The following is a 144179-nucleotide window of genomic DNA, read 5'->3' on the forward strand; positions in this document are numbered from 1 at the left end:
AGATTCACGTAAGGTGATATTTACAAATGCCCCATGTGTGGCCCCTGTTTTATTTATGTTTATTTCTTTCCTGTGCCTTTTGTAGAGCAAAAGTGAAACGGAGTCACATATGTGCAGGTGATGAAGGAGACCTAACCCAACCTCAAAGGAAGTTACAGCTCTTCTCAGAAATTAGCAGAGGGCATCAGCCAATCCCCAAATGTCAAGTCTGTTCATGCCATCACTGGACTTCCTTCTTCATCTGACAGCTAATCTGATCTAAAGTAAGAAAGATCATCAGGCAACCAGTCAGTTGAAAAAGACAAATCACCTCCTATTTGTCCCATAAGAATCCCTTAGTCTATGAGTAACTTAGAACTCATTGCTCCTATAGCCCTGAGTTTCCTGGTTTTGAGATTAAAACCATCACAGCAAATTCATCTTTCTGCTTTGTTCTATTTACTGTGCAAAGTTTGGTTTTTGACACTGTCAAATCCACCATCATTTGGGGATGCCAAGAAACAAGTAAAATTGAAGACCATTCTAAACCAAGATTTTTACAATGTGCTTCTTTATGCAGCTGGCTACAAATACTAAAGTGTGTCTACCTTCCGGAAGGATTTTTCTACATTAAGGATTAAATAGTTTGATAACTGGTTTTGTAGTATAATTAGGGATTTTGTGAGGAGGAGGGGTGTCACTAACTTTTCATTTGTTCTTTCAGTAACTCATTTTGGTGGTCATTTGTGCTTTTAATAAGTCTTCAGACTAAAAGATCACCTCTAGTTTTCAATGTGGGTAAAAAGCAATGGAGAGTCTATAAAAATGCTTAAAACTTTAGTCTTGACTATTTTTTCTTGCATTCTTTGTTAAAGAATCTGGTTTCCTTAAGCATGTCAACATTTAAAGGAAATATCAAAATTTTAAAAAAAGGATGTAATCCTCTTAGTATAAGGGAGAAAAACTGACTTTGAATATAGACAAATTAATGACTGCATAGAATTCATTTTATAAGCAAAAATAAGTGAATTCCTTACCATCACCTTCCTAATACTGCTTTAATCAAGAAAAATCTCCCTGTGAATGGTACTTCTAAAATATCACCAATATAATATACACTACAAGGAAAAGAAAAACAATATGAATATTGATCTACGCAAAAACCCAGCACAAAGTCAGAGAGAGGAAGAACCAATCACACACACACACACACACACACACACACACACACAGTTAAAAACAATAAGCCAAGAAGCTGATTGCAATTAATCAGGTATTTTAAAAACAGTGAGATTCTAACGATGACATGTGAAATTATTGTATATATTATATTACAGGATGTATCAGTTTACCTGGAGTAGATGGTCTCTACTTTTCCATACACAAAATACCAGCTGTTCATTCACCCTTACCACGGTTTTGTGAAAGCTGTGAAATTGCACATTTTTTAAAAGTCTCTTTAAGAAGTAACTCCGTCTTCCAGGTAAACTTTCTGTGAGGCACTGCAATGTGGCCCTTGCGAGGCCCTCCAGGACTCCCTGCTCATGGCTGGGCCTGCCCTACGAAGGAGTGCCGGCATTTCTGAACCTTATATCCATAGCTGTTGTAGAAGCTAGCTTATGCTGAGTTACATTCCCTCAAAGCCTCCTCATCTGTGTCATAGTGAGAAGAGCAATGCTTGAAAACCAGAGCATGATGATCCTAAATCCCAGGCCCACCTCTTGCTGGGTTTATGGTCTAAAGAGACAATGTAGTCGGAACTGCTCTGACATCCAGTGTCCTGATCTCAAAACTCAGTGAAATAATCCCAGCTTCGCAAGATTATTTTAAGTGTTAGAGAAAACACATTAAAAACATTCTGACAGATAGTAGTTTCTCCATATAAAGTGGGTATTATTATGATTTTTGTTGCTGTATTATTATAAGACTATTTTAAACCACATTCAATTTCCGTATTGGAAGAATCTTGCCATTTAAAACACTATATTAGTGTATTTTAAAAATGTCAGCTGCTAAGTACTTGGGGCCTGTTAGAGCTATTAATATACATAGAATGGCAGAGTTTCATAAGGTCCAGACACTAGTTTGAAAGAGTCCAGAGAGACTAAAGTTTAAAAGGAGGAAAAAGAGCCAGAGGAAAGGACCATGAGCTCTTTACATCATCTTCAAAAATGACAAAAATAAGTACAACTAACATGTGGTAAACATGGTATACCAGCATAACTTTATCTGCTTTGTGACATTATTTCATCATTGTAGAAATCTTACATTGTGGTTTCTATTATTACATCCACTTTACAGATGGAAAAACTGAGGCACAGAGAAGTCATTTTATTCAGTGTGATGGTGAACAGAAAGAGTAAAGTCCTTAATCTCATGACTTACATTATGTCGGAACATAAAGACAACATACATATAGACAAAAAATACATAAAATATTTGGAGAAGATAAGTGTAAGAAAGAAGAAAGCAGAATAAGGGCTCGGAGAATGAAGAGGGTTCTAGCAGAGCGGGGTTGGCTGCGATGCCTGCCCTTCTGCCAAGGTGGTGCTCGAGTGAAAGCAGGGTGTTACTCGAGGGGCAAGCTGAGCTGATGCCTGAGGAAGAGCAATGTGGCCAAGGGAAGGGTAAATGCAAACATCTGGGAGCATCTAGAGAGAGCAAGAAAGAGACAATAGCAACGACAGAGGAGATACCAAAGGAAACAAGGAGCCCCATCACAGAGAGCCTTAAAGTTCATGGCAGAATTGGAGTTCCATTTTGAGGGAGATGGCAAACCATTGAAGAGTCTTGAGAGAATGGAGAATCAACCCCACTTTGAAAAGATGGCTGGGTCTGTATGATATGACAGTGGTGGATGCATGTCATTATACATTTGTTGGAACCCATAGCAGGTACAGCACCAAGGGTGAGCCCAAATATACACTATGGACTTTGGGTGATGATGACGGATCAATGTAGGTTTATCGATTATAACAAATTATAACAAACGGACCACTCTGGTGGGGCATGTAGACAGTGGGGGCTGTTGTGTGTTGGGGTGGAGGTGGGGGGCATATGGGTAATCTCTTTATTTTCCGCTTCATTTTGTTGTGAACCTAAAACTGCTCTCAAAAATAAAGTCTATTAAAAAAAAAAAGATAACTGGCAGCTCTGAGGACATTAAACCATAGGGGAAGAAGGTAGAAAAAAAAAGGTTAAGCTGGGAAATGATAGCATTGTACAGGTGAGAAAGGATGTTGCCTTTTATCACATAATAGGTGTGGTGATTTTCGTATTAGATTCTAGACCTATCTTGAAGATAGAGCTGATGGTATATCTTTTTAATAGATTGAATGAGTTGTATAAGAGGAAACTAGGTGTCAGGAATGACTTCAAGGTTTGTGACCTGAGCAACTGGAAGAATTGAAATCCCGTTTACCAACAGGGGAAACTTTGAGGCAGGATCCGTATGGGGAGACGGGGGAAGAGTTTAATTTTGAACATAAGTTTGAGACATGGCACATGCGGGAAGTTAAGGAAATTCCCCAGGGCCACACAGGTGTGCAAGTAACAGAGCAGGGATTAAGACCTGATCCCGAAAAGACAGAGACTGTAAGGTCAGTGTCTCCTGGCACACATTTTCATATGTAATTTGCATGCAAAATAAATATGTAGTGCCTGGAAGGAAAAGACTCACGGGCTAGCTACTGTTGGTCTTACTGCTCTGTCCCCAACATCAAACATAACGCTGGCAGGCATTCGCAGAAATAAAAAGATATTTAAGATGACTCTTTCATTCATATAGATTTTTTAAACCCTGAAATGGAAATCCCTTAGACATGAAAAACATGAAAAAATGTTTAAAAAACATTTTTAAACCCTGAAATGGAAATCCCTTAGACATGAAAAACATCTAAGGGACAGATATAGTAAGTTTCCATTAATATTGAAGAATCTAGATAGCTAACTCATGCCTTTTTAAAAAATTATTATTATTAACTCAAAAATCTAAGAATACACTTCTTACTAGAGTATTAAAACTTAAGTCCAGGACAAACTGTGAATAAAAAATGTGCATATTTTGACAAGAAGTTAAAGTTAGGAATGAGTTGTAAAGATTTAATAATTGGTTAGAGAAAATCCAGAGTTTATAAGAAAAAAGAATTCTAAGAAATAAATCCATGTGGCAAGTTATATGATAAATGTGAGAATGGGGAGAAGTGTTTTCAACAAAGGTAATGAAAAGTTACTCTTTTTATTATAGAGAGATAATGCAAGTAGGTAAACAAAAAAGTATGGGTTAAAACGTAAAATGCCAATCGAGAGGCTCAAAACAAATAATTGTCTAATGCCCTGACCTTCCTGGGCCTGTGCAGCCGGCCCCACCCTCAGCGGTTTCACAGGTGCACTCCAGCTGTCTTGACGATGGGGAGACCAGGAGTGAGCCCCATACCAACTTTCCACAGACCAGGAAAAGTGGTTCCAAACCCCTCCACACAGCCCGAACACCCCAAAACTGAACTACCAGAACAGGAAACAGAGGATTCAATACATGGCTCAGAGGAGAAATAGGCCTAACTCGAAAAAAAAAAAAAAGTAATTGATAGACCATTAGCTTCAAAGTTTAATAGCACTATTAGTCAAAGAAAAGCAAAGTAGAACATTCATTCATTCCTTAAACACATGCATTTTGAATGTCCTCGTCTATGGGCAGGCATTGGGAATACAGCAGGAAACAAGCAACAAATCTCAACCTTCATGAAGCCCCGATTCTTGTAGAAGATGATGGAAATGAAACAAAACAAATACATGTCATTCTTTGTTAAATACTGTGGAGTACAGAAGAGAGAAAGGAAGCAGGGAGATGTACAAGGCAAGACCTTGTGAGTGGCAGTAATAGCAATTCTAAGTCAGACCCAAGAAGAAGGCCTCCCCAAGGAAGAGACCTATGAGCAAAGACCTGAAATCCTGTTTTACTGTCTCACATTGGTGGAAAATGCAAAAAATGCTGGGTTTTGAGTCTGACTGTATCGAAGTCCATACCCCACCAGGTCCTGTGTTCTCCTTTCCTCATTTGCAAATTAGGGATAGTGGGAATACCAACTCTTGGATTGCTGCGAGGACTGAGATAGTAAGGAAAAGAGATTTATGGTGTCCCACGGGCAGCAAGCACACAACTTAAGTTTTCCTTTATTTTTGTTAGTCCACTATTGCAGATTTTCTTTTTTTTTTTTGAATGCTAACGTGTAGAGCTGATAGGGTTGGGTACAGCTGATACAATTAAGGGGAAATTTGTGCTATTTAGGATGCTTTCAGGTTGATGCAACTGAAATTCTGATGTAAATAATACATAACTTGATTTCTTTATTCCTTTACTTATTTATATGTTTAATTTATTATTTTTTAAGCAATATGGAACTTTATAAATACCTGACAGGGGGGCGCCTGGGTGGCTCGGATGTTAAGCGTCTGCCTTCGGCTCAGGTCATGATCCCAGGGTCCTGGGATCGAGCCCCGCATCGGGCGCCCTGCTCCGCGGGAAGCCTGCTTCTCCCTCTCCCACTCCCCCTGCTTTGTTTCCCTCTCTCGCTGTGTCTCTCTGTCAAAAAAAAAAAAAAAAATTTTTAAAAAAAAAAAAAAAAAATACCTGACAGGGAATCTAGAGTTAGAGTAGCCATTGGGACTGGTTTATTAAGAGCTTCAAAGACACGCCAAGGACATGGGTTTTCTCCACTGCTCCTTCTTACCACTGTGGTGGTGTCTTCTGCAGGCTTGTGGGCATGACTGTGACCCCGTACTCAGAATAATGCTCTTCAGTATGGTAGCCATAAATTAATCTACTTAAATATATTTCAAAGTTCAACCCATTTATTGCTGATAACAGAATTACAATTATTTTTAAAAAGTCCTCTTTTCTGTTTTTCTTCTAATTTTCCTTCCCCCCCCTGGATTTATGTTATTTTCCCAGAGAAATAACCATTAAAATAGACACACCCACACACACATGTATGTATGTAAATGTATGTTTTAGATCTAGCTAGCTATATATATAATTGAAATATGTCTTCTTAGCTAATATAATGCAGAAAAACTGTTCTTAATTATATGTGGAGAAAGAATATTGCATATTTACTATGATTACAGCTGTAAAAATATAGGTATAGAATAAGACTGGAAAAAATAGAAATTTTAACAGTGTTATTCTTGTTAGCAGTAAAGTTATAGGTGAAAAATTGTTTGCCTTTCCATATTTTATCAAATATACATTATTTTTATGCTGGCAATTTAAAAAAGTATTTGAAAAGGGACAAGTGAAGATGAGACAAATACGTGTTTGAGGAATACAGAGTTTTACAACTCTAGCTCATATGCAACATTTTCACAGTGGCCTTGTGTCAATTCTTCTAGCATAAAAAGCAAAGCAAGGAAGGGCGTTACTCTTTTAAATGTTAAACATACATTGTTAATTCTGTTTTTTTTTTACATATTTTAAAAACATGGCTAGACCATTTCATAAAGACTTACTGCCTTACAGAACTTAATTATCCTTATTTATAGTTTTACATTTTAGCAAGTTAGAAATTTACACATAGATCTGAGTTTTTCAAACTGAGCTTGATGCATAGAAGGCTCGGCTAGGAAGTACCTCCAGGTCTGCCCAAAGGGGTCGGTCAGGCCAGAGAAAAGGAGGGCTTGGAGCCTCTGACCACCGCCTGTACCCACAGCTGTACATTCATCTGCTGTCTTTTTTTTTTTTTTAAAGATTTTATTTATTTATTTGACAGAGAGAGACACAGCGAGAGAGGGAACACAAGCAGGGGGAGTGGGAGAAGGAGAAGCAGGCTTCCCGCAGAGCAGGGAGCCTGATGTGGGGCTAGATCCCAGGGCCCTGGGATCATGACCTGAGCCAAAGGCAGACGCTTAACGACTGAGCCACCCAGGCGCCCCATCTGCTGTCTTTTACAGTGAATTTCTGTGTAAATTTTTATTTAGGAGAAAATCATGTCAAAATAATGCAAGAAATCACTACTTTAAATGGTGGAAAGATTGTCCGATGATGATCACATTTACGTCTCATGGGAGAGCAGTTGAGAGAAGTATTGGGGAGAACTTTTTATTTCCCTGTGGTTACTGGACATACTAGCTACTTTCAGAAGGCAATCTGCCCCTTAGAGACCACTGCTGAAAATGCCAGAAAAGGGTCTAAGCCTACTTTGTGTGCTTTTCAATGAACACATGCAGTGTAGGAGTTCTGTATTGCAAGAATTGTGGAATATACAAAGGAAGAATAAGGCATGACTCCTGTAGTGAAATTGCTTACACTTTAATCAGAGTAAGGATGGAGAATATAGGGTAGTATAAAATTAAGGGCTAATTTGTATTAGTTAGGATATTTTAAATTATGTATTAGGAATCCAAACCTAAATAACAAAGAACTCTATAAATACCTAATAAAGAATCAGAATTAGGGTAGCCACTGGGGCTCGTTCATTGAGAGGTTCACTGATGCATCAGATGTGGATTCTCTAGATTGCTCCTTTTTACCATCACTACTGTCTTAGTTCACAGGTTTGTAGTATGGCAGTAGCCTTACATCCAGGTATGACACTATCTGGAACTGTGCTCTTCAATGTGGTAACCAGTGGAAATGTGGCTACTTACATTTAATCAAAATCAAATAAAATTCAAAGTCCAATTCTTCAGTGGTGCTAGCCACATTTCAAGGCTCAAGAGCCACAAATAGTATTAGCCATCATATTGGACAGTACAGATCTAGAAAATCTACATCTTTCTAGGGAGTCTATTGGATACCACTGAATTTAGCAAAAACAAAAAAATAAAAGAAAGGAAATAATTGGAAGAAAGAATAGGAAGAAGTAACTAATAGAAATGAATAATAAGCAATCTATCATCTATCATCTATTATCTATCTTCTGTATCTATCTATCATCTACCATCTATCATCTACCTGTCATCTATCATCTATCTATCTATCTAATCATCATCTACCTATCTATCATCTATCAATCTATCATCTATCTATTATCTATCTATCTATCTATCTATCTACCTACCTACCTACCTACCTACCTATCTACCATCTTCTGGTGGTTCTCAAGAGCCAGGACATATTCCTAGAAGCATACAAATAGTGTTACCTATATGGTTCTTGGACCAGAATTGATTCCCATGCCCATCTGAGGTAAAACCCTGATAAGGCAATGAGCTTACTGATGGACCTACGAGCTAACCACAGAGGCAGCACAGAGCAGGGGATGCGGGGATCCCCCGCATTCCTGAGGCTGTTCTTCAGGAGAAAGGCTGGAGAAACAGGCAGCAATTATCTCCTGGGATGAATTCTGGACAGCTCCAAGCCGACGAGAGGAACAACCGGGCTCAAGGCTGCGCATTGCGAGGGTGCATTCTCCTTGCTGGCCTTGGACCCTGGCACCCCGGGTTGCGCACCAGCGCGGTCCCCGGGTCTTCGCCCTCCTGGAAAGCAGCGCGGGGCGGCCTGCGCATGCGCAGTTCACTGCCCCGCCGGGCCTGGGGGGTGCGGCCCTTGGAGGGCCTTTGGCGCAGCAGAGCGACCTTTCTCCCCCACCCGGCCACCCGCCCCCGGCCAGCCCTGCACTGTGATTCTGCGGGTGGGAGAGAGGCTCCACAAGCCTGGGGTTTACATGACAAGGGGCATGGGCCAGACTCCTAACAGGTGAGCCTGGGAGGAGGGGCCGCGGCCCCAGGGCCGCAGGTGTTCGTCGTCCTAGGCCTCTGGCAGCCCGTGTACCTCCCGAGGTCCCGCGAGATGCGGCTCCTCGGGGAAGGGTGTGGGCCCCAGCGCCTCACGCCTGCTTCTGCCCCTTCCGCCGCGGCAGCTGGGGCACCCTCCCCTCTGTCACCTCCCTCGGGTCCCGCACGTACTGCGCCGCACACCGAAGCCACCGAGCCGCAGCCTGCCGGCTCCAGGGGTGCCCTGTTGGCCTCCTGGGGAGCTCGACGCCGCCGGGCCCAGGCCGCAGCCTCTGGCCCGCGGGCCTCCGCGCTGGCGTTCCGATCCCTGGGGGGTCGTGTAGACCCGGCTGCGGCCGGCCGGGAGAGCGAGGGGCCTGACCCCCACGGGCGGGCACGAAGGTGGGGCACTAGGCGCCAAGCAGAAGCGGATCCACGACGTCGACTCCCTGAGCCCACCGAGTCCTGCGGAAGGCAGACCCAGAGGGCCACAACAGGTAAGATCTTACCAGAAAAGTCTGGTTCGAGCTGAGTTTCAGGTTAAAAAAGACAAAAAAAAAAACCACACCAAAAAACAGGACTTAGATCACTTGAGAGTGAATGGAAGGATATTTTAAGCATGTTTCTACTTTTTGAGATCTATATATGTCTACTTATTTATTTTACATCTGCTCTGGTTTCTTATTAGAAATAAAAATTAGGACTGAATCTGAAGAAATTCAAATAAATGAATTCGTAACTGAGGAGACATTAGTGAATTCTTAACTGAGGAGACTGGTCTCTTCAAAGTTTTGTTGAAGAGTAACAGGACCAAACCGTGGAGTGTCTAGAATGAAGGTGATGGATTCATCTTATACCTGAGTCTGTTTGAGAACCTGACAGTCACGGTCAGTGTGGAACTCCTTTTCAGTAATCATTTTCAATCTAGGGTTCCTATCAAAGTCTCACTGTAAGAGCTTTTTAAAAATAAACATTCTCAGATGGGTACAAACCAAGTCATGCTTCCTTTTATTAAGTGTTACAAAGAGTTCTGTTGATATTCACTATCTCCAAACAGGCCTCTAACGTAAAAGAAAAAAAAAACATCTTTGTTTCCCATGGCTTCCAGAGAGTCGAGGTGAATTTTTTGGCGTTGTATCAGGGCCCTCCAGGGTCCACTCTGCCTACGTGTCCAGTCTTCTCTCTTGCCACTTCTCCTTCTGTTCTCTCCAGTCAGACTGTAACACAGGCAGCTGCTGGAATAAAAGTGCCGCCATCCCTTTTTGCCTAACTGGTTACTTAACAGGGACATAACATCCTATGGGAAGTTGTGATTGTTGATGGGGCTGTGATTCAGTATCCACTCCTCCTTGCAGGACTTCCCTTTCTTACGTTGTTGAATTTAGGTGCCTCCAGACCATAGGACTTACTTTGATCAAGAATGTATGAGTGATGTATGTCATTTTCCACCACAAGCTTAAAGGACCTGTGCGTGTTTTTGAGACACTGTTTCCTGTGCCAAGGTTACTGGCAGAGTTCCAGAGAGCTGTTCCGTCCACACCTGCTGTCTGAGCTGTCTAGTGAGGTTGATGACTGCATGCAGCAGAGCCCCCAAACTCAGTGATGGCCATTAGTATGAGCAACAGATGAGCTATTTTAACAACTGTCATTTGGGTTTCTTTGTCACTTCAGTGTAACCTAGTCCATCCTGACTGATACAAAAGTATTCCAAGACTTTCCTAGTCAGGGGTTGGTTTCACATTATCAAATGTTACCCTTGTGTTAAACCAGGCATCAGCAAACATTTTCTGAAAAGGGCCAGTCAGTAAATATTTTAGGCTTTGTGGGCTAGAGTCTTTGTTGCAACTATTCAACTTTGTGTAGCACAAAAACAGCCATAGACGTGATGGGAAGAAATGAGTGTGGCTGTGTTCCAATAAAACTTTATTTATATAAACAGGCACTGGGCTGGATTTTTGTCATTAGGCTGTAGTTTGTGACTGCCGTTTTAATTCATGAGTCTGAAATCAATACCAAAAGTCCCTTGGTTTGTATTTCAACAATAACAATTTTCTTCTCATGTCTCTATCTTTTTATACATATTCAATATGAATTTTGAGCTCTGGTTTTCAGTAAGAAAATCAGGATAGATTTGAACCCAAGAATATTAACTTTTATTAAATCATGCATGGAGTTTGGAGAGAATATTCTAGAAATTAATTCCTAATGAGCACTAAAAGAAACAGCATATATAAGCACAAATTGAAAAACGTAAACACAGTGTATTATTTTACCTACCACACCTCTAAATAACTGATATTAAGAAGAGCTATATGGAATTGCTGTTCTGTAAAGAAATATTGGCAATATCCTATGGCACAACATGTTACTCATTATTATTCACTAATTTTTTTATTATAGTTTCTATATGCAAGAGCCTAGAGCAACACCAAGTTCTGGGGTAATAGAAAACCTGGTTCACACCTAGCCACACTCATGCATAGATATGTACATGATTTTACTGCATCTGTGGACTTAAGTGCCAGTCAGTATCCCCAAATCTCTGAGAAATCAAGCCAGTTCTTCTTTTTGTAAAACAAGCACACTCCATGTGCTCTGCTTCTCCAGCTCCATTTTTTTTTTTCCTTTTGGTTTGTTTTCATAGGAATGTGTATTTGTAGAAGAACTTCATCAGATTGAGCAGGCAAAAGCTCTCATCTTCAAGTGAGAGCAGTGAAGGAACCTTCTGGAGAGATTGCCAGTGCAGGAGCAGGAGGGACGGGGGGCATTCCTATGTTCTGCACAGACCTTTCAGCCAAAGGGACTATTTCCTTTTTAGTGATTTCTAAAAATAAAAGTTAAAAAAAAAAAATGGTGAAGCATGTCTACATCACACAAAATTGCAAATCATGACATGATATAATATAATATGGCTCATCTTGTCTGTGGGGCAGAATGTTTATACCATATTGCTTTCCCATGTATTTATAGATTTCCTGAGAGTGACTAATTGTTCTCCAAAATTATATTTTTAGTTGTCTTCTCTGTATCCACAGCTCTAGGAAATGTTAGACTCAAAAATGTGAGGCCTGTTGGTGGACCTCCATCTGTTTCTAGTGGTTTCATTACAAAAATGTGTATATCTCTAGAAGAAAATTTTTTAGAAAGAATTTATTTCAGCTCCATGTCAATCGATAGCTTTTCAAGTTACCCATCATAGTTTATTTTATATGAGATACACCCTTTCAGGAAAAAAAAAAAAAAATCCCTTGAAGCAATCTTACAAAAACTGTGCTAGGATATTATATGTATGAGAAGACTCTAAGAAAACAAACCTATGGACTGAAGCTAATGAATTATCTATGGGTCCAAGTTCAGATTTCCTAGGTTTACTTAAGAAGATGAATATATTCAGAAATAAATGCCATTATTATTTCTTTGTCTGCTAACAAATAGCATTACCAATAGATTTTATTTTATAAGATGCACACATTGCTTAACCTAGGGTAGCCCAGAAAATATTAATAGTCAGAAATAATGTAAATTCCAGTAATAGATTTATGAAATATATTGATGCTGTCAGTCTTTGTTTATTCTACTGTGCCATGAAGTCTAGACGGAATAATAGTGTGTTCTTTGTAGAAGCATGCATTTCAAAAATCATTGAATTTGCTGTAATGCCAATCCTTGGGTCTCATTCAGGAACTTTTTACACTTAGTTTTATATTCCATCTATAGAAAAAAATAATTAGCAACCCTTCCCCCCTTCCAGTTCAACTAGAATTTTGCCTTCAGTATTAACTAGTAACCTTTAATTTCACCATTGTGCCTTAATTTTTCTCCCTTGCCTATTCCACACGTTCCAATTTACCATGCAAGTGTCAACAATTTCAAATATTTTCTTCCTACGAACATGTCACAGTGATACAGCTTGTGTCATTATAAAAACATCCATTTTTAAGATTTGAATTCACTGCAGATCCTCACCTAGATGCTGAATAAAACAGTATCTCTAATCCTAAACTTTTATTGTTCATCACTTAAATTCGACCTGATTTTTTTTTCAATCTAAAAGCCATAGCTCAAAAACCTATGTGTAAGGAAAAACAGAGCTCACTCTTCACAAATCTGAAAGGCCCAACTGACAGAGAATGAGGAATCTATTAAATCTTCAAAGATCTGGTTTTGTGCAGCCCCCACCTCCTTTGCTCTAGGCAACCCCAAATATTCAGCATCAATCATGCATTCGTTCCTCTTACCCCTGCTTCCTCTCTCGTGCCTCCTGAAATGCGGCGTGACGTTTGTTATCGCCACCGTGGAACTGATTCAATACACACTACCGCTCAACAGAAGAGTCTGTATTTAAATTATGGACTCTCCCAGAGTTTAAACATGTTTATTTCCCTCTTGCTTGCTCTTGGTCTTGTCCATGGGAAATTGATTTTTAACTGACAGCCATCCATTTATAAAAAGGTGCTTTGTACAAGCTTCTTTATCTTCTTTGCTGATGGTCTCATTTCCTTTGTGCTCCATTTGTCTGCCCTGATGTTTTTCTGCATGATAAGAAGGTTATCTGCTAAATGGCAGTAGACTTAGTTCGAGTCATGGCAGTTACTCTATTTTAGGTGATCTTCTTTATCATGTTCACTTTCCCAGAGAAAAGACACGGTATGTGTGCATTAATGGGATTATTTGAAGGTGCGCTTATTCAGATATATGTTTGGAACTTTCGCTTTCCACGTCTGTGTTTTTCTGGTAACGCATGCCGCCCATGCAGGCTGGCTGCTTTGAATCGTATCTCCCATACCTTCCCGGCTTTTGACCTTGGGCCGGATGATTAATTTCTGTATCTTCACTTCTCATCCACAAAGTAGAGATACAAATATTACTGTCTACATTTTGGGGAGGATTAAATGAGTTAATATGTGAGAATGGCCATTCTTACCTTTGCATCAGTAGCTTGGTCTCAGTGCACTGAAAGGATCACTTACTATTTCTCCAGTCTTGAATGGTTTGTCTGTATGACTGATGGACAGGCATTTTCACAGTATTAATCATTATTTAGGATAGAACTAACTCCTTTGTTTAGGGATGTTATTATGGAAGTTGAGTGACACCCAAGAAAAGTCTGAGCAACATTATTCAATAATATTGAAGAACCACATCCTTTTTTACAGTTAATTTAAACAACCAGGAAACTAAACAGGACAGTTTTCCTGGGAAGGCATGGTTATACAGTGCATTTGGTACAACCACGTGGGGGATTCTGACTCGTCCCTATAAAGTTCAATATAAATGTAAATATAGGAATGTAAAAAAATGTAAAGCTATTTTAATTTTGTGTGTGTGTTATGATGGTATTCTGACAAGAATTAAAAGCATCACTTTTATTCTGTTAGGGCTTTACTTACAGAAATGGGAAAATGAACATAGATCCCATTGAATGTTAGAAAATATTTAATATTAGAAATATTTGCAGAAATCAAAGAAGTAGTTTTATAAGTACTATGGGCTATATCATGTTTTGAGACTTAATCTAGAAGGGAACAGAGTAATACATTAATGCCGTTAACAAGGGAACTGTCCGTGGCTTCTCTCTTTCCCTTCACCACCTCATTCTACTGCTTTTCCACTGGCTAGTCACTCAGCCCTGTTCACTCTACACACTGAGCGTCTCTTTAATCCTTCTCCCTCAAGGATGAGCCACCACCATCTTGAACTTGATCAACTGTCATAGTCTCCCCAAAGGTGTACACATCTGTTCTTCTCATCTACGATTGGAACAGGAGACATCTTCTAAAACCTCTAATTAGTGTGTGACCCTCCCTAGGTCTTAAGCCTTGAATGGCTCCCCATTTTCCACCTGATGAAGTCCCTGATCCTCAGCTCAGCTGAAGAGCCCTGCATAACCCATCCCTGCCTTCTTGCCAGCCTCATTTTGGGTCTGTTCTTCTTGTCCTTTTCATTCAGTCAGGTCTTTAAGTCCTGGGATACAGCCACTTTCCACAACACTGACTAGTTAACTTCTTCCTGCCTTCAGATCTCAGCATGATCCCCATTCGCTGCTGCTGGCCTTTCCAGTATTCCTCAGCAACCCCCATGCCCACCACACACATGTTCCTGGCATTACACCAATCTCCGCTTCCCCTTTTGCTCTGTTCATCCCATGTATGACAGCTGGTTCTCATTCTCCCCTTAGAATGTGAGTGCAGAGTTCAGAGCAGGAATCATACTTGTCTTGTTGCAGAAAATAGCCCCAAATTCAGCAGAGGATCTGACACATCATTTTTAAAGCTCATTGAATAAATGAATGAATGAATGAATTTGGAGAAAGCCTAGGTAATTTCTTAATACCCAATCACTATATTATAAAATGGATTGTGGAACTAGTTTGAAGTTGGACCTGAATAATGCCAGACTTAATCAATTAAATGAAATTAAAACAAAATTCAGTTGGTTTATTTGACCATTGAAGGAAAATATAATGGATTTGTGGAAAATATTGTCTCCAAGCCTGGAATGCTGGGTTTATTTATTTATTTATTTATTTATTTATTTAGGAATGCTGGGTTTAAATGCTGTGCTATTTAGATGTGTCCTTGGGCTAATTATTGGTCTCTCTCTATTGCCTCCATCTCCTGATCTGTCAGATAGTTGCAGGGATAAATTAGTAAAAACATGTAAGCTACTAGAACAATGCTACTAATAAGCCTAATATTCAGACACCGTCATCTTAAAACAACAAACAAAACAAAACAAAAAACCCAAACTCTCTCCTTTTGTCCTCCCTTCAATTGGATGCTTCCCTAACTCTTCCTTTTATAAGCTAAAATAGTAATATAGAATTCTAAAATTGTGCAAAGTGAAAAATCTGAAAAACAAAAAACAGCCCTGTGAGCTTTCCTCTGAGGAAAGAAGTAGCCAGATTGGTCTGAGCATTTTAGGTGTTGGGGTCTGTAGAGTTCTGATGCCCTCCAGCCAAATGAGCTGGACAGGAGGCATTTATATGGGTTTCATCAGCCACAGTGTCTGCCTCACGGGTTCTTGCCTCCCCTCTTTTGACTCACTGAGCTGAGTAGACACAGGCTCCCAGGCCACCTCCAGATTGCACATGGCAGGAGACTTCCCACCAGGAGAGCAGCGGGGCCACCAGTGGAAGAGAGAAACCAAAGCTTTCGTTAGGATGCTTGATAAGCTGTTAATATGTGAGCAGAAGTTTTTGCTTTTGTCCTAATAAAAATATCTATGTACACTATTTTCATAAATTTTAGTGATAAGTTTCCATTCGACCACATGAAGAGCTCAAAATAAGTTTTCTTGGGAAGTTGACAGGAGCTTAAGAAAAATCACAGTGAGTTATGGCTTCTGGGGTTTCTAGAGAACATGTCTTCATCAAGTCCTTAAATATGTTTCAAAATCATTCAAATGGAATTATTTTCCTTTCACCCACCACAGACTGTTTTGTAGAGGATTTAATCCACTGGTGAGCTAACAGAGGGAAGACATGTTTTCCAAGGTAAATTTGCTTTTGAGAAATAAGGTTGCTTTGGATGAATTCTGAAGTCTGTATATTTCAGAGAAAGAGCACTTTAAGTACAAAATTATAATTGGCTATTTCTGTCAAACTGGAAAAAGACCTTGCCCCATCAGTAATTAATTTTAGATATATAGTGATTCAGAAAATTTTCATCTTTCTCTTAACCGCATATTAGCACATTTTGTTCAATAAGATTATTTTCTTTTTATTCTGAAAGATGCATTAAGTATGAGAGAAAAGCTTTTAAACAGACTTAATTAACAGCCAGAAATGACGTGATTTATTTTTGTGAATTGTACATATGGCTGTAGTTCTTCCTGTGCCATATTTTGAATACATTAAAAATATTTTTTATATTATGATGTTCTATAAAATTATTCCCAACAGCTCCAGGGAATATAGCTATTATATCCTTAGTAAGATAAAATGATCCTCATTCCTCTGGGAGTTTAACATTGTTGAAGAGGTTTATAAGCTGTTGAAGATGGGGGCTAAAACCATTTTTCTTTCTTTTTTGTGTTTCTAATTAGGCATCCTAAAAATGCAGAGAAAAGCAGACATGGGAAGTAATAAAAGTAAAAATGTGTGTATCTTCACTGTACTTCAAATGTATATTGACCCATTTTTGTCTTCAGAGTAAATGAGCTTGGGAAAACCATTAAATATATATATATAATATATAACATATAAGATATATATTACATATACATATATTTTACATATTTTTGTTAAGCTCCTTTCAACTTTCTAAGAAAAATCATTTTGAGCTCTTAATGTGGTAGAATAGAAATTTATCACAAAAAATTATGAAAATTTCTTCGTATAGACATTTTTGTTAGGACAGAATGTATAAACATTCTATATATTTATTATATATGTGTACTTTTAGGATTGCTATCCTGGAGGCTAATAAAAGGCTTACTACTTCCCTGGATTACTGCTACACACATTGTAAAACCAAACAAAGTAGATTTACTAGTGATGACATTTTAAAACAGGAACATTTGGATGGTTTGGAAAAGTGAACTGATTCTGAGCCTCAGCTTAATATTTCCATGGTAACGCCAAGGTTCAGAAGTCTTCCCTTGGAGGTAATCATTGGGTGCTCTGAAGGAAAGCTTAGATGATTTAGTACTGTTTTTCTCAGGGATGTTAAGTAGACTCTATTAATAAACTGAAAAATGGAAGACTCGATTTAATGTCCTGGTAAAGGTCAATATCCATGAAAGCAGATACCTTTAATGGTTTATCCTGCCTATGTTTCCCCACCCGTGGGTCTCATTGCTTCACGCAAAACAGGGTCTCATCCCCCGACCCCCATTTCTGGGATAGTATATTGTTAATTTCCCCTAAATGAAAGAGGCTAATTATCCAATTTCACAAATCATTCCTTGGTTATAGCTGTTAATAATAAAGGAAAATATATTCCCCTACCCACCCACCCAAAGTATTCCTGCATCCGAAGGGGCGAGGGATAAGCATACATGGCTTCCTTGGATGAGGGTGGAGAGAGAAAAACACAACACAACTAGGATGTGTTGACAAGTCTTCCAGGGTATTTTAGTGAGCAAGGACCAACACAACAAATGCTGTCTTATGAATTTGGACATTTTTCTTAAGGAGAATAAAATAAACTCTTAATCTCTCCCCCTGATTTCTAGGATTATATTTAGACTTCCTGTAACATAAAAATAAGTATTACCCACAGACATCAAAGATAATATCTGTCGTGCTGGTAGAAGGGAACAGTGGCTTAAAAAAAAAATCTATGTATAGACTGCTCTTATTATGTAGAGTTTCCAGCAGCCCTTATCAAACAAGAGGTTCTGAATAAGTCTGTAGCTTTTTGTCTAAAGCTTTCTGAAGAATAACCAGTGCCCGAGTGGCTTTGGGACATGAGCACAAACACAGCTTCAATTTCTCCTTTGTATATTATCTGCAGGATCATCTTTATTTCTAAGTGAATCTCTGCCATCCTGCACACCAATAAATGTGCTGAGCACACTTTCATGGGCCAGAAATAGAGATGATGCTTCGTAAAACTTCTCCATAGGTTCTATAGAGGATTGAGCAGAGAGTTGGAAATGGGGTTATTGAATTACCCTGTGAGCATTCGAGAGAGTTCAACTTGTGTTTCTCAGTTCTACAGACATGTATTGAGAAATCACTAAGTTTAAGCAGTTACAAAAAAAAACAGATGACGTTCCTGTCCCCATCTCAAAGGAAAATGGTCATTCCATATATAAATATGCAAATAATTTATTATAATTGTAAGAAGTGCTTAAAAACGCTGCAGTGGGAATACTATTCCAGAAATAGTATCCCCAAAATACTATTTTGGGAATCAGGGAAGGCCAAAAAAAGAAAAAAAATTCCCGATGTCTTTTAACCTGGTAGAGCATAGTTACCTAAATGTTGACTAGAAATAAAGCAGGGGCTTCTTATTTCCTTTCATATTAGTACACTGGCAATGTAAGTAATGAAGTTTAGTTTCCACTCTGGGGCCCCTCAACCATTTCTACCTGTAGCCCCAGTGAGTGGAAAGGGAGCTCTTTCTCCACTGACCTTCCTAGAAGATGATGGGTATCTCAGTGGTGGCCTAAGTTATTCTTCATTCCTCTGTCTTATCCATTATTAATAATTCTAAGTATGGTGGCCTTTACTTTACATGCATTGGCTTACTAAATGGTGTATTAGTTTTCTGTTGTTGCATAAAAAATTACAACTTAGTGGCTTACAACATATTACGTTAATTATCTCATAGTTCCTGTAAATCAGGAGTGCAGGCGTGATGTAGCTAGGCTGTGTTCTTATCTGGAAGCTTGATTAGAAAAAAGTCTGCCTCCACTCTGATGCAGGTTGTTGGCAGAATTTTTTGCTTGAAGCTGTATGACTGAGGGCCCCCGATTTTTGCTGCTTGTTGGTTGGAGGCTGCCCATGGGTCCTAGAGGCAGTCCACAGTTTCTTGCCCTGTGAGTGTTCCCATCCTGACTGCAAGCTTCATCAAGCCTGCCAGATTAACCTTCTTCCAGCCTACTAAGATGGAAGTCTTATGTAATGTAGCATAAAACCAAATGACAGGAGTGACATCCCATGATTTTTGCCATGTTCTGTCAGTGAGGGGCAAGTCAGAGGTCCCAGTTGCATTCAAGGGGAAGCGATGAGACAGAGCATAAACATGAGAGCCACCCGGCAGTCTGTCCACTCTGGTACCTACTATTGCATTTTACAGAAGTTTCTAAAATAGATTTGTCCAGATTCACATGCCAGAAGAGAAGCCTGAATTTGAATACTGGTCTCCAGGACTCTCTCCAGTAGACATCATCTGCACTATAGGACATAGAACATGACTTGGATAATGACTCATTAAAAATAGTTAATGTCCTCTCAAATAACTGAACAGCTCTTCACTCTTTAGAATTCTTCCAAGTGTAGATTATTGAACCTGCAGTATCAATACGCTAGGGACACTCAGCTTTTTTTTTTTTTTTTTTTTTTAACTTCCGTTGTAATGTAATTAATTTGATTATATATTTGACCAAGTTCTCTGATAGAATTATAGTTAAAAACCTGGAATTCAGTGTGGTCAAGACCTAAAGATATTAATAGAAAAAGAGTAGAAAGGGGAGTTTATCATCTGGTACAGAAGTTTTCAAACTTTTGGGTTGTCAACACCCTGTTACAAATGAAATTTGTTGGTAGCATCCCAATACAAAAAATAAATAAAGGTTTTTTGTTCATTCATTCACTTACCAAATATACTGTGGGCTGAACTTATGACAGGCACTCTTCTGAAAAACTAGTCCTGAACATGGTAATCCAAGTCACCAGCCTTTAGGATATTTATATTCTACTAGAGAGAGAGAAAAAACAACATACAAGGGTTGTGTATGTGTGTGTGTGTGTGAGAGAGAGAGAGAGAGAGAGGGAGATTGATTTTAGGAGGTGGTAAGTGATAAGAAGGAAAATTCAGAAGATTAATGGAGAGTTCGATGGGAAATGGGCATTGCTTATTAAGAAGATGACCAAAGTACTTCTCTGAAGAAATAGCATTTGATCAGAGACCTGGATGAAGTAGTGATGGGATGAGCTGTGTGTTGTTCTAAGGAAAATATGTTCTGAGTACTGGCAGGTGTTTCCACCCTGATGCATGAACAATAGAAAGAAGTAGAACAAGAGAAATCAACAACTCTTGGAAAGTGGTGGTAAATGGTGCAATGGGAGATGGTTTGTGTCTGGGGAAGTTTTGTTTGTTACTGTTTTTATAATGAAAGATTGAACAATATATAAAAATGAGTATATAAAATATCAAATAGAAGGAATACTCGATGAAGTAGCAGAATGAACGCAAACTTCACATGCAAAGGTCTTGACTAAGCACAGGGGGTTTGTGATCTGCATCTCCAGGGGTATTGAATACAGGCAGTTCATCTGCTATTTTAGGAGCAAAGGTAGAGTATGCATGTATGGTTCAGACACAAGTAGGCTGGTGAATTTGGTAAAGGGGTAATAACCTGAATCTATTCTGAATGCCAATACTTCCTCAGTGAAGTAAGAGGCCAAGTCATCAGTCGAATGTAAGAATGAAGAAAAGCTGTTGGGGATGGGAGAAGAGAGAAAAGTCAGGAAGTAGTTCTCTAGTGAGTGGAATTAAAGGTAGGGTTGTTGTGCACAGCCAAGGGTATGCTTTTATTTTTCTGATAAGAGATCTTAAGTGTGATCTGTCAGAATGGTCAGACATTTTTCTGTAGCCATATTTACCTGCTCTCATCTAATGAAGCTGGTGTCTGGCCAGGCTTGCCCACCAGAGGGAGAAGAGAAAAAGAAACTATGGGCATATGTAAAGGAGAGATTTATGTGAGAAATGAGCATTTGCCAGGGGTGGGGGCCCCCAAAACAAGGTAAGGACAGTGCACTGAAGATACTAAAAGGGTTGACAACCTTTGGGGTAGGTATTCTAGGCTGAGTGAATTATGGTGAGGTCTGTGAGGAACTCACCTGCTCTGGTCATCTTCCCTCTCCCTTCCCTACACTGTCCACCCTGAATGGGGCTGTGCAGACCTCTTATGGCTAACTATAAAGTTGAGGCTATTTTAAATCAGTGAGTTTGGTGGGGTACCTGGGTAACGCAGTTGGTTGGGCATCTGACTCTTGGTTTCGGCTCAGGTAGTGATCTTGGGGTCCTGGGATCAAGCCCTGTATCAACCTCTGTGCTCAGTGTGGAGTCTAAGACTCTCTCTCCCTCTGCCTCTCTCCATTGTGCTCTCTCTCTCTAAAGTAAATAAATCTTTTTTAAAAATCAGTAAGTTTGGTGAAAGCAATAGTAAGGTAGAGCATCATGTGCAGATAATAAAGGAGAGCATTGCCTCAAGGGAATTTTAAAACAGTAATACAACCATTCAAATCTGTTTTGAAAATAGCAGAGATAAAATACCTCTCAGGAAAAAAAAAAATCGTTGTATCAAGGGATACTGGCACACTCACCTCCCTGTTCTTAATCCACTTTTCCAAACACATGCTATAGTTTCCTAGTCCAGAGCTGAATAGCCCAGTTACTCTTCAGAAGAGTCCAGAGATGATCCTGAGATCACCACACAGATCTGATCAAATCTTCTTTTTTTTTTTTTTTTTTTTAAAGATTTTTTATTTATTTATTTGACAGAGACACAGCGAGAGAGGGAACACAAGCAGGGGGAGTGGGAGAGGGAGAAGCAGGCTTCCCGCTAAGCAGGGAGCCCGATGTGGGGCTCGATCCCAGGACCCTGGGATCATGACCAGAGCCGAAGGCAGACGCTTAACCATCTGAGCCACCCAGGCGCCCCTGATCAAATCTTCTTAATACCATGATGTCTAAGATGCACACAGAGATGTTAGAGTACAAAGGTAAAAGGTGAAGTGAAATCTGAACATCTGAGCATTGAACTGAGGAACCAACTAGCCCTGAGAATGAATCTTTGAGTAAATGGAATGCTGATACATAGTTAGACATGGGAGTCTGGAATTCTAAGGACAAGTCAGGGCTGGAGACAAAAATTTCAGAGCATTGATATGAAGCATTAAAAGCTATAAGACTGAATGGAATTAGCATGAGAGTGAGTACTTCTAGAAGAGAAAAGAGGTCCAAAGATGGAGCCTTTAGTGTCTCCACATTATAAGGATTTAATATAAAGATATAAAGGGGAAAGGTAACTGAGAAGAGGAGCTAGTAAGGTGGGAGGAGAACCAGGCAGGGTAGTATCTTGGGACCCAACTACAGAATGTGTTTGAAGGAGGGAGAAATAGTATAGGTGTTCCTGTTCCTCATTTCTACTTGCAGACCATTCCTCTTTCATAAAAATACTCATCTGTGTCCAGTTCTTCTGGCAGCACAGATAAATTAGATATGGATATTGATCTTAGGTTTTAGTAATGTAGAGGTCATTGAGTGCGTGTGGTCACAGAATGGAGCTGAATTTGTTTAGAATGAAATTAAGAGAAAACTAGAAAATCCAGTATAAACAACACTTTTGAGACAATCTACTGTTTAGAGGGTGAGACCATGATAAGGTTATTTTTTTATAATGCAAGAAATAATAGCATGTTTGTACTCTGATGAGAATGATTTATTAGTGAAGGAAACTGTGTTTGATGTAGAGGAGAAAGAAGAGAATGACTTGAGCCATGCCCTTGAGCGTCAAAGAAGACAGAATCTAGTGTGTGCTGGGGAGTGTCCTCTGAGAGGAGCATGGCTGGGCCACCATAGTAAAAAGAGGAAAGGCAGAATGTACAGATTCACATTCACTGGGTTGTGGGACCTGTAGGAGTACCTTCTGACTGCTTCTCTTTTCTAACTGAAGTAAGAATCAAGAAAACTAGTGCAGAGTGAGAATGGGAGAGGAGGTGCCGGAAGTTTGAGGAGAGTAGAAAAGGTATGGAAGGGACACTTGAGAGAGAAGGAGAGTCTATCTCACACTAGGGAGATACAGCATGGTTATGGTTGCTGGGCAGTATGAGGGCCCATTGAGGGGTAGCAATAGTGAACTGAAAATGGGAACCATCAGCAGTGATGTTTGTGTTTCTCCAGTCACGGTTAGTTCCACAAGTGGTTGCATGACTAGTGGAATGGAGGAGAAAGAAACTGGGTAAAATCCAGACCAGAATGTGGTTTATAATTACCTGCAATAGAGAGAGGGGAGAATAGATGTTGAGAATACATAGAAGGCGCTGATTATATCTACTGGCCATAGCAATTATTCTGAATAGAAGGAGGAGTGTGGGGTGGTGGGAGAGAGTAAAAATATAGTATCATTAATGAGAAGTTTCTGTAAGGTCAAAGGATTATGGGACCCAGGGTTCTAGTAGGTAGTAGTTGAAGAGAAGGATGCTTGACCCTTGGGCAAGATCAGAGCTAGAAATGGCTGTGGGAGGAATGAGGAGTTGCATGAGGACAAGTACATTGGATGAAAGGATTCCCAGAGATCGAGAGTCCAGTTATTGGAAGGATCATCTACACAAGTATTAAAATCTCTAGTGTAAAGACAAGAGGGAGAGGGACCTGAGACTTGGTAAATGGACAGCAACAAGGACTATAAGGAAGAGTCAGGCATGTTATTCCAAGCTAGACTTGAAGGGAGGGGAAATTGTCTGAAGTGGGGATGAGAAGCGAGGGGATTATGCACCTCATCTCTGGGCTCAGGAATGCACCCCTGTGAGAAAAACAGCCAACACTGAGAGGGCTACAGAGAAAGCAGCCTCACAACGTCTGTTGTCTCTAAGTGCTTCCTTCCCCTGGCAATTCCCAGTTCAAAGTCCTGAAAGATAAAATGCGAAAGACATTCTGCTTTTCTTTAGGATAAAATATATCATATTACAATTCTGTTATACTACCCAATTAGTATTTGGCTGACATGAAATTACCTGGCTCAAAAATAATTCTGTGTTGGGGCCCCTGGGTGGTGCAGTCAGTAGAGCGTCGGACTCTTGGTTTCGGCTCAGGTCACAATCTCAGGGTCGTGGGATCGAGCCCCGCATCAGGCTCCGTGCTCAGTGCAGAGTCTGCTTGGGATTCTCTTCCCTCTCCCTCTGCCCCCCCGCCCCCCGCCACACTCGCACACTCAAACGCTCTCTCTCTCAAATAAATAAGTAAATCTTAAAAAATAATAATAATAATTCTGTGAAAGGCAATATGGGAAACGATAGTTTTGCCATCTTTGCTCCTTTGTCCTCCTGATGGGACTTTTTATGTCTGAAATGTTCACTTTGGTTAACCTTTGAGTGGAAGCTAGGCCTCAGCAAGGCTGTGACTCCTATGCTTTCCAAAATGCTAGAATTGTTGTGGAGCATAAGGAAATCATATTTAATTTGATTTCTTTTTTGAATAGTGAACCATACTTAGCCAGAACTCAAATAACCATTTAATTGGAACTGTTGTTATGTTGTGCTGTCTTAGCCAAAAGAGATAATTGTTACTTCACCCAACATACACACACACACACACGCACACACACACACGCACATGTCCTAACACACACGTACACAAACATAAAATATTTAACAAAAACAGAACAGGGCCATTTAATTATATTGCTTTGAGTCTACTGTACAGTGAATCTTGAAATCCAGAATGGAAGCTCAGAAACTTAATCTTCAAAGAAAAATTAAAGAATAATCACTATATTGTAGTTGTTCAAACAGGAAAATGAGCAAAGTAAAACAAGTAAGGATGGAAACAGACCAAAAAAGTTGAATTTTATTAAACTGTAGTCTCTCAAGGATTCTGTTTCTTTGGTGTTATTGTATTTTGATGCAGGATGTTGCATAGAAAATAAACGTGTTAAACTGTGACAAGTTTAAATGAAGGACATCGCATGGATTGTTGCCTCCCTTTCTCCTCATGTATTTGAAATTCTTCAGTTGGAGAGTAAGTGTCAAGACTTTTTCTCCTTTATAGCAGACAGAAATTGTATCTTAGTTTTCTTCTTTAAATTTTATTCTCTCTCTAATAAGATTGGTGATTCAAACACCTTGGAACACATGATATTATTCATTTACATTCTTTTATATGGCTCTACCTCATGGAATCTCACTAATACTCACCCATTTGTCATTGAGCAAGTTCTCAGCTGATAAGTAATAATAGTCTTTTCAATGTACGTGATTTGTGAACATGGAATTTTTGTTCTGTATTTATGCTGTTGATGTCTAAGGTAGACAATAGCAATAACAACTAGGGTTATTTCCTTTTAGTTAGCTCTTATAATAATTTATTGGAATTACAGTACAGTTATATCTAGTAAGTTAAAGACCATATAAAATTTCCTGGTGTAAAGCAGTAAGGTCACTCCACTAACTATTTCAACATAAATGTGAACCTTTTCAGCCCACTCAGTTTCATTGAAATGTTAATAATGGCCTTTCCTCACAATAGCTTCTCTTACATCATTCCTTTTGTCTTTCATCCAAACAAACCAAGACCCAGACATCATGGTATTTTCAGACAACACTGAAAGAGTTTCCCAGCAAAATTGCATGCAGTAAAATTCTTGCAGTAGAAAGTATTTAAGGGCTCAGAGAAAAATCTTACAGTGCTGGATTCTAATATAAGCACAGAAAAAAATCTTGATATTTTATTATCAGTTAAAATAACTTATATCAACAGAAAAGAATCCCATTTCCCACCTTTGTCTCCCAATTCATCATAAAAGACCAAAAAAGAAGTCAAAATACCAAAGTTAATCCCTGTCAGGAAGAGATTGTTTTATTGGGTGATTTTCCAAAGAATCTTTGGAAATATGTGATCCCAAAATCTATGACTTAAGTCTTTTAATCAAAATGGGCATTCCTGAAGTTAATTCTAAATTTGCTAATAAATAGATGCATATTTGTCAACAATTACAATTCCCAGATCATTAAATGTATTTAATATCTTTAAAAGAGAAAAAAATAAAGTTTTTTTTTCATCAGCTGCTTGTATGTTTTTCCTGATGTGAATATTTTAGAGAACAAAAGAAAGATTGTACAGAGGTAATTATTTGGTGAAATTTTTTCTCACCAGTGACAACAAGCAATGATTTCTTATTTATGTTTATTTGGCAAAAGATGCCTATTTAATTGTCACCAATTCTTTGCCTTAAAGAGCTAGAAGATAAGGCTATTCTTTAGTTTTCTTATTTGCAAATGGCATCCCATGGGTCCTTAGCAAGGTAATGAAGTTAAATGCAAAGATACCTGCCATTATTCTTTTGGTGTTATCTTTAAAATGAAATAACTTTCAAAGTCATAAATATGTTTTTATCCAAATGGGATGCAGATTCATTATCTACTCAAGAAGGTCGTGAAATATTTAACTACAAAGAAAATATCATGGTTGTATGTGATGTTATCTGTAGAGTAGACTATTTAATCAGGAATGAAAAAAATACCACTCATATAATAAAAAGCTTTTTATAAGATAGATTAACAGGGAGTAAGTTTACCCCCTCACTATAAACATCTAAGGAAATAATAAACAAAATATATAAAACAGTGCTTTGCAAGACACTTTACATCCGGGTACAAAGGACAGTGATCCCTGAGAGATTAAATATAAGCAATGTGAGTTCTTCAGTTTCCCCAGATTAAAACCTTAAGAGAGTTTTCAGGTCGTGGCACATGGAAAAGGAACCCGGCCAGAATCCAGTGTCATCCTTGAGTTGAGGAGAAGGAGACCAAGACAGGTAGACTTTTCAGGACACGGTTCCAGAGAGATGAGAAATTGAGAGAAGGAGTGTGAGGGAGGGGACAGAGGGAGAAAACTCTTGAGATTTTCTGAGAGCCCTCCTTGGTATTCAACTGAATATTGATCAGCACTTGTAGGTGAGGAAACTATCAAGGCAGGAGAAAGAATCATCTGAAAAGACCAGAGATACATTGTTTGACACTCACACAGGAATAGAACTTATGGCCATGAGCTAGACTGGACAACCTCATAATTTACTACATGTTGGATAGAGTACTTAGAAGGTCTTGCTTCACTAGTCATAAATAATTTATGCTGGATTGAGTACTTCTTCAAATTCCCTGACAAATCATAAAGGCAAGACCAAAATATTTTTAAAGTGTCTCCAAGTAATTTAATTAAATTTGAAAACAAAGATCAAGAATACTTATGAGAATACAAAATGTTTAACATCTACTTTGGGAACAGTTCACCATGTTTGGCATCTAATACAGAATTACTGGGCATGCAGAAAAACAGTTAAATGCGACCCATAATAAAATCTATCAGTTGAAACTAAACCAAAAATGACAGATGTTAGAACCAATAGTCAAGGACCTTAAAATAATTATTATAACTGTGTTCCTGTGTTAAAGTAGATAAGACTATGGAAGATGTGAAAAAGACCAAAATCAAATTCCTAGAGATAAAAACTACAATGATTTATATGAAAAATTTACTGATAGGGTTAACATTAGATTAGTCATTGCAAAAAAGAAAAGTGACTTGAAGATATAGCAATAGTAGCCATCCAAAATGAAACAAAGACATAAAAGTTAATTTTATAAAGTTAAAAGAATATCATTGAACTATGGAACAACTTCAGGTGGCCTATGTGTGCAACTGGAGTTTGTGAAGGAGAGGAAAAAGGGGAGGTGGGGAGGACAAAATGGGAGGAAAAAAAATGATGAAGTAATGGAATTTTGCAGAATTTAATGAAAACTATAAAGCTATATATCCAAGATGGTTAAGAACCCAAAGCAAAAGAAAATACCAAAACATGTCATAATCAATTTGCTAAAAATAGTGAAAAAGGAAAAATCTTAAATGGAGCCAGAGAGAAAAAGAAACTGACATAAGCATGGCAGCAGATTTATCAAAGGGATCAATGCAAGTGAGGAAAGAGTGGAGCAACTTCTTTAATGTACTGATAGAAAAACACCTACCCTCCTAGAATTCTATACCTAGCAAGATTTGTCTTGCAAAAATTAAAGTGAATAAAGACTTATTTAGACATAAAAAACCTGGGCGCCTGGGTGGCTCAGTTGGTTAAGCGACTGCCTTCGGCTCAGGTCATGATCCTGGAGTCCTGGGATCGAGTCCCACGTCGGGCTCCCTGCTCAGCAGGGAGTCTGCTTCTCTCTCTGACCCTCCCCCCTCTCATGCTCTCTCTCTCTATCTCATTCTCTCTCTCAAATAAAAAAAAAAAAAAAAAAAAAAAAAATCTTTATAGACATACAAAACCTGAAAGAATTCATTGCTACTACGCCTACACTACAAGGGATATAAAAAGAAGACTAGGTAAAAGAAAAATAAAACCAGATGCAACTCTGAATCTCCATAAAAGTATTAAAAACACTAGAGATGATAAACACATGGTGGCATTAGCACGAAGTTTTGGAGGGGAGAAAAGGTAGTATAAAAATATGAGCTCTTATACTATAGATAAAGTAATATCATCTGAAAGTAGGCTGTGATAAATTAACATTATATATTATAAATCCTAAGGTAACCACCTGAAATCATATAACAAAATGTTTTACCTATTAAACCACCAAGTGAGATAACATGTAATTGTAAAAAAATTACAATTAATCTAAAGGAAGGCAAAAAAAGGAGTAAAAGTTAACAAAAATACATGAGACAAAAAACGAAGAGTCAGATAAAAGAGTTAAAAGCATGTGAATGTTACCGTTAAATGTACATGGTCTAAATGCTCTGATTAAGGTAAGCAAGAGCCAACTACATCCTGCCAATAACATATGCCATTTATATATGAAGACAAAAAGATATTAAAAATAATTGAAAATATACCACACTGATATTAATCAAAATAAATCTGGAGCAGCATGTTAATATCAAAAATAGATTTCAGAGGAAAGCATATAGTCAGGGATACAGGAATTTATTTCATAATGATGAAAGGGCTGAATTCATTAAAAGATATATTCCAAATGCTCATACACCTAATAACAGAGCTTCAAAATTCACTCAGTATGGAGTGACATCAGCATGATGTGACTAAGAAGCTGCAGGCCCTCCTTCCCCAACTGCAGCACTGAGTTAACAATGATATATGGATCAGAATACCTCTGTGAGAACTCCAGAGGCTAGTTGAAAACTACAGGCAACAAAAGCAAAAATAGATAAATGGGACTACATTGAACTTAAAAACCTTTGTACATCCAAGAGTACGATCAACAGAATGAAAAGGCAGCCTACAGAGTGGGAAAAAATATTTGCAAATCATATATTTAATAAGGAGATAAACCAGAATATATACTCAGAATATATAAAGAACTCCTACAACTCAACAATAAAAATAGAAATAACCCGATTAAAAAAAAATGAGCAGAGGACTTAAAGAGACATTTCTTTGAAGAAAATGTACAAATGACCAACAAGCCTATGAAAAGATGCTCAACATCATTTGAAAATGCCAGTCAAATCCACAATGGGATATCACCACATAACCATTAGGATGGCTACTATAAAAAATAAACACAATAAAAAAAATAAAAATAAAAAATAAACACAATAGCAACATTGACAACAAGAACAGAAAGTAAAACAAGTTTTGATGAGGAGGATATGGAGAAATTGGAACCCTTCTGCACTTTTGATGGAATTATAAAATGGTGCAACTGCTATGGAAAACAGTACAGAAATTTCTCAAAAAATTAAAAGTAAAACTACGATATGATTGAGCAAACCCATTTCTGGGCATCGATCCAAAATAATTGTAAGCAAGATCTTGAGGAGATCTTCAGAGGAGCACTATTCACAATAGACAAAGTTTATAGCCACCCAAATGTCTGTTGGCAGGTGAATAAACAAAATGTGGTGGATATATACGATGGAATATTATCTACTCTTAAAAAGGAAGAAATCCTGTCACAGGCTACAATATGGATGAACCTTAAGAGCATTCTGCTAATTGAGATAAGCCAGTCACAAAAAGAAAGATGCTGTATGATTCCACTTGTATGAGGTACCCAGAATAGTCAAATTGTAGAAACAGAGAGTTGAAAGGTTGTTCCCAGGGACTGGGGGATAAAGGGAGAGGGAGTTAGTTAGTGGGTGTAGAGTTTTAGGTTTGCAAGATGAAAACGTGCTGGAGATCTGATTTACAACAATGTGAATGTACTTAACACCACTGAAGTGTACACTTAAAAAAAGGGTAAGATGGTAATTTTAAGTGGTGTTTTTTACCACAATAAAAAAAGATTAAGTAAAAACTCATGAACCTGAGAGAATTAGACAATTTCACAATTACGTTTTGATAATTTAATATTTAATATAACAGTCCTCTCAACACCTGCAGAATTCACATTATTGTTAATGTCACATGTCACATTTACCAAGGTAGATCATATTCTGGACAGTAAACAAGTCGTAATACATTTAATATAATTCATACACAAAATATGTTTTCTCATGGATATAAAATTAAGTGAGGAATAAATAACAGAAAGATCTCTGGAAATTACTCAATTATTTGGGAAGTAAATGACATACTTCTAAAGAACTTGTGTGTCAAATGAGAAACCAAAATGGAAATTAGAAAATATTTTGAACTGAATATACATGCAACATACCTGAGTAAGTGGAATGCTACTAAAGAAGTAGTCTAGACAGAAGGAATAGTACTCAACCCCCATACTAGAAAAAGGAAAGGCCTCAAATTAATAATTCCACTTTGCAACTTAAGAAACTAGAAAAATATATGCAAATTAATCACAAAGTAAATAGAAGAAATAATGAAAATCAAAATAGTAATAAAATAGGAAACAAAAAAATAATAGAGAAAAATACAAATTAAAGCTGGCTATTTAAGAAGATCAATAAAATTAATTAATATCTAGCTAGAATGATCTGGAAAAAATAGAATCATAAACAAAACAAAACAAAAGGTGGCATCACTATAGATGCCATAGATACTAAGAAAAAACAAAAACCCACAAAAGACAAAAAGAATGTCATGAACAACTGAATGGCAGGAAATTTGACACCTTTGGAAAAAAATGGACAAATTACTTGAAAAAAATAGTCAATATTCACTCAAAGAAAGTCCCTTTATAGTTAAAAATCTTCCCACAAAGACAAATTCCAGCTCAGATAGCTTCGCAAGTATTCTCTACCACATATTTAAAAGAATTATTCTGTCCAAACTTTCCAGAAATTTTAAAGGGGAGAAACACTTCCAAACATGTTTGTATGAGACCAGCTTAACATGATACCATAACCAAGGATATTGCCAGAAAAGAAAACAAGAATAATTTTCTTTAAAAGCAAAGAGGCAAAAGTTCTAAACAAAATTTTAGCAAATCAAACCCAGTAACATACAAAACATAATACATAATGAACAAGAAGCATTTATCTTAAGAATTAAAGTTCAGTTTAATATTCAGAAATTAACCAATTTTTCATATTAATAAACCAAATATACTCCTGATAAGTACTCTTAGCAAAGTTAGAAGAGAAATGACTTAATCTGGTAAGTGTCATCAAAAACAAAAGCAGTCCTACAGTGAGCGTACTCAGTGGTGAAAGGTTGAATCTTGTCTTACTCAGATGAGCAACAAAATAAAGATCCACTCACACTATTTCTACTGAACATTTTGACTGGAAGAAAGTCTACGAAATCAGGAAAGAAAAAGGGAAAAAAACAACAACAGTGAAGGTTAGGAAAGAAGCTTAACTGTGTTTATTCATCAGAACTCCAGACTTTTTTTTTTTTTTTTGTAGAAATTGATAAACACTCTAAAATATGGAAATGCAAAGGATCTAAAAGAGTCAAAATAACTTGGATAAAGAAGAACCAAGTTGGAGAACTAAAAGTATCTGATTCTAAGACTTCCTCTAAAGCTATAGTAATGATGATGGTGATGTATTGGGATAAAAATAGACAAATAGACAAAGGGACTAGAACATATGTTCCAGAAATAGACCCATACACATATGGACAACTGATTTTTTACAATGTTTCACAGACAGTTAAGTGTAGAAAGGATAGTCTTTTAAGTAAATGATGTTAAAGTAATTGGGTATCCACACCTAAAAAAAATGATCTCCGATCCCTACCTTGCTGGACATAAAATATTAACTCAAAATTTATCATGAACTTATATGTAAAACTAAAAACCATAAAACTTCTAAGAGAAGAGTGCTTTGTGATTTGGATAATTAGTTAAGTACAGATGCCTTACTACACCAAAAGCATGATCCCAAAAAAAGTAAATTGGAATTCATCAAAATTAAAACTTCTCTTCAAAAGATACTGAATGAAAGAAAAGCCAGAGACTGGGAAAAATAGTTTTTTTTTTTTTACGTATCTAATTTACGTATCTAATAAAGAACTTGCATCTTCCTGCATAACCACAACTTAAGTTTTACCAATAGAATATTTGGTTTAAGAATAAAAACCAAATGCTCTTTTAAAGACTTACTCATTTATTCATTTAGGCACATGTCAAATATTTAATTATGTGCTTGGCTTCAGAAAGGATGCATATGAAGACATTATCATGTTTGGAAAAGAAAAATCAGATATAAATTAGGTCTTCATGCCCTCATACAGAAAAAGGGTCACAAGATAAGGACAATTAACTAAATTATTTCAAATAATTGAGTTGAATGATGTTTTGTAAAGTACATGATACAGAACTTGATACAGAGCACATACTCAATAATCATAGCACATCATTAATAAACAAGAGAGTGATAAGTCATATGAAAAGGATAAATAAAATATGGGAATTTAAAGACAGAAGAGTGTGTGTGTATATGTGTGTGTGTGTGTAGGTGGAAAGGGTTATGTTTGGGGGAAATATGAGTGTCCAGACAGCCCCATGAATTAGAGAACTTTGAGAGCTGATTGAAAGGTGCCCCTAAGCGTAAGGTTATAAAAACAAAGTTTACGGATAAATAGGTGGGAAGAAGAGGAAAAAACTTTTAGGTCTGAATTCCATATTTACCTTTAAATGTCATTGATTTTTCCTTTGTCTTCACTGTAGTTTTTGTTGCTAAAGACAGAACGAATGACAATAAATAAATTACCAGCTTTAGAGTATACACCAAAAAAAATGGAGATTTGGAAGTTAATTACATGTGAGGAGATAGCCACCTGCTCTTAAAAACAAGGAAAACAAACCCAAACAACAACAGAAAACAAATACAGACATTACATAAAAAGTTCCCCACACTAGGTTTTCTCCTGGCCTCCACACCTTCCTTCTGTCCTCAGTACACTCCTTCCTTCTCCCACCTTGCTGACCCCTAACCATGATGAGGTCATAGCAGTTTCTAGCTATAAACTATAAATTACAGGGAGAAATTCACATTATTGTGGGAATTTGGCTCAGGCATTTGAATTAGGTTAGGCTCTAATTTTTACTAGTAAATACTCATAGACCTGCTCCTGTGGGCAGAGCACTGTTCTAGGCACTCGATGAGAAATGCCAAAATACTCTGGAATATCCCCCGTCAGAGGAGACCAAAATACACAAATGTGGATGATGGAGAGAACAGACCTGCCTATTCAAAGGAGTAAAATACAGGAGAAGAGGAATGAAGTGTTGAGTATAGCAGAGGCTTATATCAAGGTTCTGCAGCTTGTGGGCACTGTAATTCCTTTTGCATCTCCCTAGATGCACCTTCTAGATTATATACACATGTATGCCACATGAGGTATTGGAGAGATTTAGTTTCATGCTTATTTTTTTAGAACCCTTTTCAAAAAGGTTCAGTGCTTAAAAATGTTAGTGAGGCTTAAACACTGACTGCATATGTTAAAGGAATCTTCTCTGAATTGTTCAGTGGTGTGGGTGAGCACTGTGAAAGCAGTGGGTGGTCCAGTTGATAGCAGATCTCTTCTACTTCATGGGTTGTGGCTATAGGTCATGAGAGATGGCCTAATTGAAGAGCCATCTGAGCACCCTACCCCTCTTCCTTATCCCTTCTGAGGTGAACACAGGATGTCCAGGCTGCATTCCCTCTCCCATTGGTTCATTCCATTATTTCTTTTAAGTTGAATTTCCCTGTATTGAAATCATTTCATTGGTCTTTAATTTTATAAGGCTCTCTTTGGCCAGACACACAGCCAAAGTGTACTAAGGAATAAAGCAAAGGAGAGCTGTATTAACATTCTTTTCAGATTCGTCCACACATTCACCAGGGCGATATGTTGTAGACTTTAATATTATCATGGCACTTTCTCATTTAAAAGTACCCAGTCTCTCTCTCCATTACAAAGCCTAACCTCTTACTTAGCATAGCTCCTCCTGTCCTTACCTGCCTACCTTTCTAGCCTTTCCATACCCTTCATGGTAGCCTTCCCTGCCATCATACTGCATTCCTGATACTTCCAGAAATGCACCAGGCTGGCCCACGCCTTTGCTCATGCATATGCCTCACTCTAGGCATGTTTTTAACTTCCTTGTCCCTCTGGCTCACCACTACTCATCCTTCAAGGCATGTCCTTCTGGTGTCAGTAGATCTGGAGCACTTTCCCTCTCCCTCCAGGGTGAGCTGAATGTCCTTTTGGGTTCCTTTTTTTCATGGTCTATATTATCCCATTAGACCATAATCATTATTTATACCTTATATTGGCATCTGGGCCTGGTACACAGTAGGCACTCAGTAAGTATTTATTGGATGGAGGTAAAATAGTGTTTTAGAATCAAGTATAAAGCAAAGTTTTAAAAACCTAAATAATTCAGTGTGATCTTCTGTATCATACTTTGTAGTAAAAACTCACTGATAAACAGGCAACCTTTGATATGCAGTTCAAGTAGGCACCACAAAATAAAAAGGCAATATTCAAAATATTTTCAAAAAAATCCTTATGGCTTACCAGAGAGCCAAGTTTTCTTTCAAAGACTCCAAGGGAAAAGATTTACTTGCAGATGCTCGGAGAATACCCTCTCAAGCCCAAGGCAATGCATGATCTACAGAAAGACAGCCTAAAGCCATGATGTTGAGGTGGGTACAAGTTTTAAACTGCCCAAGTACTGATCGTGTTTCCTTAGGTTATCTAGCCTTTTTACCCCAATTTTGAAAATTTTGGTAACATACACATAACATGAAAGATACTGTATTAGTCATTTTTAATTGTATAGTTCAGTGATATTCAGTACACTCGTATTGTGGTACAACCACCACCTCCATTCATCTCTGGAACTCTTCATTTTACAAAAATGAAACTCTGTATCCATTTTAAACAACAGCTCCATGGTCCCCTCACCCTGGCCCTTGGAAACCACCATTCTATTCTGTCTTTATGAGTTTATGACTCTAAGTACCTCACCTAACTAGAATGATACAGTATTTATCTTACTTCACTTAGCAGAGTGTCTTCAGAGTTCATCCACCTTGTAGTATGTATCAGAATTTTCTTACTTTTTAAGGCTGAATAATACTCCCTTGTATGCACATATCACATTTTACTTATCCGTTCATCCATCATGGATGGATGGGCACATGGGTGGCTTCCCCATTTTAGCTGTTGTGAACGCTATTATGAATGCACATGGGTGTGCAATAACCTAGCCTTTTTAAACTTTGCATTCCATATTTAAAATGAAGGGGTTAATAATACATAAAACATTAAGCTGTTGAATGGATTGAATTTAAATGATCTATGTAGAGCAATTAGCACCTCTGGCACACACATAATTTTAACATAAAATGTTAACTCTTATTTTTTTGGAAGTGTTAACTCCACACAATTTAGCAGTGTACCTTTCCCGGCCCTCCAGGAGCTGAATATTAAATGTCACATAGACAAATCCAGTGTCAGCAGTGTGTAGTGAGAGCCGGCTTAGAGGCCATAGCTATGTGTTCACTCAACTGAAAAATTTTTTTTTTTTTACCTTAATTCTTAGAGTTGTGTCTTCGCATTTTATTCTGTGGAGTGCTAATAGGCCATATGTTGGAGAGGTCTGGAAAATTATGACTTCCCATATATAGCCCTTTATAGGTCTGATCATTTGAGTGCTTCACATCATTTATCTTTCCATTTATCTATCCCTACAATAATAAAATATGGGATTAAAGTGGCTCTTATCTATAGTTGGAGAGTGGATGTATTTTATATGTTAGTTCTTTAAAAGGGGAAACTTTCAGAGCTTCAGAAAATATCACTGAGGAGTTAAAAGAATGTTTAGGAAGAACATTTCTGAGTATTACTTGTTAGGATTACAATTTTACCGCTTTAAAGTAATTATAATTTTCATTGCAGCATCTATTAAAAAGGCTTTTACCTGACAGTAATTTTTCTTGTAGTTCCAGGTCATTGTTAGAATGAAGGGAAGAAAGAAAGATGTGAAAAGGAAATGGGAGTGTTTACCTAGTGTATCGTCACAGACAAAGGGAGACAAGAAGGGCTGAGAACTTTAATGCCTACAGAGTATATATTATTTACAAGGCATAGGAATTCTGCTCTACCTTCTCAGAAGCCTGCTCTTTCAAAGTGTGAATATTTAACATGATTTCATTTCACACTCGTATTTCTTTATTAGATAATTGTATTTCAAATCTAATCTTAGAATTTATTCTAATATATATATATATATTCTGGGAGATATATATGTGTTTTTTAGATTATTTTTTTTATCAAGAATGGAGAGACATTCTTTTTTATTCTTATATTATGATTAAAAAACAATAGCTATAATTATTGAACACTTCTAAATACCAGATAGCACAAGACACTTAATTTTATGTATCCTTAATAAATGTCCTTAACAAACATTTGAATACATACAAATAATCCCATTTATACTTGGGAAGAGAGATTTGAAATTATGCAACTTTTATATAGTTTTTCCAATATCTATAAAAGAGCTAAGGCTAATTACAGATCTAACTTACTTCAAAACCTGTGTTTTCCCTACCATGTAGTACTGCACATTCATGGACATGGAAATCCCCCACATTTCTTAAATAAGAAAACATCTAAACTTTAAAGAACTTACATTCTAGATTCACCTTAGACCAAATAAACACACCTTGTCAGGTATTTACATGTTTATTTGGTCTCAAAAGAATTTAAACTTTCCTAGAGCCTTAGGTATCCAGTGAGTAGAGTCTGATAATCAGGAGGCTGCATAAATGTTGATCTTAGTCAATCAGCTAGAGTATAAGGAGTAGGGGCAAGTTTGAGAGTAAATAACCAAGTAACATGTTTGGCTTCTGAGGTATAAAACAGGAGGAGGGCTTTCTTGAGACATTCAGGTGCCTGCTCCTTCATATCCAATTATGAGGTTTTGCATCTTCATTTTATGGAATAAGTTACACTTTGAAATAAATGCTATATTGGCAGCAACTGTTTGTAAATTAGGAGATGGCCATAGTTTCTGAAAGTTTGTAGAGTATCATTTTAACTAACAAAATAATCTTTCCATGTATTTATCCAGATTTATTGCATAAAATAAAGATAGCACAGCTTCGTTTGTAGTCATTAATATTTGATAGGCAGTTAGTATAATCCATGAATAATCTAAAATATTATTTTAGCCATTTGTTTGAACTCTCTCATTTATTAATTTTTTTAAACAGTGCTTCCAGAAGGAGGAAAATTATACCTTTCCCCCATTATTATGGAACTACTAATACTGATAAAGCTAAAACTAGATGGCAGTTTGAGGGACAAAGGGCCATATAGGTACATTGTATAACGTGGGTAAACAGCCTCTCAGTTTTCTTGAATTGCTGAAAAAAATCTGTTGGCTCTAGTTACAAGAACTAAGATTTATATTAGACCAAAAATCCTTAATTTGCTTAGCAAGTTGTATGTATTTGATGGACTGATTTTTGAAAGGGACTCTAGAGTTTCAGTTAAAAATGTGTTGTTGTTGCTTTTTTTTTTTTTTTTGAAGTAACTCAATATGGACTGGGGAAGCCAGAGTAAACCACAACATGAAAATCTGGAAGACAGTCTCCAATTTACATTTTCTGCATATGACCTATTTTAATGAGGAAATGAAAATCATAAAATTAGCTTTTATCTAACAGTCTAAAACTTGGTTGTAAAAAGTGTTGTTGATGACAAAGGAAACATTACCTCATGGCAGTGGTGGGGAACCTTACGGGAACCCAAATGACCCAGCCGAGCAGCTGGTAACTGAAACTCATCTTGTCAATGTCAACTGTAGTCCATCTTCCCATTCGCCAGAGAAAACACAGCCACACTTTACTTATAGTGTCTGGTGTCAGAAGGACCACACTCTTGGCTCCCATCCCTTTAGGACTGTGGAGAGAAAGCCAAGGCATACATACAGTATGCCCACCCTGTCAGCTGTGGGACAGAAGGAGATGAAGAATGCTGAGAATTATGAGTCATTGCTTTCAAGTATTCAGAGGCCAAAATAGGACAAAGAGTTTTTTAAATATAATTATATAAAGGAGAAGAAAGAGAAGCCAAAATTATGCCTCCCTGTATTTCAGTTTTGAATGTGTGGAGATCAGAAAGAAAAAAATCTGTTTGTTTCACTTCTTAAATTTTGGGTAAAGATATGTAAGAGACAATTCCTGTTAGTGAGTTATCCTCAAGATGAATTTACTTGAAGAGGAAAGCAACTCAAGATATAGTATAAGCAAACAACTAATAAATGCTCCTATAAATAAGATTAAGTAAGGATAAAGATAAAGGAGGAAATATCAAAGAAGAAATAACAGAATTTTCCGAAGCTTAAAAATAAAATTACATCAAAGAGAATTCACTGAGGACCTGGCACAATGAATATAAAGATCCTTACATGGAAACATCACTTGAAATCACAGAAAACACCCACAAAGGAAAATCTGGTTGTCTACAAGAGGTAAGAATCAGACTTCCATCAACATTTTTTCTTGAAGAGCGGGGCACTTCACTTCTATGGCATTCTTGTAGCAAATCCATAACCCAAGTCTAATCATGAGAAAATGCCAACCAAGGCAACATTGAAGTATGTTTTATCAAATACCTTACCAGTACTCTTCAAAAATTCCAGGCTATGAGGAACAAGAGAAGACTGGGATTCCATCTCCAGTTGGAAAAGACTAAGAAGACATGAGGACTAAATGCAATCCTGTGTCCTGGATGGGATCCTAGAACAGGAAAAATGACATTAGTGGAACAGCTACTGAAATCTGAATACTGTGTTTTAGTTAATAGCCTTATACCAATGTTGTTTGTTTGTTTGTTTATTTATTTATTTTAGAGAGAGAAAGAGCAACCAGCAAAGGAGGGACAGAGAGATAGGGAGAGAGAGAATTTTAAGCATCCTCCATACCCAGTGTAGAGCCAGAAGCGGTGCTCAGTCTCAGGACCCTGAGATCATGACCTGAGCCAAAATCAGGGGTTGAACACTTAACCAACTGAGCCCCCCAGGTGTCCCCCAGTGTTGATTTTTTAGTTGTGATAAGTGTGACACTGTTATGTAAGATGATACCATTAGGAAAAATTGGGGGAAAAGGGTATATAGGAATGCTTTGTGTTATCTATGAAACTATTTTGTAAACCTGATATTATTTCCATATAAAATTTTAAAAGTTCTTAGCAGAAACACTGGATGCTCAAAGATAGTAGAGAAAGGTCTTCAAAATTCTGGAGAGAAATTCATTTTCATTCTCCCATCACATTATCAATCCAGTGTGAGGACCAAATCATGATATCTTCATAATATGGAAAAATTTTGGAAATTTACTTTCTACCAAAATTTTCTTAGATAATGAGTTTAGAATGGTATAGGAAAACAGAGACACAAACTAAGAAAATAGTGTGATATGGGATATAGAAAAAAGTGGAAGCCAATTAGGAAAATGAGTAAAGGGAAATCCCATGATAATAGCAGTTTAAGAATCAGTGTAGTTTGAAGGAGAAGTTAAAGGCCCTCAGGAGTGAGGCCTCTAAAAATATTAAAGAACAATATTCTTATAAGATACTTGACTCTATAATGATGTTGAATAAATAACTGATATGATAAAAGGTAATAATGTAAAAGAAATTGAGGGAAGGAAGGAAGGAAGGCGGAAGGAAGGAAGGAAGGAAGGAATGATAGGCAATTAGAAATTCCAAGAAAACCAAAATGTTGCATAAAAATGAAAATACATATTTATTTCCCACTTGGCTCTTTAAAGAGAAGTATTTATGTGACCATGACACTGTAATTGCTGTTCATTGATTTTGAGTAATTTGGCATACAAAGAGGCATTAAAGCATCAGTACTCTGATGAGGAAAGCACCAGGTCGAAGAGTATACATAGGAAGGGTACTTCGGGAATCAAGAACAGCTTTCTGTAGGAAGTCATGTCTCAGCCAAAACCTGAAGACTGGTTAGTTTGAAAGAAGGATGTGGTAGTGGAGAAGATTTTAATCAGAAAACAAAACAAAACAAAACAAACAAACAAAAAACATTTGAGAAGGCCCAGAAGTCAAAGAAAACATGCTGTGTTCAAGGTACTAAAAGACACGGAGATTCACATGGGAGTAGAAATCTAGGTATGGGGAGTTATTGGGCAATAGTCAGAAATACAGTGTGAGAGGTAAAGGCTAGCTCATGGAGGAACATGTATGGTCCTAAAATGAATAATGACAGTTATGTTATCATTTTTTAGAAAGTTTGGAGAATGCAGTGCGGAGAATGGTTGGAAATGAGAATGAAGGCAGAGAGGAGAAGCCATTACCGTAGTGGGAAATAGTTTGGCCTAGACTAGAATAGGGCCAGTAAGAAAGTGGAGACCTGAATGGACATAGAGGGCCCTTAGGGTACAATTTAGTGATTTTGTGAACTTGGGGAACAAGGAGGAGGGAGGAGTAAGGAAGCATATGGTTTGTGACTTGAGTCACTTTGTAGATCGAGGTACCAATCACTCCACTCAGCACAGACCGGAGGTGGTGTTAGAAACCCTAATGTCTCCAGTTGTCAATATCAATGAAATGATGTCCAAGATGAGATTAATTTAGGCAGTTGTGTATGTGATATATTTTTTTAATTTTTTTAATTTTTTAAAGATTTTATTTGAGAGAGAGAGACAGCATGAGCAGGAAAGAGGAGGTGGAGGGAGAGGGAGAAGCAGACTCCCTGCTGAGCAGGGAGCCCGACGCAGGACTCGATCCCAGGACCCTGAGATCATGACCTTAGCTGAAGGCAGACACTTAACAGACTGAGCCACCCAGGTACCCCTGGATATGTGATTTCAAGCTCAAATTAAAGATATAGGCTGGAGATATTTTTGGACAGCATCTGATAATGACTAGTGATTAAAGTCATGTCAGTGAATCTTATGTCAATGTTCTTTGGAGAGGATATCTTTGCACAGCTGATATCTTTTTTTAATGGGATAAAATGAATAGTAATTCAGAAGTTTCTGTAAAGAAAAGTCAGTTACAAATACTCATCCTTTCTCTTTCATTTACAAAGCACACATTGGATACCTAAGGTGTTTGGAAAAACTTAAGTGAATAACTCAAGGTACCACATAAAAAAACTGGTGTAGGGAAGGGGCACCTGGGTGGCTCAGTCAGTTCAGGTCATGATCTCAGGGTCCTGAGATCGAGCCCTGCATAGGGCTCCATGCTCAACTTGGAGTCTGCTTATCCCTGTCTCTCCTCCCAGCCCCTCCCCACACTTTCTTTCTCTAAAAATGAATAAATACAATCTTAAAAAAAAAAAAAAAACTGGTAGGGAAAACCTGTATATACGAATCTCGTTATAATACAAAGAGATAAATTCCCCAGTGTAAAAATGCAGTGTGCTTTGTGGGAACACAGATAAGTCACACTGAGACAGAAGTATTCAAACTGGTTGTCATTTCATAGTAAAGCCAGATTTTCCAAGCGGAACCTAGATTCTCTTATGAATTTAGATGTTTTTGTAGTGGGTTTTCTCTGTAGCCACACTTATACTGAGGTTGTATTTAACTTACCCATCTAGAGCATTTGGTTTACAAAAATGTTTAGACGGCCAACAGGAAATGCCATGAGCCTTAGGACAGTCTGTTTCATTAGCTGATATGGTGCCTGAAACAAGCTGGGTTGGGGGCCACGGTATGGGGATCTGGGTAGGAGAGCCTGAGGAGCTGGGGAGGAGCAACCTTCTGTTAAACATATTTGCTTATCAGTCTTTGGATGAAATAAGCTTTGGGCAGTGTTCCTTAAATTTGAATATCTTATCTTTCTTGACCTAAGGATATACTTATTTGACTACATTGTATCTCTAATCTTCTAGAATACTATTAATCTGAGGCTATTTCCAGGACCTTATGGTATTTATTGAGTAATAATAGGCTCCGATATTGTTGACTAGATGAAATAAACTAATGAACCTCCTTTGCTTTAACTTGCTACTAATTAATTACAAGAGAACCTTTATTCAAGGGGTTTTAGATATGGAAGGGGCCAATAAAGGAGTGAGCAGGATGAAAATGTAAGAGCATGTAAGTAAGTCCATCTGGATCTGAGTTAGGTAATGCAGATGATTGAAGTAATGAGAGCAGAATGAAGTCAGTTCAGGAGGCAATGTGTTAAAAGAGCCTGACAGGAGAGAAGGGAGGAGCTGCTTGAGCGGTCAGCTTGGGCAGCTTGAGCAGCTTGAGGATTCAGAAAAAGGTGTGTGGGAGAAGTGGGGGAAATGGAGGGCTGGCATCAGTGGCCCTGGTAACGAGCCCAGGAAGATGAAGGATGGACTGATTGGTAGATGGAGTGAATTTCACATCAGACTGTGGTAAGAGAAAAAAGTTAAAAGCATTAAAATATTTTGGCAGCTCCTGAATTACATTCTTGCCTAGTGATTGAGCATATGAAATAATGGGAGATGCTCTAGGTTTCGTGTCTGGTTTAGGGAACGGGTTATGAAGATAATGAAATAAAAATGATAAACAGATAAATATGAAGAGGCTGGTTTTCTTCACAGGAACTAATTGTGAAACTGCTAAAAGATACAAGGATTGAGTCGTTAAAACACAAATTAAATTTATGGTAATAAATCATTTTTATACAGAAGCATATGAAATTATCACTCAGCTAAAAAAAAATTTCTAAAAAATAGCATGTGTAAAGACATATAATAAAGACTCTACTGTGTTTATTTCCAATGTGACAATTTTTAACCACACAGAATCAGAACAACCTTAGCTGAGAGCATGCTTGATTCGCACAAGAGAGGATTTAGAATTGAAGCAGTAGGATCTGGGAGGTGCTGCCAGGTTATTGAGGGAAGACTGGTAGGTTTTGGAAGGCAAAATGGTTTTGGCAGGAGAATCGTGTAATAATGTAAACGTGGAATTACAGAACTATGGTGATCAGTTATGAGGGTGTAGCTGTAGGAATAGAGAGAAATGATTCAACACAAATCTTTTTTTTTTTTTTTTTTTTTTTTTTTTTTAGAGAGGGAGAGAAAGAGCACAAGTGAGTGTGAGTGGGGCTGGGGCAGAGGGAGAGAGAGAGAGTCTCAAGTAGGCTCCAAGCTGAGCATGGAGCCTGATTCAGGGCTCTATCCCAGGACCTGGAGATCACGACCCGAGCCAAAATCAAGAGTTGGACACCTAACTGACTGAGCCACCCAAGTGCCCCAACACAAATCATTTTTTAAAGATGCAAAGAAAAACATAAATGGGTTGGGATGACATTATTGGGGGGAAAGGTGGATAAAGAATGAGAATTCCAAAATGAACTTAAAAGAGCAATGACTCCTAGGCAGGAATTGATTGTTAATTTTAAAGGGAAGTCAGTTTTTGGAGAAAGATGATGCGTTCACATTGGAACACGTTGGGTTTGGGGTGACAATCAGTTATTATCCAAAGGGATTTCTATCTAGACAGTTAGATGGGGCAGGAATACCAGACACATACATGTAAAGTCATAGGTACACTCACTGAGTGAATTAGCACATAGAAAGTAAAATGTGGGGGCTTGGGGGTAGAAAGACTAATAAAGTCTGTAAGAGGAAGTTAAAAAGAGTGAGACAAAATAAACTGGGAAATTTAAGATCCATGGAGGCCAGTGTAGGTGAGATTTGTAGGAGGCCAACCTCCCATGACCCAGCCATGGGAGCTGCTATGGAGGCCCAAGGATGATGATGGCCTAGAGGAGGCCCTTGGCTTGCTGCTCAGGTGTCATTAGTCATCTAGGAGCAACTGAAAGAATGAATTACAGCCACAGAAACCAAGACAGCCTGGGGAAAAAAAGGGAAGCAGCAGGTGAGACTTGTACTTCTGGGAAAGAATTCTTGGAAGAGATTTCTGTACATTTCTATTTTAGGCCAGAAGTCTTTGAGGACATGCTAGAAAGAAACACGGGTTTTTAAAAAGATGCTTAAATGAGGTGGTTGACATTTTTGGCAAAGAAGGTTTAGCTTTAGAAGACCAAAAATATTCAATAGCAATATTTAGCCCCAAAATAGTGTGGCATGAAATGTTTGTCAAATTCCTGCTGAATTTGAAGAAACACCCCAATTTACCACTTTTTTTTTTTTTTCTGCAGTAGTTTATGTTTATAATATTCTTAGAGTGAAAGACTATGTCCCTGGAGTAATATTGATTATTTTATTATTGAACATTTAACAATGAATCAATGAGATCCTCACTGGTGGCACCATTAGAAAAAGTGGTATATTTTCAATTTAAACTCATAGTTTTTGCTGTAGGATTAAGTGAGTCCATCCTGGGAGCTAAGTGTAGAGGAGTGTTACAGGTATCAATAAAAATAAAAATGAGGGAAAAATGGGTTTAAGTTTTTCAGTTTATTACTGATACTTTTTATGTACATTCAAGGAGGGATAGAGAATTGCATTCCCCACCACATACCAAAGTGATTCCAGTTCAAACCCCATTTAACAACAGAGCTGCTCAAGAACCACTGTTAGAAAGGGAGCATCCCTAGTGTGCCTTTCGACTCGCCTTCCCCTTTTCCTCCCACTCCTTCCCTTCCTCTCTCCACCACTCTCTCCAGCCTGCCCCAGTTCGGGGGAGTCAGCTCCCCTGAGGTTGCTTCAGAGGCTGTCCATGGGTAATACATTGTTTCTCAGAAGTCGAGAAGGAAGGCATTTGGAGAAAGGACCGTGATCCTCAGCTCTTGCCCTTGCTTACTCATGGCTTCTGCTTGCTGGTCCCAGGGAACGGTGCAGTGGGGATGCTTGGGGATTCCTTCAGAAAACTGGAGGGTAGGTATGCTCCAGGCCAGAGAGAAAACGGTCATCCCGTGTGAGCCGTTCTGTGTGCCTTTCCCACCATATGTTCCCCTAAAACCTTGTTTCCAGTTACAAAGAGCACATTGTAGGCTCCTGTCAGTTTTGTGGATTTTATTCATGGCCCAGAAAGTTGCTGAACAGGGTGAATGGCTATATAGGAGAAGACAGGAAAGGACCTACTCAGAAAATGTGAAAAGGGGTCCGGGGATTCCACTGCATTTTAATTCTTTCTTTGGGAAGGAAACACAAAGGAGTAATGATCTTTTGCTCGGGCCAGGATGGCTCCTGGGCAGTCAGAATTCATCCATATCCTCATGGCAAGTCATCATCACAAGCGTGCACACGGTTTATCATGCTTTTACTCAAGCACTGTGGTCTTATTATTTTTCACTGAAGTGGCTTTTAAACCCACAGCATTCTATCATTTTGTATTTGTTAAGGAAAGGCCTGCGATTTGAAGGGCCACCACAGACACACTGGGAGACAGAGTGAGAGTTTATTTCCAAGACGTGGTGGATATCTTCCAAAACAACATTTCTTCCATAGAATTAAATGCTTCTCTGGTATCTTAGAAAGGTGATTTCCCTTCAAATGGGTGAAGTCATTATATGTATATTATCTAAAAAATAAGTACAACAAAGTAGGCCTAAGAAATCTAATAACTTACAACATTCCCTCATTATTCCATGTGCTTCCAGAGAGAGTGATCCCAGGATTTTGTGATAATAAAAAAACATGTAATTGTCTTCTATGTACCAGGCACTTTGTAGAATGCTGTGATGCTGTCCAGATTTTATGAAACACGATTTCTTTCCTATTCTTTGCCAAATCTGAAGGTTTCTTTCAAGTCACTCTACTTCTCCAAGAGGTCTGATGCCCATCACCGTGTCATATATGCGTATGTTATGTAAACATGTGTGCAGACATACCCTGACACACATCTTTTGCATTTGTAATTTATTTTTACCCAGTTGCCTCATAAAAGATTAAAATGGAAGATTAGACTCCATTCAGAATTTCACAATGTCTCAGTAATAAATCAGTTCTCATCATTTGAAGAACTGTGAGGTGGGACAAAAGCTGATTTGAGATTCATACCGTTGTATACCTACTCTTAAAAAAACAAAAAACAAAAACGGAAGCAATCTACACATCTGCAAATCTTAGGAAGTGGCGGAGCGAATTTGCATGATTTGGGCACATGAAGCCCTTTTAGCACACAAATTCCTTCCTTTCATCTCTAAAGGGTGTCGAAGGATCCAAACATGTTTTTTGCAGATGATGTGAATTACTGACTGGCATAAAGAGCAACTTACACTAATGCTTCAGAAATGTGTTTTTTATTGAATGAAGATGGCATCCAGAAAAAAATATGTAGGAAAAATCATCTTTATGAGAGCTGAAGATACAGAAGTGGATATACTATTTTTATGTGTGTGCTGTAACTGACATTCAGACGAGATCGGGCGCGTTCAGGGTGGTATGGCCGTAGACTGTAACTGACATTCAAATTTTAGGTGTTTCTTCATTGTCCACTTAATGTGTGCGGCCTTGGTTGAGACATTTAATCTCAAAGATGATAAAATAATTACATGATGAGTAAGAAAACTTGGGTATCAATTGCTCATTAGACCTTCCTAATCTGTATTAAATAAAATAGGTTAACAGGTATATACGGACTTTTACTTACTGAGAGAAAGTATTAGAAGTTTATTTCAATTTTAAAATATTATGCAGTATATTCTAAAATGAACCCAATCAGATTTCCTGTTAAAGGACTATGTTAGTTGAGGGTATTATAAATAGTTTCTCTAAGAGTGGAATTTTTGTATCATAATTCAAATAAGCCAAGAACCGTAAGCCATAAACTGAAGTGTGGAGTGCATGAGCTAGAAGCATCTCTTAGTGTTCATTCTTTTACAAATGGAACAGAGGCCCAGAAAATCCCAGTGGATAATGAGAGATCACACATCGTGGTTGTGACAGAGCCATGACCAAACCAGGTGGTTGTAATTCTTTGGATCCACCATTTACTGGTCCTTCTACTGAATATGTTACACTGTCTCTTTAAGATGATGGAGAACCTTGAATCATTGGCCATCTGTAATACCCAAGTTCTTGGTACTGAGGGGAATTTACCCTAAGAAGCACCTCAGACATAAAGATTCTCTTGGGTTTAACAACAGGGAACAAGTGGGATAAATAGTTCAGTTTATATAAAAATAAGAAAGTCTGACATGCTCAAAAAAAATTTTTTTTTGTCATTTCAATTTGTTTAAGCTAGTACGATGGACTTGAATGACAGGAAATTTAGAAATGCTAAATCTGTTCTTGTTTTTTGCCTCTTGTTGAATCAAACTATTGGATTGTAAAGCTTCATGAAGGTAAGGAACAGACTCAGATGGTTTTATTATTCTACTTCAGGACTTCCATGTGCTTCATACATAATGAACTGTATCACTTCTCTCTCTCTCCCTCTGTCTCATACATGCACGCACACGCACCAAATAGTTAAATGTATTTGTAAATGATTAAATGGCTAAAGTATTAAGTTATGCCTGAGGCCTATAGTAAAACCTCAGGGTATGCACAGAGTTGTCCAAAAGTCCTGGAATTGAGTAAAAATATTTGAAGTAAAATTCAAGAGTTCCTACAACCCAATACTTTTACTCCAAGGTACTTATAGAGCAGAAATGTATAAATATATGCACTACAGAACATGTGCAAAATGACCACGACAGCATTATTTGGGTAGCCCTAAATGGGAGAGAGTCCAGATGTCCATCAACAATAGAATGGATGAATTGTGGTATATTGATAGGATGGAATTCTGTAAGGCAATAAAAATGAAGGAACTCTTGCTACACACCCAACAACATGATGAAACTCAAACATACTTGAGTGAATGAAGCCAGAAACAAAAGACTGCACTCTATACAGGGTATTTATATAAAATTCAACCACAAGCGTGAGCGTACTGCAATGATAAAAGTAAGAAGTGGTTTACCTTTAGGGGTCAGTGTAATGGTGTAGGGTCTGAGGGAAACTTCTAGGATGAGAGTGAGACTTTTTTTTTTTTATTTGCTTCTAACTACACTGAATTTACTTTGAAAAATTCATCACACTGATTTATACTTTCAGTATGTTTATATAAAAAATTGAAGGTCATCCACTTTTTGGTTCTGTAACCTTGGACAACCTTTCTCTGTTCTCTGTTCTTCAATTCCCTCTTTGGGAAAAGAATGCTTACCTCTTAGGGTTAACATGAAGGTTAGATTAGCAAGTAGACTATGTGTAAAATCACCTGGAATGATGCCTGGAGCATGTGTTCAGAATGGCTGGAGAAACAGTTGCTTTCACAAAAAACAACCAAACAAACATGACATTACAGGGAGATCCACAATCACCTGACATCCTTCAGGCCCAGCTGGGTTTGCGGTTAGTGACTCTCCACATCATCATAGCCTGAAATAGCTATGAAAAGTGTCAAATGAACAAGCATTCGTAGCTGTGTTAGTAAAAGTTTCTGAGGAATATGGATTGATGTTTTAAATCTGATTCATTCACCCATTCATTCAGTCTTGACATCTTTGAGGGTCTACTGTGCAGTATGCAGGGTGCTAAGTGTTGGTTACCAAGATCAACAAGAACTAGTTGCTGCCACTGAAAACTCTAGAAAGTCCTATAGGAGAGAGCAGAGATTCAGATTAAAAGAATGTACTCTTACAAAGTTTGTAAAAGAGCAACTAATATCATCACAGAAGTTTCTGACCACTAAATGATACTTAACTAGTTTAGGTTTATTTAGGAAAGAGTCCGTGTGCTGTGATGTCTTTTTGTTCAAGATTGTTTGATTATTTTGGTAAAAAACCCATAACACAAAATTTACCATCTAAATCATTTGTAAGTGTACGGTTCAGTAGTACTGATTATATTCACATTGTTGTGCAGCAGATAGGCAGAAATTTTCATCTTGCAAAACTGAAACTCTCTACCCATTGTAACAACTTCCCCTGCCTCCTCCCCTCAGCCTGTCAGTTACCTTTCTGCTTTCTTTCTCTCTGAATCTGGTTACTCTAGATGCCCATCTAAATGGATCAGTATTTTTTTTCTTTAATTAAGAGCAATGCCAAGATTTTCTACTTCCCATCAATCTGTGTTCTTAATTACTCTATTATTTATAGTTTTGAAGTGTTGGTTTACAAAATAGATAAATCTAAAGGTTCTTGTGCTGTGTTGGATTTTGGGGGGAAATTAGATGATTGGCTAACATTTCAGCGTGAATGAAGAGGGACTGCCATGTTCTCCCCTACCTATCCTGTTGTCATCTCTTTCAGAAACCCATTGCTGGGTAAATGCACCACAGGCTTGAATCAGTTTTGATATGGTGAGGATTAAACCAGAAGAAAGAATCCAGTGGATCACTCCCCAGCTCCTTTGCCCTTATAGCATCTCTTCCCTGCTTTTTCCTGATCTCACAACTGAGAACAATGGCGTTTCAACAGTTTTAGCAGTAAAAGCTTTTCTTTACCTGAAGCAGAAATAGTATACATAATTACCTTATTACATAACTTAAAACATGTAAAAACAGTATCTTCTTTGTATTTTTATAAATTTAAATTTATAAAATTAATTTATTTCACAATCAATATAAATTGGAATTAATGTCAGTGATTTTTAATGTGCTACAATTTGGTTTATAACTCATTTGGGGAACACATGATATATTTAATTATACTTTTAGGAACGTCATTGGTAGGTAAAAATGTTGAATAAAAATTTGAAAGCACCTTAAGAGTTGTAGTGAAAGAGTCGTTGTGACCATTTAGAGGTGATAGTCACATTTTAAGGGCAGAGGAGGAGTTTATTTACACAAAGGAAGGGCAGTGCAGCTAACAGAGTAAGAAAGACCATCATGGCTACAGAGAACTGTGAACAACTTTTAGGTCATTGGTGAATCTAGGTTTCTATTTTGAGAATCTGGCTGCACGGTAGTGTACCGACTAAGAATAAAAAAAATTAATGGTGGAAATCTATTTGAAGGAAAATAACATGTTTCGTTTGTACAGTTGCAATGCATATCGGAAATCAAGGGGAGAGTTTTTGTAGGCAGTTGCATAAGTAATCTTGAAACATGTTGCAGATACTAGGCCAAAAATTGGTTCTCAACAGTAATTGCACATTAGGGAACTTGTAAAAATTACAAAAGCCCAGGCTAAACTTCCTATCAACTAAATAAAAATTGTTATGGATAGGACATGGATGTGGTTTTATTTATTTTTATTTTTTAATTAAAAAAAAAAAATCCCCGCGTGATTATAAGGTGCACTCAGCTTTGGGAGCCCTTGGTGTGCAGGGAACGGTATGGGGTCGTCTGTGTATAGGCCGTAGTGACACTTACAGAATGGATGAGATCATCCGGGGGGTGTTCCTTGTAGCTTCATGCCTTCTATTTGTTCTTCACATCAGCCCTTGTCACTGTTCTGGTCCCAACAGCACTGCCCGAGTGGACCATATCAGTGGGCTCTCCTGCCCTCTGGGTTTTGCAGTCTGCCAACGGGAGACACTGAGAAAAATCAGGAGATAGAAAGAAGGTGAATACCTATTTATTTCCTGAGCTCCCCCCCTTCTGGGTCAGTGAATCATTGAAGATTGACTATAATTCTCTATCAAAGACCACAGCTCCCTCTGGGAGTCCCCATAACCTCTCTTTCCCAGACTCCTTCAGACCTACGGGTGATTGAGGTCCTCTTGGGGTTGCAAGCCTCACAGTTCTCAACTACCCTCTGTTGATTTCCCTAACCCCTGCCTACCCCTTTGTAGACGGTACCTTATAAACGCTCCTCAGTAATTTAAAGCTGTGGGAGTTTGCCCCCTGTTTCATGCTAAGCCCTTGGCTGACTGGGTGGCATTAAGACAGTGTGGGCTGGAGATGGATTCACAGGGAATGATGCCCTTCACAGGACGAGTAGAGAGAGAGAAAGGGAGCCAAGAGTAATGAGGAGGATCAGGGAAGGTGTTGGCGATAGGATCAGAAGGACCAGAGAGTTTAAGTATACAGAAAGGAAAATGTCCGTCACCTTGGTCATGGGAGGCTGTTTCCTGATGAGTTTTGTGGTGCGCAGACAACAAAAACCAGAGGACAGGAGAGCAGGGCATGAATGCAGGTGGAGAAATGGAGACTAGTTACTTGGCAAATTTGATAACAGGAGGAAGAAAGAGTTTGGAATTTATTAAAGAGAAGACTTGTTTATTGATATTGACAAACGCTTCTAGTGAAAACTATGTTCTCTCTCCAGTGGTTAAGACAGAATATTAATGATATCATTAAGAGACTCTACAGGGGTGTATGCAAGATTACAGTTATAATCTTAAGGGTTTGATTTTGTCAGCCACTTAAGAAAAAACACAAAAGAGTTAAGTCTTGGTTTAAAAACTGAACAAAGACATACAAAGACAAAATACAGAAGAGGTACAAATTAAAACCCATGCTGTCCCAGCTGTTCCAAAATGATTCCTGGATTAAGTCAGCAGAGACCTTCATGTCTGACATCATTTACTACCCTTTCTCCTCTTTTCCCTAAAGACGTTTTGCTAAGTCAGACTTTGCAGTGATATTGCTTTATCTGGAAGGGTATTTTTAGAAACCACCCTAGAAACTTGTTTTTAAAGATGATAGTCATTAGGTCACACACAGTGTCTTCCTTAGGAGAGGAACTCTGAAAATTATTTTCTTTAGTATTTATAGGCGATCTCTTTCATTTCAAATCAGCTGGCTTGCTTTTTACACAGGGACTGTGCTTTTGAAAACTGCCAGTATTTTCCACTTTCCCTCCACTGCTGAAAATTAGGGTTGACCTTGAAGCTCCCCCTTAGGAAGGACAATGACCTCACAGGCAAATTTTGTGGATTAACTTTGTTTCTGGCTTTTTACTTTAAAAAAAAATTAATTTCACTTACCTCATTTTCCTGATTTAAAAAAAAAAAATTATTTTGCTTCTGGTACATAAAGCGAATTATTTTTTTTTCTATTTTTAGGAAAAGGCTGAAATTAAAGGTAAAAATAAACCTAAAAATATAAAAGGGCATGACAACTGTAAAGTACTAGATGCTAGTGCTTGGTTTGTGTTTGGAATTGTGTGCTGTTTCCCCCCTACCTCTTTTCCCTATGATTATTTCCTAATCAGTTACAACATAGTTACACCTGAGGCTGTATTTGCATACACCACCAAGTAAGGTGGAGAACTGGCCATTTCCTTGATTTAATTTAATCAGTCAAAACAGTCAATCTGGACAATTCAGCCTGCTAATTTGTCTACTTTTATGAAATTAACTGACCTATTGCCAAATCCCTCCCCTCTTCTTGGTTTGCTTTAGAGGACTTCAAAAGAAAGAGAAGAGGAAATGAAGAAAAAGAGGGAGAGAAGGAAAGAAAGAAAACACATTAACTTTTCTATTCAGCTTACAGAGAGCATTTAAGGTCTTGGCAAAAAGGGAATGTAGAATTATCTGAAACTTTGATCCTTTTTTTTCTTTTTTCCCCTGTGGACAATGTACAGATGCTACGTAACTGAACTTCACCATAATATGGTGCAGTGCAGAAGAGTGTAGTCTCTGGGAATAGAACTGAAGGTCCTACTCCAGAGCCTCTGTGGGGGGGGCGGGAAGAGGGGGTGGGGGCTGTCCCATTGATTCTTCACAATGATTTGGTTTTAGCAAAGAACATATATAAAGTCCTGTAACATGGACGCCATTCATCCTGTTTGAACGGAGATAAAACTAACGTGAAGGTAGGCATGACGGGCTGTCTGAGCTGGACTGGGACCCAGCAGGCTGGCAAGTCACGGAGTGTGGGCATCAGCTGCAGGCACATAGAGATTCTTCACTGTCAGGAAAGACACTGCCAGTGAAAGATTTTGAAATGGGGGGGAAAGGAGCACCTGGGTGGCTCAGTCATTAAGCGTCTGCCTTCAGCTCAGGTCATGATCCCAGAGTCCTGGGATTGAGCCCCACATTGGGCTCCATGCTCGGCAGAGGATCTGCTTCTCCCTCTGCAGCTCCCTCTGATTGTGTTCCCTCTCTCACTGTGCCTCTCTCTGTCAAATAAATAAAATCTTAAAAAAAAAAAGAGAGAAATGGGGGGGAAGGAAAAATAAAGACAGCTTCCCTTGTATTACAGGATAATCTTCCAGGTTATCTGTGTAGTCCTTTTGTGAGTTGGTAGAACTACATAAATTGTAGATAACTGACAGTAATTAAAGCGACCTCTGTCCATAGAAATGCAAATGATTCTGTCTCTAGAAGGGACCACTGATTCTGGGACACTCCCCACTGCCATGAAAAAAGCCAGTTTTACATCCATTTGTAAATTCATTTGAGCATTTCTAATTTACCTGTGTGGTAGTGGAAGAAAATTTTCCCTCTATACTTCTGTGTTCTTGGTTAGGACCCCCTGTAATGGAAGATTCACAGGAGAAAAACAAACTGGCTTCACAGCAGGTAGACCTCCAGTATACATGGGAGACGTTCAGGAAAGCAGGAAAGGGAGTGACTCCCTGATGGCCCGAGTCATCACCTTAAATACCGCCTGCAGTTAAAGACAAAGGCAGATGTTGTCCATAGCAGCCAATGCTACTGAAACCTCTTTGGCTCCAGTCGTACCCCTCAGTGGACACAATAATAATAATGGGAAACAGAATATCGAGGCAGAGATACATAGGACCCTAAGAGACAAAACCTAGGAGAAGTAATACAGCCACCGCCCAAACTGAGATCGAATAATATACTCATCGTCATACATCTTCAGGCTGTATGTTCACAGAGTAATTTGGGAACAAATCCATTATTTGCTGGGTACTAAAATACTTAGCAGATTGTTGTAATACACTGTGGCTTTCCCCAGAAGTTTCTAAGATGGACTCCAAATCGCTGATGGAATTTTGCTGGCACTGGATCTGGGGCTGCAGGGCTTCCTCTCCACAGTTCTGGAGCTGATTGTTCCAGGCTTGGGGGCACCAGGTCTGACTAGATACAATCCTAATGTGGATATCTTTAGGCTCTAGAATCTAACCTCAAGAATAGGAAGTGAAGATACAAAGACATGTGATGAAGGATAATTTGTATTTATGAGATTGTGAGGCTTTTCTTGTTAATAACCTGAATTGTTAACGGTGAAGGGTTAAGCTATAATGTGCTTCATTGATTTCCTCTGTCCCTTGTGATGTTTTACTATAACTGTTAATTTGTTCATTATTCTAGTATTTGTAGAAAGATGTTTTGTATTTTAATGTATCATGATAATAGTACCAGTTTGGCTGATTGGTTTATAGGTTTAAGTACAAATAAATAAAATACCCACTTAAAAAAAAAAAAAGACAAAGGCAGATCTTGGCAGGGAGTAGGGATGGTGCGTGGGTGTTAATGGGAGGTCACCAGGAGAAGCAAAGGAAATAGGGGGTAAGGATGTATGCAGATCTAAGTCAGTGCCTTGTCCATTGATAAGAGTTTCTAGAGACTGAGCATGCTCCTCTTCCTGAAACAGAGAGGGAAACATCCTTATAACTAGATTTGCCTTATAACTGTAAATATTCCTTACAAAAATGTTCCTTACTTCTGCTCTGTTTTCTGAGATTTTCCTGTGTCTGTGGTCTCAAAAATAATCAGCCTAAAAAAAAATCAGTAGGCCCAAGAGGTATATTTTGGGGTGGCAGATTCTGCTCCCTTTGACTGATACGTGTGTGCTTCATGTTTTGAATTCCACTTCTAACCAATTGTAGCATCTTCCTAGTCCCCTCATTAGTTACAGAGTTAAAATAATGTATTTGGTGTGTTCTTTTGATTTATATATATGGATCTCATGATCCTGCCTTTTTTAAAAAAAATTATTGTTCAACACCAATACATTTTCTTTTCAGTAATGTTCCTCTTTGTCCTTCTTAAATTTGTTTTAGGGGGACTTAATAGAATTACAGCAGAGATTTATTTTAACCATCATTTTGTATGTGTCTATGTTCTTTAGTTAAGAGTAATTTATTGTGAAGAATAAATGGGCCCAATTATATACATCTGTTATAACATGATGCCTTAAAAAATATAGCATTCAGTGACTCAATAGATGGTCTTTCCATCATTTGTATTTTATAAACCAGTGGCATTAAGGAAACTAAAAAATGAAGACAAGACGATTCACGGCTCATGGTGCTGAGGAGAGCACTTTAAGAAAGAGAAATATGGGCAGGGCAGTGTGGCTAGATGAAAGCAGGGCTTCCATGAAACAACTAATTTTTACTTTACAAGTGTCAGCATGCTAAGACGAGGCTTTCCTGGGTAATTGTTGGAAATTTCCTTGAGGAATGGCTGTCTTATTTTAATCAAATGATATGCAGTACATTTGAAACTGAGATCTATTTATGCCTGAGATTATAGGAACATAATGGTATAAGAATTCATGTAATGCCATCCTCAGCATCCATATTCAACCAAACTAAAAAGGATCCAGAAACATGCATTATTTATTCTGTTATAAGTGCCTGATTAAGGAATTCCACAGATCCATCAACAAGTCAAACAAGGGCTTAACAACAATCCTGTTGTTGGTCTCTCTGGCTTTTATTTGTCCTTATAATATTAACAGACAATTTTTGTTTTTTTTTTTTTTTAAGATTTTATTTATCTATTTGACAGAGAGAGACACAGCGAGAGAGGGAACACAAGCAGGGGGAGTGGGAGAGGGAGAAGCAGGCTTCCCGCGGAGCAGGGCGCCCGATGTGGGGCTCGATCCCAGGACCCTGGGATCATGACCTGAGCCGAAGGCAGACGCTTAACGATTGAGCCACCCAGGCGCCCCTGTGCTGTTGTTTTTCTTATAGTTAGGAGAAAAGTGAAACATTTCTTGTGGCCATGTCTCTGTCCAAAGGGAAAATATGAAAAATAGACTAAGACAGCTGTACAGAGTGGATGGAAAGGATGCAGGATGCAGTTTTATGAACGAGAAAAGAAATCCCAATAGAATTGATTTTGAATCTAATAGAATGAATGATGTTACAGCGAGATGCTTCAGAACACATTGGCAATGATGAGTCTGTCACTCTCTCCGTTCCTTGCTGTGGACCCTGCCTGGCCCTTGGGGCAACTGAGTTTGCAGTTCCCAGTGGAGGATGACACTCTGTGCTTGAGATTTCTTCTAGTACTTTACGTTCATTTGCATTTTTTAAAAAATATTTTATTTATTTATTTATTTATTTATTTATTTGAGAGAGTGGGGAGTGGGCGGCAGACAGAGAATCTCAAGCAGAGCACAGAGCGCAAGGCGGGGCTTGATCTCAGGACCCTGAGATCACAACCTGAGCTGAAATCAAGGGTCCAAGGCTTAACCGACTTGAGCCACCCAGGTGCCCCAAGTTCATTTGCTTTTTTAATGGATCATCAGTTTATCTTTAACAGCTTCAAGTTTGACTTAAAAAAATTAAAAATATATAGTTCAGTTTGCTTGGACTGCCAAAACAAAATGGCACAGACTGGGTGGTTTAAACACCAGAAATTTATTTTCTCACCATTCGGGATCCTGCAACTGCCACATCAGGGCGCTTTAGCTTTGGCTCCTGGTGAGGTGTCTGTGTGCACGCAGAACCTCTGCTTACTGTGTGCTGGGGCAGGGACAGAGGCTGAGTCTCAGTGTCTCTTCTTCTAAAGACACTAATCCCATCCTGAGGGCCCCACCTGACCCATGTCACCCTAATCACCTCCCAAAGGGCCCATCTCCAGATACTGTCACAATGAGCCATTATGTGGTGGTGAGGGCTTTAGCCTGTGAACTTGAGGGGGACACAAACATTCCATAACACATTGAAATTTATTGCATTCTGAATGTTTGAATAAAGGCTTATTTTGCCGTTATCCAGAACTGATGACTATGTTCTTATATTTTAGTGTGTTTACTTAAGTTAAACAAGCTTGAACTGCTTCTGTCTCGCCTGCCTTCCCCACAGATTTCAGCTTCAGTACACAAATAATGCAGAATATATAAATACTAAACCACTTACCAAAATAAATGGTAAGTTGTCAGAAACTAGTATACTTCTTTTAAATAAAATTCACCAGTCATTTCAGTAAATACTGTTGTCACCTCCCCCAAAATGGGAAGTTTAAACTGTGCTGTACTCTATAAAAGATATTTTTAAATTTGATTTATCAAATTCCAACTTGAATGGTTAGACAAACATCTCTTTTAATGCCTAAAGTCCCAATGACTTTTTTTTTTTTAAAGATTTTATTTATTTATTTGACAGAGAGAGACACAGCAAGAGAGGGAATACAAGCAGTGGGAGTGGGAGAGGGAGAAGCAGGCTTCCTGCCGAGCAGGGAGCCCGATGCGGGGCTCGATCCCAGGACCTGGAACCATGACCTGAGCCGAAGGCAGACGCTTAACGACTGAGCCACCCAGGCGCCCCTCCCAATGACTTTTTATAGGATCAGAATATAAATACAGGAACAATTGTAGTATAAGCTTCCAAGAAATGTATATATAGCCACTGTGATTATCTCTTCCATTTTATTAACCAGGGTCACCTTGAATATCTCCCAGAACAGAGGCCTCAGTAACTCTTAGGCCATTCATTTCACTAATGTACATTTGTGGGTTGTTAGAAAATCATTTTTATATTCACTTGAATCAATGGATCTATGTTCTGTCCACTAGAACAATACAAACTGAATATATGCTATTCCTATGTAATAGCCCTCTACATTTTTTTTCTTTTGAGAGAGAGATAGTGAGAGTGGGGGCAGAGGGGGAGGGGGGAAGAGATTTCTTTTTTTTTTTTTTTTTTTTTTAATATTTTATTTATTTATTTGAGACAGAGAGAATGAGAGAGAGAGAGAGCACATGAGAGGGGGGAGGGTCAGAGGGAGAAGCAGGCTCCCCGCCAAGCAGGGAGCCCGATGCGGGACTCGATCCAGGGACTCCAGGATCATGACCTGAACCGAAGGCAGTCGCTTAACCAACTGAGCCACCCAGGCGCCCCGAGAGAGAGATTCTTAAGCAGAGTCCATGCTCACTGCAGAGCCCAAGGAGCTCCATCTCATGACCCTGAGCTCATGACCTGAGTGGAAATCAAGAGTCAGACACTTAACCAACTGAGCCCTCCAGGCACCCCAGCCCTTTACATTATTAAAAGCAATTTTGGCTCCATGATTTTTCTTTTTCTTCCTGGTTTTCCCCATGTGACAGGGTGTCCGGGCAGCATGCCTTTCCAAACTCTCTTCTCTGCTCCCTGTGACTTTTGTCCACAGCCCTTTCCAAAAGCGGTGGGCATTGTTGTGCACACTCTTCCCATTGAGGTCAGCCCACACAGGAGCTACTGCTTCTGCTGATAGGAACTTTGCGATTGTCTTAGTGTCATAAAAAAAGATTTCAAGTTATACTCCTAGGTGCTGAGCTAGATCTCCCTGATTCTATATTTTAAATTGGCTTTCTTTAAAGTTGAGTTGACAATTTTGAAATCTTATACTTTTTAGAGCCAAAGGGAATGTTGAAATCATCTGCAGATTAGGATTGATATTCCAGTTTCACTAATAGTTACGTGGCTTTGACGAAGTTTACTTCCTGGGACCTCTTGTTTCTGTTTTGTGATCTGGGAATAGTAATGTCATCTCCCCCTGCCTTATAGGACTTTCATGGGGATCAAGTAAACAATACCTATAAAAGTCCTTTGAAAAGGATACACAATATGGAGTATCACTGGCTTATACATGTATCCCTTGATCCTGTATTTGCATTCACTACGTCAGTATCCTTGTCCTTTCGTGAAACCCAGACTTCTTAAACAAGCAGTTGTGTGGTTTCCTCCAAGACCAGCCAGTACTCTGACACAACTGCGTGTTCAACGATTAAAATCAATTCTGACACTAACAGCCCACAGTTAGAGAAGACCCCACAGAAGAAGGGCTTAGTCTCGTACAAGACTGCCCCCACTATAGACACCAGGTGCCAAAGGGGAGCCCATTCTACCCACACTTCTCAGCCAATACAAATTTGAGATATCCATGATCCTTCTTCAAATTTGATGCTTTACTAGAATGACTCCTAGCACTCAGAAAAATGCTACCCTTAACAGTTATCAGTTTATTGGAAAACATGGAAGTCAACAAACTGAAGAGTTACAGAGGACAAGACATCGGGAGGGAGGAGTGGATAAGAGCTCCCACGCCTTCTCTGGCTATGCCACATTCCCCACATCCATGTGTTCACCAACCCAGAAGTTCACTGGATCTTTTTTTATAGAGTTTTTATAACTCAACATCAAGTCTCCCTTCCCTCCCTGGAGGTTAAAGGTGGGGTTGCAAGTTCCTACCTTCTAATAAGGAGTTTGGTCTTTCTGGTCACCAGCCCCCATCCTGAAGGTATTCAGCCCCTAACCCAATCACCATAAAGGATGCTGTGATAGAGGGGGGCTGGCTTATTATGAATAACAAAGACACTCAGGAAATTCCAGGCGTTTCCAGAGCTCTGTGACAGGACCTGGGGACAAATCCCAAATGTATATGCCACAGCTATCAATACTCATTTCTTTTTTTTTTTTTTTAAAGATTTTATTTATTTATTTGACAGAGAGAGTGAGAGAGCACAAGCAGGGGGAACAGTAGAGGGAGAGGGAGAAGCAGGCTCCCCGCCAAGCAGGGAGACTGATGCGGGGCTCAATCCCAGGACCCTGAGATCATGACCTGAGCCGAAGGCAGACCCTTAACCATCTGAGCCACCCAGACGCCCTGTCAATACTCATTTCTACTCTTTTCTTTTACCCACTCCTCAACTGACAGTTTCCCTCTGCCCCTTCACTCCACTGAGACAATTCTTCTGCCTTTGTCTCTCCTCTTTTACCTAAACCTCTCAGGGGCACCGGAAGCAGGTAACCCTTTATCTTTCTTGAAAGCAGGCCCTCTCTTTGGAAACTGTAATAGTGCAGTTTCCTTGTTTTCCTTCTCCAGTTCTGACTATTCCTGCTTTGTCTCCTTGGAGACATGTTAATGAGGGAATAAGTAAGATGTTATACCCAGCTTCATGAGAATTTGACACACAGAGATATCTATTCTCTAGGGGACAGGATGCGTTTATAGTGTCATGAACAGTGATTATTTGCATGCCTATGGAAGGAAACATTTACATTATTACCAATTTGTTACAACTTAAGTTCTATCTCTGCAGAATTGTAAAACAACCAAAGATGCACATTCCTATAGAATCCGATAATCACCCACAGGTTCTGCTGGACTAACTCCCAGCATTTCCCTGAAAGGACACTCAGTAATTTCTGCTGCCCATTTCCTGAACTTCTCCACTCTGACAAAATTAGTCTCTAAAGGATTCTTGACCACAATAAGACAAGTCTCACTAGATTTGACCTGATTATTTACATAGAAGCAGCTAAATTTAAATTAACCATATGAGCATCCTTGAGTTTGCTTTGTAGATCAAAATCTAATCAATTATGAAGCTACTACTAAGGCCAGGAAGTAACGTTGTGTCTGGGAGTTTTCAGGAGGAATCCTGGATTGGGATTTTAAAAGCCCCTGTGATTTGTTAATACAAAACCAGAAAACCAAACCTAAGAAACGCTCTTCCCCAGACTTCGCCTGTATTTCTGGTACCTTTGGAGGAATTCCTCAAATTAGCTAAGGTTTGTGATGGGCCAGGAAGTGACCTTTGTTATCACCTGAGGCTAAGAACCTGTAAGCCAGGTACCGGAATGCTTTTCCAGGAAAGGCTTTGAGGCTTTGGCTCCACTCATGGAGTCAACCCTGCTGCTTAACCATGGGCTTGTTAGGCCTGATTAAGTGAGAATCATTTTCAAATATGGTACTCCAACTAATGTCTTCGTTGCACAATTAAATTGTCCAATTATATCCTAGTAAAATGGAAGATAGATTCCTAGAGAACTCATGGAAATATCCACACAGCATTTCCATAAAACATTAGGAGACTTAGTGAGGTTTCTGACTTGTGAGGAGTTAGTAAGAATCAGACACCTCTAAAAATAGTTCATTTCATCTTTGAAAGCAGAGTTTACAAAATTGAGGGTTAGATTTGCTTCAAAGAAAGAGGGCTTTGTTATATATATTTTAGAACGTTAAAATAACATTAGCCCTATTCCCCCCAAAACTTTCATTTCCCTTATTAGTTCATACCTATGTAATCAATACTTGTTCTGTGAGTTCCTGCTTTCAGAAGGAAGTCTACTTTTGGATCATCCAGTATACTGGGAAGTCTGACTTTGTTTACCGCTACTGTCTGAGAATTGTGAAGCATGATTGTAACCAAACTAATGTGAGTTTGAGTAAAGAGATCACAGGGAGCACCTTCCAAAGTCGTGACTCCCTGAGCAACGGTGAATGGGTTTCTCTTATTTAGGGTTACAGTGAATTGTTAGATAGAGCAGACTTGTCATCATATATAGAGGTGGGCATGTGCCTTAAGGAAGCATGCCCATTTATACATTGTATGTTATGTAAATGAGGCTTGTGCTCCTCCTCAGGCAGAGATTTTAGTATTATAATGAGGTAAAGGTAACTGTCAGTCACTTTTTTTTTTTTTTTTTTTAAAGATTTTATTTATTTATTTGAGAGAGAGAGAATGAGAGACAGAGAGCATGAGAGGGAGGAGGGTCAGAGGGAGAAGCAGACTCCCTGCCGAGCAGGGAGCCTGATGCGGGACTCGATCCCGGGACTCCAGGATCATGACCTGAGCCGAAGGCAGTCGCTTAACCAACTGAGCCACCCAGGCGTCCCAAACTGTCAGTCACTTTATGGGCCACTCATAACTTAAGTTACATCTGCGCAGGTGTGAGTTGGGGGATTAAGCTCAAACTGGTCTGGTGGCCTGGGCAGTTGTTCTTGCTTGAAGGCTAGTTTTGGTTTCCATCATGGGATGTTATGCCTGTCAGGTCTTTTACCTGAATTAAGAGATAACCTGGAAAGAAGAGTTTAAGGAAAAATGTGGAACTAAAGGTCAGTGAGTACAAGCAGGTGGGCCGTAAAGGTCAGGTCTTGGGGTCTAGTTGGTGACACTATCATCTTAGAAGCCTATACACAAGAGAACATTTTAGAAGTATCAGTAATTAAAAGTTCCTGGGTACAGACTTTTCCATGAGGCTCTGAGACTGTCCTTCTATATTGAAGACATTAGCGCTGGTGTGAGGCTTATATCAGAGTCTTCAGATGAGCAGCAATGTAAAAAGTAACTATGGATTGTAAAAACTGAATGTCTGTAGGTAATTTATTATAGTAGCTAATAGTATCAGAATGGAGGAAAGGGGGATTCTTTATTAGGTACACTACACAACTATTTTGTTTGGGTTTGGAATGTTTCCTTAAAGGTAAGAATATATCATGGATAGCCAGAGAATTGGCAAATCTTTGGGTCTTCCCATAAATTGTATACTTTCTGAAATATTTATGTTAATAATTGTTATGCACTGAGTTGTGTGCCCCAAAATTCGTATGTTTAAGATCTAACCCCAAATATGACTGTATTTAGGGATTGGGTCTTTAAGGAGGTTATTAAGGATAAATGAGATCGGAAGGATGGGGCCCGGATGCAATATGATTGGTGTCCTTACAAGAAGAGAGAGCGACACCAGGGATGTTCATCCCCACACAAACAGGCCTTGTGAGGATAGCAAGAAGGTGGCCATCTATAAGCTAGAGAGAAAGGTCTCACCAAAAAAAAAAACCCTGACAACACCTTGATCTTGGACTTTGGACTTCTGGTCTCCAGATTTTGAGAAAATGTGTTTCTACCGTTTAAGCTAGCCAGCCTGTGGTATTTTGTTATGGTTGCCCGAGCAGACTAATACCATAATAGTTTCCTGTTTAAACTTTATCTGGTGATTGTGTAGCATTTCCTTTGATTTAACAACTCTTCCTACGGTGTTGAGGTGAGTTAAGAAATAGGGAGTATGTCAAATCTAATTATTTTTACTATCTTTCTTTTTATGAGGTAAAGAACAAATCTTTGTCATTACCCAGAGACTCCTAAGAATAGTTTTAGGTGTAAAAGAGATACAGAATTTTATTTTTCCATAATTTAATATACAGTCTTAGGCAAAACCTAAAGAATTTATAGCACAACCCATTTGTCTGCCCAAAGCACAGCAAAGCTCATCACTGAGACATTGGGTATGCAACAAGAAAAGGGTTTTTTCATGAGGCAGCCAAACAAGGAGACGGGCAGGCAAGCCTCAAATCCCCCTTCTCGAAGTGGGAGAGAACAAGTTTTTTATAATCATAGGGGTGGGGATTACGTACATATTGATGAAAGGGCAGGAGAACTTAATGACTATTCATGAGGAAAGATGGAGCGCGAGCATTGAGCAAACATGTCTGTAGTGCACATTCCATATTCACTTGGTGGGGAGACTTCACAGTAAAATGAGGCACAGTTCAGCTCCTGATGCCAGGATAAGAGCTCTAGATTTAAAAAAATACACATTACTTTAATTTGCCAGAGATTTATTCAGTTATATGAACTGGAATGTTAAAATATTTCTGAAGTACAAGTTTTAATTTTTTTTTAATCTAGTCTAAGTTACTAGAAGTTAATTTTTCTAATTTTCCTTGAAGTTTGGGAATAGTGGACATACTGAGTGCTTATTTATCTTTATAAGCTAATTGAAACAGTTTTTTTTTTTAATTTAAGGAAAATACTTCATATTCACAAGAAGTCAAGCCCTTTCTTAATCACAGACACGACATTAGAGAGTTCATAGCTTCATTCAACCACTTCAGCCACAGGCCAAAAATACACACACAGATACAGACATTTATTAGTCCACATATCAAAGAGCTTTTGTAGTATTTCCCAATGCATAGGAAGTCCTTAGTTGATTTGAGCTCCCAAATGAAAAAATAGACAGCAGACCTAATAAATGAAATTATCTTTCAGTCAATAAAGAGTAGATCTACAGAGATACTCAAAATTGTCAGATCATAAAACCAAATTCTTTATTGTTTCCTCCAGTAAGGAATACATTACCGGGCATGGCACAGCCAGGGACAAAACAAAATGCAAAGTCAGTAGGGAAAAAATGGGAAAGAAACAGAGTTAACGAAGCTCAACTTTTATTGCTGCTTGTGATTCTCTCTGGGAGGCAGGGGACATGGTCAAGGCTTAAACCAAGCGTCAGGGACACTTTGCTGGCCGCTCCATTTAACTGGCTTTGTGAAGTTAGCAGCTGAGCATTTTGACAGATGACCTACGTACCTCTAAACTTGTTAATACATACTTTTCAAAAAGGTAAAATCATGATTCCCAGGCAAATTTAAAATCAACACATCAAAATTTTATTTAACTTCTCAATTAATGAGGAAACCAGTAAGATGTTGAAATCAGTTCTCACCAATTTCTATTTTCAATTCCTGGCTCCACTGACCCAAGTCCTACCAACGATTGCTTATTTGACATTCCATCGGGATGTCCTAAATGCCTCTCATATTCTACTGTGTCCAAAAGGGAATTTGGGATTTTTCTTCCCAAACCTTTTCTAGTATTCCCTGCTTCTGACAGTGGTTCCATCGTATGTCAAATTATTTATGCCAGAAATCTAAGACTCTCCTTCCTCCTCTACTTCTGCGCGTCATCGTGTGCATTCTGTTACGGAGTTTTGTGGATTTCACTTTCTAAATACCCTTCCCCTTTGTCTCCTTCTGTCTTTCGCTGATCCTGTGACACCATCATCTGTAGTTCACCAATACCTTTCCACGCAGACTGAAGCATTAGCCCCATTTCTGCCCACTGCCCCACTACCGGGGGCATCCTCTTATCCATCCAAATCACTTCTCATGTATCAGCCAGAACGGTACTTGCCAAATGCAGATCTGATTATTTATTCCATTACTCAAAGCCTTTTGTGGCCCTGTGCCTACCTGCAAGGTTCTTACTCTGCCACTGGTTATTCTCTCCTTCTCTTCAGTGCCATCATGAACTAGGCTCCCCCTCTTTCTGGTTCAAGCTTCACTAATTTCTTTACATGTCTTTCAGTGTCTTCCCACCACGGGATCTTGGTGGTGCTGTTTTCTTGTAATGTTTTTTTCTAACTCTCCCACTTTGGGTTCATACCTGTAATCAACCCGAGTTCATGTCATTTCTTACATTATCAGGGTGCTTTCCTTGAGTGCTAAGAGTAGGCCAGATACCCACCTTCCTCCCATGGCACTTAAAAATCATTGTAATCTGGGGGCGCCTGGGTGGCTCAGTTGGTTAAGCAACTGCCTTCGGCTCAGGTCATGATCCTGGAGTCCCTGGATCGAGTCCTGCATCGGGCTCCCTGCTCGGCAGGGAGTCTGCTTCTCCCTCTGACCCTCCCTCCCTCTCATGTGCTCTCTCTCATTCTCTCTCTCTCAAATAAATAAATAAAAATCTTTAAATAAAAAAAAAAAATCATTGTAATCTTAACACTGACTTTTGTGATTACTTGAGTGTTTTCTCTAACATAACATTGTAAGTGTCAGGAGGGCAGGGCCATGTTCATTCTACATCTCCTTCTATTATGAGAGCATAGTGTGTAGTTCACCAGTAGTGTGAGCATAGTTCTATATTTACAGATTACTGAAATGTCTTTTATGTTTTTAAAGATTGATTGATTGATTGATTTAGAGAGCGAGCAAGCGCCGGGTGGGGGAAAAGCAGAGGGAGAGAGAGAGAATTTCAAGCAGATTCCCCACTGAGCGTGGAGTCCAAAGCAGGGTTCGATCTCACAACCCTGAGATCATGACCTGAGCCAAAACCAAGAGCCAGACGCTCAACCGACTGCACCACCCAGGCACCCCTGAAACGTCTTTTAAACTCATTCTTCTCAGTAAGATCATGGGAATGATATCACCTTTCATACAGATGTTTTTTGAGAATTACTGAAGAATGCATTCATATAATTCTTGAGTACTCTGAGCATTTCAATGTCACCTGTCATTCAGATTTCCTTCACTATCTCGGATGTTCTTCATTTGGGCCTAGAGAAGGTTAACCACTTAAGAAATATCACTGACTTTAACTGTTATCTTACTATCCCATCAGTTAGGACTAGATTCACCCCCTGGTAACAGGAAATTGGTGTGGTGGATTAAAAACAGATTATTTATTTATCTTGTGCAACAGGAAATACAGGGATGGGTAGGCAAGGTCTTGACAGCAAGAAAGCAGATCCCTTGTAACTTCCCGCAATGGGGGTAGCACCTCTGGGCAGGAAAGCAAGAGAGGAAGTGGTCTCAGTAGACTTCTCTTTCCCCGGGAGGGGGGAAAATCAAGTTTTTAGCCTCCAAGGTTTCTACAACAGAGACAGACAAGGCAGCAGGGAAGGAAAGAGAAGGTGGGTCCGTCAACTGCTGGTGTCTGCCACACCTACCGTGGATGACTTGTTTACCCCAGAGTGAGGTGGTCACACCAGACATTCAGGGGGGTATGCCACCAGCTCCCCATCTCTGTGACATGTGAGCAGTTAGTTTTGCCTTAATTGTTATGAATATAGCCTTGCAAATCACCATCTTGAAAAGTTCTGTGAAATGAACGTGGTAGTTTCCTTTTGGGACAGAGTCAACCCATTAGAAAGATTGTCCCTGGAGGACAAATACCAATTCAGAGCCAGTGTGAAGTAAGCATTTTCAGTAACAAAAGAAATGCTTCTCATTTTTGAACTGCATAGGCAACTCTTATTTTTTTGAATTCTGAAACTGCAACTTGACAAGAGAGAGAAAAATATTTTCTTTTCTGAAGGCTGCCAAGAATAAAGGCTATTCTCATTTGTTAAAATAAGAGGAGGTAATAAGTTAAAATAAGCATACTCTGACCTTATTTTCGAGCCCAACACTCTCTAGAAAAACACTTTTTTTAAAAGGAAGGGAAGTTCAGTTATTTTTGCAGTCATTGCTTTTTTGTAGGCCCTCATTATCTTTCAGTTTTATTTATAATAGAATTTACGAGCTGCAAGGACAACTTTTGAAGCCTATTACCAAATACTTAAGCATCCTTTACATCTTTCTGCATTCTTGCAAGAAAATAGCTTTATGGATTTAAACCATCCTGGGGTGCAGATCTTTTCATTCTAGTAGTTGGACACGTGCTTGTATAAAGATCTCCATATGCTGTTCTCATAGAGAAATGTGAACCATAATGATTTACTAATGTTAAAAAAGAGACAACGGTCGCCAAATGAAGCCACTTGTACTAAACTCCATGTCACCCAATGGAGACTTAATACCTAACTTAATTACAGTCCAGCCTCCCCAGGAATGGAATCTTACACCAGTCAGTCTGGAATTACCTGATCAGCATAGCAGGGGATCTGCCTGATAGACCCCATCCATCTCCTGAAGAACAAGGTGACCTTGCCACATACAATCAGCTCTTTGCTAGAACAACTCCCTTGTCCCACCCCTTCCTCTGTGGAAGTCCTTCATTCTGTATAGCTCTGAAGAGCTCCTTTTTATTTGCTAGATGGGATGCTGCCTGATTCATGAATCACTGAATAAAACCAGTAAGATCCTTAACATTTACATTAAATCTTGAAAATTTCTTTAACATTTACTCAGTTGAATTTTGTTTTTTTAACAGATTCTGCACTACTAAATGGGCTGGAAGCTTCCACTTCCCTCACTTTTCCTACCTTGCCTCTCTATTAGCTGAAGCTATGATACTCCATTCTAAAATATCTATATTCTTTTCTTTTTTGTAATAACACAATATGAAGGGCAGACTCTATAAACCTTAGAATACCTGAGACGACAAAGACAAAATATTTATTATGAAGCTGATTGTTACTTTTTACTCAATATGCTACTGCAAATAAACCAGAATTGTTTGGTCCATGTAGATAATTTGTTATGCCTCAATATTTCTTATAAACTCTGACTACATGTCTAAAACTGTTTCCGTAAGAGTAGAATAATGAGAGAAGGTGACTAAAAATCACTTTCTTCTGTTTCTTTTCTTTATAATTTTCCTCTTTCACAGATAGACTACTTTTTATTTTTATTTTGTAAGAATATACATTTATGTTTTGAGTAGTTATAAATCTATAGAAAAATCACGAGAGTACAGAAAGCTCTCACACACCAGCCTGGCTTCTCATATTATTAACATCCTACATTAGTATGGTACTTATTCTAATTAATGAACCCATGTTGATACATTATTTTTAACTAAAGTCCATATTTGATTCAGATTTCTTTAAGTTTTACTAAATATTTTGTGTTGCTACTGTTGTTCCAGAATTCCACTCAGGATACCACAGGACTTTTAATCATCTTGTGTCATTAAGCTCCTCTTGGCCATGACAGTTCCTGAAATTTTTCTTGTTTTTTTATGACTGACAGTTTTCATGAGTATTGGTCAGGTTTCTGGTGTCCCTTTCTGGAGATGTCCCTTTCTGGAGATTTTTTTTTTTGTATATTTTTGTCACTGTGAGATTAGGCTTAGAGGTTCTGGGAAGGAAGATCATAGAGGCAAAGTACCATTTTAATCAGATCATATCACAGGTGTACATTATCAACATGGCTTATAGCTGCCAATGTTAGTTAATCACCTGGTTGAGGTAAGCTTTGTCATGTGTTTTCACTGTTACTGTTTTTCATTTCCATTCTGTATCTTTTGGAAGGAAGTCACTACAAGCTCCCATGCTTAAAGAGTAGAGAATTATGCTCCATATTCCTGAGAACAAAGTATCAATATTAAGTTATTGGTTTTCATCTTAATGAGAGATTTATCCTTTTTCTCCAAGTTATTTACTTATTCAATCATTTATTTATATTAATGTAGATTCATGGATATTTTAAATTTTGGGAATTATCCAATCCTACTTTATTTTTGCTCAAATTGTTCCAGCTTTGCATTTGGTACTCTCAGTGGGCTGCTATGTCCTTTTGACATTATTATGGATTTTTGGGGTGCAGTTTCTTACTTTCTGACACCAACATGCTCTAGGCTCATTTTACATATCACCAATACCAGCCATTTCTCCAAGTTCGTGACAAATGCATAGTGTCATAAATCCACCATTACAGTGTCACACAAAATAGTTTCACTCCTCCTGCCCCAATCCCATGTGCTCTCCCCTCTCTGTGGAAACTTTTGCAACCACTGATCTGTCACTGTCTCTATACTTTTGTCCATCATCATGTCATAAAAATGGGATCATACAGTATGTAGCCTTTTCAAACTTGCTCCTTTTATTTGGTAATATTAATTTAATATTCATCCATATCTGTGCATGTGCTGATAGATCTTTTTTTTTTTTTAATCACTGGATAATATCCCATTGCATGGATGTACTACTGTTTATCCATTTACCTACTGAAGGGCATTTCGGTGGTTTCCACTTCTGAGTGATTATGAACAAAGCTGCAATAAGTACTTGTTTGCTGGGTTTTGTGTGGACATGAGTTTTCAAATAAGTTGGTTAAATACCTAGTAACATGGTTGCTGGATTGTATGGTGAGGCAATGTTTTGCTTTGTAAGAAACTGCCAAACTGTCTTCCAAAGCAGGTGTATCTTTTTGAACTCTCATCAGCAGTGAATGAGAGTTTCTGTTTCTCCACATCCTTGCCAGGAATTATCTCAGGTTTTTTGTTTTTCCATTTAAACATTTAATGTATAGGGATTATTTCATTGTCTTAATTTTCATTTTCTGATGACAAACAATGGATTTTTTGTATGCTTATTTACAATTTGTATATCTATTTTGTCAAGGTGTCTATTCAGAAATTAGGCCCATTTTTTTTTTTTAATTGTGTTGTGTTCTTTTTGGTAAGTTTTAAAAGTTCTTTGTATATTTTATATACAACTCTTTTTTTTTAAAGTAGGCTCCATGCCCAATGTGAAGCCCACTGTGGAACTTGAACTCATGACCCTGAGATCAAGACCTGAGCTGAGGGTGGCTCAGTCGTTAAGCATTGAGGTCTGCCTTCGGCTCAGGTCATGATCCCAGGGTCCTGGGATAGAGCCCCACATTGGGCTCCCTGTTCGGCAGGAAGCCTGCTTCTCCCTCTCCCACTCCCCCTGCTTGTGTTCCCTCTCTCACAGTGTCTCTCTCTCTAGATTAAATAGTACAATAGTATCAAATAAATAAAAGTCTCAAATAAATAAAATCTTAAAAAAAATAAAGACCTGAGCTGAGATCAAGAGTTGGATGCTCAACCGACTGGGCCACCCAGGTGCCCCCATACAAGTCTTCTATTAGATATTGTTTTGCAAATATTTTCTCCCAGCCTGTGGCTTATCATTATTCTCCTAACAGTGTCTTTCTCAGAGTGTAAGTTTTTAATTTTAATAGGGTCCAACATATTTTTGTTGTTGATTGTACTAGTGGTATTGTATTTAACACTCATCACTAAATCCAAGGTCATGCTGATGTTCTTCTGTTTCTTCTAGAGGTTTTATAGCTTGCATCTTACATATGTTTTGATCTACTTTGAGTTCATTTATGTGTAAGGTCTAAGGTTTTTTTTTTTTTGGTTGCTTTGTTTTGGCATATGGGAGTTCAATTAATCTGTTATCATTTGTTGAAAACTCTATCCTTTCTTTGCTCAGTCATCTTTACCCATTTGTCAAAGACTAATTGACTACATTTGAATGTATTGATAGCTGGGTTCTCTGTTCCACTGATCTAAGTGTTTGTTCTGTGGCCAATACCATGTGGTCTTGATTATGCTAGCTTCATAGTAAAGCTTGAAATGAGCCCTTGACTGTCATCCTCCTGCTCCTCCTCCTTTTCTTCTTCCTCTTCTTCTTGTATATTGTACTATTTAATCTAGATTTTTTGCCATTCATATAAGCTCTAGAAGTGATTTGTTGATATCTGAAAGATAGCTTACCAGGATTTTTATTGGCATCACAATGAATGTATAGATCAAACTGAAAAGAGTTGACATCTTAAAAATGTGGATCCTTCCCAACATGGCGCAGTCAGTTAACATTACCGAGCTGAACCTGCCGCAGCTGGAAATGCTCAAGAACCAGCCGGACCAGGAAGTGGAGTTCCTGTCCACGTCCATTGCTCAGCTCAAGGTGGTACAGACCAAGTATGTGGAAGCCAAGGACTGTCTGAACATGCTGAACAAGAACAATGAGGGGAAAGAATTACTCGTCCCACTGGTGAGTTCTATGTATGTCCCTGGGAAGCTACGTGATGTGGAACATGTAGTCATCGATGTGGGAACAGGCTACTATGTAGAAAAGACAGCTAAGGATGCCAAGGACTTTTTCAAGAGGAAGAAAGACTTCCTTACCAAGCAAATGGAGAAAATCCAGCCAGCTCTGCAGGAGAAGCATGCCATGAAACAGGCTGTCATGGAGATGATGAGCCAGAAGATTCAGCAGCTCACAGCCCTGGGAGCAACTCAGGCTACTGCCAAGGCCTGAGAGCTTATTTCAGATCTGGGGCAGAGGGACTCTGCTTCAGGAGCTTGGGACTTTGTGGGCGTGGCTTCCTGGGGTCCAGGAAGAGAACGATCTTGTGTTTCATGCTAATAAATGTGCCAGCTGGGCAAAAAAAAAAAAAAATGTGGATTCTTCTAATCTATGGACATGGAATATATCTCCATTTACTTAGATCTTCTTTGATTTTTTTAATCAATGTTTTATGCACATATAAATTATTCCACATACAGATTGTGTACATACTTTGTTAGATTTATATCTAAATATTTCATTTATTGCATGCTATTATGAATGGTGAGGTTTATTTAATTTCAAGTTTCAGTATTCATCTCTCATAAATAGGGAGACAATGGGCTTTTTATTTATTTATTTTTTTTTATTTATTTTTATTTTTTTTTTAAAGATTTTATTTACTTATTCATGAGAGACAGAGAAAGAGGCAGAGGGAGAAGCAGGCTCCCTGCCAAGCAGGGAGCCCGATGCGGGGCTCGATCCCAGGACCCTGGGATCATGACCTGAGCCGAAGGCAGACGCTTAACCGACTGAGCCACCCAGGCGTCCTGACAATGGACTTTTTAAATATCGACTCTGAATCCTGCAGCCTTGCTGGGCTCACTTATTATTCCAGGTATAATAAGATCTTGGCTGTGTCTGTCTGGATGAGGTGGCATTTTATTCTGTAACCTCAGTTCTTTGATGCATCCAGGAAAATTCACTGATTTTTCTTGTTAGGACAAGAGTGAGGAAGCCCTAGGCTTCATGTGTCAGAGCACAGACTGGAATTTCTCACATCCTGCTTTCTAAAATTTCTTATTGTTTTCCTACTCATATATGTTTTATTAATGTTTGTCCTTGAGGTCTTAATTGTTTATTTCTATGTAATAGAAAATTGACAGAGGCAGATAACGAGCAAATATAAATGATAATTATTACAGTTCTAAAGGCAATTGTGAATCTACCCAACAGCAGCAACAGCAAAAAAATAATGTCAGTAATTTGGAAGCAACTCTTCATTTAAACAGTTATGGGCAATCCCTTTCCTTTTTTTTTTTTTTTTTTTGTATGAAGCCCAGTATGAAGTTCTTTGAACACCAGGAAGAAATTTCCTGTTAACTTCTGAGCTATTTCTGCTTTTAGAGTAGAAGCACAGCAGGGGACCAATGGAAGATATATTTGAAAAAAAAAAATGTTGTTGGCCACATTTAACTGAGGACCCTCAGGCACGCACATCCGCATACTAAAGTGATTAGCGCCTTAGTTGAGCTCACATAAGGAGGACAGAGAGCAGCTCCGAGAGTGGGGCAGTGGCAGGCCGCTATTCATCCTGACATTGATATTTCTCTTCCATGTGGCCTGAAACGTCAAGTTCTGTTGAAAAGAATGGCCCATTTGCATGTAAGCCCCATGACTAGAACACATGTATTTCCACACAGAATCTGTCCTAAGTCACACATGCCATGGGACCATAAGAATGACTGACTTCAAGCTGAGAACACATGGGGCAGATCTTTAAAACCTGCCAGCCATGCATCATTTTCCCCTTGAAGTTGCCTTCAGGCCACTCGGGGCACCTTGCTGCCTTTGGGTCCATTTTAGCACTTAGGAGAGAAGGAGCATCAAAACGTGCATGGGGAGCAAGAATGTGTGTGTGGGGGGAGGCTATGTTAAAATAAAGCAGTGTAGTTTAGTGATTAGTAACTATAATGAAATTTGCTATACCCCTCATAATTTTCATGTGCATATAACTTACCCTATTATATTCGTTGTTACTGTACTCAATCCTAAAGATTTTGTGTTTAGACCTACAAAGAAATCATATAGACAAGCACAAATAATGCAAGATCCAGAAATTCTATACCAATAGAATAGCTAACTGCGCTACTCTGATTTAGTTGCCTATCCTAAAGTGATCAAACTCTCGCAGTTATAAATCCTATGAGGGACCAAGTTTTCTTCTTTATGTATTATATAAATAAAGTATACCTTAATATGTTGTCATGATTTATTCCATGAATATTTCATGGATTCCACAGCATAAGAGAATTTCTCTACCCCTTCTCCTATTAACCATGAAATGTTATGTCATGCTGGGGGCTGAGCTCTGAGGCAGTGATAGAGAACATCTGCACAATGGCAGTTTCCTGATCTTACTGAGAGCAATGACTACAGAGGGACTTTTATATCTGAGTTATTCATGATCACAGCAAAATAATGGACTGGCTTATAGTTTGTCAGAAAGAAGGCAACTGTGATATAGTAAAAAGAACTCTGGATCTAAGATCAGAGGAGCTGGTTAAATTTAAATCTAGCCCTTAGCATTAGTAGTTACACTAGTTATCGATTGCTGCATAACAAATGATCCCCAAACTTAGTGTCTTAAAAGAACAAATGTGTGTTATCTCCTATAGATTCTATGGGTCTGGAATTTGGGAATGGCTTAGTTGCATGGTTCTGTTTTGGAATTTCTCATGAGATGCCAGTTGAGCTGGCAGCTGGGGCCATCACCATGTGAAGGTTTGACTGGGTTAGAACATTGGTTTCCCAGATATCTCATTCACAGGTTTTTGGTGGAGGAATCTGTTCCTCACTTCAGCTTGGCTCTCTGCACACCTGGCAGCTGGCTTCCCTGAGACTGAGCTTTCCAGAGAAGAGAGAGCAAGAGAGAAACCACCATGCCTCTATGACCTAGTCTTAGAAGTCACAAATCATCATTCCTACATATTCCATTAATTGGAAGCAAGTCATGGAGGTCAGCTACGCTCCAGGGCAGGAGAATTAGGTCTCATCATTGGATGTGAGGAGTGACAAAGAGTATATATGGGTATATTTAAACCACCACAGGAGCTACATGAGTAATGATTAATACAGCCTCTCTGAACATCAGTTCCCTTCACAAAAGAACAGTATCTAACTAGGAGAATCATTGAGGCTATTAAATAAGACGATGCATGTGGCATATTTTGTAAAATGTTACCTGTTTTACATATGTAAGATAAAAACAGATAGTAGGATCAGTGCACCGTTAATGTTATGTTATTATGGCCTTGATATATGTTGAAGACATCCCATTCAATGACCTCCACGTTGGGCAGACAGCTGTGCAGTGCAGACTCTTTTGGAGAAGGAAACGTGCAAATCCAGACTGTCACAGCCTAGTAGGCAACACTCATACATTGCTGTAACCATGGAGAACAGTCATTGTATAATGCAAACTTAATTCCCAGAGAATGAGGGGCAGTTAAACAATCAGAATTATTTTCTTATTTTTTGAGTGGCTTGATCGAATATGTGTCGTTTTCCCCACCTGACAAGAGGTCGGCGACAGGCAAGCAGATCAGGCTGACGCAGTGGCTGAAGGTCCGTCGGGGTCAGAGACTCTGGCTGTCTCGGCACCGCTGTCCCGGCTCATCCCCATTGCCTTAACCTGCTGCACTTGAAACGGTAAGCCTGTGTTCCACGGGAATGCAACAGGGACAAGGGACAAAAAGGGTGTGCTGAAGCTGCCCTGTTTTTGTGTTTGTAAGCTTTGATTTCTAATAAATTTAGACTTATGGAAAAGTAGAAGTAGAGATTTCCCTTATATTCTTTTCCGAGCTTCACTTGATGTTAGCAGCATCCATAACAATAGTGTATTTGGTGAAATCTGGAAATTAGCATTTACTATGAACTAATTAACTGATTGCTATTAGTAACACTATAACTATAACTAATAACTATCCTATTAACTCATAATACTATTACTTATTTGTTAATAATGGTGGCATTAATAATATAAAATAATATATAATATACAATGTAAAATATAGTGATAAAGGATATTAATAGCAATCTCATTACTATTTTTACTTAACAATACTACTGACTAATTTACAGACCTTATTACAGTTTTTCCCAGTTTGGCCACTAGTGTTTTTCCAGCTCTAGGCTCCACGACGCCATCATTCACTGCGTCCGTCTGTGTTTCCCCACACGCACCCATCTTACTCTTGTTTTTTGTCACCTGGAAACTTCAGAAGAGTCCTGGTCAGTAATTTTGTAGAATGCCCCTCAGTGTGGGTTTTTCTGATGTTTTCTTGTGATTCGGCTGGGGTTATGCATTTATGCAAAACAATTGCCAAGGTGCCGTGCTTTTTCCCTCACCTGGTTTCAGTGGGTGCGTGAGATGTAAACCCACATTCCTTGATTTTGACGGCGTCCGCCTTGTTTACGTCTCCATACCCCGGAGACCACGCCATGACAAAACATATGCAACTAGTTTTAACTGTGTAATTGATAAGTGTCTTCTGGAGAGGTATTTTGAGCCTAAGGAAATTTCCTGTGTTCCATACGTTTGCCCACGAACTTTAGCATCAATAGATGGCTTTTGCCTGTAACCGCCATGAGTCTGTGTTTCTATAGTGTTGGTTCAATTTGATGACTTCTTTTTTTAAGAGTGATTTGATGACTTCTCTAGATACATATAGATGAATCAATGAGAAACTACAGAAATCAAATCCATAGCTTAATATGGAAATGTGAATGTCTGTTTGGCAAAATGAAAAAAAAAAAACAAACACTTTGGGACAATATGGTTTCATGCAGGGAACCAAAAAGCATTTTTTGAATTTCTGATCATATGGGCAATATTCCTGAGCCTTGCGAATATGAAAACAACCAATCTGTTTACAACAGGAAGAACTACTACAGATGCTCACAAAATCCAAAGAAGATATGAAAATCATGTACCTAAAGTCTCTTCCTCGGTCTGGTATATCTTTAGAGAAATGGTGGAATTGCTATAGACATGTTTCTTTCACTGGAAGAGACGGCAAGAGAAGTGGGTGGCATTCATTACGCTGTGAGGGATCGGTTTTGCTTCTTGTTTTCACCAGGAGAGGAGAAGGCTCTGATTCTTTATTCATTCTAAATCACCATCGCAATTTTTTTTTTAAAAAAAGTCAGATGATTAGGGTTTTCATTACTTACTGGCAGATGAATTAAATTAGAGAAAAAGGGTATGCAAATTAAGAGTGTGGTAGCTGTCAAACAAAGTCAGTAATCCACCCCGGGACCCCAAGGTAGAGTCTCAGTTGCCTGTCTGTGAAGAAGTTTGTCAGATTTGAGAAACAACCGGGCAGCAACCACAAAGAGTGTTTAAACAAACCAGTCTGGGAGTCAAAAGGTGTTGCGTTGCAGAAGGCTGGGGGTGTTAATTCAACACGGATTAACACCACAGCTGTTTCCTAAAACAGTGAAGATAGGACACACTGGTGTGAGCCCAGAGACTTTTCCTGTATCTGTTCTAGATCAGATGGGTCTGTGGTGAAGTGAGACCAGTGAGGCTAAGCGAAAGGCTTCCGAATCAAACACACAATCCAGTTCTGCTCTTAGACCTCGCTAGAGAGGGGCATATGCGGGACCCCGTATCAGAGAAGGCCCCACTCTGCCACACCTGTGTGCAGTCTTCCCTCCCTCTACCAGGGAGCAAGGATTCAGAATATCCTGTGGGCCAAGGGAACGTGCCCACAGTCAGCCTGCGCTGGCTCCTGGAATGTCCTGCTCACGGTCTGGAGCAGATTTGCGAGAGCAAGCAGGCCTGTCGTGTGGATTCCTCTTCTTGAGGTCAGACCACATCATCACCAGGATGTGCCTCCCAGGGGATAAGGATGCTGCTCGATTATGGGGCCAAGTTGCCAGGAGGCTGCCCCAACTACACCAGCATATTCCCGATGGGAGACAGAGAAATCCACCGAGCCTAAATTCAAATTACACTAAAAGGTCTATTTATCAAGATAAGAGAAAAGGATATAACTTACATATTTAACAGATTGTTTCTTTGTTTTCTTAATAATGTATTTTTATGTGGTAAACTACTCATAATATACAAATATATACCAAATATGCCTATAATTGACCACTTTAATTATTGAGTGTATCACCCCATGTCATGTAGTACTTTCACAGTGTTGTGCAACCATCACCACTATCTTTTTCCAGAACTTTTTTAATCATCCCAAATAAAAATTCTTACACCCATGAAACCCTAGCTCCCTACCTTCTCTGACCCCAGTCCCTGCTGACTTCTCTATTCTTGATGTCCTTAAGAATTTTCCTATTGTAGGTACCTCTTGTATCTGGCTTCTTTCAGTTAGCACGGTGTTTTCAAAGTTCATCCCTGATGTAGTGTGTATTAGAACTTCCTTTCTCATTTGGCTGAATAATGTCCCATTGTACGTAGATACCACATTCATCCCTCAGCGGACACTTGGGCTTTTTCCACCTTTGCCTATTACGAACAATGTTGCTGTGAACTCTGGTGTACAGTTATCTGTGTGAGTCCCTGTTTCTGGTTCTTTTGGGTGGATACTTAGGAGTGGAATTGTTGGAGCATGTGGTAATTACATGTTGAACATTTTAAGGAACTCCCAAATTGTTTCCTCAGTTTTAGCTTATACTGTTTGCATATATAGTACATGGCCTCCCTTGTGAAAACCCTGGGGCCTGCAGATACGAGGGCTGGGGCCTGACAACAGATCATGAGTCTGTAGATACTGTCTGTCCTTAGAAATGTTGTTCATTTACTCTTTTCTTCTTTGCCTCCTACATCTTATAAATAAGAAATCTGAGTTTCCATCCGTGCTCAAACTTGGAAACTTTTGTGTCATCTAAAAAAAAAAAATCCAAGTCATGCTGTTTTTGTGATATTTCAGGTCTGGCTGAAATCAGGAAGTAATAGGAATATAAAAAGAAAACTTGATCTTTTGAGGTTTTCTGCACTACCGTAGCTTGGATAAAAATTAAGCTTTTAAAATTTTTTGAGGTTCCTCTATTAATGCTACTGATTTTTTAAAAAAATATTGTATTGCTCCCATCTTTGGAAAGAACTCAGCTCTCCTCCAAGGCTTTGTAGAAATTCTTTGTCTTAGTGTAGCTTAAAAAATGAGTCATTTAAAACCGTGAAGGATGTCAGAAAGAAATGTGAAGAAGGGAGAAAAGCAGAAATTAAAAGAAAAGAATGAGCACCACACTCGCAGGGGGACCCAATCCGAACCGTGTGGGTCCAGGCAGAGCCTTTCAAATCTTTTGAAGTTCATACAGTATTCTGATCCTTAAGCAACCTATGTTCTTGAAAAATTAACCAGGAAACTAGCATGGGCTAAATGCCTTTATGTTTGAATTAGAGGACAGGGAGAGGGCCTGCTGCCTTCAGGGAAGGTTTTTAATCAGAATGTCTCTTCATCCTGGCTTTTGACCTTTCCTAACATTGGATTGTTTTTTCACACTGGTTTTGAAAGAGCCTGTGGCTCTCAGGAAGGAGGGGATGGGTATCGCCATCTTGCTTAGCATGGCTTATGTCAAGATTTTACCCTTGTAAAAGCACCTAAGTGCGCTGATGACAGACAGGGAGCAAAGATGATTTGCAAGTGTTTCTGCTTTTGTTAAACTTTTATTTCAAGACAACTGGAGAGCACATCCCATCACTGCTGTGAAAAATTCTACCTTTAATTTATGAGGAATTCTTTGGAATTTACATTTTCTGATAAAAACATATATTTCTCCAAGTAGTATCCTTCCTAATTTTTAGTAAAGACACCATGCATTTTGCACCCCCAGGTAACCTCTCTGCCCTCTTCATATGTCTGAAAATATCAAGTGGTATTTCCCAAAGACTATACCACATAGCAGCAAATTAGTCTGAGTTTTGCATTCCGAGAGATTGACAAACCTGAAGGAATTCTGCATAACATCCTCAGGTTAGCATTCAGTCCCAGGAGGCCTCCCCACCTACCTACTCCTATGATCCCCATCTTGCCCTTTTCCTAAGATTGTACAGCAGCATCGGGGTATGTGTAGGATTAATCCATAGTAAATCTTTTATTCTCACTCGACTTTAAGGATCTTGAGGGTGGGACAATAATCAATTTAAACACTTTAAGCCGTTTTATTTCTGATATCATTCTATCCCTTGGCATTCAACATGTTGATGTTGGTGACTCCATAAAAGAGAATGTGGGCAGTGGAAAGAAGGAGGAGTTTCTAGAAAGGGACACAGACTTTTAAGTGTTAGCCACTCGTTAACTGTGAGAATTAGGGCTGTTGGATTTATCACTTAACTTTTCCATTAGATCTATTTATAAAATAATCATTGAAAAAAAATCAAAATTGTTCCAAGATCCTGATGGTAGCTTTCATTTAATTTTCATTTAATGTGTAATGCCTAAGAGCTAAGAAATTCGGACATTTCAGACATCTACATGTCTGGGAGCAGAAATTATATATTACATGTCAGGGACACATGGGCATCGATTACTCTGAAAATTTCTGCAACCAAAGGGCATGTTTAGTATTTTCTAATATAGCACACATTTTAGGAAATCATTCTGTTACCAAGCTTTACTTTTCCCATATATTTTCATATTATTGTTTTCAATTCAATGACAATTTGAAGAAGGATTCATTGATCTTTTACAGGAACACACACATGTATATGCATATGTACACACACACACACACACACACACACACACACACACAGACACACACACATCTTCTATTACTCACCCTAGGGGACTAAATGGATTCTCGCAGTCTGCTATGGCTAAAAAAATCTACTAAATTTCTGACAAAAACTACTTTTAAGTGAAAGCACTGTTGAGAATTAGAATAATTTAAGGATCATTTGAGGGCATCTTGAAAATTGTGACTCCATGCGGACGGAAAAAGCCATTGGCCTTGGATAATTTGCAAGCAGCTGTCTTCTTTTCCCCATTCCAAGCTCCCATGTTTTATGCAACTAATACATTATGAATTGCAGCCCCATTCCTTACAGAAATGTGAATTTATAAAAGGCATACATTTTACATCATATTCACCTTTCTCACCTTGGTCTTAACCACTGCTACTTTCTCCCACCTTCTGAAACCACGCTAGCCTGGTCTTCACCAGTTTTTTCCACCTCACCAAAGCTTTCTAATTTGTAACTTGCCACTGAAGCTTTTAGTCAGGTTTTGCATCTGAATGACCTTTTCTTCCTCTTTTGAACACATTACTTGACAAATTTTAAAAATCAGCTCTCTCTGCTGTAGAGTCTATTTTTTCTTCATTCTTTTTTTTCTATTAAACTTTATTAAAAATAGCTGCATTCACTATCGCAAGTATTCATCGTACTGGTATTTTTCTGATAAAATCCTCCTGAACTAATTCATGGGTGGTTAGCTTAAAAAATAAAGTATAACGTGATATTTTCAATACTGTCCTTGGCCCTATGTCTGATATTACCTATAATTCATGAGCAGAGTACAAGTTCAAGATCATGTGATGCCATGAACTTGAATGTTGCCACAGTGTTTATGCTTAATAAATGGTTTTTTGATACCTCTTTTTCAAATACATGCACCCTATGCCTGGGAGCATAGGCTAAAGCTAGTAGAGAAGTTTCAGGTATTGTAATGATTAAATATTCAAAATACATTTTTGATCTAATTTTTTAATCAGCCTGTGGTTAATAAGATGGTTGAAAAGGCCGATTACGCGGGCCACAGCCATTCAGCTGAAGCATGTTGTCATGGTCAGAGACTCATCCGGGGAAAAGCTGTAGCTAAGTACTGCAGGTGTGCTAAGGCATGAGCTTGTTCATCATTTAAATCAGGGAGACAAAGTAGACACGAGTCCGAGATGTTTGCTGACAGTCTCACCTGTCTTTCCAGGTTGACCTGGTTCCTAGTGGTGGAAATCAAGTAGGTTTTCTGTAATTAACTTTTGAATGAGGTGGAGTTTTCTAGGAAGAGGTTAATCAACCCTTAGTATTTGAGTTAAATAAATCTAAAAATGCTTGTATAGTGTTATTTTAACACTATGCCTTTGTGGGGTACTTGCCACGAAGTTTTTGAGTACTAAAAATTGTGTCTTGTTGGACAATATCCAAACGAGACCCTGTGCACATTGACTCAAGCTTACATGGTAGCTTTTCTGCACACACGTGTGTGTGTGTGTGTGTGTATGTATATATACATATATATGAATATCTAAATCCATGTTTATAGTTAAAAGAGAAGATCCACACATTGATACAGATATATAAAAGCAAATACTAATGCTCAATAATTTCTGTAATGATACTATGAGTTAAACAAAATATATGCAAAACACAAAATATTTTTGTTAAGGTACTAAGGTGCACAGGGAGAACATTCTGGTGCTTGAAAGGATCTCTGGGAATAGAAACGATTATTTTTTGTCAGGGATCATGTGTTTTTTTTTTTTTTTTTTTTTTTAAAGATTTTATTTATTTATTTGACAGAGAGAGACATAGCGAGAGAGGGAACACAAGCAGCGGGAGTGGGAGAGGGAGAAGCAGGCTCCCCGCAGAGCAGGGAGCCCGATGTGGGACTCAATCCCAGGACCCTGGGATCATGACCTGAGCTGAAGGCAGTCGCTTAACCAACTGAGCCACACAGGCGCCCAGGGATCATGTGTTTAAGCACAGATCATTAACAATGCTTTGTTCAATATTTATTCAGGGAATGGTACATGCTAACTCTGTGGGAAATTGCAATTTACAATTAAAATGTGGGATACTCTTGCTTTCTTAAAATTTTATTATAAATGTGGCTAGTAATGGATATATTTCATTTAATTTGCAGGCTCAGGGAACATCTGTTATAAAAAGTTTTCTCTGTAGAAGGCATTTATCAGTGTCCTATCTTATCTCAACTTTTCTTTGGTTACTAAGTGCTGTGATAATTCTAAAATTTAAACCTGAAATAATTTACATTTTTACTGTTCTAAGTTTTAGGAATATTACATTTTTTTGTTTTAAGTAGGCTCCATGTGGAGCCCGCTGTGGGTCTTGAGCTCAGGACCCTGAGATCAAGATTTGAGTTGAGATCAAGAGTCAGATGCTTAAGCCACTGAGCCACCCAGGTGCCCCGGGGATATTACATTTATAAATGTTTATAGTTATTTTATCATATAGCCTACATAAATAATAAATAGCATGCATTATTTTAGAAGGAGACACTAGAATTTCTTTTTTTTAAATATTTTATTTAGGGGTGCCTGGGTGGCTCAGTTTTAAGCGTCTGCCTTTGGCTCAGGTCATGGTCCCAGGGTCCTGGGATCAAGCCCCGCATCGGGCTCCCTCCTCAGTGGGAAGCAGCTTCTCCCTCTCCCGCTCCCCCTGCTTGTGTTCCCTCTCTGGCTGTCTCTCTCTCTGTCAAATAAATAAAATCTTTAAAAAACAAGGAGGGCACGTACTGAATGGAGCACTCGGTGTTATACACAAACAATGAATCATGGAACACTACATCAAAACTAATGATGTAATGTATGGTGACTAACCTCACATAATAAATAAAATTAAAAAAAATAAATAAAATAAAGTATTTTATTTATTTATTTAAAAGAGAGAGAGGGAGGGAGAGGGAGGGAGAACAAGCAGGGGGAGCAGCAGAGGGAGAGGGAGAAACAAGCTCCTCGCTGAGCAGGGAGCCCGATGTGGGGTTTGATCCCAGAACCCTGGGACCATGTCCTGAGCTGAAGGCAGATGCTTAACCAGCTGAACCAGGTGCCGCTAGAATTTCTTTAATAATTAGCAGGTAATGGCGTCTGCTTCTTGGGCATATTATTTCAGATGCGGATTAACCAACAAGTGGTGTTTGTCATTTGATCACCTGGTTATCCGAGTGCCGTGCCCTCATCAATGCCACCGTCCTCATCAGTCAGGATGTACTAAGTTATACTGTGGTAGCAAGTGACCTCAAATCTTAGTAGTTTATAATAAAGGTCGTTTCTCACTTATTATTACCTGCTCTTTACCAGTCGTCTTCAGCTTTGCTCCCACATCACCTTTCCTCTGGGCCTCAAGCGTTTTCTCTTTAGAAGGCGGCTACTAATCAGAAAGAGCGCGTGAGTACATTGGTGCCGCCTCTCAAAAGGTTTTCTTGGAAGTGACATACTACTTCTGCCCACATTTCCCTGGCCTGGACAAGTGACATGTTAACCCTGATGTTAATGGTATCAAAGCAGAGAGGAACAGTGGGTATTTGCGAATAATACCGTGACCTACCAGTACAGCACAGAATGATGTTAGAGTCAGGTATATTTCAGTGAATGATTCTCAGTGTTTCTTATACTTGTTTTGTTTACATATCTTCTAAATGTTTACATATCTTTCCAGAAGCTAGTGTAAACTAACAAAACAAAATGAAACAAAACAAAAAAACCCGAAAAGCAAAAATAAAAACAAAATATTCCAAACAATTTGTTTTCTCACATCCAAAATCAATGTCCTAAATTCCACCCAACTTTTTTTTTTTTTTTTTAGATTTTATTTATTTATCAGAGAGAGAGAGAGACAGAGGCAGGCAGAGGGAGAAGCAGGCTCCTTGCCGAGCAGGGAGCCCGATGTGGGACTCAGTCCCAGGACCCTGGGATCATGACCTGAGCCGAAGGCAGACGCTTAACGACTGAGCCACCCAGGCGTCCCAATTCCACTTAACTTTAATCAGAGTGTAACAAAATCAGATAGCTCAGGTTTTAATGGGCTAGTACTTTTTGCCTAATTATTTGATATAATTGTTTATATTGATCACATTATCTAGAAGTAAAAGGTCTCCTCAGATCTTCTAACACACACACACACACACACTCCCACACACACACACACCCAGCAGCAGGAGAGAAGTTACTATGACGGGAAGGTTTTCCTTAGCAGGTGTATTTCAGTGTGGGTAGGAGCTGCCACAGTTCAGAGGCTGGTGGCTTCTTTGACAGTTTCTTATTACATTATGCCATGGATTTTTCAGAGCAATTAGCTCATCAAAGATCTTGGTAGTAGTGCCTCTCCTAAGAGAGGAAAATAAAAATCTATCCTACTAATTACAGTTGCCTAAAATGTCCTTTTTGACTTTATGGGTGAAGGATTTTGTGGGTAGTCGTTGGCCTCCTTCACACTCATTTAATTAAGAATATGTCAGAAAATAGTTTTTAGTAACCAACGTATCAGAATTTAGCTGAGAATCATCCTACCATTGAAGGTCCAAAGTGTTCTGTGCCATAGTTATGAGTACAGGAGTTATTGTTGCTATGATTATTATTTTAGCAGTGCTAGTGCTAGTCTCAGTGGGTGAAACATTTCTTCCCAATTTTTTCAAGGACTCATATTTAAAACTACCGCTGTAATCAAAAGATTATTCAATTTTAAGCATATTTAATGGTTCTAGTTTTACAACTATAACATAACATAACATAACATAACATAACATAACATAAATTATTCCATAATTTCCAGAATCGATTTCTTTGTCAGGAGATGAGGATTATTTCTGTTTTTAGACTTTCTAAAATGTCTAATAACCCACACAGAAAGGGTTATCCTTACATGGTGATGTGTGATGCGGTTTCATCTATGTAATGTATCACACACCATATCTTACTTCCAGCTGAATGTAATTATTTTTTAAAGCAACTGAGGAACAAAAAATAGGGATTCATTGACGCAAATAGACAGTGGTGAATTCAGAATGCAGAGTAGAATGTTCAAATTAAAGCAAATGTTTCCATGCCCAATTACCTAATTTGTAATTGCAACTATTCATTGCACTTGATTCTTCTCTTCAACTTCCTCCTTTCCCCTCCCTCAGCTCCTCCCTCCAGTTGCTGGATGACAGCTTAGTTGTAAACCCAGAATGCTTCACTCTTTCCTCCCCAATTTGCCCCACCTTCCGAGGCCCATGTTTGAGATCACCTGCTGTAAAGACGTTCAGTATGAAATGAGAATCTTTGTAACCTCATATTTCTCCTTGAAGGTTTTAGATGGAACTGCGTCAACCATAAGCAGAACAGTGGGCTCTGTGCTCAAAGACAGGTGAAAGACAAGTAATTTGTGTAAGTGGGAGATAGAGAGACGGAGAGACAGAGGCATTTATAGAGACAGACACAGAGAACATTGTTGCTAGCGCTTATAAGGTGTAGAGAGAAGGCATGAGGAATGAGAACTCACTTCTGGCATAGCGATAGTGGAGAAATGATAAATCTTTGCTTAGAAATTATCATTTCCCATACACCCTGGTAGTACCTCAGATCAGAATGATCACATCAAAGATATATACAAACACTTTGTCTTAAGTGTATGGGACTCTTCTGGAAGGGGGAGTGATTACTTGCAGACTGTGAGATACTCAAGCATAGGCTGGTCTGCTCACCTGTGCCCCACAGGTCGCTTGGGCTCTGTTCGCTCTTGTTTAATTCTTTAATTTCTGTTCCTCAGACCGAGTGATCCCCTTGTTTTTGTGCTCAAATTGGTAGGGTCTTCCTTCTGCCTGTTCACATCTGCCTTTGACTCCCTCTCGAGAGTGTTTTATTTGGTCCTTGCACTCTTCAGCTGCAGAGTTTCTGCCTGATCTCTCTTTAGGTTTGTCTTTATTGACATTTCCATTTTGTTCATTCATCATTTTCTTGACTTTCTCCTCATCTTCTCTTAGTTTTTAAAACATCTTTAAGCCTGGGACACCTGGGTGGCTCAGTTGATTAAGCGGCTGCCTTCAGCTCGGGTCATGATCCCAGGGTCCTGGGATCGAGTCCCACATTGGGCTCCTTGCTCAGCAGGGAGCCTGCTTCTCCCTCTCTCTCCCTCTGCTTGTGCTCTCTCTGTCAAATAAATAAAATCTTAAAAAAAAAAAAATCTTTAAGCCAGCTTTTCTTTTTTTAATGTTTGTCTAGTAGATGCACCATCTGATCTTTTTTGAGGATAGTCTCTGTTGGTTTATTTTTTCCCTTTGAATGGGCCATAATTTTCTGTTTCTTTGTATGACTTGTGATTTTTTGTTGTTGTTGTTGAACACTGGACATTTGAATCTAATAACATGGTAACTCTAGAAGTCATATCCTCTCCCTTCTCCAGGGTTTGTTGTTTTTTGTTTTGTTTTTGTTTTTATTTTTCGGATTGCTATCCACTGTCTCTGTGCTGAGTATCAGCCTAAGTGTAAACCTAAGTCCAGAGGTCTTCCCTGAGCCTGTGCCTCCCCTTGGGCACACCTGGGGACTTTCTAATTTCCCCATATAGACTATTGCCTTCAAGTGTTCTGCTCTTCCATGTCTGGCTCCCAAAAGGGGAAAAAGGTAAGAATGAAGGGGGAAATTAAAGATATTGCCCCTTAAATCCCCTGGATGAGACCTCAGCCAGAGGGGATGGCTTGCTGCCATAACTGCTGCCCCTTGGTGCTGGCTTCTGTGATCGGAAGCAGCAATCAGTGATCAGACCACAGATCCCCAGTGTCTGGTGCATAGAGTCCTTTTTTTGCCCACCCTGGCTTTTGTAAGCTGCCTGCCACAGAGCTGAGTGGTGGAGGGTGGGTAGCTGCCATGGTGCTAAGAGTTTATAGTGACTGAGATTAACCACAATTTACTGTTCACGCTCCCTCCGGATGTTGCAAGACTTTGTAGACTCCAGAGTTCCAACATAATTGTATCAGATTCATCCAGTGTAACTTTTGTCTGTGTGGGAAAACAGATATCTGATACTTCGTACTCCTTTATTGTCCCCAAATCCTCTCTCCTCAAACTTTTATAACATAATATCTGGGGTTGTGGCCCAATAATCTGTGTTGAAACAATTTCTTAGGTGACTTTTTGCCTGCTTTATGTTTGCAAGCTGGAGATAGCTGTTTAAGCATTCAGTCTTCAGTATAAAATGAAGGTGCCATGAAAATGGTTGGCTATGAATATACTTACCACATAATTTATTTTTGAAACCAGGACAAAATTGAGAGTAAAGGAAGTTGTTACCAATAATTCTTCTAGTATAATAGTTGTGTAGTGGGACTGTCCAAGGCAGTCATATGAGAGACATTTAGATCAAAACTCACTCTGGGAAATCTCTTTTAAGGGATGTCGCTAATATGGTTTGTCCTATTTTTGCATCAAAACCTGACTTTCATAGTGAAGCAGCATCCACACAGTCCAGGTATTCACACGTAATAATCCAAAGGCATTTCTTGCTACGGATTTTATATAGGTCACAAAAGAATAACTTGAGATGTCTTGAATCCATATAATATCATATGAGTTACACAGATTTTACTATTTTGTTTTTATATATTCAGTGTACATAATATCTAGTGGGTTTCTGGTACTAACTTCCAGTTCCTCGTCCCTAGTGGGCTGGTGAAATCTCTCATGCAGGGCATCATGTCTTCTTACACCATCTGCATTCTGTCAAGACGCTGCCATGGGTCACTTACTGTTCTTGTTCCAAACCATTGTGCACGGACCTGATCTCTTACTTGTGTTAGAATCAATATTACTACTTTCAGAATGCCTTGGTTTTTACATTGGCACATGCTCAAATAAAATTTTAAAACCAAGTCTTTATAATTCTATTGCCAACTTTGCTTCTTCTAATAAAGTGTAGTTACTGTGCAGCATTGCTCAGTGGGATGGGTGTGTGTGTGTGTGTGTGTGTGTGTGTGTGAGTGAAAATGGCATTTTAAATACTTTTTGCAGAAGAGTAACCCGTCTGGATTGGATTGAAAGCTAATGTGGCTCTCTGTTTGGAAAAAATGTAGATGTTGTAGTGATTTTTGTATAAGAGCATTAAACAGCTCATCCTAAATGAAGCACCTCGGGGGATGGCATGAGGGCCGTAAAGTTTTTGGAGGAAACATTTACTCTCGGAAAACTTGGGTACTGCAAGAACTTGGAAAGGAATGATAACAAATATCCAACTGTGCCTCAGCAGGGAAGTACAGTTATGTTCCTGGGTCACTGGACTCTTGTTATGGATTGAATTATCCAAACAATACAATCAGTCATAGATAAGCATAATCAGAGCTTTGTGAAATAGGACTGCTCCATTTGGATTCAGCTTATAAACAATACACCTCAAATAGATTTGATATCAAATAAATTATGTAGTTCTTACCCTTGAATTTACGTAAATTCTAGTTTATTATTTTTTCCCTCAGATAGTAGGAACTGGCCGTTAGTGCATTCTTGCCTAAAATTTATTTTATGCATGTGATGTCTGCTATGGTCTTTTTAATTTTTAGGCTCTGTCTACTTTCCTTTTTCTATTTCCCTTTATTCGATGGGCTGAGAACTCCCTCGCCGTTCGATAAGCTGCATCTGACTGTCGGACGTCCCACATAGGGGCTCAGCATCACTGTGATGCTTTTCGCTGAGGCGAAAGTGAGTATTTTCTCCATAAACTTTACAGATATCATACCATCCCCTGCAGTGCTTTTTTTGGGGTGAGCTGTTTAATGCTCTTCTCCAAGAGTTGCTGTAACGTCTCATTTTTTTTTTTTTTTTTCCAAATGGAGAGCCATTTTAGCTTTCAATTCAATTCGAACTGGTTACTCTTCTGCAAAAAAAGTATGGTCCCAAGTTAAGTGCGCTCTTGTCTTCTGTGCGAGAGGAAGTGAGTTCACTGTCTTTCTTCACTGTCATATGACGGGACATGAGTTTGTCATTATTGTGTACTGTGACATTTTTAAATCACTTTTCTTGATTTATGAAAAATTATTAATAGATGTAAAGCTTTTATATTTTGGTAAATTGAATGCTAATATTTCATTTGCTTGCCCCTGCTACTTATGTGGTGTTTGACAGATAGTAGAAAAGAGATTGCATTAGACAAATATAAGAAGACATGCTAGCACTGACATGAAAGGAAAAGAAAAGTAAGTCTCTGACGACAGCTAGCACCTGTATGAACACTACAGAGTTCTGGCTGCCGTCCAAAACATTTGCTTTATCAATATGATGTCAATGCTGTAGATGTTTTACTTATTCACCGTTTGGTTATGTTTGTTTTGTTTAAATGTAGCTTTTGGCCACTTCTGCAGAATTTTAGCAAAACAGATTTAACTGCAAAAAAAAAAAAAAAGCCTAAAATTAATTTTCCAGGATGCATTGTATAGCTCACGTTATCCCTGATGATAGCATGTTTTTGTAGTTATACTTTGAGAGTGGCAATGAGGAGATATGTGATCTCCTGTGAAGTAGTGGATAGTACCTGTGTGCGCTTGGACGGGTCATTTAACCTGTGAGTTCTAGTGTTCCTGGTAGCTCTAGCACCTCCTGTTTCCCAAAGCTATACCAAGCAGAAAGTGGAGCATGGCATTTGCAGTGCTGACAAAAGAGATTATTTCCATGCAGACATAACTGTGAAAATGAATGAGCACAGATTCAAACATTTCCTTTGTAGAAACTTAGCCTTTTGGTTTAGGGCGACGTATAATGACATGGAATTTGGATAAGGAAATGAACTCAAACTTACAAAAAATATCCTCAAGTAATTCAAAGTTATCAAAGGGTCAAGTATATAAAAATCCTCTTTAATCCTCTCATGCTGGGGAAGAACAAAAAGTCCCTGGTAAACAGTTGAGTGGTGATACCAAGTCTAGGGCTTGATTTCTATGAAGGTAGACATTGTGATGTACACTCTGAAAAGTACTCAGGCTTATTTCTTGATCTCATTCTCCTGTATTCTTTACCTAATTAAATGCTTTTTTAAAAAATGATTTTATTTATTTATGAGAGAGAGCATGCCCATGAGTGGGGGGAAGGGGCAGAGGGAGAGGGAGAAGCAGGCTCCCTGCTCGGAGCCTGACCCCAGGGCTGGATCCCAGGAGCCTGAGATCAGGACCTGAGCCGAAAGCAGACACTTAACCGACTGAGCCACCCAGGTGCCTCAAAAGTTGTTTTTTGTTTTTTTGTTTTTTAATGATTTCTTCCAGTGATTGTTGCATGTACAACTATCTTTAGAAAGGCTGACTCTTGTTCTTTGCTTTTTCTCAATTGAATCACCTTTCCTTGGTGGAAATAGAGTCTTAAAATATAATAGAAGCAAGTGGTATTAATTTAGAGGGTTACTAAAACTGAAAATTAAGGAAATGTAGATAATACAAACTAAGGATATCAAGGCAATTCTTTTCTGTATTAGTATTAGACCTTTTAGGACTAAATAAGGCTGAGAATTCATTAGTATAAAAGACCAAAGGGAATAAGCGAAGACACGAAGATAGGACGTACAATATGCCAGTTTGATTTTTTAATAATAGAACCAGGTGTTACTCTACAGGGTTGCATTTCTTTTTCTTTTGATATGCATAAAATCTCACTGAGTAGAAAGAAAAAAAAACAGAAGAAAAAAAGAATTTTTCATCAAAAAGAGACTGATAATTTAGTATCATGAAGAAGTTATTATTATATTGATCTTGACCTTGACTCGTAGCTCTTGACACTTAGCTCTTGCAACGTCTGTTTATTTTCTTGGCTGCTCTTCTTCTACTGTAGAAACCCGACTTCGCTGTTAGGACAGGCAGACATACAGGTGAGCATATGTGCTTATTTCTATAAAGTCAGTAGGTAACAAGGCTCTTTTCTGCCTGGATAGTTGCTTTGATGTTTTGTTTGAAATTCTGTTTATATTCACATGTATGCATTAAAGCAGCTTGAACGATGTCCACATTCACCAGTGTTTCACGATAACTCTTTTCCTCCCAAGGTGCATGACTCTGGAGAAAAGAAAAGTTAACAGTGTGAAACTCGGAGGGAGTCTTTGTCAGGAACTAGATAATATTTTTTTTTTTTTTTAAATCCATGTCCCCTTTCACTGTCTGAGCTTCAGCAATCTTTGAAAAGAACAGAGTCAAACCTTGTATTTTAATTAGGATTTTTCAGTGCTCATGACCTTGAGGAGCAAAAGTGGAAAAGAAATTGTGCGGGTATATGTGGAAGAACAGAGGGCTGAGTTTGCTTTCTTTGTGAATAGAATTTATATTATCCACGAGTCAATGATAAACTTGAGATTAGATTTGTAATATGGAACCAAATGAACTGAGAGGGAAGAATAATATTTCAAGCTGGAGATATTAAATCAATGCCTCATGTAAAAAGACCCAGTCGATAGTAAAAGAATATGTAAGAGGGACAATATATCATCAGAAATGCTATTTCTAACTGATTGAAACATTTGCAGTTAGGCTTGTCATGTGCCATCACTTAAGTATTAGTCAAATCTAAGGTATAAGCAAGTCTTTTTTATTTTTAAGGTTCTTGGCAAAGCAGGAGGGCTTGCCAATGAGTGAACTGAATGGCTTTCTAAAAGTCTTTATTTATAACTACAATTATAACTTTCCTATCACCATGTGAATTATTAAAAGTATATTGGCATTTTGCTATATATTTTAGTTATCTTTAAATTATTTCTCATAGTGGGAATAATATACTAATTAAACTTTTGTTAAGTAAATTTTCAACCTAAGCTAAGTTTTTAAATCAATGCTCATTTCAGTTAGGAGATAACTTTTTTTTTCCTTTACTTCTTTGAGATCAATGTCCACATGATTTTTTATAGATTAAAGTGTTCTATTTCTGAAATAACAATGAACAGTCTGTAATTTTAATATCACCAAAGTTATTTTAATGTCCTTATAGATATGAATTCTAACTTGAACAACATATGTAGACACAGATATATCCACATATAGATACATGCATATTGAAAAAATAAATCCATCCCCAAAGACCTGTAGAAATATATATCCCATATGTGTAAAGCATATTAAAACTGCCAGACCACAAAAGATATCCTGTATTTACAGATCTACTTACGTTTCTGGGTCTGCCAAATTTCCACATCTTGTTGCTGCTATTTGTTTAACAAGACTAAAAGGAAATTTAAAGTATTTAGAGCATCCTCTTTAGGATCCATTTGGAACACTGTAAAAAGTGTGAAAATATTGATCTTGGACCTCTATATAGGTTGGAGGAACCTTAAACTTGCAATGGTGTATTCTCCATTGACTCTAGGACTGTACTTGAAGTTTGTTGCCTCGTAGGAGACAGTACAATTAACTCTTGTACCAACACCATTTCTATAAGGTTTTGCCGACACACTGACCAATGTGACCCTTCACTGAAATGCTGAGGGGGTGATGGGAGGTGGACTACCCTGACTCATCCAAAGAATGTTTCCCCCTGTTGGACCTCTGAGTGCCTAGCACCTGTATAAAAAATTTGCTTCTAAAAATGAATTAATTAAGGGTTGGTTATGTCGTGTGAAGCTAAGTAACCATCAGAACATCACAACAGGGTTCCATCTGCGTCAGGACACATATATTGTGAGTCAGGGGCACATACTACCTCAGCACTCAGGCAGGAATCCTGAACCAAGGATGGCACCCTTTCGCAAGGACAACAGATGTAAGCTGGGGATCGTTCTCAGTACAGGGCTCCAGGAAGCATTACGTGTTAATCTGCATCGGCATGGGAAGAGAAGACTGTTTTGCCTGGCTGCCATATAGTACTTATTTTCTTTCGTCTCGTACCAAAGTTTCTTTTTAAAATGAAACTGTTGTCAGCCAATGAGTAGAGGTACTTCTTTGTGGTGAGATTTTTTTTAAGTTCTTGTTTTGAGACACAGACACCCCCTGCCGCCCCAATTACATAAAACAACAACAACAAGATATGGACTATAAAGAGAAAATTTAAATATTCGAAAGCAAAATAAGCACATCAATGAGCCAGAAATAAGGAAGAAAGTGCAATGATAAATAGAGCTAAAGCCACAGGCTTGCCAGGCTCAGGTCTGGAAGGAGGCATAAGCAGCGGCATGCTGGGGCACCGGGAAGCATACCACATACGAGATGAGTAACCAGAAACAGTTACACTGCTTAAAATAATACACTGGGTGTGGGACATCTGGGTGGCTCAGTTGGTTAAGCATCTGCCTTCAGCTCAGGTCATGATCCCAGGGTCCTGGGATGGAGTCCCACCTCGGGCTCCCTGCTCAGTGGGGAGTCTGCTTCTCCCTCTGCCTGCTTCTCCCCCTGCTTGTGTGCACTCTCTCTCTCTCTCTCTGACAAATAAATAAACAAATAAAATATTTAAAAAAATACACTGAGTTTGGGTTACCCAGCTTGAAAAATGATGCTGGAGGAATATGTAATGCTGACCATCACCCGGGACCAAGGCTTAGGGAGTAAGGTTTATATAGGAAAGAGGAGGAAGCTGACAGCTGTAGCCAGGATAGGGCCACAATGTCTGTTGGTTGTGCTACAGGATCTGAGATACCCTAATATCACAGTGGAAAGGTTTGCACTATTCCAATACATAGTTCTGGAATAGAGACCTTAGGGTGGGCAGGATGGAGGCAAAAGCAAAACTATAAGACCCATATCCTTAATGAGAAAGAGCAAGATTAGGAAAAGGAGAAAGAGAGATTAATATGCATCAGATAAAATAAATATAATAAAACGAATATGAAAGATTCTAAACATGAAGATACGTTAATATCTTAAAAAAAGACATAGCATCAGTATTAGTTTTGTGTTGCTGCTGTAACAAATCATCACAAGCTTAGTGGCTTAAGACAACACAAATTTGTTTTCTTACAGTTGGTTAGAAGTCCAAATATGGGTCTCTCTGGGCTAAATTCAAGGTGTCAGCAGATCTCTTTCCTTCTGAAGCCTCTAGGGGAGAATTTGTTTTCTTTCCTTCTCCAGCTTCTGGAGGCACCTACATTCCTTGGCTCATGGCTTCTCCCTCTGTCTTCAAAGTGTATTGCTTGGGCCCCTGCTACCATGACCTCCTCTAAGCCTCCTTTCACACTCTTGCCTCCGTATTGTAGGGATTCTTGGAATACTTTGGACCCATCTAGATAATCCAGGATAGTCTTCCATCTCAAGATTCTTAATCACATCCAGGATGTCCCTTTTGCCGTACAGTGTAACACTTTTACAGTTTCTGGGACTAGGGCATGAACAAGGTTGGAAAGTGGGAAGCAGGGGGGATATTGATTTGTCTATAACAGCATCCATACAAAGAACAAAACAGGTTATAAAATAACTGAGAAAGACAAACATCATATGATTTCACTCATGTGTGGAATCTACAAACAAAACAAATGAATAAACAAACAGAAAGCAGAATCAGACTTCCAAATACAGAAAACAACCTATGGTTGCTAGAGAAGGGTTGGGGGACAGGCAAATGGGAGAAGGGGAGGAGGAGATAGAGGCTTCCAGTTATGGGATGAATAAGTCACAGGTATAAAAGGTACAGCATAGGGAATATAGTCAGTGATATTGTAATAGCACTGTATGGTGACTGATGGTAGGGACACTTGTGGTGAGCAGAGCATAAGAAGTTGAATCACTATATTGTTCCTGAAACTAATGTAATATTGTGTGTCAACTATATTCAAATAAAAAAAAAATTAAAAAGGTTACAAAATAAACATACACAGAAATGAATTTATGGCTACAGGAAAAAATAAAGTGAACATATTAGAAATGAAAGATATTGTCACAAAAATATTTGATAGTTTCTAAACTGGACACAGGAAAGAATTCACCCAGCATCCAGTGTAGAGAATATGCTAGAGCTTATACTAAGGCATTACGTGCTCAGGTGTGCGTACACAGGTATTGTGCATACAAGTATAGTTCAGAAGTACAGAGTATAGTGGAGAGACTCCAACGTATGCCCAAAATAAGAGGAGAAAGAAAACGAAAAGGAAGCACTATTTGAAAAAAAAAGTGGGGAATTTTCCACATTTGAAGGGAAAACGTGAGACTTCAGGTCAAATGTGTGGGATGAATATTGAGAAAAGTAAATTAAATAAATCCACACAAAGGCACAGAATAATAAGTTGCACAACATCAAAATATATATTCTGTAAATGTACAAGAGAGAAAAAGCACTGCCCCACAAAGAAATAACAATTACACTTCTGCACCTGAATTAGGAAAAAAAAAAGACAATGGAGAAATAATTTCAAAATGCTTTGGCCAAAAAACAAAAAAAAAGAAGGAAAAGAAAAAAAGGAAGTGAAAAACAAGTGTGAGGGGCGCCTGGGTGGCTCAGTTTAGTTAAACATCTTACTCGTGATTTCAGCTCAGGTCATGATCTCAGGGTCTTGAGATCAAGAGCCTTGTCAGGCTCTGTGCTGTGTGTGGAGTCTGCTTAGGATTCTCTCTCTCTCCCCACTGCCCCATCCCCAATCGTGTTTTTTCTCTCTCTCTCTCAAAAACCAAACAACCCCCCCCCAAAAAAAACACATGTGTGATCCTAGAATTCTATACTCCGACAAAATATCGATGAAGGTGCTGTACAAAATCAAGTATAATGTGTCTTGCAGCCTCATTTTCCCATCTGGGTTGACTTTTCTTTTGCAGAAGTATACTGTGTAGTATTTTTTATAGTAACATTCTATTTTTTTTGTATGTCTGAACATACATATTTCTCTGGTAACTAATCTGATGTACAGAAGGAATGAAAACATTAATGATAGAAATCAGGCCATAAGAAGAGGAGTGACTACTCCTTCCTGTGTTATGGGGGTCTTGAGTTGACTAGAGCGTATGAGATCCCAAAAGATCTCTTGACCAATGAGACTGAATTTACATGAATCAAAAGAAGTGTGTAGCATTAAAGAACCAAGGTCATGGTCCCAAGAACTTGCATTTTATTAGAATGAGTTTATGATAGAGCTGTTTTTAGAGTAGAGTCATTGTCAGATAAGCTTAAAAAAAAAAGCATAAACAGCTTGATTTCTTTAACTTGAAAGTACTATTGAAGACCCTGTGGTTCTTCACTGAATGAAAACACTTTGGATGTTATTATGGAGATAACACCAGAGAAGTTTCCTTTGGATCAAGATCAAGGCACTTTGTATGTTCTACTGACTATCTAAATGTTCATTATTTATCCAAGTTAGTGTCTCTTATAAATACTGTAGATACATTAAACTATCAAGTAGGTCTTCACTTAGGAGCCAACTCTAATCACCTGCTAGTGGCAAATTAGAGTCTTGGTTTTGGAAAGATTTTCATGCCTAATCTCAAGGCAAAGTCCAATGAGTTTGGAATCAATTATAGATAACTGTGATCAACTCACTAAAATGGAAGGAATGGCCGGGGGTCTCCTGCTTTTGTGGCCTGTGCAGCAGTTGGCTGCTAAACATTTAACGATGTTCTCTCATGGTTGGTTGGGAAGGCCTGATTTATAGCACTTGCCAATTTCCTTGGTATAAATATTCCGACTGTAGCTGACTTAGAGTTACTTGTAAATAATGACATAATTAAATTCTGAGCACAACTGGTTGTCGTTAGCTGATTTGAGCTGGTTCTAGCACATTACTGTGCTGGTGACTTCATTCTAAAACTCCATATCTGAAGTATTACCTGTTGGTCACCCACAGGTTTTCCTAGGTGAGCTAAATATGGAGATGAGAAGAGTCTGCATTTAGGTAACATTTTATAATAGTTTAAAAGAAAATAATGAAAATGGTTAAGGTCTTGAATGAAGAGTGAAGAAATCCATGTGCTTTATCCAGGAGAGGTGGCAGCTGATTGGTGATTTAATGATCTTTGTGTTTAGGGAGGGTTTTTTGATAGAGTATGGTTTCCAGTTGTTTTCCATTCCTAAGGATCAAATCCAGATAAACATAGTCTGAAACATTCCCCTTTCCCACTCAGTAATTATGCATTGCTTTAAAAAAGGTTTTGGCAAAAGTATTTTTTTCGAAGATAAACTTTTTTTTTTTTTTTTTTTTTTTTGATTGGTTGTTGGTTGATCCAGTCTTTGCACTTTAAATGCTTCTAGCCCTTTACAGTAGATGGAGAATTATGCAGTCAAGAGAGGGGTCCAAGGAGAAATTTTTGAGGCCAAATAATTCAACAGAGTTTGAAATATGGGCAGGCAGGAGCTATTTTACCCAGTCACCTGAGCTAGGAGCTCTATTCCTAACTGACCCCTCCTGCTCCCTGGCATAAAAACCATCATGCTGTTGTATGAATTCTAGTTCCAGAAGTTCTCTTGAATTTTCCCTAGCCTTTCTCTCAAATCACTGGCCCAGTTTAAGCTATTCTCTATAAGATTGTATTATGTTCTTGTTTCAGTTGAAATAAGCAGGTAGAGAATTGTTGGCCAGATGTATAAAAATTTCGCACCAATCCGACAGTTTTCCCTCAACTAACATTCTGTCTTAAGCTGTGCTTCTTGGAGGAGAGGTGGTGATTGTAAGTCAGTCCATGATGTTATAAATGTAAGATTAGATATATTTTGCACATGTTTCTATTAGTCTAGTCTAAAAGATTATACCATTTTCAAGAGGTTACCAATGATGATTGGCATTAAAATTCGTGTGTTTCAATGTTCTTAGGTTTATTTATTTTTTAAAAAGATTTTATTTATTTATTTGAGAGAGAGAGAGAGAGAGACAGAGAGCACGAATGGTGGGGAGGGGCAGAGGGCGAGGGAGAAGCAGACTACCCACTGAGGGGGGCTCCATCCCAGAACCCCAAGATCATGACTTGTGCCAAAGGCAGATGCTTAACCAACTGAGCCACCCAGGCACCCCTCAATGTTCTTAGGTTTAATTACCCTGAATCCCTTTCTTAAAATGCAGATACTATTTTCTATGAAAAAAGACGCTCCAGTTTATACAAAACTTCTCAATTCTTCTATTTCTTTTTCTCTAAATTTTGGAAATAACTTAGACTTGTTAAATGTGTAGTAAAATCCCTAATGAGAAAAATAAAATTTATAGTTCACAGACTAGGTTGAACAGGCAAACATCTGTCAACTTAGAACATTTTGTCTCAAGTAATAAATTAGTTCACAAATGATGATGGATTGAGTGGTTGTATTAATTATTTATTAATCTATTAATCCAACTCTTTTTATAGGCACTACTTTGAATGAAGCATATGTGTAAGGGATATACTGAGAAAAAAACCTAAGAGTTGATGGTCTCCTAATATTGCTAAATGCTTTGAATTGTTACATATAAACACATGTGTAGGGTAGATATCACCTGTCCTTTTCAAATGAGTAAATTGAGGCTTAAGTAATTTATTTATAGGATTTAAATGTGTCACAGTGGAGTAACAATTGGAATCCAACTCTTGCTGGCTTCAAAATCTTTCTCTGATTCCATGTAGCTTTCTGCAGAGAAGTATAATATGAAGATGTAATGCATAGTTCTTGTTTTCAAAAATTTTAGTCTAAATGGAGAAAAAAGACACAATATCAATATTACTTAGAAATATTACTTAGAATTATTACTGATTATCAATATTACTTAGAAACAATGTATTTGATTTAAAATATGATTAAAAGTAAGTAAGTGGTAATGAAAATAAATGTGTTTTTAGAGTTCAAAGGATAGAGAGATATTCTCTGTAAACTAAGGAGTTTCAGGGATTTAATTGTATTTACTGCATATAATGAAACAGCTAGTACCCCATCCATCCAACCATCCATCCGCCCGTCCGTCCGTCCGTCCATTCATCCATCCTACTGTGTTTTCATGCATCCTTCCATCCATTCATATAGCAGTAACTAATTTTTAAGGAAGAAGATGAATTTATTCAGAATTTATACAGATAGATGTATTAAAATATGATATTAAAATATGGATATTTATAATTTTATGATTGCTGCTTCTTTCCAAATGTATGCAAATCATGTATTTCTAAGATTTATACTAATAAAGACAATAGAACATAAAGTCATATCTTAAGGCTGATTTAGATTTACTACACGCACACACAAACAACTAGAAGGAAAAATCCTTTAAAATATTAAACGAAGAGAGGGATTGGATCAGTAGGATAAGAAAAGGATCAGTTATGCAGCAATACAAACACCAGCACCAAGATCTCAGAGACTCAATACCACAAAAATAACTCTGGTCCGCACACTGTCCACTTTGGGTTCCAGAGACCTACAGAGGGAACGAATTGTCTTCTTATCTCCTTTTGGATGACCTGGATTCAGCAATCTCTGACACCTGCATTTCAACACAATGCTTTACGTTTCAAGGACAGGGAGCCTGGATAATCAAGAATTGGCTCTGAAATACCTCCTCTTAGAGATGACACACATCATCACTTCCACTGACATTTTATTGGCCAAAACACAGTACACAGACATACCTAAGCCTAACCTTGGGAAGGCAAGGAAGTAGATTCAGCTGTCTATCCAGGAAATAAAGGAGATCCGTGAACATCAGTGAGCATTATTACTGTCTACCATTACAGAAAAGTGGCCAATTGTTACTGTTTAAAACCCAAAGATATGTTTACAAGGATAAAAAATATGGAAGGCATAAAAGATATTGGGGCGCCTGGGTGGCTCAGTTGTTAAGCGTCTGCCTTTGGCTCAGGTCATGATCCCAGGATCCTGGGATCAAGCCCCACATCGGGCTCCCTGCTCCACGAGAAGCCTGCTTCTCCCTCTCCCACTCCCCCTGCTTGTGTTCCCTCTTTCGCTGTGTTTCTCTCTGTCAAATAAATAATATCTTTAAAAAAAAAAAAAAGATATTTACCAGGAGAAAAACATAAACCTGGAGGTGAAATTCTGAGTAGCATTATTTTTTTCACCTTTCCTGAAGCTAACATTACTGTATTTCTAAAGCCAAACATTCCCTTTCATTCAGTGCTTAAAGTGTGTCTTGGAGAACAGAAAAGGAAACATTATATCATGCACACACATGCCGGGATGTTTGTATATATATGTACATAATACCTATATATACATTTATGTACATAAGTGCATCTTATGTTTGTATACACACATGCATACATATACATTACATATATGTGTATATGTATATATGGGTGTGTGTGTGTGTATACACACACATATATATATATACATATATATATATCAGGGTATCTATTTTTGCTGTACCAGTGCATATTTATTATAATTTTTTCTCTAACTTGTGGTGAGAATTTTTTTTTAAGTCAGTTGTTAATATATATTTTTTAAAAGTACTAGCTTCTCTTCTTGGAAATGAGAGAATAGAAATATTTTTACTGCTGACAATTGTGCCCTCAAGTGTTAACATTATTCACAAGTGTTTAAGAGAATAATTAGTTTCATTTTACTCTATCATACTCATACTATAATTATAAGATGACCTTTGTTCTATTTATACATACAAGTAGTATATTCTAGTAGGATTTTTTTGTGAAGAAGAAACACTTGATAATAGCCTAATTCCCTAACAGTATTATTGTACAATGGGTCATAAATGACCTTACCTTGGAGAAAAATTAAAAGACACCTGCATTAGAGATCAATTTCCTGATTTTCAGTTTAAATTCATCATGCTGAGCTATCCAAGGACACCTTTCTTGTCCTACCATTTGATGGAAATGATTTCCATGTGTTTTGTGATTCAACCCCATTCTGCCTTAGATAATACAGTGACATCAAACATTTCAACTCTTCAAGTGACTGGCTGACTGTGCCTTGTAAAAATTGCCTTTTATTGTCAGAGTACTCTAAATTGTAAATAAAAAGTGGACAACAAATTTGGGGCAAAAATGGTAGCACTCACATTTCAGAGTGATTTCACATTTCAAATTATTTACAAATATGACATCAAACATTAGTGGTTTTATTTCATTTTTGTATTAGAGGGATTCCAAATATGATGTGACAACCTTAACTCTGAATTTCCCTGTTTTTGTCAGTTTAATCCAGATCTTTGCTGTACAGTTCTAAACACTGCCATGCTTCTAAGTTTTAAACAAGAAACATGTGGTTAAATACATACATGCAACTCTGACAACTTGACTGTAGCTTTGCACCTAATATTTTGGTAATGCCTACATCATGGTGGTAGTTGTCTAGAAGCATCTTATTGTCCCTTTACCAGTTCTGTTAAATAGAATATTAGCAAGAAATTTATTGAAGCTGAATATTAATGAAATCTCAATTCTTTAACCCATCTTCTCTTAAAGGACAACATTTTCAGTTTTGTTACTGATTTGGTGTTAGTCACATTCAGGGTCCCTGGGCAGCTGGTTGCAGGATACTTTGAGATTCATCTCTCCTGACACACCTGCATTTGCACTGGAGTCATTAATGTATGATCTGAAACTGCAATCCTTGAAAGTTACTGTTGATAATGGGATTCAAATGCTGCCCTGTTTGATCTGCATTAACTCTTTGGGGCTCCAGAATGCTAGTATTTTTCTCTTGAACCTAAAAAAAAATAAGGTGTGTTTTTTTGTTGTTGTTTGTTTGTTTTGTTTTTGTTTTTTTTAGCATTTCATATAGAACAGATCTACTATAGATAAATTCTCTCAGTTTTTTCTTTTTATAAAAAATATACATTTAGTGTTTTTTAAAACATTTTCTTAGGATATAGAATTTGATTTTGACACATTTCTTTTGTTTTGCTATCTTTCAATACTATAGAGATGTTCCATTGTTTTCTGTTCCCCATGGTTCAGATGAGAGGTTGACATCCCTTTTACATGTATAATGTGTCTTTTTTTTTTCTAGCTCCTTTTAAGATTTTACATTTATATTTGGTCTTCATCATCAATTTGATTATCATTTGCCTACCTGTTGTTATATTTAAATTTATTTGCTGAGCTTCTTGGATATGTGGGTTGATACATTTCATCTATTTTGGAAATCTGTCAGCTGTGAACTCGTCCAACATTTCTTCTGCTCCATTATCTGCCTTCTCTTTCCTGGACCGTTAATACAAATATGTTTGGCTGCATGATATTTTCCAGAGATGTCATATGCTTTTTTTCCTCTTCTTTCTCTCAGTCTCTCTCCCTCTCTCTCTCTCTCTCTTTTTTTTTTTTTTTACTCTTTGATTTTCTTTGTATTTCAAAATGTATAATTTCTATCTGTCTTCAAGTTCACAGACTTTTTCCTCTAGTATGGCCAGTCTGTTGATAGACTACTAACATTAATTCTTCCTCTTAGTATGGTATTTTTATTTCTTTCATTTACATTTGGCTTTTCTTTTTTTTAAAAGATTTTATTTATTTATTTATTTGAGAGAGGGAGAGAGAGCATGAATAGGGGTGGGGGTGAGAGGCAGAGGGAGGAGCAGACTCCCCACTGAGCAGGGAGCCTGACACAGGGCTCGATCCCAGGACCCATGAGATCATAACCTGAGCTAAAGGCAGATGCCCAACTGACTGAGCCACCCAGGTGTCCCTACATGTGGCTTTTTCATTGTCATATCTGTACTATTTCCCACTTTTTTTTTTTTCACACAAATTGTCTAGAGATCAATTATGTTAAATCTAACATAAATATCAACATATCTATCATATTTATTTTAAGTCTCCTGTCTAGTAATCTCAATATCTATATCGTATGTAGGAATGTTTTTATTTCTCTTTCTTCTCTTGACCATGTATCATATTTTTATTCATATATCTTAAAATTTTTATATATCCTTCACATATCTTGCAACTTTTATTCTAGGATGACTGTTGTGAACAAAATAACATTATAGATGGAAATCAATAGTATTTAGCTACAGAAAAAGGTGCAACCCTTCTTCTTTTGGCCACTAGTGTTGGGCGATAGAGGGTTACGCCATCTAACATGTATTTGATCTCTGGGGTTTATTTTAGTTTCCATATATTCAGTTCATTACTGGCTTCAGATTTAGCAAGTCTTAAGATCTAAGCACCAGGGAGAATCCAGATTTCTCTTTGTACTTTATAACCTAACTACTGGTTTCCTGAATAGAAGGGCATCTCTCTCTCTTTTTTACTTCCCTGTTTCCAGATTTGGGGCTTCTGGTAAGTTCTCTTTGTTCTCCATTTCCACAATCAGCTTTTTACATTCAGGAGATTCCTCTGTTCTCATGCTCTCTGTTTGTTTTCTTTCTTTATTTTTTGTTTGTTTATTTGCTTGTGTTTTTTTTTTTGTTGTTTTTAGATTTTATTTTTAAGTAATCTCTACACCCAACATGGGACTCAAACTGACAACCCAGAGATCAAGAGTCACATGCTCCACCAACTGAGCCAGCCAGGTGCCCCACTTTCTGTTTTGAGCCTTCAGAAGGCCAAGTGTACACAGTGACATCCTGGGGAACTTGTAGGTATTTCTTGCTGTTCCCCTGCCCTAACCCCAGTTTTTGGGGCAGCCTCGCAGTGGGCAAAGTCTCACATCTGTTCAGAGGGATTTCTCATGGTTATCCTCATCTGTTCCCAGTCTCAGGTGGGCTCTGTAAGTCTTACTGAGGATTATTTTTAGATCTCTTGTCTTGCCCCCAAACTTGGGTGTATAACTTGCATGCACTCAGTGACAGCCATCTGGACAGAGAGGTAAGCAGGTGCAGATCTTCTTCCCCTGGGCTTCTGCAGGCATCTAAACCACCACTGTAAACCTTATGGGCTTCTAACACAGTGGCCTGTTTCTTTGCACTCTGTTCCTTGGCAAATTCCTTCTTCTATCACTCTACCCAGTAAGAAGACAGCCGTCAGTGCTTCTTTTATAGGAAGGTTTCATTACTCTCTGTATTTTAGTTCATTTAGGTTTTGTTTGTTTTCAGGTCATCTATCTTGCTCTCCTTTTTAGGTCTCTTACAGCTTTCTCATTCCTAACCAGAGGTGAAAGCTGCTAGTTATTATTTATATTGCTGTCCACTTCTATTTATAGGAGTCATATATGAACCCAATGAATAAAGGTCCAGGAAAAAAATGTTAATGATAGATATCATACTGTCGTAAGACATGCCTTGCCTTTTCCCACCTAAGTTATGTTGCTCATTCAGTCTCATTGTGCCTGCACCTTCTCAACATGTAAGTGCTTTGTCTTCCTGGGGTGTCATCCATGTAACTAAACTTCTGGAAAAAATTTATGCGGTATCTCAAGACATGTCTGAATTTCAGTTTAAGATCCAGCTGGGAATCTCCATGCCTTACTCTTTCCATACCTCCCCCTGCACACAGTGTGTTAACAAATTTGCAGATCAAGTTATCAGGTTATCAGGGAATTTATATTGGAATGGATTTCCAAATCTTTTTTGGTTTTGTCCAAGAGGATCATTACTGTCCAGTCTAGATATTGCACAGAGAATACAGGCAAAAACATGACTGATGAAACAAGAAAAGACCCAAAGGAAAGAGTGGTGGTACAAGGAGACTGATGGTATAAGGAGACATCCCAAAGGAGCAGTGGTCAAAATAATGACTATTGGTCATACAGAATGGGGGTGATCAAGAATAACTATTTGAGCAAGGTCTGTATAATCACAGTACAACCCAAGTGGGAAACCACTGAGTGAAATTAGTAGAAATAATCACATATAGTAAAGTGTAAATAAATATGTATATTTCCAACCTAGAAATCCCTGAGGATTTCCAACCAGCTATAATAATCCTTCCCTTTTATAAGGGAGAGATACAACAGTTGCCTGCATTCTCCCACCATGCTCTGCAGGAAGCCTGCATGGTTTCCCAAATCTGCACCGTTACACCTCCCGCCATTGGCTCATGTTCTCATGGGCACTTCCTGTTCCTCATTCCTAGATATCTGCCTCATCTCTTATAATTTTGTTTTTTTTTTAAATTTTTTAAATTTTTTATTTTTTAAAGATTTTGTTTATTTATTTGACAGAGAGAGACACAGCGAGAGAGAGAACACAAGCAGGGGGAGTGGGAGAGGGAGAAGCAGACTTTCCACGGAGCAGGGAGCCCGATGCGGGGCTCGATCCCAGGACCCTGGGATCATGACATGAGCCGAAGGCAGATGCTTAATGACTGAGCCACCCAGGCACCACCGATAATTTTGCTTTTTATATTGTCTGTGCTCACTTCACCCTCAGAGACTGTCTCACTCGCTGTCTGTTTTAGAGCAACCTTCCTTCTTTCCTTCTTCCTCCCCCTCTGGCCAGCACCATTCCTCCAGCAAAAACATTAATTCATCCAGGCTTTACACACACTGAATCTCTACTGTAAATGAGTGCCTGCAAGTCTGTTTTGTCTAACAAAAGGAGAGAATCTGTTTCTTTTTTTTTTTTAAAGATTTTATTTATTTATTTGACAGAGAGAGAGTTAGCGAGAGCAAGAACAGAAGCAGGGGGAGTGGGAGAGGGAGAAGCAGGCTTCCCTCTGAGCAGGGAGCCCGATGCAGGGCTCGATCCCAGGACCCTGGGATCATGACCTGAGCCGAAGGCAGACGCTTAACGGCTGAGCCACCCAGGCGCCCCGAGACTCTGTTTCTAAAAGGAATCCAATCATCCTTTAAGTTGATCAGTTCACAGGACTACCAGCTTTTTAAAATGGCTGTCTTTTTTCCTGTCTTTCTAATTTTGAATACAATAAAGTAGTCACTGTCCTAAGTGCTGTACCTTTACCAACACATTTAATTCCCCCAAACACCATGTAAATCAGGTATTTCTACTTTATTCCATGTTTAGAGATGAGCAGAAAGGGAACTGAAAAGGCAAATAACTTGCCTGAGGTCATGTTTATAATTAAGTGTCTGACTCCTGAGCCTAAATTCCTGACCCCTTTCCTACCTCACCACATAGTTGTGAGTGAATCATTAAGCAAGCAGTGAGATATTGTTCTCAAGAAATGGCAGATAGGTATTTCATTCAGTCTGTAGCGATATCTTGTGTTTTTTCCTATATATTGGCTATTATAAATGCCAGAGACAGTATGCTAGACTAAGAGAAATTTTTGTTTTATACAATATGGCAATCTTAAAATTTCTTAAATTCTGATGGAAGATAAAAATGCCCCCTCAAGAAATGTACCCTCATATAATGAAACCCCCCAAAGTTTGTGTTTTCAGGACACAATCAAAATGATACAATAATGGCCAAATATAAAATTATGATTTTACCATTGAATTTGGTAATGAAATTAAATCCACGAAATAATTAGTTTTTCTGTGTTTCATGAGGCAGTTTGCATGTGAGTCTACTTAAAACAAATTCTGATTCTGATATGATCTGTATGACTGGATTGTATAACTGTCTGCATTTTTATAAATAGATGAATGCACAATACTTCTTACAGCTTTGTAGCTATGTAATTAAAACTATCTGTATCAGTTTGGAGAGCGTTCAGTTACAAGGAAAAGAAAACCTTATTCACAGTGTTTTAAACAAATGAGGGTTTATTTTTCCCAGGATACAGGCAGATTTTGACATTAGATTAGTAACAGTGATGTCAACGCTATCATATCCTAATTCCCTGTCCTTTTCCAGAGGACTGAAACACAGTGGTCTCTCCTGCTTTAGCCTTCATGCCCAAATCCAAAACAAGAAGAAGAGGACAGGAGAAAGGGTCACTGATTCTGCTTCATCAGGAAAGTAAAGAGCCTTCCTAGAAAGCCTTTTAGCAGTTTTCATTTATATCCCATTTATATCTTACTGGCAGAGCCTGGGTCATTTGGCCATGTCTAAGTGACAGGCTTGGAAGGTGGGAGCATGAGCATCATCTGTGGCTGAGCCAGTCGTCTCCCATCTGTTAGGTGTGTGGGGGGGGTGATATCGGGTAGAAAATAAATAGTCATTGTATTACCTGATTTTGGAAATTCACTATGAAAAGTTAGATATTCAATAGTTGTACTGGCAATTCAATCCAATATATATGTCTGTTGCTGTTTAAAGGGATAAAAATCAATTTAATATCTACAGCAATCTTTTTTTCCCCCAAGTTTGATGGTAATATTGTCTATCTTTTAAGTCTCCTATTAATTTTGTTGTATTTTTATCAATTTAGAAAAAAAGCCAAGAGTCTCTTTATTTCCTGACCACAAGTGGAAATATCAGATTGTAGTAAAATCATCAATGTTCCTTTCATCATCCAACTCCCCTCCCTCCACCCACATGCATATTCAGGAATGGGAATAGTGTTGACATCCATGGAACTTAGAGCAAATACCAATGCCAATCATGTCTAAAATATAAACACATTTCAAATTTATGTGAATTTTAAACAATCTGTTTTCTTTGGCTTGTAGAAAAATTACCAAATAGCATATTGCATTAAGAACAAAATGTTCTTTAATCAGGATCAAATTATGATCTTATAGTACTAACACATAATTATATAGATAGAATATTGAAGTTTATAATCATTTTCTTTAGACAAAACATCCAAAGACGCCAGTGTTTCTTTGCTAAAAGCTATTTTCTAGTTCATTGAATAAATGTAAATATAAAGAATTTGGTTTTATTAAGATTAACTTTAAGTTTTTTAGTTCTGGATGCAAAGCATAGAAAAAAATGGTAACTACATCTTGGTTTGATGGTTTGAAAAGTCTGGCATAATTTAAAAGCAACTTTCGATCTGGCTGGTACAGTAAGCAAATGGAATTAGAAGAGATTTGGTGTCTGTTTCTTGATATGAATGATTATGATTAGTATGATTTCATTGGTTTGCTTTTATTACTGTTTTTACTGTTTTTGGTATATCTGTATGGATATGCATAAAAGGTAACATTTCTATCCTATTGTGGCTTAACAAATAAAATAAGAACTATGTATATTATTACCTACTCAGCAGCCTCCCTTTTGCTTCCCTCACCCTCCTCTATGTAACCATGTGTTTATGGAAGATGACATTATCCCCAGTCCATGGGTAACTTCAACTACCTGAAGCCATTCAGGATAACCCCCTTTTCTGGAGGATTTCTCAGAGAAGATTCCTTTTGGCAAATAGAAGGACGTGGTAGGGGAACAGTTCGTGTGCCAGATAGAGTCATGTGCTCATGGAGTGGCTGGAAGTTTGGAGCCCATTGAGAGCATGAGGGCTGCAGATGGTGGTGCAACCAGGCAGCCTTTGAACCACCCTACTTAGGTTGTTTTAGTGATGAGATAGGACATGTTTGCCTCATTGCAGAATTGTTTTCTCTTATTTGTAGCTCAGTGCACCCTGACCAATACAATTGGGCCATATTCAAATATTCTTAAATCCCTGTCCATTCAAGTGAAATATAGGTTTTTGTTGTCTAGTGATTAAAAAAGTGTCCCAAGCAATACTGTGTATAAGTTTTTGTGTATGTCTGTGTTTGTGTGTGTGTTATCTTCTTAAGTAATGCTTAGAAGAATTTTGCTCTGGATTCTAATGGTAACCCTACATCCTGACTATTTGATACGTTTTTTAGGATCGAATAATGTCACAATGAATTCATATATGTATGACTATTTGTCCATATGGATTTATAGACCTTACTTTGTTCATAAGGTGTACATGTTAAGTGATATAGTTCTTTTGATATTGATATTTTGTAAAAGATGTTTTTGAGTTGTTAAATAAAGAAAATAATATTATAAATAATCAGCTTACTATAAGGTTTATAGATAGTCTTATTTGGGTATTGTCATGTTGTTTCATACCTCATAATAACTAATTATCAATAATTTTTACCAATTACTCTCTTTTTCCAGAGGGCTAGTAAGACATTCTCGACCAAAATATTAGTACAATTTCTGGATAATTGACTTACTTTCAGGCATTTCTAAAATAAAATTTGTAAAAACCCCAAGAAAAAAAGGAACTTTTAAAAATATGAATTGATGTAATTTTACCTAATATGGAAGATTGGGAGAATGTCTTTAATACAGTATTTTAAATGTCCAAGTTTATACATCTGAAATTAATAAAATCAGGGCAATTCATAACATGTGATCAGTCTTATGCCACACATGGTCCTGAAAGCGTAAGAGCACATTAAAGTCATTTCTAGTGGGTCCTAGCTATACCCGTCAACCCTTGGGTGACTTCACAAATTCTGCATAATGCATGTCAGACACCCAGGGGTTTGTGGGTCTAGCTACACCATGTTCCCTGGGGATTCTTTTGAAGAATCCATAGAGTTGTAACTTGTCTTAAGACATATGAGACTGATGTTGAGAAAAACAAACAAAAAAAGAAATTCAAGTGCACTTTCCACTGCTTTATGAAAGGGTTGTCCTCAACCTTGAGTAAGTAGTCTGCCAGTGGGGCAAGGTGAACTGACTATATTCTCTGCTTCTCTCGTGCTTGGTTTTGACATTCCCTTGGTGTCAGGAAATTCTCCCCTTGAAGCTGCAATTGCTCACGTTCAAGTTTAAGCATATTTCCTCCTCTGGCATCAGTGAGGAGAGGGTGCAGCCCGTCACCATCTTCTACACGCCTTTTCTTCAGAGGCCATGATCCTACTTCAGAGACTCAAACAGTTAGAAAGGACCTTGCAGTCGTCCCATCCTTTCTCTGCCTTTAGACAAGACTCCTCTTTAACCATCCCCAACGATGAGCAAATCCATCCTATTTTTAAAAGAGATCAAGAGAATCTAATCAAAGCCTCCAATGCTCACATAGTCTTCTGATGAAAAGCCCTCACTTTCAGGGAATCATCATCATTATCATCAAAAGGCATTTTCTAAACACCCACATGTGCAAAATATGTGTGTCTATTCAGACCCTAATGAGGACCCAAGAGGCCCAGAAGAAGGAGGGAAGGAAACTGCGCAAGTGCACTGTCCACATCAGGCTCTCTCCAGGCACCGAGGGAGTCTAGCTTACGGCACAAACACACCTACCAGCAAACTCATCAAAAGCAAATTATTTTTAAGAGACATTCCAGAAACCCCAGAGGATTTTCATTTTTTATTTAGGAAATGTGCCTTATGTTTAAAGGATATAGCCATTTAATTTCCTTCTGTTTTAAATACTAGGACTTACTAATTACTGTCACATTCAAGTCTTGTACCTTAAGAATGAAGAACATAAACACGCAGTGTATTAAATCTGAAACAAGTATGCATTAATTTAAAGTCATAACATGCACAGCACACATAATACTGAATCGACTGCCTCTATTTTAAAGTGAGTGGGGAAAAAAGCTATCTTTAAAAACTTTCAGTTCTCTTCTTCCTGTTTCTGGTGCCCCTTTCATGCTTCTGAGAGTCAGAGCTGAAAGGCTGACCTCAGAGTTTCAAAACTCCCTGTCTTGGGCTCAAGCTCCACATTGGGTGTAGAGCCAACTTTAAATAAAAAAAAAATCCTAAGCCAACTTTTGGGGCACCTGGCTGGCTCAGACCATAGAGCCTGAGACTCTTATCTCTGGGCCTTGAGTTCAAGCCCCACCCATATTGGATGTAAAGCTTACTAAAAACAAAAACAAAGCTCCCTGCCCCAGGCTGGAATGTCCCTGTGTCCTTCAACTTCATTTCCAGTCAAGAAATAACCATTCTCTGAAAGTTACTGATTTCTGCTATATTTTAACCAAATAGAGCAATTTACTTGCCAGTGAGCCTTCTCTTAATATACAAACATTTGTTTAAAGGAAAAATCGTTGATTCCTATTTACCCGTCAAATGGGCTGGCTGTTGAGGTGGGAAGGTTTTGAACCAGGGTGGTCCTCCAGGTTTAAGCCTTCTGCCCAGGAAAGAAGCACACTGCCTGGAATCACACATCATCCATATTCTCCTCTCTCACCTTTGTGGTTTCCCCAGCTACACCCCATTGCTTACGTCTGCAAGAAGCCCTGTCTAACTGTGAAAGTAATCACAGTACTCAGAGATCAGGAGCTGGCAAAGCGCCTGCAGATCCCTGAAGGGGCCCTAATAGGGTGTGCATGGCACCCCAAAATGTGTGCTACACAAGTATAAGGGGTTGTTTTGATGACAGTTGCTATTCGTTTTGGTTTGATTTGTGAGTGCAGCCGCCAATTCATTGCATAGTCCCTGTACCATGAGTGGCTGGTACTGTGCGGCAAGACTTTACCAGAAACATAAAATATGTTTATAGAATATGCAATGGTATTGGCATATAGCTATTTTTATTTTACTTTACAATAGATATGTCCATTCTGTTCCTTAAACTTACTCAAAGCTTCAAATATTTGCTACCAATGAATAAAATACCAAAATCTTTTGGAGGAATGGTAGACTTCCCTATTCGTATTATTGAATATCTCTTCTATTTGAAAGAAAAGAAAGTAACACGGAATGCTTTCATACGTTATTACATTTAAACCTTCTAATTGCATTTCAAAGTATGAATATTTATTCTCATTTTTTTTCCCCCAAGAAACTAAGCCAAAGAAAGGATTCCTTTATGAAAACCTGAAATCAAATACAGACATCTCTGGTCCTGAAGTGTGTGTGTGTGTGTGTGTGTGTGTGTGTGTGTGTACAATCATGTAATTAATTTGGTCTAAGAATCATCAAAACTAAATAAATACTAGATTTCTAGAATTTATCAAAAACAAACAACCACCTCCCCCCCCCCAAAAAAAAATAACAAGCAAACCCTGAAGATTCACTGTTTATGCTTTATTTCCCAATTGCAATATGCGGGATGGATGTTTTCATTTCCAGATAAAATCAGTGCATTCTCTTTTTGATCTTGTGTTTTTTTACAGAAGTACATCTGTCATTAAACATCCTCAAATTCTTTCCAGTGGCCTCCAAATGCTTCCCACTGTTCATCAGTACTCTTTCTCATTCTTGGGCACTCTCTCGCTCTTTAAAGTCTGTGCTTATCAGTGGCTGTGTATTAGTAGCATATGAAGTCCCTTATCACTGTGTGTCAGTGTTCCTTCCCTCTGTGCCATAGGCTGAACACTGATCCTTTGATTGCAGTTCCCCGACAGCATCCAGACATCGCGAGTACTGCTTGCGGTGTTTTGCTGAGAGTCCGGAATCTTCACTTATTCAGCTTGACCTGAGCCTGAGCCTCGGGGCTAGTGTTGCTCACGTTACTAGTATCAGAGAGCTCTGTACAGGAAGCGAGAGACCCGCACCTGCTCTGTGACTAAGCCCTAGTAGAGATAGGCACTATCTGTTTCACATAACAAAGTAGGGGCTCGACTTTTTTTTTTTCTTTTGTTCTATAGGCTGCAATTGTAGACCTAGAGTAAGATTAAATGACAACTTCTTTTTCACCATACCATGATCACCTATTTAGGATACCAAAAGTTAAATCTATATGTATCTATGAAGAAACTTACATAAAAAGAGATTTTTAAATACAGAATATTGGCAAAAGGAATTCATTCCTCTCGGTATAGTCTATTTTCCATACCATAATTATTGATCTTAACTATTGGCATCAACCTCTATAAGAGAAAAAACATTGCGAAGACAGGGGACTTAAGACCCACTTGAAATCTTCAAAAGGATACCCCTTAAGGTAATACAATTCCATGAGAACAGTATAGTATTTATCCTAGATATTTCTATTAATCAATATTGATGATGATTATGAATCACTGTTTAGCTCAGGTGTTGGTCCCACAAACCTGAAGTAATTTGGCTAATTCAGAAGTACAGAGTTAATTCAGACCAGTTCCGGCTCTGTCACTTCATGATTAAGCAATTTGGAAAAAATGTCAGGAAATATGAAATGTCGTCTTCTAAAGGAACAGGTAAGTTCATGGGTACAGTTGTACCACTGAATTCTATAATCTATGGAAAATACTGGGAATTCTCATCTTTGAGAATAAATGGGTTGAATGAATTCAATTATCTCTATTACTCAGTTTGTTTATCAGTTTTGTTATGTGCAAAGAAAAGCAGTGGGTGTGTTGCTTAAAACAGTTTCACAAATTAAAAACTTTAACCAAAGTCATATCTTCTTCTTACGTAAATGTACCTAAGTGTGTGAGATCATTTTAATCCTCATCTTTTTTTTGTTGTTTTGTTCCATCCTGTTAATGATTGTAAATGGACTCCAAAGTATAAATATAAGGAGAATAATAGGTCATTGTAAATTTAGGTGGCCTCCACAATTGATAGTGGAATGATATTAAGAAACTTACCTCATTCGGTGTTAATCAGATTAATCAGCATGGTACTGCAGGTCTGCAGAGCTGGAAGAGAAGGTCTCTCCAGGTTTATTATGTAGATTCTTCCTGGTCCTCAGTTTAATCAGCTGCTGGGGCTGATACCATCCATGGAACAGATTGGGTGATTGGATTCTTTTATATGTAATTCTGAAAATAGAGCCCTGTGGTCTTCTTGGACACTTCTTAAATGTTTGTGGTCAGCCAGTGTAATATTCCTGTGCAAGCAGTACACGCTGTTCTTGTACTTACACGAGCAAAGTCAAATCTGGACAACGGATCCATTACCTCGGAAGAGGATCTGGTAGGTTTTACAACATTTCAGTGCCAAGTCCATTGATTTTAAAAGCCTCCTTTGTTCTCTCACCATCACTGCTTCTTGTAAAAACTGGATTTGAGCAAGATACATTTAATTAATCAAATCCATGAGGCAGTCAAAACATTGTTTCTCTTGCAATGAAAAGGAAAAGCATGATATCACAAGTGGATGAAAATGGCGTATGTAACTCTGCTTCTCTGAGTGGGTTCCGGTGCATACTTTGTCTTGAATTTTCCCAGCTCGAGAGGCTCTCAGACGTTTCACGGTATATGTTGCTGTGAAGCTCCATCAAAATTCTGATTTTTAACAGGTTACTCTCTACAGTTGCACATACCTGGCCTTCAAAATAGGGGAAACCAAAACCCACTGAAGAATAGACAAACTATTATTAGTCCTTGAGGATTTCAAAAATCAATGATCCTGCAGAAGGAGAAGAAGCCATTTATCATCACTCTGTCTCTTTGATGTCAAGGGAAAAAAAATTGCCCATAAAATCTCAGCTGGTATTAGCAGCTTTAGAATTTACAAAGCATTTTTCCATTCCGTATTTCAGTTAATTCTCACAGTGTCTTCGCAGTCAATATTAATATTGCATGCTGTGATTGACCCATTTGAAAGCTGAGAAATTGAGGGTCAAAAATGTATGTCATCTTCCTAAGGACGTTCAGCTGCTAGGTGATTATTCTAGGATCCCATCTCAAAAAAGATTGAGAGTTAGATATTTTTTTCCTTCCCATTACAATGCGTGTCTAACATGAAATCTAATTATGAATTGGGGAATAATCTTTATTTACATTGCTGCATTCAGAATATATCTAAAAAGTTTCTAAAAGTGGTTTGTAAATACTCTTTTATTTGAGTAAAATGAAGAGTAAAACGTATATTTTTATTTGCTCACTAGAAACAAATACAAACCCTCTGGGTCAATACTTTCCCAATGATCCTGTAGTTTGAACAAGAATATTATTCAGATGACTTGAAATTGGGCATAATTATTGAGTTGAACCAAGTATGCATTACGGTTTTCAATCTTCACACTCTTGACTTTGGGCTGAGTAAGACTTTGTTGTAAGAAGCTATCCTGTGCATTGTAGGATTTGCGCATTCTTGCCCTCTACTTACTAGATATCAATAGCACTCCTAGCTGTGACAACACCAAATAACTTCAGATGTTGCTAACTCACCCTGAGTTGAGAATCATTGGTCTACCTTAATGTAACTGGCAGGACAGGTGCTCTCTTCTAATATCACATTCGACAATTGGAAGGATTTGTCGTAAATCAGCAGTGGCATTAATCTATTCATAATGGTGTTACAGTGGATACATTGGATGCTATATAATTTCCTAATCTAATTCTGTCTGTGCAGTAGACCAAATTAACACAGTTCCAGACACAGACATCTCTTCTAATCTTGATCCACTCTTACTCGAAGTGAAGATCTTTAGCTTGTTCTGCTTTCTCCAGGTATATCCCATTGGGAGACGACTTATCCCTCACATTTTTGGACATCTTTCAAGTCAGGCATTGACTGCCCTTTTGTTCTGGACTATATTTTCAAGGATGTTTATATAGTGAACAGCTTGAGAAAAGAGAGATGGTGTCTCCTTGTGGAGCAAAAGGTAGACATTCTTCATCCACATTATAAAAATTCAGATTCCCTGAGCTCAGGTCCTCTCCCAGAATGTGACCTCCTGTGAATACTGGTTCCATCTGATCCTATTCATGTTGTTCTGTGGGACTGAGATCTGGGGAACCAGGACAAAATGGTCATACTCTGGCTACTTCTATTGGTGGGAGAAATAAGCTGTCTTTTATGTCATACCCAGGAGCCTCATTGTCTCCTATCAGCATCTGTACAGCTGTGGGCCGCCTCAATTTTTATTTTGCAAGTTAATCAAAATATCAAACCCCTCACATTTCTTGACAATCTATCCCTTTGACATAAATGGACAATTAAAGGCTGTTCATTCCTCAAAATATTAACTTATGCATATATCATTTCAGTACACTCTTCATGATTACATCACATGCAATTTCTTTTTGCACCTGTTTGAATGGACATTCTTAAAGAAGTCATCCCCTGTAACACATAAATTTTCCTTTTTATTAACAATGCTCTCATTATAAAGGAGAGGCTCTTCTTTGTCTAAACAAAGGTTTCATTTCATCTTACGGATATCACAAAAGATCTGATTCAATGCATTTCATCCTTGCTACATCGTTTAGGAAATGAAGGCTTCCTTTTTTCAGTCAACCCCTAACAGCTGCATTGTCTCATTTGTTAATAATGTTTGGTGTTAATCTTACCAAAGATTTATTATTTTTCTACTTTTAAATAATTGGACATCTGGGGAAATAGAGTTTAAAAAAATATGCCAACCTTTTAAGCAAGTCACGTTGGAACAGATTTTTATTAATGGGGAAAAAAAAGTATCACTTGAGTGGTCTCCTGGATATGTCTGTCCTGTGTCAAGATCACAGGATCTTTCGTCTTTTTTCTTGGGGCTCTAGGTTAGGGGATAACTCATCTGCGCAAAGATCTCAAGGGTCTCCTGCAAGCAAAATGATTGTGATCTTCACAAAGTTTGGGAAATTGATGGAATGGACTGAAGCTATATCTGGAAAAGTAATTCCAAGAATACAACCCAGAAGCTTCCAGAAAACTCACCAAGAGCATAGCAAGAGTCCAGAGTGATACTTAATTTAACATCTGACTCCTAATTCTGTCTGGTCCATGGCATTGCTGACTCTGGAGAATTCAATTACCACCCACTCTGGCACAATACCTTCTTTGAAAGATAAATGCATGAGCACTTGCGTGCACATTCTTAAAGTTTTGATCGTGGAACCCAAGTATGTGGCAACTCTTAATCTGTGGAAGCAGAAAAGCCAAGTGATCTTCAGACTGTGTGGATCCCCATGTTCAGTAGCAACACTGCCTGGCAGGACTAGAGGCCACTGTTAAAGTAGGTAAAGATAAAAGAATTCAACTACCTTCTCTCTCTTAAAGATGAATGATTGCCAGGGAATGAGTTGACCCTGGGGTTCTTGTACATCATGGGTCTTTGTTTGGTTTGTTGCTTGGTTGTTTTCAGAGAAATGGTAATGATATCAGGTAGGAGAAATAAATTGATTATTAGTAGAATTAAAGGAATACAACCATGAACAGTGTTATGCTGACTTCTTTTTAAATTTCTACCCTATTCTCTCATCTATTTATCACATTCTTTCATGGAATTTTATGTGAGATACTTCAAGCTTAAATAGATCAGGTTAGTTTTTAATTAAATGACTCTACTATCTTTAATATATATTAATTTATTTTTATGTATTTGGTAGGACATTAAAGATTTTGGTAAGCAAATTTGACCACTGCAGGAATATATATTATCTCAGTTCTAAAGGTAGGATATTTTCATTTATGACTGCATTGTTGCCTGACAAAGGTATCTGGAAAAAAATCATAATTGTAATGATTGATATCTTTTCAGAATGGATTCGTCTGTAAAAATACATTCATGGACAGTGATATCAGAGTTGGATTATACTTCTTAAACACAATGAAGAAGAATTATCAATATTGGCAGTTGTTAATAGATCATCAGTGATGTGAAACAACTAAATAAAATCAAGAATGGAGAATGACCCCATTTAATTGACACTTCTGGGAAGTTCAGGTAGGTGTCTGAAGTCATTGAAGGCACTGGGCACGTTACCAGATGGTATAACCTGTATTTTTTTCATCTCTGTAAGCCTGAAGTATATGGTATTTTAAATGCTTCCTTTATGTATTGCATTAAATCAGGAAGTCATGGCTTGGCTTGGTGTGTGAGATGGCAGTGCAAGCAGCATTGTGGTCTGAGTGCTATGGCGTCCTTGGTCACCGTGTGTCTATGACCCTGACATACAAGATCCTGATATGTAGATAAGGGGTCAAGTCAGAGAATATAACCTTTGCTCAAAAAACTTTTAAGTTTTCATTGATTTTTCACTCATTATTTGTCTGTTACCTACTTATTTTATCAGTCCTAAGCTGATGACCGCTTACATTTATAATGAATTTTCAGTAATAGAAAACTCATATTAGTTTTAAATAAACTTTGTAAATCAACTCATATAAATGAAAACACAAATAGTAAAAAAAAAAAAAGGAAAGAAAAGAAAGCAAAACCAAAAAGAAGTCTTAGTGCTTGGATGTGACCCAAAAGGACCATTAAAGTTGTAAATTTTCCCATTAAATTGATAACAGTGTAAGCTGTTCTCTCTATCAGTGGAAATGCTCCCATAATTCTGAGTAATAACATCCCTTCCAAGTGGCCTTTGTTACGTTGATTCTGGCTTTCATGAGCCTGAGCACATTTTTTATTTTGAGGAGTGTGTTGATGGATGGTACTGAATTGGAGGGCTACCCAGTTCTAAAGGGATTCTTTGCTGCTTCTGGCTGTTACGATGCCTTTTTGTTCTCTCGATTTTGCTTACTTAAGATAATGAACTTTCTCAGCAGATGTACAACCTGAGTGAGTTCTCTTTTTCCAGCTATCATAATGATCACAGAGCTCTACACTCCGTTTTGTGTGATGCCCTTTATGACCGTTCAAAGTTGGTATTCAATGCATAACCAACAATAGGAACAGAGTGTTTTCCTGTGGTACAAATTGAAGCTGAGGACAGAGCTCCACTCTCCATGAAGCCATTGGCTCCTGTAAGGTAATGACTTCTGCCCTCAAGCTAGGGTTTTATCGGGGAGGTGAGGGGAGGGCACAGCAGGACTACTCTACGCTGGTTCTTGACTGAACTCCAAGAACACAGGTGCTGACTTTGTCACCCACACATGCAGGGCACTTTCAGCGTCACTTTTTGGATACTCCTCAGCCACTTCTTTCCTAGAAATAGATCTGAAATCCCCAAGCAAAATGAAGGCTCTCAGTTTAGATACATTGCCTCCTCATTTTTATTGCTTGATGTTCTTTTATGTTCTTTATCTTATATCACACACACACACACAACAGAGAGCCACATGTATTTTTCTAAACTCTTTAAATGTTCACTGTAGAAATCATGACACTTTTCCCCTAAATACTTTAAAACTCCTCTCCTAAGAATAAGAATATGCAGTTAGATAACCAAAGTGCTTTTAATCACATATAAGAAAATCAGTAATAATTTAATAATACCGTCTAATATACACGTTTACCCATAGGTTTGTCTTCTTCGTTCGTTTGTTTTGGATCCAGAATGAAAATCAAGGTTTATGCATTTTTTGTTTATTTGTTTTATTTTTCTTTCTCTTTAGTCTCTTTCAGTGGAGAATGGCTTTTTGTTTGTTTGTACAGTGACTTGGTTTGCTTTGGTTTCCAAAACAGGGACTTTTTTGAAGTCTATAAGAGTTGTTGCTACAATGTCCTGCATTCTAGATATGTCTCATTGTGTCCTTATGTTTACAGTCAAATAAAACATTTTTGGTAAGAATACTACATAGGTGAAATGTGTACTGAGGGCATTGTAACAGGAGGTACATAATTTCGTGGTGCCCACTGTTGGTGGGATTGTTAAGTTTACTTGGTGACTCTGTTTGACGACGTGGTTACAGTGGTGACTGCCAGTACCTCCACTGTGAAAGTACGTTGTTTGGTGGGGGGGGAGGCAGAGGGTAAGAGAGACGTTGTTGCCCTGTGGCAGTGTGAATGTCCTTTATCCCCAAAACTTCCACCCAGTGGCTTTTAGCATCGAATGGTTGGTTCTTGCCAAAAGAAGTTATTATTGTGGATTGAAAAAATGGCGTTAATTTCTGATTTTGTCATATCCTTCATATTCATTAGCTGGCATTCTTCTGTAAAATTTTCCCTTCTCTTTAATTTTTCTTCTTTGAAAGTTTTTAATTTGTATCCTTAAAGTATTTAAATATTTTAAGGCATCTTGAAAATTTTAAAAGAGATGTACTAAAGTAGGATATTTTCTGTAATGTCTATGAACATATGTCTTGGTAAACATAGACAAATGCGTATTACGTGAAGTCATACAAAAATATTTTAATTTATAAAAATGTAATTTTTCTTTTTTTTTTTCGAAGTAAGTTTTGTTAAAAGTAGAAAGAGGTAAAATCTACCATGCCCTGGGTTTCAATTTTCTGTTCGCACTAAGAATTGGATGTCTATAGAAATGGATTATTCATTCAACCTTTCCTGAGGACCTGCTATCTTCAAGGCATGATTTTGCTGTAAATCTGATGAAACTTGTGTTTTTACCTCTACTCATTAAATAAGAATTTAAAAATATATAAAATCTATATTATATATATATACACATACATATATGGCATATGTATATATATATATATATATATATATATATATAATTTATGATATTTGATTTTATATATACACATGCACATATATATGTGTATTTCCCCAAGCAGTCATATGGGCTGAAGGCCAATAAACACAAAATTCTCCTGGTCGCAGGTGACCATGTCACTTGCACTTATAATACATTTTTTATTCATGGAATTTAAATGAAGTCAGCAGAAAGTCCCATGGAGATCCACATGATTGAAGATAGTACATAGTACACCCAATAGGTTGATTTTTTTTTTTTATTGAGAATTGATTGTTTCCCCTGAAAAAGTTTCTTTCCATAAAATTTAAAATATAATTTTAACTAATGAAATGGAAAGGTAGTTGTACCCATCCTGCAGTGTAGTATCGTCTTTCTATTGGACTTATGTGGCATAAGTATACTTGTATATATAATGAAATAACATTATAAATACAGGAGAAAAACATCTCCTTATTTGATTATCTTGTTAATATTTTTTTGCTTAATATTTTGGCATCTTTTGGTGAATTTCCTGAATGAGTTACAAGAATTTACATAGCCTAATCTAATAAGAGATATTTATAGCATATGTAATAATAAAGATATACACTTGGCGACTTGTATAGCGATACCAACTCTTGTTTGTAAAAGTTACTAGTAAAATACTTAGCAAATGTAGCCCATGGAGATTCTGCAGTGAGAGACACATGGCCTTAATTTCCTCTCCACAATTTATTAGCTCTATGATTTGGTCAAGTTGCTTAGTGTCTCTGAATTTCAGTTTTCTCATCCATTAAGACGGGGTGCTAATGGGACACTTGGGTGGCTCATTCGTTAAGCGTCTGCCTTTGGCTCAGGTCATGATCTCAGGGTCCTGGGATCCAGCCCCGCATGGGGCTCCCTGCTCCGCGGGAAGCCTGCTTCTTCCTCTCCCACTCCCCCTGCTTGTGTTCCCTTTCTCACTGTCTCTCTCTCTCTGTCAAATAAATAAGTAAAATCTTTACGAAAAAGGGGGGGGGGCGGTGATGATGCATAACGAATATTTTGACAGGCTATTAAAGGCTAGAAATTATACATGTAAAGAGCTTTCCCATAGTAGGTGTATTAGCATTCTCCAAAGACATAGAACTCGAAAGATCTGTGGGGCTGGCATGTGTGAAATCTGCAGGGCGGGCTGGCAGAGGGTAGACCCAGGGAACATCTGATGCTGCAGCCTGAATCTGAAGGCTGTCTGGAGGCAGAATTCTCTCTTCCTTGGGAGAGGTTAATCTTTTTCTCTTATGGTCTTCAGCTGACTGGATAAGGCTCGTCTATGTTATGGAGGGTAATCTGTTTTATTCAGAATCTATTGATTTAAATGTTATCTCATCTTAAAAATACTTTAATAGCAGTATCTGAATTGGTGCGTTTGATGAACTTTCTCGGCACTCTGCTCCAGGCAAATTGACATATAAAATAAACCATCAGAGTAGATCTGCATTGAGAGGTACCTGCACAGAATTCTCCTTACAGGTCCTGAGGTTTGTCTGGAGAGGCAGATTCTCTACTTCTTCCTGGCAGTTGCTTGGATAGCGTCTCCTCTGGGCTCTTCTTACTGTTGTTTCTTAGGTATTTCCATATGAATAGCACTGTTTAGGCCCTTGGTGCTCCTGGCTCCCAGTGTCCCAGAGCCACCACATGGATAGTGACACCTGACACTATCCAAAAGGGGGAAGACTCCTCTCTCCCATTCTTTGTGCCCTTGTTCATCACCTGTACCCTAAAATAGCACTTATTTGCCAGAGACTCCAAAATCCATCACGGAAGTAGCCACTCCAAACTTCTAATTTGTCCTTTCTCTCTATTGAGAAAGAAAGAAAGCTCAAAACAGTCCCTCAAAGAAAGGACAGGGATGGCTTCATTACTTTTGGGTCTCCCCTGGGGCCTCAGACTCCTTTATCCGCTCTCAGACAATCCATCCCTTGCCCCACAAAAGACCAACAGATGGCATAATTCTTCCTGTGAATCCATCAGTGCGTGCAAATAACTTTAGAGATGAATGATCCCAAATTCCCTATAACCAGACTCAAATTCTAGCTGAGCTCAGTTGATTCGCTTTTAAAAATAATGATTCTATTTATTTTATAAATAAATGCCAGGTAAACTGAGAGATAAGTACTGGTGTTATAATTCACTTTAAAGACTATTCTGAGTTGCAAAGCAATTTGGACTGCGTATCTACACCCTTTACTTAGAGAATCCACATTTCCTCCAAACTTTATCTCATTCCACTCAGGAAACCAGCTGGGTATCTTCATTTTTTCCTCCCATCCAGTGTTTTTATTATCATGTTCAAGGCTTTTGATTAAGTTGGCATTGTGAGAAACCTTTTCTATTTTCTTTCATGTTTTTCTTGACAAGTCTGCATCAGTAATTCTGGCTGGTACTGCAGGCTCGTGTTTTTGGGTGCGTTCATTTATCACACAGTGAGTCACTCTGTGGTTTCCTTTCCACTTGACTCTGGAGGACACCCACAGAAACATTATAGGAATGCAGGGTTGCGGCAGATAAATTCTTAGGCTGGGTCTGCACTGTGTCTCCACAGCTGATCTGCCCTACACAACATCATCTTTGAACAATAGAAGGTAACAGCGAGGGATAGAAGTGTGGGCTCAGATAGAACAATGCTTGGTCACCCAGAATATCCACCCTACCTTTAATCTGAAGCCAAATATTCTCACAAAGTTATTTTTTTGTGGCTTCTGTCCTGGTCCCCTAATAGTGAAGTTTTTGTATCTGGTACTTCTTTGTTTTTTTTAATTTGTTTATTTGCTTTTCCTATTTCCTTTTTCTTAAATTATAAGCCTCTGGGTGTTTTATTTATAAAGTGATTCTCAATTTCTACTTTCTCTAGGCTTTCTTAACCATTTGTGGTTTTGCTGAAAGGGAAGAAGAATCTACAAAAGATTTTTCCATGAAAGAATCTTTTTACGACATTATGTAGAAATATAATAAAATGAAATTAATTATTGGTATACCTGATGTACATTGATCAATGAGATTCATTCATCTGAATATGTTTGTACAAGGAAACCACTAGGAAACAGAAATTATATGGCATTTCTGACTCATGTTTCTCGATTTAAATGTTAACAGAGGACCTGCTATCTGGAACGTCTAAAGTTCTTCACAGGCAAACGTAGGAGCTGCTCCAAATGTTTATGGAAGCAGCATAATTCTTTCGAATCCCATTTTTCTTGGAAACCTAATCTGTCCTAAGCTAACCTAACATATAAACACAAGCACGAGAGGGAACTTTCCTCATTAAAGTGGGAAGAGGGTAGCGTGAGCCAGGTCCCACCTCATCTGCCTCCTTCCAAATATGGAGGTGGAACTCACGAGTGGGAATGCAGAGAGAAAACGATCCATCCACTGCTCTCTCCCCTACCTACCAAAAATGCTGGAGGGTGGTTTCTAAATCAGCTCTTGGAGGCTTCAGAAGGGTCTCAGCAAAGGTTCTCCTGTGGGCACTTTCCGGCCAATGCCTGGAGATGAGCGGGCTGCCGCAAATACTAACCTGAACATGAGCACTGGCTCCGACCTGTGCTCATGTTCCGACATGGAGGGAGACCTTGGAGGGAGGGCTGCTTTTTCTCTTTGATCTCATTAAAAAAAAAAGTATTAGTGATTAAGTCTAGATTCCTTCTCGCTTCAGTTATTTTCTTGCATTTCATGGATAGTCAAATGCTTAAGAACAAAATTGATGGCCCTTCCTTCAAAATTGTTGACTTTTGGCTTATAAGGTTGGTAGAAGTGAGCATGTATATTCTTTGTTCTGAAGGCAGACTTTATGTGTCTATAGGGAGTAATATACTTTATCCTGTTTTCTCATTCTGCATGTATCTGAATAAGGATCACTTAGAAGTTTCCTCCTATCAATAGAAATCACTGAGCTAGAGATTGGTTGTTGAAACATTTATAGGCATATTATCCACAAGAGTGATATGGTTTTTATTTTTGTGGAATAACACAAAGGGACTCATAAAAATATATCTGTCTACTAATGAACTGCAGTCATTTCAAATTTAAAAAAAACGTTGAGTTTCTCATCACTGGAAACATGTAATGACACAGTGGCCATTGGTCACTGATATCAATGAGGAGATTGCTATATTGAATGGGAATCTAAGCAAGATGAACCTCAACTCAAGTCCCTGCTTAATTAATGGTCATATACAAAAAATAAATAAACACACACTGCTGGTTTATTTATCAAAAAGGGTTCAAAGCAACAGATTTACTTACCTGAAGTCAAAATTGTGATAATTTTTGTATAGCATTTTGTTGTAAATGTAATACATTAACTCCAATTATTGTAGTTAGCAAATTAAATTCAAATCTGTTGGGATGCCATTAATTATATAAACACTTAGAACTGGCATCTATATCAAACAGCTGCAAAAGAGCAGTGTCAGGTTCAGATGATTTCTTATAAAACTGAAATGCTGTGGAATAATCTTCATGGTGATTCATAAGTTTTGTCACACACACGCAAAATAAAAATAAAAACTTTCTTCAACAGTATTTAATAAAGAAAAACTTAGTTTGGAAAAATCTAAATACTTGTCATTAATTTAAATTTATAAATTTTCTAGTGTATTTTATATTTAGTAGGTTAGCATAATATTGATTTTAATGGATATTCCATTTCTTACTGATGTAAATACATTTAAACAATAACATATCTATTTAGGATTAGTTTTGATTGATGAGGCAGGTGCACCTTCTGTCTGGTTTTCCCCAATTTTGGGTAAGTCACTTTGGTAGCTACATTAGCTCTTCCAGGCCATTGGGAGACTCACTGAGTGAACTAAGTTTAAGTGGTAGGTACCCGAATAAATGAAAAGAATGCATGTGACTTCCAATAAAACTAATTTATAATTGGGAATTCTGAGAAACCACTTAAACCAGAATTATTGTCTTTGAATGAATTAGCATAGAACACATAGTTTAAAATCTTCTAATAGACAGTTTTTTATATTTTCTGTTTTTGTTACATTTTAATTTAAACATTTTCCCCCAAATATTTTTAAATACAGTCATTTGATTCCTTAAAAAGATTAGAGTAAAATATGCAGAAATCCCTTTAGCAATACATTTTTAAATTGGAATCATAATTAGTCATAAGGGGAAAATCATTTTGGTGGAAAATAAAATTCAGAAAAGCTACACATTAACTGCTGAAGTTTCTTTCTGCCCTTTGCAAATTCTTTCTACATGATATCACTCTATATATTTTTGAATGCATATTTCCAAAGAAATTACATTTTTGCTTAATATAAAATTGTAGGCAATTAGATGCAAAAGTGTAGTAAAGCAACATTAAAGTTGCCAAATTAAACACAGGAAAGCAAAACAGTCCAGAGTTAACATTCTGACAGCTATGTTAGCTGGCACACTTGGTAATGCCCGCTATGGAGACAGACGCACAGAACTATTTTCATAGTTACTGAGCTCTACACAAGACAGAGCTGAACTTACCTGTGGTAGAAAAACAACATCATTCTCAGATAAGTTTCTGACTATCCACACCTGAAATATTTTGCCAAACTGATGAAAAAATATGAATGTGTTCACCAAGATTATCTAAGATAAATAGTTCATGACGCTTCAATTAGGCATTTTGTAGGCATGCGAACTTGAGAGTGACATTTGATGATAGCCATTTTCAGGAATATAGAGGGTTGTTTGTTTATTTAATAATCATGTACATTATTAACCAGAGAACTTTAATATGTAAAAAAGTTTGATAAATTACTGAAGAAACCAAACTGTCCTCCAGGTTACTTCTCACAGCAGCCTGCTCAAACCAGGCAAAGCCTTGAACAAGCAGAGACATGGGGACCCTTGGCAATGTGATTTTTATTTTTCCTAAGTAGAGATCCTCATGTTTGTTTTTTACTTTCAGACTCTGAGTTTCCATATAGATACAAATAACAAGACAGCTCTGAGTTTAAGTTGTGGTTTTTCAGCTGGAATCTCTAGGACAACTTATTTCTGATCCTATTTCTTCATCTATAAAATGGAAATAATAGATCCTACATTATCATGTTCTAGTGAAGAGCAAAGATGATATTATAAAGTATTATGCATGGCTAGGACCTGACATAGGAACTGTAACAAATTCAAAAATGAGGGAGTGATTACCATCATTATATTTTTATTATAGCTAATATGTTGCTGGGGATTTTTAAAATATGGTACAGTGGGAATTCTAATATGCATATGATTACCAAGTAGATGGACATTTGAGACTCTGTAACATGGTCTGGAAATAAAGTCCACAGAACACTTTCCTACCCCACCATTACTATCCAGTTTTCTCTTATTGCGTAGATATTAATTGTCCCTATTCCCTATTTCTCTCTCAAGTTTAGGTACCTACTATGCACCAGACAGTAGAAAATAAAGTGGTAAAGAAAATAAACATAATCCCTGATCAACAGTGTTTACAATATAAAGGATGTAATGGAGGAATTCTTGGCTTATGTGTTTGTTTGTTTCATCCATTTAAAAGAGGGTAAAGGGAAAAAAATAAAAGAGGGTAAAGGGGTATGTGAAAGATAAAAAAAAAATATTCCCTTCTCTGATAATTATAATACTTTAAAGGTATGGGTGTGGTGGAACAGAAAATGGAGAGATTATAAAAATCAGAAAGCTATCCAAGTCCAAACTAAAACTATCCAAAGGTATAATATAGACCGAGATAATACAGATAATACAGCCTGAGATCAGAAGAATAGAATTCATGTGTATTTAGCCAGTCAATCATCTTGATTCCCCATACCCTTGTCTGTCTCTACCAGGCGACCTGGGTGCTTGGGGCTGGCTCCAAGAGAGCCCAGACATGACTGGTGCCCATCACGGCTGTGTGTCTTCCCTCCACACTCCATCTGTACGTCCATCTCCATGTAGTCATATGTTCAGAAGTGTTTGTGTCATGACAGAGGAAGAATGGGAAGAGTTCAGGGTAGAAAGATCTAGGCCAGAACTGAAGGGAAGCTGAACACAGAAACTGCTATTGCCATGGTGCTAGTCCTGAGCTCAGGAAAATTTGAATTTTTGCATTGAGTGATTTATGAGACCAGAGGGACAGAATTTTAAGTCTCTTAAAAGTTGGGAGATTCTGATAGAAGACCTTACCAAAATTAAGCAGAAAACTTAAGGTTCCTCTCTCAGCTAAGCCTGTATCAGAAGTTAACCAAAAATTTGCAACCCAGATGCACATTACCTTCAGTAGTTTAGGGACCCTCAAACTATAAATTTACGGGGGTTGCTGGTTGATACCGCCTCCAGCTTGAGTGAGACAGGGCAAAGTCAGTTAGTACAGAAACGAGACGGTTCTATCACAGGCTGCCCTTTTTTCAAATCATTTTTTTAAGATTTTATTTATTTATTTTAGAGAGAGAAGGAGAGCAAGCATGGGGGCAATGAGGGCTGAGGAAGAGAGAATCCCAAGCAGACTCCCCACTGAGTGTAGAGCCAGACATGGGGCTTGATCTCACAACCCTGAGATCATGACCTGAGCTGAAATCAAGAGTCAGACGCTTAACTGACGGAGCCACCCAGGTGCCCCTCAAATCAGTTTCTAAACATCACATGCAGCACAAAGTGTAAGTTGACTGGTATATGTGGAGAATTCTCTGTGAATGAGAACCAACAAGGACAGCCTATAAAGTGTATAAATACAGTGTGTATAAAAGTGTATAAATTATCAGACAGTAGAAAACAACAATGTTTACTATATTTAAAGGGGGAAAGGTAAGCATAGGTAAGGAAATGTGAAAAAAATATAGGTGATCTAAAATATTTGAAAGAGATTGAAGGGAAATTGTATAAATGAAATATAAATAACTAGAGTAAATAGACAAAATCAGTATTCATTAGAAATACATGAAGGTAGAATTAGTGAGTTAGAAAACATCAGAAGAAATGACAAGAATACAGCAGCAGAGTTAAGAAACATAGTGAACAGCGATGTTATGATGGATGTTGGATCAGCGTCCTTGAAGGAAAAGAGAAAATAGGTTGAGCTTATCTTTGGGGAAACTAATGACTGAGAATTTTCCAGGACTGAGGAAAGACACCAATACTCAGTTCCAAGAATTGCAAAAATTCCAAGTGTATAAATGCAAAGAAATTTAGATATAGACATATCAGCATAAAACTGCAGAATACCAAAACCAGCTGAAACATTTTAGTGTTAAAGCAGTAAAAAATAAGAGATTAAAAGAAGCTAGTCTGAAAGGAGAAACAGTGAAATCGGCTGTTGATGTCTCAATAACAGCAATGCACGCTGAAGAGGAGCGCTGTCTCCAGGAGCCCAACACCACAACTTCCAAACTCAGAACTCTACACTAAATTATGCGCACACATTACAACAAAAGCTAGATGGTTCCAAGAGAAAGACACTAAAGGCATGTTACCAGCAGGACCTCACTACATGTAGTTTTATATTATGAACTTCAAGCCGAAGGAAGGTTAACCCTGATGGAAGGTCTGAGATGGAACAAGAAAAAACACCTGCAAAAACAAATGGGGGTAAATATGGGGTGGAATCCAAGTAAACTGTCATCAGAAAAACCAAACATATTTCCTCATGAGATAAGTAAAAATGAGCACAATGTAGAGTTAAAATATTGTTGCCCTCAGCATTTTATCCAACTGAGGCATAGAAATAAAAGGGTTATTGTGGCATTATGTTATTCAGGAGGAGTATAAAGATATCCGTTTACTGTAGATTAAGATAAATTATGTATAGGTGATAAAATTTCTAAATAAGGAATAGAAATACAGCACACAGGGGCACCTGGGTGGCTCAGTCGGTTAAGCATCTGACTCTTGATTTCCAATTCCGCTCATGATCTCAGGGTTGTGAAATCAGACTCCGCATTCAGCGTGGAGTCTGCTTGAGGATTCTCTCGCCCTCTCCCTCTGCCCCTTCCACCTGGGCTAAATAAATAAATAAAACCTTCAAAAGTACAGCACATAATTCACAGGTTTTGAAAGCTTTGTCGGATGAGACCATATCATTCAATCAAGGAAGTAGGACCAGTGGAGGAGGGAATACCATAGCAGGCTGAAATCCCAGGAGCATGGGCTTAGGCTTGACGTCCGAAGGTGGGAAACCAGGAAGGGAGGAGAGTAATCGCAAGCACAGCTGCTGCTTGGAGTCTCTGACCTTCAGGGAGGACGTGGTCTTTCTTACCAGAGTCTCCACTTGATTAAGTCAGGCCCATGAAGGACAATATTCCATGTCAGCAACTCAAAATCAACTTCAGTCTTATCTGCAGATCCCTTCACAGCAGCACCTGGACTAGCATTTGATGGGATAACGAGAAAAGGTGCACCCACACCACCAAAGGGCAGTGCCTTTCCTTTCCCTGATTCTCCCGCAGAGATCCCTGGGAGACTCCCCACCCTGAAGGGAAACATACAAGAGAGGGAATTCTGGGGACTGTAGTTCTGCAGAGTCCATGTGGCACATAACAAGTGCATCATAATACCCCATTTTAAGAAATTGTAAGAGCAAAATAAAAACACTAAGAAAGAAGAAAAATACATACTAAAGCAAAATTTGATCACTGTACTTCATTACAATGTGTTAATGATAAAAATTACACACGCCTTAGTGGATGCAATAACATTGATCACATTTCCTATCTACTTACGATTTTTTGAGAAGTCATTTGACAAATAGGAAATAGAAGATAATTTCTATTCTGTACATAAAAATTTACAGCAAGCATCACAACTATAAAACAGTGCAAGTTTTCTTGGAGTTCAAGAAAAGGGAAGATGTCTGTTTTTCCCTTTCATATTCAGTATTACAGTGTGCTAGCTAATGTATAATAAGGTGAAGGGGGAAAAAAGAAAATATATAAGGGATGGGAAATAAGAAAATTGTCCTTGTTTACGAAGCACATAATTTGTTGGTAGAAAATGCAAAAGGATTTGTATCTATTTTTTAAGAATAAACAAAGATTTTTCACAAAGATGTTAAGGGAAAAAGAAAAAAGGGAGATAACTCAAAAATTGTGAAAAATACAGAGAGAGTAAGAGTGAAGTAAATTTACTAGATATTATTGCATTTTATAAGGCTATAATAAGTAGAACAATGAGGTTCAAGTACACAAATATATGAAAATTGAAGAGATCCATACATAAAATTTATGTATGTGTTAAATACATGGAGCAATTTCTTAAAAGCTAACTGTAGCATTTTACACAGTAGGAACAATAATTATTTAACTAATGGTAAAGGGAATACTGTGTAGCCCTGGAAAAAATAAACTGAACTTCTACTTCACCCCTTACATCTAATACATTCCCCAAACATCAAAATATCCGTATAAACAAAAGTACAAGAGGAAACCATGGGAGTTGCTGTTTTGGTTTCTTTGTTTCTTTGCTTTGTTTTTAATGATCAGGTAGTAAGGAAAGCCCTTTCCAGTATAATATAAAACACAAAAAGTATAAAAGATTGGTATATATTCGACCACGTGAAATTAAGCATGACTATAGTGAAAAAAATATAAAATCTTAAAGTTACAACTGGGAGAAATTGAGACATGCCCTAAACAAGTGCCTGATTTCCTTAAAACTTTAATATGTTAAAGAGAGTCTAAAAATCTAGCCAAAGAAAAACAATTCACTAGAATCGTGGGCAAAAGATGTGAACACAAAGTTTCGAAACAAGTCTTTCAAATATATAAAAGGGTGCTCAAGCTTTCTCACATTAAGAGAAGCAGGAAAATTAAGGCAAAAGTAGTTAATGTATTAGTTTGGCAAAAAGTGAAGCCACCCTGTTCCAGGGCTGTGGGGAGACAGATCCCTACCCATGAGTGTAAATATTCGTAATCTCTCTGCAGGACTCTTGGACAATAGCCATCAAAACTTAAAGTGAGTAACTGTTTACCTACTGATTCTCTGAGTTAGTATGTAGTCCACAAGTCTGCCCCCACATGTGTGAAATTAGAGAGGAACAAGAATTCTGCAGCCTTATTTGATCCTTATGTAAATATAGGTGATTGGGTAATTATTATGAGACATCTGTTCAATGAAATATTAGACATCCCTTAAAAAGAATAAGGCAGCTCTTCTATACCCATATGGAGTTATCTTCCAGACATAATTTTAGTGAGTGCGTTGCCATTTGTGTGGGGAAAATATATGAGTATACATGCGTGCACAGACATATGTGTAAAATTTTGTGATGATCACTGGGGAGATACTCAGGAAAATGATTCTCCATATGGAGGGAAAGCAGGTGCTTGGGAATAGTAGCCAAGGCAGTGAGAATTGAGATTTATTCTCTCCTGTTCCACCTTTTAAATCTTGCCTCACATGTATTAATATTCACAAAATAAATGTATTTTTAAAAAGTTGATGCAGTACTATTTTTTAGTTAAAAACATAGTTAAAATAAAAGTACCTCTGTTGTTATAAACTGCACATATTAGAGAGTGCTGCTGGGAATTATCGTAATTTTATAGGTGGTTATATTAAAGTTCTGAGAGCCTAATTACCTACCTTCCCCATACCATCCAAATATTGACTGAGAAAGAATTTAAATCCAGATCTCGCTACAAAATCCAGCCTCTTCTAATGTTTCGTACTTCTGTACACTATTTTTTTTAAAATCCATATATTTGGGTCTCTGTGAAATGTGGCAATAACAGAATATAACAAAAGAGTTGGATATAACTGTTTTAATAAAATTTAACATGGGGGCGCCGGGCTGGTTCAGTCGATAGAGCATGGGACCCTTGATCTCAGGGTTGTGAGTTGGAGCCCCACAATGGGCGTAGAGCCACTTAAAAAAAATAAAAATTTAACATGAATCCCAGAATCTAAATACAGTGTCTGGTACATGATATGTGCTCAGTAAATATTTGTTGAATGAATTGTTGACTGAAAGAATGAATGAGAGAATGAATGAATGATTCGTGTTGCCTTTGAAATGTGCAGTCTGATCTGGAATTCACTTGAGATTTATTTTTATGTAGTTTCAAGGACGCGTTCTCTGACATAGAAGGATTTTTTCACATCACCTGAAATTTGATACATACTGTATTTATTTTATGTAAATTCCCCAAATAAAAAAAAATCTTTTTCTCTCACTGCCCATATCAATTAGAATTAGAATAGAATACATGATCTTAAATTCCAGAGTAATGTTTAATTGCATCAGACACTAGATTGATAGATGCAGACACCAAGGCAACAAGGTGAATTATTTGAACTTTTTAATCCAGATCTTATTATTGAAATTGTCAGTGATTTTTGCTGTGAAGGTGTGGTGATACAACATTACCTTCAGCAAGCTTCAAAGCAGCAAAAGCATGTCCCAGATCCAAATGCAGCTCCAAGTGCCAAGAATAGAGCTAATATACATGGGAATTGTTCCAAAAGAGCCATATGGCAATGTGAGTTGAACATCTTTTATGGCAGCAATTCCCTTCTAACCTAAGTTCTTTCCCTGAAATAGCACCTCTTTTATTTCCTGTAGTCAAACTGACTCTACAGTCCCCATGCTTGCCAGGACCTGCGTCTGGGATGTGCATCTCCAGGAACCATAGTGCTAAGCCTAGCTTTCTGCGAGACTACTCTGCCAAAATCCTTCCTGACACACCTTAAATTATATTAGATCAAAGGCCGAAAATGATACGCCATCAAAAGTAGAAAGATAAAATGTGTATCTACTGCATTAGGGGCGTGTGATGTTTTTGAAGTACTTGAAGTCGGAGTGAAACGTTACTAAATGTCTCTGCAGTGCACTGTGGCTTCCTTCCTTGCAGTATTTGATGGATATATCGTAACAGGCTGGTGGCAAATTCGAAGTGGCATGTTCAGTATGTGTTTAGGATGTTTATGTGTTCCCTGATTCTTGCAGTCCTCGGTCTAATTGGAAATCAGGTTTACGTGGTGAAAGCAGGAGAGCAGTGACATGCAGTAACATAAAAGCCAGTCCTGGCTGGCACACCATCACTTTTAATGGATTTCTACATATTTGGAAAGTTTTATAATTTCTCCTTAAAAAATAAACCCATAAACGTCAGGAAGAATATTTTTCCTCCTAATGGAGTTTGCATGCCAAGTCGACTTCGTTGGGATGTCTGTAGGTGGGCTGGGGTAAAGGCCAGGGGAATTGAAAGAATTTTCTGAAATATGTTCCGTTTTTGAAAGGACTGTTTTCTGAAGGAAAATATAAACAAGGCACTGTGCACCCAGGTTTCAAATTGGTAAATAGATAATGCTAATCATCAAGACTATTTTGTTAAAGGGTTTCTTTGGTGGAAGTCACTGAAATGTATAAAAATAATCCACTACCTGCTCTCAAATGTGCATTGAAGATAACAAAATTAATAATTTGTGCTGTTGCTAAAGTTAAAATTTTCTGGTGAAACTCAACTATTATATGTCCTTGGTGTTTTTGCCGTCTTAATTTTTTTTTTTTGATTACTGTGTTAATTTAAAAAACATGTTAACCTTTGAGAATTTGTATATGTCTGTGTGCTACTTAGAAAATAGATTTTTAGGGCGCCTGGGTGGCTCAGTTGGTTAAGCGACTGCCTTCGGCTCAGGTCATGATCCTGGAGTCCCGGGATCGAGTCCCACATCGGGGTCCCTGCTCGGCAGGGAGCCTGCTTCTCTCTCTGACCCTCCCCCCTCTCATGCTCTATCTCATTCTCTCTCTCAAATAAATAAATAAAATCTTAAAAAAAAAAAAAAGAAAATACATTTTTAATGTGGCAATCATATAATATTCTCTTGTATGGTTTCATAGTAGGAAACTAAAATTATATATTTTTTTAATTTTCAGGAAATAGGAAGTTACTTGGCATGAAATTCCCTGAAAAATTCACTTGAAAATAATTCTCATTAACTTACATTCCAGTGGAGAAAATTGAAATCAGTTAATCATTTGTTTCTAAGGAATTTCTTAGGAGGATAAACATATTCTTAAGGTTGTTTTGGAAACACATGTGTAATGGAGAAATTCATTTTCATATAGTTTTTTAAAAAATATTCAATATCAAATTTAGAAAATAATAATGAAAAACTTATCCATTCATTCACTTAACAATACAGTTAACTCTAAACATATGTTAAGTCCTGTATTATGCACAGGGGATTAAAAAAATAAAGATGACATGGCTCAGACTCATTCAATACCAATAGCATTGAGATCCTATTCCATGAAGTTCGTTATATTGCTTGAAAGATATAAAGCCCACTCATAATTGAATATATATAACTTAAAAAAAAAGGCACCACCACTATATATTTAGTGAGTGCCTTCACTGTGAAGCTTTCTATATTACGCTGCAAAGGATGTTAACTGTTGATAAGGTGCTTGCAGTCAGGTGAGGACAGGAGATAAACACTTAAATAATTTCACCACCATGTCATGAGTTCTCTGAGGTGTGTGAATAAAATGCAAAGGGACATGAGTGATGCCTACATAGACGAGCTAGAAAAAGCTTCAGGGAAGACTTACGAATGTGGGTCTTGAAATTCTTGCTAAGCAAAGAAATAGCATGAGCAAAGGCATGGAAGCTGATGAGAGTTTGACAGTTTTGATAGTTGGGAAAGGGAAGAGTTTTGGTGTGGTTGGAATCTGTTCTGTGGAAGAGAATGGCCAAGGATGAATGGAACAGGCGTGGTCAGGGGCAGACCTTGAAGGTTTTCCACCTTTGTGCTGAGATGTCTAGGCTCTACTTAGGGCTGGCAGGAGGGTGGGGACAGCCAAAGTTAGCTGGAGAAGTGACAGATACCATTTTGGTTTGGAAAGATAATTCTGCCGATGGTGAACGAGTAGATTGCAATAGAGGGAGTCAGTAAGACGTGAATTTCAGAGGTCCTTGTGGAAGATGACTTGTGCTGAAGGGATTGGGGAAAAGCGACAGGGGAGCCTGGGCAGGATTCATTGGCCCACTGGATGTCAATGATGATATAAGAAGAAAAGTCTGGAGGAAAACTACTCTGGGCAGTTAAAATGTGGAAATATCACTTTGATAGGATGTATCCAAGTAAAATCAACCAGGTGAAAATTCAGCAAAAGAGCTGCTACTCCAGAAAACTAAGATTTTTAAATACCAAAGATTAGAGCAGAAAGCCGCTACAATGTTGGTTCTCCCTATGGAAGCTGGCTTCAACAATTAAAGAAACAAACACCCCCCCCCCCCCCCCCCCGCATATTTAACACATTGGCTCAATTTAAATTATTTATCTAGCAGATATTAGCATTGTCTTTGATAAATTCCCGGCTGCCACTGTACCCGCAATGGAGAGCCCAGATGGGAAGGCTCCCAAAGCCATGGTCCATAGTGGCCCTGGAGAAATATCAGCAGGCTAACTGGGGGACACTTGAGAGCAATAATAAGTGATTGCCTGTAAATCTACAGCTGCTATCCTAGAAACACTCTCAGCACCTGCCAACCCATGGTGGGTGGGGATGGTGTCTTCCTGGGAAGTGTACTCAACCTAATTATCTCACTACAAGCTACCTTGCTAGTGACTAGTTCCCATTGCTTGGGAAGTCTTCTGCAAGCCTTGCCAAGGGTATGATCCAAAATCAGGTGGGGGGATTTGAAGTGGGTGGTGCATAAGTTACCTACAGAGTTCGCCTCTGGAAATCTCCCTGGTGTCTAGATTGCGGGACTGTGAGGGGCCATCCATCAGCTGAATCACAGCTGCAGGCAGAGGCTGGCCCTTCTCTGGGGTCCCCAGGAAACGGTACCCTGGGTCTTGTCCTGGGCACAGAAGGAACGGTGCAGCATTACAGGATCCTGGGTAACTTTTTTCCTTATGCTCATCTGCACTTATAATTCCTTTGCTTATTAACAAAGAGAACAACCTTTCCTACTAGGCTAGGTCTTGCCTTACAGTCCTAAATGTGTTAAGCCTATCTGTGGGTCTCCTCTGAATTATCATCAGGTTCTCCCTGTGCCTCTGATATTATGGAGATGGTCTTCTAGAAATATTCTATCTGTGGTGTTAACCAAATTTAAAAAGCAAAAGCAAATGACTAGACCAGACTTTCCAAACCCTGAAATGTCAAAACTCCTCTTTGACATTTTAGTGAATAAGAGTTATTTAATTTAAAATTATTTATATTTATATTACAAAAATTATTAAAAATTATTTATTTGCTGTTAAATGAATTATTAGCTAAATAATTTGGCTCCATAATGCAGCATTGTTATAATCCTGTGTAGCTAACCCTGTGTTTCTCTGGAGTCCTGTCCTTCAATTTTATGAGTTCTAAGATGTTTACTTACCTTTTTCATGTCTTCCAGTTTACTTGATTCAGGCAGACTGAGCCACAAAAGTCTCATTCAAGGAATTCTTTTTTCTGAGAGATCTCTCTCTCAAAAGGGGGGTGGGAGGGGCAGAGGCAGAGAGAGAGAGAGAATCTTAAGCAGAGCCCACACCCAGCACAGAGCCCAGCACGAGGCTCCATCTCACGACCCTGAGATCATGACCTGAGCCGAAATCAAATGTCAGACATGGCACCCCACACTTTCATGGAATTCTGAAGAGCTATTTAGTAAGACCCCAATTCCTGGTAATGACTGACCTTGAAAACCAACCTAAGATTTCAGAGCTGCTAGTGAACTAAATGGTCTTTAGAGGATTTTACAGCAGTTACAGAAAGTTCAATTTATGACTCACTCTGGTATTGAGAAACTTCCTCAGAATCACTCCCCAAGAATGGAACAGTTGTCTCCATGGTTAGTGCTGTCTACACTGACAAATTTCTTTCTTTGTGATTCTCTGTTCTTTGGCCTAGTTTGTCCTCTTCTAAATCTACATCGACACACTCTGTTGTTGTTCAGACATCCCTATTTCATAACTTCTTTCTACTAAGATTATTTCTTGTGCCTAGCTCCTCTGAAGTGATTCCTGAGGCTTCTAACCACATCGTTCCATGTTTTATTTTGAATTAATAAGATACTAGAAGCAGGGAAAAGGACCCACATTTATAGTTTAAAGAGCAGAATTTGAGTCCACTTAGAAACAGGTGAACCAGTTCTCTATCATTGTTTAACAAACCACCCCTGTGACATAGTGGTTCTAAAGAATAAACAACCATTGTTTTATTATATTTCTTAGTTTTGTGGGTCAGGAGCTGGGCAGGACTCAGCTATGTGCCTCTTCTGTTCCAGGTGTATTCATGGAGGCCACGTAGAGATGCATAGGTGGTGGGTAGTCTTGTCTGGAGGGTGCAACATGGGATGGGTGCTGGAAGGTTGGGCTTGCCTGGGACTGGTAACCACTTGACCCTCACATGCCTTCTCCAACACGGCGGACTCAGACTGTCCTGTATGCCAGCTTGGAATACTCAGTGAGGATCTTCCAAGAGAGCAGATGCAAGACTGCATATAAGTAGTGCTGGAAGTCCCAGAAAGGAACTTCTGGAAAATTCCATTGGATGAACAAGCCACTAAGGCCAGTCAGATTCACTTTTCAAAGCAAAGAATCTGTGCCATCTCTAGTCTAACCCCTGGGGTCATTTTCCTGATCTCGTTTTCATGATTTCTTCAATGAGAGTGAAATGGCAAGTGCCAACCTCATAGAGTTGTTAACGAGAATTGAATAAAATTCATGAAATTAATTCTTGAGTTGTTATTTACGTTCTTATTGTTTCTATTGAAATTAATTTTGTTTCTGGTCCCAGTTTTAATTATTCATTATTCTATATTTTGATCCCATCCTCAAGCTGACATTATTTTACCCCTTATGAATACTTCTGTTATGTCTCAAATTTAATAAAATTCTTTTTGATGCTATCTTTCCTGAGAGTGGTCTATAAGATCCCCTGGTGGGTCTTAGAGTTCTAATTATGTCTGCCCACAAATTAGACTTTTATCTCTACCTCCTCATAAAAATATGTCATTTCTATTACATAGGGAGTAATTGATGCCCTTTGAACGTACAATTTTCTCTGGAAGAAATTCTCTTCTTTCCAATATCAAATCTCTCTCTCTTCTACTCAGATTTGTACTCAAAAATCATCGTATCTGAGAGGACTTTTTGAGTATCTTATCCTAAATAGAATTGGCCCCCATGCTCTGTTGGAGCCTATCTTTTTTCCTGTCTTATACTTTTTTTTTTTAATGTGCCTGCTTTATACTTTTTTTTTTTAATGTACCTATCACCATTGACATAATATAGATGTGTTTATTTATTGTATGTCTTCACCAACTGAATAGAAACTTCATGACAAAGGTCAAACACGAGCTAAAACGTCTTGCTAAAAAATCCTTTTTTACCTTAAGATTTATTTATTTATTTACTTGACAGGGGAGGAGAGAGAGAGTGAGGGAGAGAGAGAGGGGGCACAAGCAGGGGGAGTGGGAGAGGGAGAAGCAGACTCCCCACTGAGCAGGGAGCCCGATTCGGGGCTTGATCCCAGGGCCCTGAGATCATGACCTGAGCCAAAGGCAGCCTCAAAACTGACTGAGCCACCCAGGTGCCCTGCTAAAAAATCCTTTTTTAAAGGCCAATAGGTAACAAGTTACTACTTATAAAATTTAATTTCATTGGATATGATGTATTTCTGAAAGAAATTTAGATGTGTCCATATAAACCACAGATTATAATTACTCTTTTTTCCTCTCTTTTGACTCTTTATCATATTAGCCATTCCTGCCCCACTTCAGGGCCGAAATGCTTCCTTTGGGACGTGATCTCAGATATTCCCTCAGACTGGTTGGTTTGGTGGTTGGTTGCCCATCTGGGTCAGAATGTCAATTGGCTATTGAATGTTGTAGGTCAATCCCGTATTTGGCTAATAATGGTTCTACAGAAAGCAACCCTCTGCAGTGGAGTGACCCTAGTTGGGATGGCCAGGCCACGTGCAAGGTAAAGCGGTCAGTCTGCTCCAGCGAAGAGCTGCGCAGGCACTTCTGGGAGCGTGTGTGGGGAAACATTGATCTGACCAGTTTTCCCACCGTGATGTGGGTTTGAGTCTTTTGTTTGGATATAAAGTAAACAACATAGGCAAGAAAAAAAAAAAGTAGAACTAGCGCATTTAATCAAGACATGTTAATGGTTAGCTGTCTTTAATAACAACCCCATCAACAATTTACCTTTTCATTTTCAAATTGGTTTTTGGTTGTCTTGTAGACAGAGCTCCTCAGCCATAAATTAAAAAGTAATGATAATTAACCACATGTTCTTCGTTACGCCGAGGGCTTTGAACGTTTCTCCCCACAGCTAGTAGATGTTTCAGCCACATGTAGGATAAGGAGCCACAGGATTTCAGAATCTATTTTTAGGGAAAATGAGCAACAGAATTTTAAAGCAGAAGCGTGAAATGTGAGTGATTGCAAGTCTCACTGAAGTGGCAAATAACATGCTCCCTGTGAGTATCTGATATTTGTTTTCTTGTGTGCTTTTGATCTCAGAACACCTAACAGAGCTGGGGCAGAAGCTTTTTGCTGACTTGTTGCATCAGTGCTAAAGATGAAAGAAAACAGTCTTCATATTCACCCTGGTGTTGATTGTCCTATAAATAGGAAACTACCCAGTTAACCTTGCCTGTTGTCATACTGAGAGTTTTATTAAAAATAAACAGTGCGTGTCAGGATAGCAGAACGTGGGATTTCTGCTTAGATGCCCACAACTCTTTCAAATACTTCATTAAAATGTGCAGGAGGACTCCTTCAGTGCTGTGAGCAAAAATATTGTTATGGAAACTAAGGTCTGTTATCATAGCTTCAGTGATTTGCAGTGATTATTTAATAAATGAGTTTATGTTTGAAAATATCCAATGTGATAATAGGAATTTACACCCCCCCGTCTTATTTCTTTTATTTTGACACATATGGAAGATGCTGTTTTGTTTTGACACTCAGAGGAGAAGCTCTTTTTATTAAAAATCACTGAACAGTAATGAGCTTTTAGTTAATGATCTTACCAGATTTCCCCAACATAAGGAAATCTGGTACCGAAGCATCTACAGTGTTCTACAGTAAATAATCTAGGTGTGTGCATGATTTCCAGTGGAAGTATTCAGACTTCAAGGGGTTTGCCTTGGATCTTACGAGGATTCCTTACAAGATACGTGGTGTAGGTCTTGCCTAGATACGGAGTATCTCGGAAGTATCTTCAGAGCCTCCCGGCAACAAGAGCCGAATTTGGACCATCCCCTGCGGAGGACCTGAGGGTGTGTTACCACCTACGTAACGCCCTCTTCGGTCGTAGCGCAGAGTTCTCACCAGGTGCTCCGGAGCAAGCTACCGCTCCTCTCTCAGCATGGTGAGGACTAGTTTTCCTCCTCGGAGGGCAGGGGATGAATTCAGAAAGAAATCTGACGAGCCACGAGCCCGTGGTATCCTGCAGAGGGGGCGGGGCTGCACCACCAGAAGTCGCACCTGTTTGCAAGTGGGTGCTGCCCGAGATGTGCTTCTGGGTCTCCAAAAGCCCCTTTCCAGGAGTAAAATGAGAAGGCTGGTCAGAAGTGCAGGGAAGACCCTCCCAACCTTGAAACACGTGTGATTTTATGGACGTGGCCGTTAGAATTCCGTTTTAGTGCCTGTTGAGGACACACGGGCATGTGTGCTGCGGGACAGAAGGGCACATGCTTTTCTTTCCTTATCCTAATCCATGGTCTGAGAAACAAGAGATGAGCCTCTTCAAAGCTCCACACTGAAAAATTGATATTCAGTATTTTCTAATCAACCCTGCCCATTAACAGGTCCTACACTAACCTGGATTAATGAAGCAAAACAAAACGAGACTGCCCCTGCCACTGGGTTTAAAATGCAGGTCCATTAATTCTGTGCTGCGCAACCTCACACCAGCTGGTGATTTTAATATGCTTCAGTTTTCTCATCTGTAAAATGGGGATAATGGGCATTTAGGAGAGCATTATGGGGGTTATACGCAGCTGATAAATTATTGCACACTACATCTGAAACTAATGATGGACCATAGGTTGGCTAATTGAATTTAAATAAAAAAATAATAGTAATTGCCTCTTAGGATTATGAGGGTTGCGTTAAAATGCCTACCCTAAGAAGGAATATATATGAGCTATTATTTCCATTACTTTGATGAAAGAAACTGGTGTGACGTTCACTTCCTGGACAGGAGCGCCCTGAGGTGACCACAGGGCTGGTCAGCCACAGGCAAGGGATAAAATATTTCATCAGTGACTGCAGTTGTCACTTTGGGCTGCCACTAACTGAATACCATGGACCGGAGGCTGGAAGTCTAGGCTTGGGGTGCCCCCAGGATCAGTGTCTGGGGCAGCCTCTCTCCTTGCTCATGTGGCCTTTCCTGTGTGCATGGGGGAAGGAGAGAGGGGTCTCTCTGTCTGCTTGTGAGGACACCAGTCCTATCAGGTTAGGGTCCCATCCTTGGGACCTAATTTAACCTTAGTTACCTCCCTGCTCGCTCTGTTTTCGAGTATAGTTGCATTGGGAATTGGGGCTTCCACGTATGAATCTTGGTGGGACACAATTCAGTCTCTAATAGAGACATTTCCATAATACAACATTTAGTAAATGCCTCTGCCTTTGCTTTACCTAACATAGTTTTTTCACTGCATGTGGTAAGCTGGATAATTTCTTCACTTTAATTGAAACCAGACGTATATTGGAATAAGGAATGATCAATATGGGAGTTTCAACAGGTTTCCTCTTGGACTAATAATGTCTTAGCATAAGACAGGAATTTGATATTTCATAATAATTTGTCCAGATGTTGACTAATATTTTTATTTTATCTTTTCTAGGATATGATAGTTTTAATAAAATGTTTTTGTTATTATCTGATATCACTTAATGAAGATAAATTGGAAAACACAGATACATGGATAAACATGAATAAGAATGAAGTTCTTTCCTAGCACTGGCACCCAGACTAAGCTGGGGTCATTTTACTGGTGTGGGGACGATGATATTTTTAGGGCCCATGAAAATATTTTAATTTATTTTAAAATCAAAAAGAGAAAGAAAACTTCAGGGTCAAAAAAAAAAAAAAAGTTTTTTTTTGTTGTTGTTGTTTTGTTTTGTTTTTTAAAGAAAGTTTTAATGTTATTCCCACATCAAAATCAAATGCAATTTTCAGGGGCCATAAAAATCTATTCAATTTTGCCTAAAATAGAAAAAATAATCGTTCACATGTTTAAAAAATAATTTTTTAAAATTGATAGTATTATGATGGTGGGGTCCAAGGAAGGCAAAAGTTCTAGGACTCACAAAAGTTATAATGTGACCCTGGGTTGACATAAACCTGGAAATAGCAGTCTTAAAAAAACCTAGGAAGAAATAAAAACCTACACAAATGTTTGAAAATGTCCCCGGGGTCTACCACAATTCACTTTCTCATATTCCTGTAGACCCTAAGGACCAGCCATGACATTGTTCTACAGGTCTTTCTGGTCCCAGAAGTCACCATGAAGGAGGTCCCTCTCCTCTGAGATTATATTCCTATTATGCCTCAATTACATTTATAAAGTTCTTTCTTTCATGTCAGCCTAAATGGTTTTCAGAGTTATTAATTTTAATGTTTAATAAACCAGTTTCCATAGCAACAATTATATCACAGATGTTTTGTTAAAGCTTCTCTAAAGCATACACCTTTGTCAATATGTTATTTTGAACATTTCAAAGGATAAATACTTGAAAAAGGCAACACATCTTTCAGGTTTCAAGCCCACAATTTGCATTCATAATTACACACTCTATTTAAAGAATAAAGAAAAATATAATATTTAAGGGAAGGTTGATGAGCTAATTTCAAAAATATAATACAGAAAAACGTCAAAATAACTTCCCACTCCTAAAAATGAAGTGAGGTCAAAAATTTAAAAACAAAAAAGTTATAAGCATGGGATATATATGTTTCTCTAAATGTTAATTACTTTCTTGACCATAAGTGCTGCAAACAGTTACCAAAATTTTTTAAATCTATGGGCATTTTCCTCCAGTGAGTGATAGTGTTTGTTATTTCATGTTTAAAGAACTGCTCCCTGGCATACATGGGTCACTGACTGGGGGATTACAGCCTTGATTTACTTTCTTTCCTTATAGCTATCTCTTATCTGATCTTGAAGTGAAAGCATTGAAACTATCTCAAAACTTTATTTTCTTTTCCAAAATTAAGATGGTAATATTTAATAGCCATATATTTTGATGACTAATTAAATGCCTTTGGCTCTGATTTCCTTTCTGTTTTTTTTTTTTTTAAGAGTTTTTAAAATTGCTTTTTTATTAAGGGAAGGTAATAAAAAATGAAGTTTTCTAAAAGTCACTCCAGGATCTAGAAAAACAACAGCAATACATTTTTAAAATATTTTTCATCTGCTTCTTTGGAAAAACCAGAAGGTGAAACTCAGGGGCCACAAAGTACATACTGATCTCAAAATAAAGCCTCTTGAGCCCAGGAACGGGTCACTGAACCACCCCTTGCTTTTGCTTCCTCACTTGTAGATTGGGCTGAGATTCCTGCTTTGCATCTACCCAGGTCCAAGTTTGGACAAATGACCCTAAGTTGTGCAATGGGAGGAGCTCCAGGCCTTCGCCTCTGAGATGTGACATGAGCAAGGACTTGCAGTCAGAGGTGGTTTTTATGGTCTGCGTGGGAAGTGAGCTTTTAATGAATTCATGTGCTAGAGGACAGAGGAAAAGGTTGATGTTTCTAGTGAGGGTTTATGCTCAGTTATGTGAGTTAAATATAGTTCCCTACTCTTTCCCTCTGCCGGAGAGGCCAGGACAAGCCATGTATTATGTCTCCCAAGGGCTGGAACCTTTGGCTCCTTCCAAATACCAGCCTGGTCTACGCTAACACCGGATGAATACTTTTGCACAACAGAAAGTCAACATCCATCTGTGTAAGGATGCATGACAAATTTCATTTAGACCAACAGCATAAGAGTCATATTCAAATGCGAAGGAAAAGCAAGCACAAGGCTTTTATTTGTTCTTTAAGAAAAAATTATTTCTTCATGACTTTAAATCATGAACCATGCTGCAGGAAGAAAAATGCATTTTAGTCTGGCCATCTTTTAGTCTTTTTGTGACTAGTGGGCTATTAAGATTGCCCTGAAAGATCATAGACCTTTTCATTAATTTTAAATCTCAGGCCTTTGAATTTGGATATCACACACAAAAGGAATTTAAAATAAAAGTTGAAGAAAATCGGTCCCCTATCACCTCTGAGAACCTTCAGTCTATATA

General features: G+C 38.2%; 2 protein-coding genes across 3 annotated transcripts; both read left to right on the top strand.

Moving 5' to 3' along the window:
* Window positions 1–8488: 8488 nt before the first annotated feature.
* Window positions 8489–118616, top strand: LOC116631489 (coiled-coil and C2 domain-containing protein 1-like). Of its 2 annotated transcripts, XR_004299190.1 has the most exons (3): window positions 116053–116594; window positions 117120–117305; window positions 118165–118616. XR_004299190.1 is itself a non-coding variant. In XM_032402647.1 (2 exons), the coding sequence occupies exons 1-2, from the start codon at window positions 8768–8770 to the stop codon at window positions 117134–117136; spliced, it is 438 nt and encodes a 145-aa protein (XP_032258538.1). In that variant the 5' UTR covers window positions 8489–8767; the 3' UTR covers window positions 117137–117149. The 2 variants fall into 2 exon arrangements, 1 of the variants encoding a protein (XP_032258538.1); XM_032402647.1 differs by lacking the exons at window positions 116053–116594; window positions 118165–118616 and adding an exon at window positions 8489–9188 and having other exon boundaries at window positions 117120–117149.
* LOC116631488 (prefoldin subunit 5-like) lies at window positions 71236–71859 on the top strand. Its single transcript, XM_032402646.1, has one exon. It carries the CDS (start codon window positions 71251–71253, stop codon window positions 71731–71733), a length of 483 nt encoding a protein of 160 aa, XP_032258537.1. The 5' UTR covers window positions 71236–71250; the 3' UTR covers window positions 71734–71859.
* Window positions 118617–144179: the final 25563 nt, after the last annotated feature.

This window comes from Phoca vitulina, unplaced genomic scaffold (assembly GCF_004348235.1).
Source record: "Phoca vitulina isolate PV1807 unplaced genomic scaffold, GSC_HSeal_1.0 scaffold5, whole genome shotgun sequence".
NCBI lineage: Eukaryota > Metazoa > Chordata > Mammalia > Carnivora > Phocidae > Phoca > Phoca vitulina.

What these genes read in the sequence shown, in the direction of transcription:
- LOC116631489 (XM_032402647.1), top strand. Translation starts at nt 8,768, where the DNA reads ATGCGGCTCCTCGGGGAAGGGTGTGGGCCCCAGCGCCTCACGCCTGCT.
- LOC116631488 (XM_032402646.1), top strand. Translation starts at nt 71,251, where the DNA reads ATGTGGATCCTTCCCAACATGGCGCAGTCAGTTAACATTACCGAGCTG.